The following is a 123,187-nucleotide window of genomic DNA, read 5'->3' as shown; positions in this document are numbered from 1 at the left end:
CTCCAAATGCCAGTGAATTAGATTATCACGGAAGACAAGGAAAGGTACCCGCTGGTAGTAAACCTTGCAGTTGCTAAAGCATTTTGCATGTTATTATTTAGTCACTAAGTCATGTTCTTTTTGCACGATTCTTGCAACCTCACGGACTTCTTTGTCTACCAGGCTTCCTTGTCCGTGGGATTTCCCAGGCAAGAATACTGGAGTGGGTTGGCATTTCCTTCTTCAGGGGAGTCTTCCTGACCCAGGGATTGAACCCAAGTCTCCTGCATTGGCAGGTGAATTCTTTACCATTGAGCCACCAGGGAATGATAATGTATATTAAAGTACTGAACTGGATATTTTGTTCTCACTTTACTCCTGGAGTATTGAGCTAGGTCTACAGTGTGACAGATGGGTAGTACTACCAGATGTTGGTCACCCACAGGAATCCCAAGAGCACTGGAAAACGATAGGAGAGCCTCTCCTATCTACCCTACACTGTTCAACAGCAGTTCTTTGATTCTTAAACAGCAACTGGCTGACCTTCAATTCTGACAGTACCTGGAATTAACATAGATTCCAGAAAGTGAGAAGGGAGATCAAACTAGTCAATCCTAAAGGAAATCAACCCTGAGTATTTATTGGAGTGACTTGCTGAAGCTGAAGCTCCAATACTTTGGCCACCTGATGAGAAAAGCTGACTCATTGGGAAAGACCCTGATGCTGGGAAAGATTGAAGGCTAAAGCAGAAGGGGATAGCAGAGAATGAGATGGCTAGATAACACTACCAGCTCAATGAACATGAATTTGAGACTTCAGGAGATAGTGGAGGACCGAGGGTCTTGGCATGCTACAGTCCATAGCGTCACAACTTAGCAACTGAACGTCCGTGATACTGCCCCTACTTCAGACACCAGCCAAAAATAAGAGTCCCCAGGGTACCCACACTTCTGCCTGGTTAATTACAAATTAGGTGTTCCCACTCCCTCCCAGGTTAAATAATTCAGTGGAATGATCTGGAACTCAGGAAAGCACTATGGAGTGTAGTTTATTATAAAGGATACAAACCAGGAAGAGACAGAGATCCATAGGGCAAAGGGGTGAGGTGGGGGTGGGGGTGCACAGCACATCCCTGTCCCAGCCTGGTGCTCCACCCTCCCAGCACGTGGATGTGTCTACCCAGATGCTCCCTTAACCTTGTTTACTTACTTCCCTTGGGGGTCGGCTGATAGTTCTAGCCCTCTAATCCATATAGTTGATGACTAGTGACTGGAGCTAAGAGTCACTGCATTACATAAACTCAGGTAGAGGCTTGTTAGGAATAACAAAAGATATCACTCAGGAAATTGCAAGTGTTTTAAGAGCTCATTGCCAGGAACCAGATACTTTTTTTTTTTTATTATACCACATGTATCATCTGGGATTAAAAGGGAAACTAATTGCACCCCAATGTCAATAAATTTAAAACCTAGAAATCTTTTGAACATGTACAAAAACAAGGATCTTACAGTCCTACCATTGAAAATAGGCTGCAATTCTCTTCCTAATATTGAAAGTAGAAAGCTTCTGATCCTACTACATTAAATTTTGGAGTAATATTTCAAGATTTAAAAAGTCTATGAGAATCTTCTCGGCTAATTACCCACTTTATACTTTGAGTAAGCGAACAGCACTGACTGTGGCCTGAATGTGATAAAATGTCCACTGGTAAATCAAGTGGATTTTAATGCACATCTTCAACATTTGTTACTGTGTTAAACGATCAGATGGTCATGACAGTGTTCACATGGAAACAGTTTTATAATCGTCATGTAAAATTACAAGTAAATGACCTTCAAAGTTCAGCCTGATTTTGTTGGAGATAGCAGGTTTGAATTTAACACTGAATTTTTGTTACATCAGGAGAGGGAAACCTAAGCTGAATGTTAACTACTCCATGTTTTATAAACGTTACTTCCTTATTTTTATTGACATGATGTAGGAAGGCAGCATGTGAATTCATAATTGTTTTCTTAACTTTCCCACCTAATATGACACTAAATATGATGTAATTATACAACTGAAGTGATGCCCACCTGATACTTGTACCAAAGTACAGCCTAGGAAAGGAACCTTGTAACAAGATAGCATCATTTATGAATTACATTTATGCCAAGCACTTTGTTTAATCATCTGAATGACCTGAAGTAATTACATTATTAGCTGTCATTTTACAAATAGAGGAAACTAAGACAAGGAAATGAGAAATAGCTGGTGGAAAGTGAAGCCAGAGAGCTTGACTTCACAGACTCCAGTCACCTCTGTATGAGATCTTTGTAGCTGACAGCATTGGCTTACACAGAGCATAAGCAAAACAGCCATTTTCCTTCTGGAATTTACCTCAGCCCTTGATGACTTTGGGGTGGCGGGGAACAGTAGATCAGAAAAGATAGCAAGAGATTCACAGCAAATTGCCTTCTGATAGCTCCTTGCCTAGAGACCACACCGTCTAGGCAATGGTTCAACAAGAGCATGCAACAGCATTTTGTTAAACCACAATTCAATTGGTCTGGGTTAGTATTAGGACCTGAGAATTTGCATTCCTGACATTCCCAGGTAATATACTGATAGTCCTGGAGCGACACCTGGAGAATGGCTGACATAGAGTATTTAAGGGAAGCACAGATGACTAGCCAGTGGTGTGAACATTTTGAGGGTCTTTTTTTTTAGAGGTAGTCAGGTGCTACTTTCAAAATAGCTTGTTATTTATTGTCCATGTTGACTATTCATGTAAGTCACTGGACTAAGACAATGGTCTTGTTTTTTCATATTAATCAAGAACATTCTACTTATTCTCAGTAATGAATTGCTTTTATCTTTCTGAAATGAAAATGCCACAAAGACATGATCTGTTAGAGAATAATAAAATAAAAACTGGAAAATCAGAATAATTGAATACTTTTGCTTCCACTGGGTAACTCAAATACACTTTAGAGACAAAACGATGGCTTATATCTACTGAGGAGCAAATGTCTGTATATGAACTCACCTAAGAGAAGAGCTGATCATTAACTCTGTCGCCTGGTAGACCACTTTATTAGAGGTGTATTAGAGCAGTAACTGTATCCTGTGAAATAATAGTTATCTGTTAGATACAGCTATGAAACATTGTGGAGGGAATAACAGATTCAGAACCCTAGTCCAGTTGAAATGGTGCTTATTAAAAACCAAAGATAAAAATCAAACAAAATAAACCATTTTATTCTTAAAACTTTTCATGAGATAATTTTGGCAAAGAATAAATGGGCCCAGAGCCTTCATCTGTTCATTGTTCAACTGTAGATCATACCCAAGTGCTGGTTATTAAGAAAATACCACACATTGCTATACTTGGGCTTCCCCGGTGGCTCAGACTGTAAAGAATCCCCCTGCAATGCAGGAGACCTGAGTTTGATTCCTGGATTGGGAAGATCCCCTTGAGAAGGGCATGGCAACCCACTCCAATATTCTTGCCTGGAGAATCCCAGTGGACAGAGGAGCCTGGAGGGCTGCAGTCCATGGGGTGGGTTCCAAAGAGTCAGACATGACTGGGTGACTAACCACCACACAGCACATTGCTATACTTGGCTACGTATTCAAGAAAAGTTTGGAGTACAGTTGCTATTAATATTATAGTGGGAATCTCAGGTGATAAATAATGAAAATTACTTTTATAATGAAAATGTCTCAAGATTACAATTTGGGTTATTTTCTCTTTCTTACCCCCTCTATTCATTGTACTTTACCTTTAGGAAGAAAGCTAAGTATTGAACACTAATGACTAAATGATGAGGCAGGAATGTCTAAAGTGAATTAAAGTACCCAGAATATCAACAGAATTTAAGCTGACTTGGTAGGGGAAGTAGCGGCACTTCACCCAGTCACTGAAATGTACAACCTTTTTTTCTACTTTGTTGTTTTTGTTGCTAAATTATACTTGCTCAACAAAAAGATTCATGCATTTTAGAAAAATAAGAAAGTTAAAAGCCACTGCAAGACTCATTTGTTGTTCCCTCACTCAATTGTGTCCGACTCTTTTTGACCCCATGGGCTGCAGCATGCCAGGCTTCCCTGTCCTTCACCATATCCTGGAGCTTACTCAAACTCATGTCCATTGAGTTGGTGATGACATCCAACCATCTCGTCCTCTGTTGTCCCCTTCACCTCCTGCTTTCAATCTTTCCCAGTATCAGGGTCTTTTCTAATGAGTCAGCTCTTTGCATCAGGTGGCCAAAGTATTGCAGCTTCAGCATTAGCCCTTCCAATGAATATTCAGGATTTATTTCCTTTAGGATTGACTGGTTTGATCTTGTAGTCCAAGGGACTCTCAAGAGTCTTCTCCGACACCACAGTTCAAAGCTCATTAATGAAATAATTACTGCGAATATTACATGAATATCTCTCCATACACATACACATGAGAGAAAACTTTTAAAAACAATTACCATACTAGTCTTAGTTCTTTTGGTTTAATATTGCTTGAAATTAATAGAAATAAGGGAAACAGAATACATGGGTAAACCTCAAATAAATGTTTCTTTCCTGCTGGTTCTTTAAAAGTGCCTATAAAATTAAGGGAAAAGATTTTAATAAATCCTAATTGTTGTGATTCAGTTTGGTGTTCTAATTATACTTGCATTGTCAAGTCTTGTGAGGTTAGTGTGCCGATTAAACAGCTGATTAACTGGAGTACAAGAGAGAATCTGTGAAATAGATAGATCTGAAGAAACTAACCAGAATGTGAAAGAACGTAAATAGAAGATAAAAATCTGGAAAACACAAGAAAGACGAGATAAAATGAGAAGGTCTGACACATAATGTTCAACTGGAATTTCTGAAAGATAAACATGGAACAGGGATCATAGTCAAAGAGATATTGTCTGAGAATGTTTCTGAATTGTCTCAAAGACATGAAGTCTCAGATTGAGGTAGCATTTAGAATCTAAACAGCATAAATAAAATTTCCTGGAACAGGATATGCCTTTTGAGTTATAGATTCAACTCTGCAGCAATACAGTCTTAAAACTTTTGCTCTGTGTCCTCTCCCTGACGTTTGTCAAATATCCCTCCCATATCCCTCCAAATATCCCTCCGTTCCACTAGCCAGTGGCTAGTGGAAGAGGAAGAAGAAAAGCAGAGGTAGGAAAACCTCACAAATAGCCCAGGTTCACATTCAATAGGGAAGTTCTGTATCAGGTGACTTAAAATTAGAGTAGAATGTGCCTATATTCCCTAGAACAGCACTAAAGGTGGGAAGATATGTCAGAACTTGAAATAATAATGCTACCATTTATTAAGCATTTATCTAGGGGGTTCTGACATTTGGGCCCCCAACTACTTAGAGACTGTGAAGAAAGGAGTAGACAAATACATTGTTGATGGGGGAGCCTCCTGCCAATCATCCAAGCCCATGGAACTCCAGGTTAAGAGAACCTAGCTCATTGTTTACCAGAAACTTTGTCTCATTAATTTTCACAACTCCCCGATTACAGATGAGAGAACAGATGAAGGTACATGAAACCAGAGTGTCATGTAATTAGTAAAGAACAGAGCTAAGAGGCAGGGTGTAGCTTTATGAGTCAAAACTCTAAACTTTTAGCCACTGTCGGTACTTCTTACAGTATAGAACAGGACCTCCTGCTTTAGAGTCAGTTCTTCTATTAATAGTTAGTTGTTTCTAAGAATGTACTTGGCTACTGCTAACAAAAGGGAGCAGGGTTTAATACACTAAATTTTAATGAGCTCTCCAATAACGTGAAACTATACTGTCTTTATAGTTTTTACAGTTTCACCAATTCTTTTGGAAAATAATATTTTTCTGACATTAAAATTTTTTTCTGACATATATTCCCATTGTAGAAAATGCAAACAACACTGGAAAATATTAACATTGTTTAGATCACCTGAGGTTCCACAAGATAATGAAAAAGTATTTCTAATGTCTGATATATTCCCTTCCAGTTATACATATCACAAATTTGTATCATTCTGTTTTGTAACTTTTGCTTTCACTTAACATGTTGAAAGTATTTCCCCATACTATTCAAAACAAAAATGTTAACTTTTCTATATACTGTTACATTGTAATTAGCCTATTGTTGAATGACCCTGTCTAGGAGAAAAACATTTTTTTCAAGTGAAGGAAATTCACTGTGAGGTCAGTCCCGTATGGCTGAGTATCCCAGGACCCCCAAGGGAAAGGAAGGCATGAAGGAAGGGTTTATATTTTGAAACGGAGCAGGCCCCAGCAGTCTCTGCAAGAGGATTGCAGGTGACTCCTGGAAAAAAGTCTGGCTACTGGACTTTAGAAGTGGTTTCTGAAGCTGAGTTTTAAGTTTTCCTTTTCTACGGTAGCCTAAAGTTTTCAGTAACCTCTTAATTCTTTAGAATCCAGGATTGGCTTTGCCAAGCGTTGCTCTACAGGGGCACCATGGGATGACCTATGTCAGAGTATGCGTCACCTGGGAAGTTTCTGGGCTGTTTCTTTATGAATTCTTGTTCTGTAGATTGTCATGTTGTAGAATTCAAGGAGTCTTTTGTATTTAAAATATGCAATGATTTATCCTGTATTTCATTGTTTCAGAAAGACTGATGGCATGTACTATTTTAAGATTACTCCTTTAAAAAAAAAAAAAGTCCTTTTGTCTTTGAGAAGAAGGCCTCCCTTTAAAGACACACTTTTCTCACAGAGAACCTTTATAACCACTCTTATAAAACAAGAAAGCACTTTTTCCAGGTTCTCTTGGTTTTCCTGCCAATCCCAGTGGTCAGTCTGTGGAGCTGTCCAAGGTTTTATTTCTTGCCCTTCCTGTTCTGGCCCCTTTAATCATCACACTAAGAGGCAGCACAGGCTACTGAGGAAGAGCACCAGACTTGAGCCAGACCTTCAGGTCTGAGTCCCAGCATCAGTACTGGACAGCTGTGTGACCTTGAGCAAGCCAAGTAAATTTCTGGGCCTCAGTTCCCTCTTCTGTCAAAACAGGGGTGGTAATCAGAGCACCTAACTGAAAAGGTTAATGTGAGGATTTAACCAGTCATTCTGTGAAAGTGTGTATAACAGTTACTGGCAAGTAGCAAAATAAGGAATCTTTGGATTCCCTAATTTCTACCATAAAAGGGCTTTAAACTCAGTTTATTTTTCCCCTTAGCTCTTTCGCTTTTGTAAATACACCCTAGCAATTATGGAGGATTCAGCCACATGAGGAGGTGGAAAGACTGTTCACAGAGCTGTGACTTAGGGCCCCCAGTCAGGGCTTGCCATTAACCAGCCCCGTGGCCCTTGTTAACTGACTTCTCCGACTTCAGTTTCTTCCTCTGTAAAATGAAGGACGTGAGCTTCAATAAATCATCTTTATTCTTTAGTATTCGGTGAATCGTGTTCTTTCCTTGCTTGTAAACTGGAAGAACATTTGGCACCCACCATGAGCCGGGGAGTACCAGGACACTGGGGATCCACTGCCCAAGGGGCACCCAGGGAACAAGGCCTAATGTATTCGAGGAATCCGGGCTGAGGGTGGCGTTAGCACTTATTTCTGCAAAGCCTAAACGCTCCCAGACTCACCTGAAGGAACTGTCACGGTGGTTTGCTAGAAAACCCCGTTCCGTTAGGAAGATTACTGGGTCTCCCAAGGACACGGAACCCCTTTTTATCAAGAGGCTGGAGCGACTCGGCACGCAGGGGGAGTTGATGGGAGCCGTGTCGCCTCTTGCCATCCTTGCTCCAGGAGCGCTCCTCTCTGCGGCAGGGCCAACCCCCCCTGCTCCAGTGTGTACGATGGGTGTCCCCACGCCGCGCGCCCCCCCCCCGCCCCCACCTCCTTTCAGCCCCTCCCTTCCGGCTGCCATAGAAACCGGCCTACGAGGTCCAGGACCTCGTCCTGGTGCCCCTCCGGCCGCCCCTTCCCCCCTCCCCCGGGCCAGCCCCCGGCTCGGGATTGGTCCTTCGGGAAACGCTGCGGGGCGCCTGAGTCCCGTCTGCGGAGCCCGGGCCGGGCCGGTGGGCGGGGTCTGCCAATGCCGCCCCTGACAGCTCCCGAGCCTTTGGCGCGGCCACCGCGCTCTGACACCCACGCACCGCCCGCGCCCACCACCCAGAGACCCCGGCCGGGGGCCGCGCAGCCGAGCCCGCGAGCGGAGCTCGCCACCAAGGTAAGCGAGGGCCGCGGGGCTCGCAGCCGGCACCCCACCCGGCCGCCCCTTCTTCCGCCAGGCTGCCGACTTGGGTGCTGAGCAGGGACGCCTCTCCTCCCCGGAACCCCAGGGCAAAGAGGGACCCAACTCCCGGCGAGGGTAGGCGAATTGGGGTCAGGAGAGGATTAGCGCTCTCTAGGGGCACCCCCTCCGAGGCCCATCGCGCCTGGGAGGCGAGAGCGTTGGAGGCGGAGGCCGGGGTGCGCCGGCGCGAGCAGCCTGCCGGTGCCTGGGGGCGTGAGCCCAGGGTGCGGACACCCAGGTCTGTGCGCGCACCCCCAGCCTCACCCCGCGCACCCCAGCTGCGCGCCACCAGCGCCCCCGGGCGCGAGCCCGGAGCCACAGAGTTTGAATCGAGTGCCGGGGACCTGCGTGACCCCGGCGGGCAGTGGGCAGTGAAGGGCACTGACAGCGAACGGCGGTGGTCCAGAGGAGTGGACCCTCCATCCCATCCCACGCCACGACACGCCCTAAAGAAAGATGCTCTTTTGGAAAGACTGTACAAGCAAAGAAGAGCCTGTCTCTTCTTCCCTGAGGTCCCTTCAGGAATATTAGGAGCCTGAGGATTCGGCGACACGACTTGGAAAGGATCGCAACAGGGTTTTTTAAATGCCGTTTCCGATCAGCTCTGTGTGTCTGACCCAGGATCTGAGCAAATGGAGAGGTCAAGGCACCCAATAAAGGTGCTCTTAGCCCCAGTGAGGGCAGCGGAGATTCGCCATCTGCACTTTTTCCTTCCCGTCTCTCCACCTCCTCCTCCGTCCCTTCCCGGCTCTTCTCCCCACTCCCTCCCGGTTTTCGTCCTCCCGACTCTATTAGACAAGAGGGCTCTCTGTTAGACCCACCCTCCCCCATCCCCTTCCTCACCCAGTTTCAAACCCAGAGAGAAGGAACCACATTTTAAGCTCTCACCCGTGCAATTCAGACAAGTTTGGAAGTTAAACAAATCGCCTTTGCACTGGAAGCCGCGGGAATCCAGAAGGGAAACAAACAAAACCAGACCGAAGGATCGATTCCAAGGTTAAGTCAAAAGAGTGCAAAGGGGACTCCAAAACGAGTATTTGTTTATGGCAATATGATTTTTTTAATGTTTGTAAAATATGTATCACTCAAGCTTGCATCATCAGTATTCACTGTGATTCACAGAAGAGCTTCAAAAGATGGTTTCTGTTAGTGTTGCAAAAGCACTTCTAATTTTGGTTGCCATGGTAACTGGAGAAGTCGCCGGGCAGTGTTGAGAGGCTGCCTGGATGGAGCCGGGAACCGTTCTTGAGGAGACCTCCCCAAGCCCCCTCATGTTACCATGGTAATAATAATTGAGCCTAGAAGATACTTGTTTCTTTAGGGTACTGAAGGCCCGAGGCATGTTGTTGCTTAATTTTACCTTTGCAGAGTTTGCAGTTTGTGAAACAGATCTTCCCTCGCAGACAACTGAGAGTAAACACTGCCCTCAGCCAATTGGTCCTGCTGGCCCAGCTCTCTTCCCACAGTTCAGCGGCCCTAAGGAAGGGAGACCGAGAACAGTGTTTGATGTGAAAGGAATCCTGGCCTGTGACCAGATCTCTCTCCCCATTTAGCATTAAATTTGGACTCCTAATTAGCTTTCTAATTAGGAGGTGGAGGAATGCGAGAGGAAAGCCCAGAAAGAGGCTAATAGGGAAAAAGTCCAAGTCTCCACGGACTGGTGTTTTGTATGCTGTTGAATTTGCCTAGTAAAGTCCTCATAGGTTTATTTTTGGCTTGACCACTGTTAAGTGGTAAGCCTGGAAAAACCTTCAGAGAGGTCTCCTTCTATGCTAGGGGAAAACGTGGATTGATATTTAGTTTGAGGTGTGTGCTCTTTTCTAATAACAACTGCATTTAGAATAAAGGCAGTTTTGTGTGAAACCTAAATTTCCCAGTAATAACTACAGATAGGCCATAGAGCCCTTTATGCTGTTGGTTTGGCCTTAGATTTTCAGTTAAAAAGGTTTAATTTGGGCAGAGTAATGTTCCCATTCAAATACTTTTATTAGTACATGTTGATGTCTTTAAAGGACCCTAATTCTTTACACATTCACAAGTCCTAAGCTTTGAAACCTATAAACTAAATTTACATATTGATAGCATATGATTGGAAAATTTGAAAGCCAGTCCTTTTACAGTTTTTTTAAAAAAGAATGTGGAGCTTCCCTGGTGGTCCAGTGGTTAAGACTCTGTAAAGTAGGGATCTGGGGTTTGATCCCTGGTCAGGGAACTAGATCCCACATGTCCCAACTAAGAGCTCATGCAGCCAAATAAATATTAAAATTTTTTTAAATTAAAAAAAACTTGTTTTAATAGGTTAATGTTTAATGTTTTCAGCTAAATATCTAGCTCCATTTTAAGAAACTTAAAAATTAAAATATAATGTGAAAATCCAACTGCATTCTTTGAATCTCATTATAGTATTACTCTAAGGACTGAATACTTTTTTTTTTTCCTCTAGAATTTATTCATTTTATTTTATTTTATTTTGGTGCAATGACTTTATTGTTTACTTTATTTTTTTACTTTATTTTACTTTACATTACTGTATTGGTTTTGCCATACATTGACGTGACATCTCTCCAGATCATCCCCGTGCATCAGCCCCAAGCATCCTGTATCCTGTATTGAACATAGACTGGTGATTCGTTTCTTATATGATAGTATACATGATTCAGTGCCATTCTCCCAAATCATCCCACCCTCTCCCTCTCCCTCAGAGTCCAAAAGTCCGTTCTCTAAGACTCTTAATTCATTTGCTGATTTTCTTTCAATTGTTGAAACGACAACTAAGATTAGTTTATAAAATGAGTCTCATTCTGTGTTTTCGCTTTCCATGGTCATTCTAGAAAAAGTTCTCTAGCATTGAAGCTACAAATTTCAGGAAAAGAATAAAATAGTCAAAGTTCTTATGATGACAGTGTCTACAACTTGAATTAAGCAGATCACAGTTCTTAAATTACTTTTCCTCAAGAACTTCAAAGATAGCTCAACCATTGTCATATAGCATTCTGAGGAACAGTAACCAGTTTTATGGATAGGCAAGTTGTGTTCAAAAGACTCAAGTCCTTTCAGGTAACTACTTGGAAAATTAAGAAATGAAAACTAAAACCCCGTGGCATGTCTAGGAATATGAGTGTCAGGTAGGGCTCAGAGAAAATCTAGGTGAGAAGAGAGACAAGATACAGAGGCAGGAAGAATTTGGGATTAAGAGAAAAAGAAAATGGGAGGGGGGAAGACTCTTAAATGAGAAGTAAACTCACAGATTAAAGGGAAGGGAGTAAAAAGAAAAAAAAAACAGTGTAATGGGAGCTATACAGAAAAACAAAAAAACACAGTTGGGGAACAAGAAGCTAAAACAAACTCTATTCTTCGCCTTTCATGGAGAACAGAGAACCTGATGCTTTTCAAGAAAGCCCTGGCTGTCCTATTTAGCCAAATTCTCCAATTTAGAGGCTCTCTGGGAGGACTGAGAGTGGACCAAAATTCACTTCCAGTGGTATGGCCTTCCCATCTTCTGGCTAGACCTGCTTCTTCTCAGCCCTTCAGCCACCAAGAAAGCTTTCTTCGCTGCATTGGCTGGGTCATTTAGTTGGGTCATTCATAACTTTAAGTTGCAAGCTTCACTTTTAAAAACTGCTCAAGTTGTTATCAGCTGAGTGCATTCATCTATAATTTTATGGATTAGAGCATGTTAAAAGATTCTAACAAAAAACAGTCCCTCTCTTGGGTTACGATTGCTCTGCTCTTTCTTAGCTGTTTGATCCCATCCTTCCCTGCTGCTACTGCTGCTAAGTCGCTTCAGTCATGTCCGACTCTGTGCGCCCCCACAGACGACAGCCCCCCAAGGTTCCCCTGTCCCTGGGATCCTCCAGGCAAGAACAGTGGAGTGGGTTGCCATTTCCTTCTCCAATGAATGAAAGTGAAAACTGAAAGTGAAGTTGCTTAGTCGTGTCCGAATTTTCGTGACCCCATGGACTGCAGCCTACCAGGCTACTCCGTCCATGGGATTTTCCAGGCAAGAGTACTGGAGTGGGGTGCCATTGCCTTCTCCACATCCTTCCCTAGTTGGAAATAATTCTCTTATGTGGCTGGTCCTTGAGTTATCAATTTTACACAGAATCTGTACACTTTCTTTTATTACAGGGGAGGATATAGCTCTCTTACTCCTCCCCTCCAACTTCCCTTTCCTCCATTTTTGCAACACAGTTGGTGGGAAAAAATCAGCCAGAGCACCCTTAGTATAATCCTTTATTTGCAAACGCCAGGCAGGGGAATGCTCCAGAGAGGGAAGGAGTACTGGATGTTTCCTAGGACTCCAGCCAGAGCAACCAAAGTTCAGTTAATTTCAGAAATAGTTAGGGAGTTTGGGATCGACATGTACACACTGCTATATTTAAAATGGATAACCAACAAGGCCCTACTGTATAGTGCAGGGAACTCTACTCAGTGTTATGTGGCAGCCTGGATGGGAGGTGAGTTTAGGGGAGAATGAATAGATGCATGTGTATGGCTGAGTACCTTTGCTCTTCACCTAAAACTATCACTGTTAACTGGCTGTACTCCAATATAAAATAAAAAAGTTTAGAAAAAAAAGAAAAGGAAATAGTTGGTCAAGGATAGAAAATGGAGGAATTGCTCTTTCAAATTGGTAGCCATTATTTGAGTAAAATGGATTTTCTGCAGCAGAGTGGGAAGGAAGAGTTGGGGCCTAATATCTTGTGCTAGGATGGTGAGAAGGGAGGGTGCAGCAGGAAAGAACTTGCACACGTCTCCATGCAAAGGTCTGCCCTATTAGTGCTTCTCACAAGTGACATCACAATGTTATTTACAACAACATTGCATCTGCATGACAATGATTGTGTAATTATTTTTCGCTGGAGCTGAATTGTGGACTGTGGATGTATTTCTTTTCCTGTACAACATTTTTTGGGAAAATAGTTTTTCGTTTGTTTGCTTTTTCAAATCTATCACCATTTATTCTAGTGGCTCTTTAAAATGCCTCTCCTTGGTTTTTTTCATACAATGAAATGCATCTGCCAATCCTCTTCCTTCTGGGCCCCGCCCCAGCCCTCTGAATGGACCCCCCAGTTCTCCAGTCTGAACCGGGTTTCTGATGGCCGGGACATATAGGGGCCTTCCGAGATTTCTCTTCACCCTACTTCTGTGTTGAGTCCCTGGTCTCTTGTCTTCTTCTTTCTTGGTTTATGCTTTTCATTTTATAAAGCATCTGTTTTGCTATAAATAACTTCTTAAAGGGGAGTATAGGAAGTAAATTTGGGGGACTTTGCATGTCTAGAAAAGTCTGTTTCACTCTCACACTTGATGGTTTGCCTGCGTATAGGATTCTCGGCTGAAAATTCATTCATGCAAATTTCCAAAGGCATTCATTTATTCTTTTCCAGCTTCCAGTGTTTCTGAAAGTTCAGTGCCGTTATGGTGCTAGATTCTTGGCATGAGATCTATTTTTTCTGTCTGGAACCTTGTGGGGTTCTCTCATTTTTTAAATGAAATTTCATTGAGTACAGAGTCACTTTCTCTGGGTTATGTTCATCTACCTGGTGGAGCCAGGAAACGTCCTGCACTTTTGGGGAAGTGATGATGTAGACACACTTGGAAATTACTCCATTTTTTGGTTTCTTTTCCTTGTCATGTGTTGACTATTGTTGATTGTATCCACTCAGGATTTTTAGCTTTGAATAAATTGGTTGCTGTCCTTTGGAATCATGCACGCTGCCAGACCAGCTTCTCTGTTCTCACCACTTTTTGTCTTTCAGAAACTGATCTCTAGTGTCAATCACGTAGAATCATATTCTTAACTTTACTAATAATTTGGTGCTTTTGGGGCATTTGCTTTATGTACATATTGGTTTAACGATGTTTATCTGAGCACAAAGACACCAAATTTGTTATAGGATGTGAAGGCCAAGTCTAAAATGCTGGTACAGCTTTCAAACCTTTCATGTCAATTATTGGTAATTTGCAGAGTAGGTATCTCTCTAGAATGTAGACTTGCACGCCTTCACATTTTACAGTGGAGGAAACCAACCCAGAGATGTTTAGCGTGGAGTCGTTTCTCCTGACTCATTATTAGACTCTTATTCTTTCACCCTGTCTCCTCTCTCTCCCTGGGTACTTTGTCTTGTATTTCTTTTTCTTTTCATTTCTTAATCTTTTAAAAAAATAATAATTTTTGGCTGTGCTGAGTCTCTGTTGCTGCGTGGGCTTTCTCTAGTTGCGGCAAGTGGGGACTCATTACCCTAGTTTCTCTTGTTGCAGCTGTCTAGTTGCTGTGCTGGGGCTTCTCACTGTGGTGGCTTGTCTTGTTGAGCCTGGGCTCCAGGTGTGTGGGCTTTAGTAGTTGCGGCCCGTGGGCTCAATAGTTGCAGATGCCCCGCTCTAGCGCACAGGCTTAATAGTTGTGGCAGTCAGGCTTAGTTGCTCCACAGCATGTGGGATCGTCCCAGACCAGGGATTGAACCCACGTCTCCTGCATTGGAAGGTGGATCCTTTACCACTGAGCCACCAGGGAGGCCCTTCATTTCTTAATATTATTTTCTTTAGCTTTAAAGAATCATAATTCCTCACTACAAGACAGTATAAAATATGTATTCAAAAGCAGTACATATTACAGAAGCAGCAGGTAATAGTGGTTAAGTCTAATTCTGGAACCAGCCTACTGGGTTTGAATCCTGTCTCTGTGACTTACTGTGTGACCTTGGGCACATTATTTGACCACTTTGTGCCTCAGTTTTGGGGGCCTATAGTAATGCACCGACCTTCTCACAGAGTTGTGAGAATTAAATGAGTTGATTCATGTGAAGTTCTTAGAATGATGCCTGGCATACAATAAATATCAATGTCGCTAGTATTATTGTCAAAAATACAGAAATAAATATTAAAAGAAATAATCTGTTATTCTGCCTCTACTACCATCAATAATTCCAACTAGAGAGATAACTGTGGTTAACATTTCAGAGGGTTGCTTTTTGGTAGTTAAAGCAAAAAAAAAAAAAAAAAAGGAATGTTGTATGTACAATTTTTTTTTTTAGGTTTTTTTTTTAGTTTTTATTTTTTAATTTTAAAATCTTTAATTCTTACATGCATTCCCAAACATGAACCCCCCTCCCACCTCCCTCCCCATAACATCTCTCTGGGTCATCCTGTATGTACAATTTTATTGTTTATTTTTCCACTTGCCTTTATAGTTTGAGCTTTTTTTCCATATCATTGATTATTCGGTATTCTTCTGGGTGATATTGATATATTGGTTTCCTGTATTCATCCTAACACAGAGCCTTACAAATTAGGTTCTTCATAAGAACCACCTGACTGGGAAGCCAATTCTTTCTTCTGGACCCCTTTGGGTTTAGAACAGGTGTAGAGAGGGGTCCTCCTATCATGAATTTGAGAAGACTGTTACAATGAAGACAGGTCTTCTCTTTCTCTACACAATGAAAGTATTCTGGAGATGGCACCTGAAAAGTGTGCATTAGAACAGAGTGATGGGGGTACTCCTATGAAAAGATTATGGGGGAGGAGGGGGAGGGCTGGGAGAGAACCAGATGGCAGTGGTGGGTGGCACTCAGTGGGGCCATCACCCCTGGACGTGTGGGTCTCTCCACCCACACAGCAGAGACCACATGGAATGTGGATCTGATATTTTGAATTTTCCTTGGAACCTCAGCAATTCCATGAGGCTGGGAAGCCAATGAAAAGGCTTCTGTGTGCAGACACATCCTGAAGGCTGGAGCTGCTTTGATCTCCTGGGAGAGCTGATGTGACTTGGCCTCTCCCCAGGACATGATAGTCACCAGCCTGCTGTACTCACACAGGACCTGTGTGGCCAGGAACAGCCAATCTAGCCATGTCTCCAGAATTTGGGAATTGAGCCTGGAGCAGCCCAGTGAAGATCCATGCCTCTTTAGAGAACTCCATGTAACCCTGAGACAAACGGATGTTAGTGGCTTTGTGTTCAGTCATGTCACATGTACTAGAGAGTTACTGTCTTCCCAGGAGGAGGCAGAGAGGTTCTTCAGAGGATTGCGGGCTGGGATGGAGAGATGTAGAAGGTGATACAGAAGGTGAGGAGGGAAGCTTCTGTTTTCCTTCTCTCAAGCTTCCTTAAGAGTCACTCTCCCTGTATAGCACATCATATCCATGTGAGAACCAGTCTGTGTGCTTTGGTGACTACTCTTTGCCAAGAAAAGTAAAAAAAGATTGACCAAAACCACCGAACGAGTGACATGGTTAATATTTGTAGGAAACGGGATGCAACGAGTTTTAAAGGTTAGCATATCGCAGTGCAAAGTCAGTAGACTCTTGGCGTAAAGCTGTTTGTCTCGTTGCTGAAATGTTCAGTGAGGGTGGAAAACGGGTGACTTTTTGTTCAATGCTAGATTGTTGGTTGAAAGTTGCCCATCAGAACAGAGACTAAAATTCAAATACAGACTATTACTCCCATTCTTGGGTAGTTAGATATACTTTGATCATATATAATTATGGAAAAAATTTAAAAACCTTGTAAACTTCTCTGAACTTCTAGTTCAGACAAATACGTCTTGGACACAATGAAATAGCACTAGTCCTTGTAGCAGACATTGAGGTACAGATTTCCCCACCCTTTACCTCAAGTCCAAGCACATTTACAAACAATAAAATATATTCACTTTCTACTTCCCTGACCTACATTTCCTTATTTTAGCACTTGCTGAATCACAGGGGCAGATTCTTTCAGGCCAAATCTCCTTCAGGTTTTCCCTGAACATGGCCCATACTGCCTGTGCTGTCTGGGTCCCATCCTTCCTGTACAAATGCCTAGCCCAGTGCTTTGAACGTTGTATTTAGTTATCTGTTTATGTATTCACCTTGCCCCTTAGCTGATGATTTAATCACATCCACGTGACTCTTGGGGAGGGACCTCGTACCATTGGTTTAAAGTAGGCAGGCCCTTAAAAACAGTCTGCTGACCTGGACACTTCAGTTCAATACCAGGATTGTTATTGGGGGAATATTCCCCAGTGGAGGAAGAGTATAGCAACCTCACATTGCTTAGGTAAGAGCAAGAAAAGGGCTTCCCAGGTGGTGCTAGTGGTGAAGAACCCGCCTGCTAATGCAGGAAACATGGGTTGGATCCCTGGGGTGGGAAGGAAACGGCAACCCACTCCAGTATTCTTGCCTGGGAAATCCCCATGGACAGAGGAGCCTGGTGGGAGTCCATGGGATCGAAAAGAGTCAGACAGGACTGAGAATGAGTGAGAGAGCAAGGAAGTGGGGGAGGATGATCTCTTGTTCAACCTCATCCTTTCCTGTAGCATCTGTTCTGCGAGGTTACCCTGTGACCCACACAGCTCCTGCTCACAAGACCAGGGGAAGCCGGAGCACCTGTGGTTTGCACAGTTGAAGCACAGGCTCTGAGGTCAGAAAAGCCTGGACTCTGAATCTTGTTGCCAGTATGACTTTAGAAAAGTTATCAAGTTCTTTTGAAGTTCCTGAAAAATGAGGAAAACTGCAGGCACCTTTCAAGGCTGCTATAAGGATGGAAGAAAGTATATACAGACTGCTTCTGACTTAGGATTTTTTGACTTTACGATGGTGTGAAAGTGACAGATGTTCAGTAGAAACCAGACCTCCAGTTTTGAATTTTAATCTTTTCACAGGCCAGCGATACTCTCTCATGATGCCAGGCAGGGGCAGCAAGCTGCAGCTCCCACTCAGGCACACAGTCACAACGGCAAACCACTGAAATCCTTACAGCCATTCTCTGCACAGTCCACCTTCTGTTTTTCACTTTTGGTACAGTGGTCAATCAGTTGCATAGGATATTCAATACTTTATTATAAAATAGGCTTCATATTAAGTGATCTTGCTGACTGTAGGTTCCCTGGTGGTGCTAGTAGTAAGGAAACTGCCTGCCAATGCAGGAGATTAAGAGACGCCAGTTTGATCCCTGGGTTGGGAAGATCCCCCGCAGGAGGGCATAGCAACCCACTCCAATATTCTTGCCTGGAGAATCCCATGGATAATGGAGCCGCGCAGGCTACAATCTTTAGCGTTGCAGAGTTGGACGCGACTAAAGCAACTGAGCAGGTATGCACACAAGTTAATGTAAGTGATTAGAACATGTTTAAGGTAGGTGAGGCTAAGCTATTATTTCAGCTAAAATAAGTTTATTTTTCTTGCTGAAGAGCAGTTCTAGATGGATGTATGTGTCTATTCAGGCTGTCATAACAAAATGCCATAGACTTGGGGACTTAAGTGCCAGAAATGAATTTTCTCACGGTTCTGGAGCCTGGAAGTCTGAGATCAAGGTGGCAGGCTGGCTGGGTTCTGCTAAAAGTGCCCTTCTTGGCTTCTTGCCATCACATGGGAGGGAGGGAGAGAAAAAGGCAACACTCTCTCATCTCTTCTTATTAGGACACTATACCCATCATGAGCGCCCCACCCTTATGACCTCATCTAAACCTAATTGTGGGCTTCCCAGGTGGCTCAGTGGTAAAGAATGGGCCTGCAGTGCAGGAGATGTGGGTTTGATCCCTGGGTGGGGAAGATCCCTGGAGAAGGGAATGGCAACCCACTCCAGTATTCTTGCCTGGAGATTCCCATAGATGAAAAAACCTGGTGGGCTACGGTCCATGGGGCTACAAAAGAGTTGGACACAACTTAGAGACTAGACAACAACAGATGGTTGGATGGTGTCACCGACTCAAGGGACACGAATTTGAGCAAACTCCCAGAGATGGTGAAGGACAGGGAACCTGGCGTGCTGCAGTCCATGGGGGCACAGAGTCAGGCACAACTTAACAACTGAAAAACAACAACTCCATGGGATTTTCCCAGCCCAGGGATCGAACCCACATCTCTTGCATCTCCTGCATTGGTAGGTGGATTCATTACTGCTAAGCCAGCGGGGAAGCCCTCATCACTGACTGACAGGGCAACAGTATGTCCCAGTTGGTCACGGAAAGCCCTGATTTGCACCTCTTTTCCCAGAGTGGTTATTACTATCACCCCCTTCAACTCTCAAAAGTGTCTTGATTTGAATGACAAATTCTATGTTTCCCTACTTATTGAGCACTTATTATTTATTATAGATTCTCATTAAACAGTAGTTATTAATAAGAGGGGATAGACTACAGCTATAGGTAAATAACGCGCCAAGATTTCACATAATGTTCTAACTGCAATTCACTGGTCTTATCGTTTTGACAGTCTGTGGCTGGCTATTCTTCAGCTCCACCCCTCCACTCCCATGTTTGTATGACTTCCTTTCTAAAAGGCATCCCTTCTGTTTTGCAACCATACTTGACTATCACTTTGAATTTTGAAAGGAAAGACTTAGAATTGAGATAATTTGCATGTTCAAACATCCCAACTAGTTTTTGTTTAGGTTTTCCCTTGGGAAATATTATGTTACCAAGTAGATGAATATATTAGTATCCCAATATCACACTGCTACTTTAAGAAGTAACCATGTCATAGATTTTGACAGTTAAGTTGCCTATTGAAATGGTTATGCTGGACTGATGTCTTCAAGGTACCAAGGACTCCTATTCCTGACCCATTCCATGCTCCCATCCCTGACCACTCTTAATGTGGTTTGGAATTATTTTTAGGAATTTTTTCCCCCTGAAAGTTATCATCTCTACCTTCTCTGCCAACCTCTCTTCCCCATTCATGAACACTCATTTATTTTTATGAAATCTTCCTCAGGTAAGATTTTTGTTTCCTCAGCTTTTCACTTATCAGAAGATAGTATCATCTGCTGAGTTCTTCCTGTCTGAGCAAAGTGATGGAAATACTGAGAAAGATTCCTCCCCGTTTCATGCCCAGGACAACTCATTGCCTTTTTGGAAAGTTGCATAAAAGTCTGCACTTCTGTGGCTATTCTGAATGACTCATATATAACAGTTTCGCAGATACCTCCTTTAGAAGGTACAAGAGATGTTTGCTCACCTGAAATCTGGAGATGAGAGCAAGTGCACCAATCTACAGCGTGGAAATGAAACAAGTGTTTTTGTATGTATGTGTTACCGAATACGATTCAATATACCATTTTAAGCATACTCATACAGAAAACCAAAAAACTGAACTTTGCTAAATTTATAGATTCACTTGGGGATGAGTTTACATGTTTTTGATAGTATTCCCTTATTAATGTGGTATTTTTCCCATTTGTTAGGTATTTTTTAATATTCTCCAATAAATTTCCATAATTTTCTTAATTTACGTCTCTCTAACCTCCTTTGTTAGATTGATTCTTAGGTATCTCATGAATTTTACTGCTACTCATATGAATGGAACAAGTTTTTATAGTACTTCCTTGTTATTACAAGATTATTATTGGTGAATTCAAATGTTATTGAATTTGCACCAATATTGTCTCCTGCAACGCTGTTAAACTGACTTATTAGTTTTAATAGTTTATGAATAGAGTCTCTAGGATTTTCAGTGTTTAAAATCTTTGTATAGGCTTGTGGACACAGTTGGGGAAGGAGAGGGTGGGGCAAGTTGAGAGAGAAGCATGGGAACAATTACATTACCATATGTGAAGTAGATAGCCAGTGGAAATTTGCTGTCATATGTGGGGAACTCAAACTAATACTCTGTGACAACCTAGAAGGGTGGGATGTGGTGAGAAGTGGGAGGGAGGTTCAAGAGGGAGGAGACATATGTATACCTATGGCTGATTCAAGCTGATGTATGTCAGAAACGCTATTGTAAAGCAGTTATCCTCCAGTTAAAAATAAATACGCATTTTAAAAAAGAACAGCAAGAGAGAAGGTCTGAAAAGAAAATCCTTTGCAAATCAGAACAGTTTTGTTTATTTTCAGTATTTAGTTCTTGTCTTCTTTCATTGGCTAGATGCTTCAATAAATATTGAATAGAAGCAGTGTCAGCAGGCAGTTTTGTCTTTCTGGTTTTGTAGGGAATGCTTCTAATATTTCTTCATTTAAAAAATGTTTGCTATAGGGTTTGGGTAGATAGCCTTAACTTGGTTGAGCAAGTTCCCCTCTGTACCTAGTTTGCTAACAATTTTATTGATAATGAGTGTACATTTTTATAGAATGCTTTTTCTGCACCTGCTGAGATTTTTTTTTTCTCCTTTAACTGGTTCATGTGTTAAATATGCACATCTTCTATAATTAAGCCATGCTCACATTATTGGGGGAAGTTTTAGTCAATCACATTTTTATAAATACACTGCCAGATTTGATTTACTACTATGTGTTTTACAGTTTTGATAATTACCTTAGGGAGTGAAACTGGCTTGTAATTTTGCTTTTTTGTTCAGTCTGCTAAACTTACAACAGATATTCTATTCCAAGATGGCCTGAGCTGTGATCTAACTTAAAGTATAGCTTGTTTCTTCTCTGCTGTATACATATACAGCAAATATTGCTGTGCATTCTTATTTATTTATAGCTTTCTTTGAGGCACTTGGACTTGTTCAGCAATAATAACAATCATTATGAATTATTATTTGCTTTTTTTCTAGGTAGGTTGTCATCCAATAGCATAGGGCTACCTAGAGTTTCATCAGGTCAGTTTAGATCCTTATGTCATTGGGAACAAAGGATACTTTCATTTGTGTTTGTACTGTCACTGATATTCATCAGGGTCAATGGTTTATTAAAAAGGGAAGCGCTTTGAAGACTCTTCCTTAGGGAGGGAAGCTCAAGAGGGAGGAGATACGTATATATAATTATGACTGATTTGCACTGATATATGGCAGAGACCACCACAACATTGTAAAGCAATCACCCTCCAATAAAAAGAAAGACTCTTCCTTTCCGATTCTCCTGCCTGCCTTTGCTGCTGTCTCTGGCCCAGACCCAAGCTTGGACCTCAGGGCAGGGGCCTGTTCCTCTGTAGTGACCCTGCGTGGAGGCAGCCAATGGAATCAGGAGGGCCTGGGGCCCAGGCTGCCCCTGACACTTGCTCTCTGAGTTTGGACAAATTGTGCAATCTGTGTATGTGTGTGCCCAGTCGCTCAGTCATGTCAACTCTTTTCGACCCCTTGGACTAGACTGCAGACTGCCAGGCTCCTCTGTCAGTAGAATTTTCCAGGCAAGAATACTGTAGTGGATTGCTATTTCCTCTTCCAGGGGATCTTCCTGACCCAGGGATCGAACCTGCTTCTCCTGTGTCTCCTGCATCAGCAGGTGGATTCTTTACCACTGAGCCACCCGGAAAGTTCCACTCAACCTCTGTAAACCTTAGTTATTTCATCAATGCAATGAGAATTTTAGTATCTGTCTTACAGTGTTAGTCATAATGACTAATAATATAAGCAACACAGTGTTGGTATATAGTAAATGCTTAATAAAAGTAGCTTTTAGTATACCTTCTCTGTTGTGTTGAATAAAGTGCTAGTAAGACTGTGCTGCTGCTGCTGCTAAGTCACTTCAGTCGTGTCAGACTCTGTGTGACCCAATAGATGGCAGCCCACCAGGCTCCCCCGTCCTTGGGATTCTCCAGGCAAGAACACTGGAGTGGGCTGCCATTTCCTTCTCCAATGCAAGAAAGTGAAAAGTGAAAGTGAAGTCGCTCAGTCGTGTTTGACTCTGTGCGACCCCATGGACTGCAGCCTACCAGGCTTTTCCATCCATGGGATTTTCCAGGCAAGAGTACTGGAGTGGGTTGCCATTGGTTTACAGGTTTGTATTAAATACATCACCTTTTATATATTATGTTTTAAGTCTTTATTTTGAAAGCAAATATTTACTTGGTGCCTACCACATCCTAGGACTGGATGCTGGGGAATATTGAGGATACAAGGTAAAGAAGCAGCAGAGGTCAGTCTAGAAAGGCCAAACATAATTAGAATATGAGCTGATAAGGGATCAGATATGAGATATCAAGATAGAATATCAGGATGAGATCTGAAAATATCAAGAAATGAATTTCAGGGACTTCCTCGGTGGTCCAGTGGTTAAGAATCCACCTTCCAATGCAGGGGACCCAGGTTCAATCGCTGGTTGGGGAACTAAGATCCCATGTGCTAATGGACACCTAAGCCCACATGCCACAGCTACTGAGCCAGCACTTGCTCTTGAGTAACCAAGAACCAACACATGGGGGGACTCATGTACACCTATGGCTGATTCATGTCGAAGTATGGCAGAAACCACCACAATATTGTAAAGTAGTTAGCCTCCAATTAAAATCAGTTAATTAATTTTAAAAAAGAACCAACACAGCCGAATAAGTAAATATTAGAATAATTATTTGGGCCTCCCTGGTGGTTCAGTTGGTAAAGAATCTGTCTGCAGTGCAGGAGGCCGCCTGCAATATAGTAGACCTGGGTTTGATCCCTGGGTGGGGAAGATTCTCTTGAGAAGGAAAACATGTAATAATACGAAATAAATATTTTTTAAAAAATAAATGAATTTCAGAGGGCAGAACAGCTAGTTCTGTCTGGTCTAACACCGAGAAGGTGGTATTTCAGCAGGGTCCTGAAGACTGAGTGAGACAAGGAGCACGTGTGCTCCAGTCAGGGCAGCTGGGCTTGTCAGGCTTCCTGGGCATGAAAGGATGTTTTCCGATAGGAAAGGTAAGGATGTAGGAATACAGTGCATGAGAGATGCAGATCTCAGAACTCCCCTCCGGGCTGCATAGTTAACTGTGAGTCTTCGGGCTTAGGGCGAGGGAGGAGGACTGCTTTGGAATGCTGGGAAAACACTGACCCTCTAGTGTCCCAGCGGTGGGATTTAATTCACTGCTAATTAGTGTTGGTGTTGGCTTCCCCAGGGAAGAGTAAACACAGAGAAGGCAAGGAGTAGGGAGAAGGGCAGAAGCAAGTGCATGGGTGTGTGTGTTTGCAGAACCATTTCGGAGGAACTGAGGAATGCAGAGAAGGTCTTGGAAATAGAGCAGGGATTAGTCCTCATGCTTTAAAAGACAACAAAATCTGCTGGAGGCTACTAACGTGTCACACTCCTAAAATAAAAATGAAGGGAGATGGAGCCTTCTTGTTCTGTGATACTTTTTAACCTCAGTAGCCTTCCAAAGGGAAGCCATAATCAGGTTGTTTGTATTGTCTGTGGGCAGGAGCAAGCCTTGGTCTGTAAATATTGGATGCTTCCAACTCAAATAGCCTTCTTAGGAATGTCTACCCACATTCGAGGTGTACTTCACTGGGAACCTTAGAATGCTGTACAGAAGCAATGGGGCATCTCGTCAAACCCACAAAGTTTCAGAAATTTTCCAGCCAGAGGTGCTCGGGTTAGGGGCACTTGTAACAAACCTGCTCTTGTTTTAGGAGACAGCCTTGAGAGAGTTTTGGTTTTTTTGTTTGGTTGTCTTTTTGAATTTTTACCATATTTTTCTTCATGATACAACAGTTTTTTTGTGGTGAGGTTTTTGTTTTTTAGCCAGAGAAGGATGTCTATGAGATAAATATCTATTTTTGTATCTTCTAGGATCCACACTACCTTTTAAAGTATCTGTATGATTCGAGTCAATTCAGCTAGCCTTTATGGACTCCTCCTGGGTACTGGGTGCCCAGAATCTTGAAATTAAAAAGAATGAGGACCTACTCCATAGAAACCCAGATTCTGGTTGTGAGGACAAATGTGTACCCAAGTAACTCAAACATCAGACGGGATTTGAAGATGTTGAGAATGTTCATGGGGAAAACCAGAGAAGGAGCTAAGCTCTTGCTTGGAGTATCAGAAGGAGAAGAGAAGGAAAAGAATGGGAAGACAATGGAATTTAATCTAGGTTTGAATGTGTAGAATTTCAACGATTAGGTGACTGAAATAAGAAAAGCAGTGAAATTAATCTCTTGTAAAATGAGAATTTAAAATAATTTTCTGCTTATCAACAGAAGAAACCTGTTTTAATTCATTTACTCATGTTTACTCCACAAACATGCATTGAGTACCTATGATGTGCCAGGCACTCTTTAGAGATAGAGATGAGATAGACCATCTCTGCTCTCAGCTCCTTCATAGTCTAAAGGTGGACAGAGATGTGTGCACAGTGACACCACAGATATACACAGAGGAATGCATGAAATACTCTGAGAGCACTGTGGACATAAGGGATTCAAGGATGGGCTTCCCTGGGGGTACAGTGATTAAGACTCCATGCTCCCAATACAGGGGGCCTGGGTTCAATCCCTGGTCAGGGAACTAGATCCCACACATTGTAACTAAGAGTTCACATGCTGCCACTAAGACCCATGCAGCCAAAATAAGTAAATTATTTTAAAAAAGAAACTCAAGGAAGACTTCAAGGAAGGATAGTGTTTTGCAGGTTTGATGGTGAGTGGGTCATGGAAACAGTCCATGTAGAGGGCACGTCATGTGCAAAGGCAGAGGAGCACGAAGCAGCCTGGGAGGTTTACGGTATCTTGAGTATTTTGGTATGTCCCAGGCTTCGGGTTTCCCTGGGGGCTCAGATGGTAAAGAATCTGCCTGCAATGCAGGAGACCAAGGTTTGATCCCTGAGTTGGGAAGATCCCCTGGAGGACGAAATGGGAACCCACTCTAGTATTCTTGTCTGGAAAATCCCATGGATGGAGGAGCCTGGCAGGCTACGGTCCATGGGGTCATAAAGAATCAGACATGACTGAGCGACTAACACACACAGGGGAGGAAGAGTTTAGCTGGATCTGGAAATTAAATGATAAAGACAGATTAACAGGAAAAAAGATACACATTTATTTACTATATATTTTATGTGATATGGGAGCCTTGATAAGGAAATGAAGACCCGAAGAAACAGATCTAAATGTTTTATGCTGGATTTGATGACAAGTGGACAGTCATGGAGGAATGTGATAGGCTGAGGAGTAGAGTTGAGTGTAGTCAGCTTAGCAAGACCTGTTTGTTAGGATTCTTCTTTAAATCCCTTTGTCTTCAGAGATAAGGCTGCTCCTTTCCTCCAGATATAGGGAGGGCTATCTCACCTGAGGGTTGTCTCACATGTTTCAGGGAAGAAAGCTAGAGTGACCCTCCTGCTGAAAATACGAGGGTGCCATATTCTGGGGTAGCTTGCCCTGAACCCCATCAGGGTATATGGAGGGGGACAAATGAGAAGGAGCCTGGGAGATGAGAAATGAGGCTGGAAATAAAATCAAGACCCAGACCTTGCAGAGTTTTCTGTACTATGCAATGGAGATTGAATTTTGTCCTGTAGTCATTTTAATAAAGGACTTTAAATGGGAAAGTAATATTTGCATTTTATCAAGATCCTGCAGGTGGTTTGCTGCAGAATAAAGTTGAACTGGGCAAGACGGGAAGTAGAAAAGCCTGCTAGAAGACTGTTTCAGCCAAGTAGCTAGTAGGGGGATTAAGACCTGTAAAGGCTATCACCCTCATCATCTCCTACATGCAATTCAAAATTTAAGCAGAGACTCAGCAGTAAAGAGTCTGCTTGCAGTGCAGGAGACCCAAGTTCAATCCCTGAATCAGGAAGATCCCCTGGAGAAGGGCATGGCAACCTATTCCAATATTCTAGCTTGGAGAATCCCATGGAAAGAGGGGCCTGGCGGGCTACAGTCCATGGGGTCACGAAGAGTTGGACACGACTGGGTGACTAACGCTCTCACTTTCAACCGTAAAATAAGAAAACCCAAGTTCGGATTTTTCTTATGATGATTGTTTAGATGCCTTGAAAAAATTATATCAAATATAAAAATATCTTAAGACTTCTATTGCGTCTTCAGTGCCCTGGTCTGCTGATGCCCTTAAGCATGTGCATCTCTATGAATTGTGAGATCCAGACCTGCCCTGTAGAAGTGGTGGTCAGGATGATAGGTAAAAGGATTGGGGTGGTTTAAAGTGGGAGGATGAACAGGACTGTGTGACTGGGTTCAGGGAAGAGAGAAGCCAGGGATGGCTCTGAGGTTTCTTTTATACACACACACACACTCACATATGTAATTTTATTTATTAGTTAATATTTTTGGCTGTGCTGGGTCTTTGCTGCTGCACAGGCTTTTCTCTAATTTCTGTACACAGGCTGCTTCCTGCAGAGACTTCTCTTGTTGTGGAGCACGGGCTCTAGGTGTGTGGTCTTCAGTATTTGCAGCACTGGGCTCAGTAGTTGCCGCTCCTCGAATCCAGAGCACAGGTTCAGCAGTTGTGGCACACGGGCTTAGTTGGTCCATGGCAAGTGGGATCTTCCTGAATCAGGGAGGGAACCTGCATCTCCTGCACTGGCAGGTGGGTTCTGGATCTTTACCACTGAGCCACCAGGGAAGCCTGGCGCTGAGATGTCTGACTTGGTTGGCAGAGTGGTGACCATAGATATCTCCCACTCATCACTCCTGACATTTGGCTGAGGACCCTCCCAGCAGGCATGGCTCCAGCATCTGTTCCCTCTGCAGAGCTCCTCCATCCTTCATGCTTAGTCCAGACTCCCATGGGTATTTTGAAATGCCCTCTTCTGAGGGGCCCCAGTAAATTCTTCACAAACTTTAAAATCCTCAGGGTGAGATTTAGCCTCTGACATAACACATTCTCAGCACAGCTCTGTCATGAGGCTCCTGACTCAACCTTGGCTCAGACAGGAGGGCGCAGCAGGGACCCCCATTTCTTTCTTCCATCTCTTGTCCTCTCCTTGTAGGTGACTCCTCTGAGCAAAGGTAACCCTGTTTCCTTGTTCACTCTGGGACTGTGGCCCAGTGACGGAAGACGATGTAGTCTGATGGAGACATAGTCACGCACAACGAATCCACCACCAGCCCCCAGTTTGTCTGGGAACAAGGTCCAAGACAGCAGCTAAATATATCTCTGGGATTGTTCTTGAATATTCTGGAATATCAAGAACTCAGTTGGGAAGAGAATTCCCCCCATGATCCTGGGCCTTACTGTTCATTGCTCTGTTTTCTTGGGGATCCCCTAAGCTGTTACTTCTAGAGAAACAAAGAAAAACAAGTGGACACCATCATGTATTCTCCATGAGAGCCTTAACTCCCTCTCCAGGCCCGGTGTCTAGACGCTGGCCCCGTAGAGCCAGGTATTGTTTTCCATCGCCAGTATTGGAGCACCCTGTTCTGCCTGGGGGGTGTATTCTACAGTCAGTTGGTAATTATGTCACCATTTCAACCATGCCAGGTGGGTGGGCCAATTTACTGTATCAGAGATGAGTTACCTTTATATACACAGTCACCAGAGAGAGGCCACATTCCCCAGACATCAGTGGAGATGAATGTATAGTTCAGTCCTTAAGAAAATCACTATCACAATCAATCATAAATAGTCCAAATAGCAACAACCACAGAAGTAAGCAGGATGAAATGTGGAATAGCTTCTTTATTTTCCATATCTACCCCTATTTCATTGCCCTCCTCCCTGGCAACAGTTGGGTACTGCACATCCAGAGCTTTTCTTGGACTTTGTAGATATCTTTCCTTATATGTGCAATCTATGTGTGGATAGATTGCACATATAAGGAAATGAATAGTGACTCTTACCATGAAGCTCCCAAAGATGTACCCATTTCCTGGGGCTCACAGCTCTTCCCCAGTACACCCCTTATCTTGACAATGATAAATAATTCATAAAACTCCAACTAGAAGGTTGTACAGGGCAGGGAGGAGGGGAAGTGTGGGCTGAGAATCACAGCAGAAAACTTCCTGATGCATAATGCAGAATCTTTCCCTGTTCAGTCTGTGATCTTTTCACAGTTTTATACATTTGAATAATACCTGGGTCTCTAGAGCTGACGCTCTATTCATGGGCTGCCCTGTGAGATGAGAGATCTTTGTTATATACTTTCACTCACCTCCTTGGGGAACTTTTTTTTCAGCCAGAAATACCAGGTCAATTAGCTGAAGCACCGTGGAACGGTATGTGATTCTCAGAACTGGCTCTGAAAGCCTCCTGCTCCCTGGTGGGCACCACTTAAACTGCCTCCCAACACTGAGTAATCACTCCTCCAATCAGCCCCAGATGGGTCCTGCTCTGGGAAAGGCAGCATCTCTAATTACATTTGTCTTTCTCCTCCTCAGTCACCATGGTCCTCTGTGCAGACACCGGTGCCCGGCAGTTCCTAGAGCAGCAAAGGCATAGCCAGATATGATAAGGCTCTTCCTCTCCTTTTAGAGAGCAGTGAATTTTGCTTTTCTAAGCCAAGCAGCCTACGTGGTCTTTGACTTCTTGATCCATGTTCTTTAATGGGGTTGCCTTATTATTTATGACATTACTCCCTTCACATGGAAGGCCAGTTTGGTTTTAATGTATTTTCTCTTCATATAAAATCCAGAGTGACTGCTTGTACCTACATGATTGATGAATTTCTTGCCTTTCTAGAGAGCCTGCAAGACCGGAGGCTGGGGTTTGATCCCTGGGTCAGCAAGATCCCCTGGAGAAGGGCATGGCAACCCACTCTAGTATTCTTGCCTAGAGAATCCCCACGGACAAAGAAGCCTGGTGGGCTACAATCCATGGGGTCGCAAAGAGTAGGGCACAACTGAGTGACTAACACTTTAGAAGATTTCCTGTTTCTCATCAAGATAAATATTTATTTGATTTTTAAAAAGCAACTTAATCTTTGATCCTGGTATACCTATGGGTATCAACCTATGAGGACATGTAAATACCCTTTGTTACCATGTTCTTTCCCGAGGGCATTTAAGAATGTGGAGATGCTGTATTTTACATGGACTAAATTGCTCTTTACTGAAGACCTCAGGAATGGTTTTCTGTGAAGTGAGTTGAGGGAATGTCCTTTATGGAAACCGGGTAAGGAGTTTGTCCCTGAGTTTGCTCCTGGCTGCTCTGAGGCCAGCTTCCTGTGAAATTTGAATTGTTCATGACAACTGAAGAAGGAAAAGCTACAGCAGCTGAGACGTCAGATATAGTGGCCATGGAGATGAAAGGGCTGCTTTTTTCTCTCTGGGCTGCAAAATTTGACTTTAAATGTGAATGATGTCTTAAGATCAATGCATTTAATACCATTCAGTAGTGCAATAAAGAATGGTGTCACAGATTGGGTAGAAAGATAAGGAAGTGTTCACTTAATGAATGAAGGCTTTTTGGAAGAGGTGAGCCAAAGAAAAAGTATTGAGTTAGCCAACAAGTTCGTTTGGGGTTTTCTGCAAGGTGTTATGGAAAAATCTCTACAAACTTGTTGGCCAACCCAATATTTTGGGAACCAGGGATATGTCATGTAACCTCTCTGGACCCTTGTCTCCTAAGCCCTAAAGTGAAGGGTTGGGAGGGGAGGAGCACTGAGGGGGTCTTACGTTTCTAAAGAAATGGAATATAAATATATTCCAGGATCGAGTAATTCTTTGTTCCAACCATTTTGGACGGTGTGGGTAAAGGACTGTCAAGACCTAGATAAAAGTGTGAAAGGGGTGATAGCTATTAAGACTGCGAGCTGGAATGGAAGATGTGGGCAAGATGTGAGTGGCAAAAAGAGATCATGAATGGTTTGGAATCAGAAGATTGTATTTAATACAAATATATGGTCAAGGTAGGGAAAAGATTTGAAGGCAGCTGGCTGGGTAGTTTGCATTAAATTAAAACTTTGTAATATAAGATTTTAATTCCCTTAATTGTTTCAAATGTACTTTAACAGCTTTGTCAAAATGTAATTCAAATAGTATACGATTCACTCATTTGAAGTATACGATTCAATGACTTACAGAGATATCTATATTTACATCATCACCATCACCACAATCAACCTTAGAGTATTTTCATTACTGTAAAAAGAAAGGCTGCTCTGCTTAGCCACTTTCCCCACAAACCCTAACCAATCATTAATCTGCTTTGTTTCTATAGATTTGCCTATTGTCTCATCATTTCATGTAAATGGAATCATCCAATATTTAGTCCTTTGTTTCTTTCACCCAGAAGAATGATTTCAAGATTTGTCTTGTCGAAGCTTATATCAGTACCTCATTTCTTTTTATTGATGACTAATATTCAGTTGTATGGATATACCACATTTTATTTGTTTCTTCATCAGATGATGGATGTTTGGGTGGTTTCTACTTCTTTAGCTTTTAGGAGTTATTATATGTGAAATTTGTGTATGAGGTTTGGTGTGAACATGTTTTCATTTCTCTAAGGTATATATACCTAGGAGTGGAAGTGCTGGGTTATGAGATAAGTATATTCAACTATTTCAGAAACTGACAGATTGTCATTTTAAGGTGCTGTGCCATTTTACATTCCCACCAGCAGTGTATGAAGTTTCCAGTTCCTCCACATCTTCTCTAATACTTGTTATCACCTCCTTTTTTTATTCTACCATCCTCGTGGGTGTGAAATGGTATATTATTCTGGTTTTGCATTCCCTGATGGTTCAGGATGTTGAGCATCTTTATATGTGCTTCCTGGCTTCCTGTACATCTTCTTTGGAGAAATGTCTATTTAGATCGATTTTTAATTGGGTTATATTACTTTTTATCCAGTTATTTTTTGAGTTACCTTTTATTTTTGAGTTATTTTATATTTATTTTATTTCTAGATACAAGTCCCTTATTAAAAATGTGACTTGCAAAAAAGTCTTTCTTATCCTGTAGGTTGTCTTTTCACTTTCTCAGTGGTGTCCTTTGAAGCATAAAAGTTTTTAATTGATGATATCCAGTCTATCTGCCTTTTCTTTGTTTTTCATTTTTTTGGTGTCACATCTAAGGAATTTTTGCCTACTCCAAGATTATGAAGATTCATGCCTATGTTTTCTTTTAAGAGCTTTATCGTTTTAGCTCTTACATTTGGATCTTTGATGTATGTTGAGCTAACTTTGGTTTATGGTGTGAGGTAGGGGCCTAACGTTATTCTTCTGCATGTGGATAACCCTTTAATTGTTTTTTGACTATATATTTCTACTTATTTTCCAAGTCATTGCTTTAGGGCTTAAGATACACATTTTAACTTATCAGAGCCTAGTTTGTTTATTTATTTGTTTATGACTGCACAGTGAGGCTTGTAGGATCTCAGTTCCCCTACCAGGGACTGAACCCAGGCCATGGCAGTGAAAGCACTGAATCCTGACCAATAGGCCACTGGGGAACTCCCAGAACCTAGTTTAAACTTATGTGAACTCAATTTTAGTGAAACCAAAAAACTTTATTCCTTTATAGCTCCATTCCCACTTCCCCTTTGCTGTACTATTACTGTTATAATTATGGTATCTATGTTAAGAATAAAACAACATATTGTTATAATTATTAGTTTATATAATTTAATGTCTTTCAGAGAAGCTGAGAAAAGAGAGGAAAACAAATGTAAATAGAGTTGGGGGTTATTGCAAATCCCTCCAATGAAGAAATGCTCTCTGCTTTGCTTCACTGTCATATCCCCTGCACCTGGAACAGTGTTTGTCACATAGTAGAGGCTCATTAAATATATAAATGAATGAATAATGATCTCCATACAGATAAAAAATCAACTCCTAGAGAAAGAGTGTCCAAATAAAATGTAGCGATGAATAACAAAGACATTAAAGGGAGCTAGGTTGTGTGAGTTGTGCTTATTGGGGGAAAAGTAATAATCATCCTGAGAAGAAAGAAGAGAATGTCTTTCTCATTCAGTTTCATATGTAACTTAGGCTTAGCAGTGTGGGCACATAGCAGATGCTCAATAAATGTTGAATGAATAAGAGAAGCATCCTGTGGCTGGTGCACATCTTGGAGAACGAGGCAAGAGGACATCAGTCTTGTAAGTCCTTGTGTTCCCCAAATGGATGCAATCTCTGTCTTAGTGCCTGTGGGCCTAAACTGGTGCTTCTTCCGAGCTGGTCTCGCCTTGTGTTCCACATCCCCACTGGACCACCTGCTCCCTTAGTGTATCCTAAGCAGGATGTCCAATTATTGAAGGATGAGACATGCAAGCCTGTTGGTTAGGTCTGAGCAGAGGGAAGACAAAATACATTTATCATTAACCAGGTTGGTAGAGTGAGGGGTGGGCAGTGAGAAGGGGAAGAAGAAAGCTATTAGTGATAGATGGAAGCAACTGAGAGGAAACCTGTGATCTACATCTGGTACTCACTCATTCACCCACAACATTTTGTTGAAAGCTTGCTTTGTACCAGGTTACAGATGCATAGAACAAAGTGTCAGCTTTCCATATGCCAAATATTAAATCCTAGACATAAAAAAATACTGTATTATAAGAACATTTTGGAAATAACTATATAGTCCACTGTAGTGGTTAAAATGAGTCCTGAGACTAGAGCTTCCCTGCCTAGGCTTGAATCCTGGATGGATAGAGTCACCTGACCTCCCTTTTCTATAAAATTGAGATGCATGGAAGGATTAAATGGTTAATACACATAAAGCTCTTAGATAGTGCCTACCACGTAATATGTAATATGTAAGAGCTAGCTATTATTACTGATGAAATAACTGCTATTAAACAAAGACTAGAATAGTTAGTTGAGATTATCAGTAAATTTCAACACAATTTTAGACTTCTTATTTTCATACTACCTAGCTACCTATCTTCTTGTGTGTGTGTGTTAGTTGCTCAGTCGTGTCCAATTCTTTGTGACCCCATGGACTGTAGCCCACCAGGCTCCTCTGTCCATGGGATTCTTCAGGAAAGAATATTGCAGTGGGTGGCCATGCCCTTCTCCAGGGGATCTTCTCAACTCAGAGATCAAACCCAGGTCTCCCACATTGCAGGCAGATTATTTATTGTCTATCCACCAGTAAAGCCAGGCATCTTCTTAGTAGCAGTCAATCATGTAAACATGGATTCATCATTTTACAGCTTGAGTCGTTATGAAGCAACTCTCTTCTTAACATTCGCTTATTTCGTTTTGTTAAGCAATTGCTATGACAAAGAGCTGTTTTCTCCCTTTGAAAAACCAGCTCTACTCTGAAGATTACCAGAACAGAGAGGAGCCCCCTGGATAGATAATTCAGAGGGCTAGAAAGCAGTTGTTTTTCTTTCAAATTAGGTTGCTTTTAATGAGTTCCTGCCAGGGATTTCAAAGCTATGTCAGATCAATGAACTCAGGAATCAAAGGCTCCACAGGTGATGTTCTTAATGTAGATGTATGAGCCATTCGCAACACTAGTTAATGACTGTTCCTAGCTGGTTTTATCTTGGAAGACAGCAGCACCATGAAAGTTTCTTTTTTTAAGGCTTAAAAAAAGTCTTTAGAAAGATACAGTACAAAGGTTGGGTATTTATTTCCATTACTGAGTGCAAGAACCCTCCCCTCCCCCTACTCCAACACTCCCCATCAGTGTTCCAAAACCCACTTGTATTGCTTGGATCTCTAAAGTACCATTCACTTGTACAATCAAGATTTGTCTTACTGTAGAACAGCAGGGTCCCTTCCACTCAATTTTCTCTGTAGAAACACAGAACATACTTCAAACCCCAAACATTGGTACCCAGTGTGCTTATCTGAGCTGCAGATTGCCTATTTTAAGGCATGCATGCTCAGTGAGTATCCAGGTCATTGGATCCTTAGTAAACGCATCATGTGGAAAGGGGATTTTTGACACATAACAGGTGTTTAATAAATGTTTGTTAAATGAATGAATGATGGTGGTGATGGTGAGCTGAAAATAAATTTATTATAAATGGGAATCTCATCTAGATTTTTACCCTAAATGATCCCAGACAAGTCATTTAACCAGATCATTCTCTGCCTCAGTTTACATGTCTTTAAAAGAAAGTGTTGATTAGCATATAACTAGTGGTTTTAGGAGTAGAATAGAACTATGTTGATTACACTGAAGACTTCTACTGCTCAGTTCACCTGATTACAGCAAGGAGCAGGGAAGCAATCTAAACATCAGGTTATACACTTGTCAGTAGTCTCACACTGGTCGTCAGGACAGTGAGCACTCGCCCTTAATTTGGCCTGGAAGGGACCTCTCCTTCCATAGTGGATGCTAATAGGTAGAAGTAGCACAGTGAATTCGCAACTACATCAGAAGTCTCCAGTGTTTTGGTACCAGGGACCGTGGAAGACAGTTTTCCAATGGGTGGGGTTGGGGGGTGAGGGATGGTTTGAGCGAATGGGAGCCACAGATGAAGCTTCACTCGCTCACCTGCCACTCCCCTCCTGATGTGTGGCCTGGTTCCTAACAGGCCATGGACCAGTACCAGTCTGTGGCTCAGGTATTGGGGACCCCTGAGATACATGATTATCTATCCTCACTGAGTATTCAAACTGAGAATATAAGTAAAATAATCACAATATATATCATCCAAACAAGGACACTTTAGTGAACAAAGAGCTGATAGTTAATCGCATTGGGAAACACTTGGACATCTTAAGCAAACCAGAATGTACAGTCAGCCTGGGTCTACGCCATCCACAGAAGCAGTCTCAAGTGTGCAGGATCAATTTTGCCCTTTTTTACCTAACTGGAAACTTTCCCTTCCTGATTCCACTCTTTGCCTGTGATAGAACTCTCAAGATCTCAGATCTAATCCTCTTAATATCTAAGGTAGATCTCATGTGTGTGTGTGCTCAGTCGCTCAGTCATGTCCAGCTCTTTGAGACTCTATGGACTATAGCCCTCCAGGTTCCTCTGTACATGGGATTTACCAGGCAAGAATACTGGAGTGGGTTGCCATTTCCTCTTCCAGGGGATATTTCTGACCCAGGGATTGAACCAACGCCTCCTGCATCTTCCTGCATTGGCAAGTGGATTCTTTATCACCAAGCCACCTGGGAAACTCCAGATCACTTGTAGCTTTGCCTTTATTGGCTAGTTGCAGCATCTGTGTTTCTCATTATAAAATTACTAGCATTACCGAGGCAACTAAGCGTGAGGCATATGCCTTCTGCTCCACTTGGTGAAATTCTTCCTGTGTTTTTAGCTAATTCCCTGAAGTGAGTGTTCTACTGTTACTCAAGCCTCATTTTGTCTGGTTTTCTACAGGTCTTGGTGACCTGCTCACATTTTCCTGAATTTACTCTCAACCCATTGCATTTCTACTAGTGAATCATGATCGCTTTCCTTCCTCCAGTATGGTAGATATCCCCTCTAACTAGCACTGCCCACTCAATAGTCACAGGATATTGACACTTCAGCTGTCTGTGAAAATGAAAGTGTTAGTCGCTGAGTCATGTCCGACTCTTTGGGACCACATGGACTATAGCCTACCAGGCTCCTCTGTCAGTGGGATTCTCCAGGGAAGAATGTTGGAGTGGGTTGCCATTCTCTTCTCCAGAGAATCTTCCCAACCCAAGGATTGAAACTGGGTCTCCTGCACTTCTGGCAGATTCTATATCGTCTGAGCCACCGGGGAAGCCCTGTACTGCTAGAATATCCATGTATTTTGGTGGAAAAGAGTCGGGTGTTTTGTACATTAGCTGAACAAATATATAATTGAGCTCTTATTGTGTGCCGATACTGTTTTAAGTCTTGGATATATAATCTAGCTCTGATTTGTCTGTTGGTTTTCTCTCCCCCCCCTTTTTTTTTTAATGCTTTTTAAAAGTGTGTTTTCTTCTAGAGACCTAAGCCATTTTAAAAAACTTATTTATTTACTTATGGCTAAGCAGGTCTTTGTTTCTGCTCGAGGGTTTTCTCTAGTTGCAGCCAGTGGAGGCTACTGTCTAGTTGCCATGTGCGGGCTTCTCATTTCAGTGGCTTCTCTTGTTGCAGAGCACGGGCTCTAGGGTACATGGGCCTCAGTCCTTGGGGCACATGGATTAGTTGTGAGACACAGGCTTAGTTGCCCCATGACATGTGGGATCTTCTCGGATCAGGGGTCAAACCTGTACCCTCTATTACTGGCAGGTGGATTCTCAACCACTGCACCTCGAGGGAAACCCCTATTGGTTTTCTTCATAGTATCCTTTGATATCCAGAAATGTCAAATGCCAGTGAAGTTAAACTTAAATTTTTTTCCCTTTTAAGGTTTATGCTTTTTCTATCCCATCCAAAAATCTTGTCCTACTTCAGTTCAGCTCATTTCAGTTCAGTCACTCAGTCATATCCGACTCTTTGCGACCCCATGGACTGCAGCATGCCAGGCTTCCCTGTCCATCACCAACTCCTGGAGTCTGCTCAAACTCATGTCCATCGAGTCAGTGATGCCATCCAACCATCTCATCCTCTGTCGTCCCTTCTCCTCCTGCCTTCACTCTTTCCTAGTATCAAGGTCTTTTCCAGTGAGTCAGTTCTTCTCATCAGGTGACCAAAGTATTGGAGCTTCAGCTTTAGCACCCATCTCTCCATGGATATTCAGGACTGATGTCCTTTAGGATTGACTGGTTTGATCTCCTTGTAGTTCAAGGGACTCTCAAGAGTCTTCTCCAACACCACAGTTCAAAAGCATCAATTCTTTGGCATTCAACTTTCTTTATGGTCCAACTCTCAAATCCATACATGACTACTGGAAAAACCCTAGCTTTGACTAGATGGACCTTTGTCAGCAAAGTAATGTCTCTGCTTTTTAATATGCTGTCTAGGTGGGACATAGCTTTTCTTCCAAGGAGCAAGTGCCTTTTAATTTCATGGCTGCGGTCACCATCTGCAGTGAGTCTGAAGCCCAAGAAAGTAAAGTCTGTCACTGTTTCCATTGTTTCCCCATCTATTTGTCATGAAGTGATGATGGATGCCATGATTTTAGTTTTTTGAATGTTGAGTTTTTAAGGTTGAGTGAAAAGGCCAGTTTTTTCACTCTCTTCTTTCACCTTCATCAAGAGACTCTTTAGTTCTTCACTTTCTGCCATAAGGGTGGTGTCATCTGCATATTTGAGGTTATTGATATTTCTCCTGGCAATCTCGATTCCAGCTTGTGCTCCATCCAGCCCAGCATTTCTCATGATGTACTCTGCATAAAAGTTAAATAAGCAGGGTGACAATATCCAGCCTTGATGTACTCCTTTCTCAGTTTGGAATCAGTCCATTGTTCCATGTCTGGTTCTAACTGTTTTTCTTGACCTGCATACAGATTTCTAAGGAGGCAGATAGGGTAGTCTGGCATTCCCATCTCTTTACAATTTTTCCAAGTCCTGGAGATATTCTATGTATACTTCTAGAAGCTTTATGGTGCTAGGTTTTATGTTTAAGTCAATGATCTATCTCAGATTAATTTTTATGTATGGTGTAAGATAAGGTTAAGGTTCAACTTTTATTTACACAGACATCCAATATATCCAGCACCATTTGTTAAAAAAAGACTTTTGTTTCCCCACTGAATTGGCTTGGTGCCCTGGTGGAAAATCAATAATGGACCATATGTGTTGGTCAGTTCCTGGACTCTTTTTGATCTTTTGGTCTATCCTTCCACCTGTCCCAGTTACTGTAGCTCTTATAGAAATAGTCCAAATAAGAGAGTATGATCACCTCCCTGAAGGAGCTTACAATCTGATTTATGAGAGAGACAGACAACATAGAAGTCATAATTGTACAAAGAGATGGAGAAATTCACCATGCTAGCTACAGATGTTGGAAGTACAAAGAGAACTCCACCTGGTTTAAGTGGGTGGGTGCACAGGCATCCTGAATGAGGTAACACCTAAAGCAATCCTGAAGGAGGCTGTGGGGGACTGGGCCTGGTACCCTCAAGGAAGAGAGAGGAAGCCAGTGTGGCTGGGGTGGGTGAAGTGGAGATTGGAAGAGATGACATCAAAGGGGAACCAGACTGTACTGGGAAGAGCCTTGAAGGTAATTTTAAGGGTCTCAGCTTTTACTCCAAATGAGAACAGAAGGCATCCAAGGGTTCTGAATAGAGAAGTGACATGATCTGACATCTTTCAGAAGGATTCTCCTGGATGCTTTGTTTGAAAGAGACCATGTCTGAGCTGGTTTCAGAGCTTCTGATTTACCTGGCTGGGGGCAGGGGGGCACCAAATAAAACAGAAGCTTTGAGACCACCTAAAGAGACTAACTATAATCCAAAAAAACTCTGATGGTGGGACTTCCCTGGTGATCCAGTGGTTAATAATCCACCTGCCAATGTGGGGGACATGGGTTCAAACCATGGTCTGGGAAGATTCCACATGCCGAGGGGCAACAAAGCCCACTTGGTCACAACTGTTAAGCTAGCACTCTAGAACTTTCGAGCTGCAAGTACTGAGTCCATGTGGCACAACCACCAAAGCCTACTCACCTAGAGCCTGCAGACCATAACTAGAGTAGCCCTTGCTGTCCTCAACTGGAGAAAGCCTGTGCGCAACAAGGAGGACCCCGTGCAGCCAAAAAGAAATAAATGTTAATTAAATCATTTAAAAAATCTGATGGTGTCTTGGACTCTGATAATAATAAGATGATTTGGGTGTGAATAATATCGGGGTGAGGGCTTCCTAGGTGGCACTAGTGGTAAAGAACCTGCCTGCCAATGGAGGAGACATAAGAGACATGGGTTCGATCCCCAGAATGGAAAGATCCCCTGGAGGAGGGCACGGCAACCCACTCCAGTATTCCTGCCTGGAGAATCCTATGGACAGGAGCCTGGCTGGCTACAGTCCGTAGGGTTGCAAAGAGTTAGACATGACTGAGCACAGCACATAGTTACTGCTGCTGCTAAGTCGCTTCAGTCATGTCCGACTCTGTGTGACCCCATGGACTGCAGCCCACCAGGTTCCCCCATCCCTGGGATTCTCCAGGCAAAAACACTGGAGTGGGTTGCCATTTCCTTCTCCAATGCATGAAAGTAAAAAGTGAAAGTGAAGTTGCTCAGTCATGTCTGACTCTGTGCGACCCCATGGACTGCAGCCTACCAGGCTCCTCTGTCCACGGGATTTTCCAGGCAAGTGGACCGGAGTGGGGTGCCATTGCCTTCTCCGACAGCACATAGTAGACACCTGAGAAACGATAGCCAGTAGTAGGTGTTCTATGGGGGGAATAGTGACAAAATCGTGAGTCAGACTCTCTTGATTCCACCCCACTCCCATGTCAACACCTACTCCTTCGGTGGCCTTTGCCCTTTCTTCTTTCCTGGGTTGTCTTCTAACGCTTCTATAAGGAACCTTCAAATCTGGCGTTCTAAATTGTTTATGAGCGGAAAAGGAACTCTATTTCAGCATGTCCGTGCAATCATCTCACTCATGTGAAAACTACAAAGGTCCAGAAGGGGGCGATGTGACACTTGGACTTCAGGAGGGCCCTTTTTTCCCATAAATACTTTGAAATTCATCCTCCATTGTTAAAATCAACAATATCAGGTCAGGGCTGGAATGATCTATCGCTGTCATGGGGTCCAGTACTCTCACTTGCCAGTAAAGATGCTAAAGCTCAGAGAGGGGAAGGGACTTGCTTAAGGCCCCACAGACTTTAGTGGTAGTAGAAACCTGAACCTCATTCTGACCTGCTGCTACTGCTAAGTCGCTTCAGTCGTGTCCGACTCTGTGCAACCCCGTAGATGGCAGCCCACCAGGCTCCGCCATTCCTGGGATTCTCCAGGCAAGAACACTGGAGTGGGTTGCCATTTCCTTCTCCAATGCATGAAAGTGCAAAGTGAAAGTGAAGTCACTCAGTCGTGTCCGACTCTTCATGACCCCATGGACTGTGGCCTACCAGGCTCCTCTGTCCATGGGATTTTCCAGGCAAGAGTACTGGAGTGGGTTGCCATTGCCTTCTCTGATTCTGACCTGAGTCAGTGCTAATTCCACAACCCCATCTGGTCTTTTGATTTGGGAGAATCACTGTCAAAAGCCAAGTTTCTCAAACTTGTGTCATGTAAAAATTATTTTTAAAGGAATAAAATTCTCACAACTCCTTGGACTTAAATTATTTAGATAACTATAAGTAAAAATTCTACTTTAAAGACACCAAAAAAGTGTGAATGTGAAACTCCATTTATATTTTTTCCTTGTAGCTTATAAACAGCTATAAAGCAAAACGAAGTTTACTAAATTAAATATAAACATAAATTCAATGAAATTTAGATTAAGTGTTACCTGAAAATGATGGATGAAATTCTTTTGACAAAGTTGGTTTGTTCCTCGTAAATTAAGTAAATATGGTACTTTTAAAACCAATGACATACTTTTTCATATCACCTTATTTCCTTTCATATGACCAGTCCTCAATAAATATTTGTGACTTTGTATACATGATTTGAAATCTTTTGAGATACCAGAAAACCAAAATCTGAAGTCTCTGCAGTTGCTATTTCTATCAATGACCCACATATTTTCTATCTATCTAGATATATATAAACTTCTAATTTTGGAAGTAATTATATGTTTTATAAAAGATTCAAACAATACAGAAATACATGAAGAAATGAAACAAGTTCATTCTGTAAACATCGTAAAAGTTGTATAACAGTAGGTCAGCCTGATAGTTAAATAGTAATGTGTCCAGATTTAAAAAAAAAAATATTTTTGGCCATGAGATGCAGCATAAATAATAAAATAGAAATATTTCGTCCCCTCATCAGGGATGGAGCCCATGCCCCTTGCACTGGAAGCACAGAACCCTAACCACTGGACTACCAGAGAAATCCCCAGATAAACCTTCAATGTGGTATAATAGTAGTTTTCAAGTCTGGCTGCACAACACAATCACTTGGGAAATTGAAAAACAGATAAGAAAGCATGCCTTCCTCCAAGACCAATTAAATGAGAATCTTTGGGACAGGGCCTGGGCTTCTGCATTTTTAAAAAGCTCTGAGGTGACTTTGATGCAGTCAAGGCTGAAAGCCACTGTAAGAGAAGAAAGAACAGGCAGAAGGGGGATAACTATCTTCCTGCGCTACACTCCTTTTCACTACCCCCAATTCTCTACCCCCCACTTTCCTGCCCCTTCCCAGTTGTCATCCACTAGTTCAAAATTTTTCTTCCAGACCTTTTTTCTATGAATACCCAAATGTACATATACATGTAGTTTGTCCCAGCACCGAATAGTGACTCCTGAATTTGTGTATAGTCGGGTTTGGGGTTAGTAATATTACTGGAAGAGGTGTGTTTGCATGGCCCTTTACATTCATTTAAGAAAATATGAATAATCTATATCAAAGAATGGGGGAATTTGATGGAGAATTTAGGTGGTAGGAGAGCTAACGTCTACACAAGTTGCCTCTCGGTTCTGTCCCTACAAGCATCATAAACTGAATGATCTTTTGCCAGTGGTTTGAAATGTCATCTCTAGTACACATTAAGTTTCCATATCTATGAAGATTTTTAAAAATTCTCTATTCTATTAGTGCAAATCACTACTGCATGCTGAGATTTGTTCAGTTTTTTATATTTAGTAACTTCTCTCTTGTCCCCCGCCACCAACACCCTTTGCTCTCTTACCTCCACTGCTGGGTAAATATTTAAGAATGCTCCGATGTGTTGCTTATACTGTGTAAATGGGATCATTTATGAGAGATGTGAGGATCTTAATAAAGATTTCAAATCCACCTGAAATTTTTATGATGATGAAAGTAAAAGCTTTGTTCTCCTGTATGACTGTAGCCTTCCAGCCCCTCCTGCCATGTTAGACTTTCTGGAGATCTGCTCAAATAGAAAAAAAGATTTTCTCTAACATCCCCTATGGCCATCCCTCAAAGTTTATTCCTGCTTCTTAGTGAACACATTACATTAGAGTTGAAGAAAGTTATAAGGCAGGAAAAGAGCAGTTTCTGCTTTGACTTGCAAATATTTTTAATCCCCTAAAAATAAGCCATGAGCTGCAAATAGGCATGAATGTTCCTGTACCACATTTCCTAAATTAGGTATTTCTGAGGAGATGTAGAATACATTTTGTTTTTCTGCTCAGGGCCACCTGCTTGTGATTCAACTGATGATTTCATTCTGTATCTTAATGCCTTTCCCTATTTGTTTGGAGGCAGGCATGCTTTCTCAGAAAAGCTGGGAAGACCTGTGTTTTTGAAGTGAATTATAACTGAGGTTTATATCTTTATGGGGAAGAGCTTGAGTTTCTGCCATGTCGCTACTGGAACATGTCCCCATTCTCTTGCTCGTGTGTTTAAAATTCCTGGTTTCACATGTTGTAAGGGTAACAACCCACTCCAGTATTCTTGCCTGGAGAATCCCAGGGACAGGGGAGCCTGATGGGCTGCTGTCTATGGGGTTGCACAGAGTCAGACATGACTGACTCGACTAGGCAGCAGCAGCAAGGGTAACTTAAATATGCAGCCTTCACTCTCTTTGAGTAAACTGTCAAGACATCAAGGACAACTTCCTTAATTTCCGATAGACTTGGTTTTGTTTATTGTTTTAATTGGTGGAAAGGAAGTGACAGTACCTCCCCTCACAGGGTTGTCATGTCATTCACCCTTTCACTCACTCAGTCGTCCACTGCACTGTTGCCTGTTGTAAAATAATTATAAATAGTATTTTTTTGATCTAGTAGATTTTAACAATTTTTAAAACAGCATTATATAAAAATTAATACAGATACAAAAATGATGTATTTTTTTGTATAGATACAAAATGGATTTGTATCTATACCAAATGTACAGATACAAAATAGGTTTAAATACAGATACAAAAAAATTTTTTTTATACAGATACAAAAATGGTATATTCGCAAGGTTAAAAGATACTTACTTAATCACTAAGAAACTATGTCATCCTCCACCTCACAGAGGTGGGCCGCTCCCACCCAGTTAGCTACATTTGTGGATTAAACTAGGCTAATCTATTTTCTGTTTCATTTTATAGTGAATTGTTTTCATAATCTTCCTCTTGGGACCCAAATTCTTACAGCTGTCTTGCTGACAGTTAATTGAGGATTTCATAACTTTGTCTAACTCTGAAATCAGAGTTGTAAGAAAATGCCAATGAGATAAAGGTATTCTGTAAGAATGAATTCCACGGTCAAATAAACTCGGAGAACACTGAATTAAACGAACCAACAAAAAACAGATTTTATTTATGTATGTGTTTTAAATACCGCAAGATAGTGAGGTACTAATGCAGAAATCTAAGAAGGGTGAACATGCACCATTCCCAGGTGTATTTGACTGTGGACCTATTGACTGCCCTTGCCTTTTTCTATGATGATGTTTCTATAAAACCTAGAGCAGAATTGGTAAATTAGCAACCTGACAGTCAAATCTGGCTGGAGGATTCTGTTTCACATGGCCACACAGTGTTTTTAAAATATTTGAACCACCATTTAAAGATTGAGAGAGTTGACTAAAAATTTATTGATTTCCAGTTGCCTTTAAAGGATTAAAAGACTTAGGAAAAGCAAGCTTACCTTCCAGCGTGGCTGCCCATGTTGTCGCTGGGCCTGGCTGCCTTATCATGCTGGCGTTGGGGGCTGCACTATGCCCCGCTGAACACCTGCAGAGCCCTCCTGGGTATTGGAATCTGTGACCATGATGGTCAAGAGCACTTCAACAGTGGCAGAGCTTAGTGTGGAAAAAGTCAATTGATGTAAGCCCATCAGCCCAGGTGGACGGCCATGGTCACGAGCATAAGGGCCATGGGGAGACCCAGCCTGGAGGCTGGGAAACTAGCCTGTGAATGTGTCAAGGAGCCATGTTGCTGTTCATCTCTAGGGCAGAATCAATACATTCATTTTCCATTCGCTTTACAGTTTCCCAACTGCCGACATCCCTGCTCGCCACCTCCCATGGGGATCTTGACGGGTGTGTTGGGGAATACAAAGCTGGGGCCAAAAGCTAATAAGGTGCAAATAATTTTTAAATGTTAAAACAGATTTTCAAATGGAGTGTTTGCTAATGATCTCCCCCGAGTGTCCCCTGCATCTGAGGAGGATTACAGGAGTTTTGGCTGTCCTCCCATCCTGTCGCCACTGGGAGAGAAAACCCAGCTTTTTTTCCTAAGCAAACCCATGCCTGGAAGAGGTTGTCCTTGAGCCTTGCCCAGAAGTTTTATAATTTAAACTCAGACAAAGAGAACAAAGACAAAATGGTTTTCTTTGATATTATTTTCACAGTGGGTTGCAAGTCAAGAAAATAAATGATCGAGTAAGTTCCATTTTCTTTAATCTTATTTAATACATTGCTATGCAGCCACAGCAAGCTAATAATTAAAAACCATTCTGCCTCCTCCAGAGGCTTTGATCTACAGTGACACGACTCTTGTATTTTTGGGGTGGTTGGGTTTCTAAGCTCTCATTAATGTCCATAAAAACTGGTCAAAATCAAAAGGGCAGAGAGTAAAACAACAACAAACCAAGCTAGCATCTAAGAAAAGGGAGTATTTTGTCTGCAATTATGTATGTCATAATTTCCATTATTTGCTTATTTTCAGCATGATATAGCTTGATATTTTAGGACACTACTAGAAAGCAGTTCAAATATAAACTATTTATAGTAATCTCACAGCCCCTAATCAGGATTTCTGCTTCCAGATATCTAAGAGAAGTCTTCAGGAAAAAAAAAAATTCCTGCAAAATAAAAATGAATATTCATCACCAAATAGCATGTATCTTTCTAGTTAGATTTTTCTTCTATTTTTATACTTTGTTGGAATTTGTGAGAATCTGGAGTTTTTCCCCATTCATCACTAATTTTGAAATTTCTGAGATTTGTAGGCGATTCAAGTACAATAGAAGCCATGTGTCTTTATTGGGAGCACAATAGTGTGAGTCTGGAATTCTGATAATTAGATGTTGGACTTCGTGAATGGATGGCCCTCTGTTTTTCGGTCTCTTTAAACAGCTCTTCAATTGAATTCCTTAATTTCAGTTTCCCAGAGCTCTCTTTCTTGTTCTCTGAGGGTTTCTGTTTGGTTTGGTTTTAGCACTTTGTTCTGGTTTTATGGATGCAGTATTTTATCTTTTGTCCTGTGTTGCTTTCTGTTTTCTTCAAGTTCCTTTCGGTCACTCCTATTTGGGTTGGGTTTGCTTTCTTTCTTTCGTTTGGGAGCCTTTCCTCAGGTGTCTGGTGCCTCTTGACTGGACCTTCATTCTGAGCAGAAGGCACTCAGATCTGACTGAAGTCCCTTGCCTGCAAGTGAAACTGGCGCCTGGAGGACTGCACGGTTGGCGGTCAGGTGGGTTGGAGAACTTCCAAGTATGGGTTTCAGGAGGTCTTTTCTCTTTAACCAAAAGAGAAATCCCCTGCCTGCCTGGCAGCTTTTGTACCTGTTTCCCTTTATTCCGGAAACTCAGAGCATAGGGCTGCAGAGAGAAGGGAACAGGAGAGTCCATATCCGAGCCTGAGCTAAGGGACCGTCCTGTGCCTTGTGTACCTGAGCAGAGAGAGCAGCACCGCTCTGAGAAGAGAGAGGGTTGGGCTCCCACTGCTCTGCACTCCAACAGCCCCCATGGTTTTGGTCTTTTTCAGTCCTCCAGACCCTGAGGTAGTTGGTCTCTTACAGTTTGAAGTCTCTCGAGTGTTCAGGAAGGTGCATCTCATTGATGTGTCCTGGTGTGGAATTCCAACCAGTTCATTGTAAAGAAATCTGCTAAGTCACTTCAGTCGTGTCCAACTCTGTGCTACCCCATAAATGGCAGCCCACCAGGCTCCGCCATCCCTGGGATTCTCCAGGCAAGAACACTGGAGTGGGTTGCCATTTCCTTCTCCAATGCATGAAAGTGAAAAGTGAAAGTGGAGTCGCTTAGTCCATAGCGACCCCATGGACTCCAACTTCCCAGGCTCCTCCATCCATGGGATTTTCCAGGCAAGAGTACTGGAGTGGGGTGCCATTGCCTTCTCTGAAAGAAATCTAGTCCTGAATATTCATTGGAAGGACTGATGCTGAGGCTGAAACTCCAATTTTTTGGCCACCTGATGTGAAGAACTGACTCATTTGAAAAGACCCTGATGCTGGGAAAAATTGAAGACAGGAGGAGAGGGGGACAACACGATGAGATGGTTGGATGGCATCACCGACTCAATGGACATGAATGTGAGTAAGCTCTGGGTGTTAGTGATGGACAAGGAGGCCTGGAGTGCTGCAGTCCATGGGATCGCAAAAAGTCAGACACGACTGAGTGACTGAACTGAACTGATGTAGAATTTTAGGTTGCAGTTTTCTCTACCTTCTTTGCAGTCATTAACCACTCTTCAATTTGCTTTCCGTCTCCCCAAAACATGTGGACACCTTGCATCTGCTATTACTTCTCTTACACTGTTTATCCTTATGGGTTTATGCCTTTTCCCCTTTCTATTCCTATTGTGGAGTTTTGTAAGGAACTAGAGATCCATGAAGGACTTCCCTGGTAGCTCAGATGGTAAAAAAAATATCTGCCTACAATACAGGAAGCCCAGGTTTGATCCCTGGGTCGGGAAGATCCCTGGAGAATGGAATGCAACCCATTTCAGTATTCTTGCCTAGAGAATTCCATGGAGAGAGGAGCCTGGTGGGTTACAGTTCATGAGGTCACAAAGAGTCAGACACGGCTGAGCAACTAACACACCCACAAAGATAAATGAAAGTGTAAAATTCTGGATTTGACTGGACAAGTTCATATTTAGTCGCTCAGTCATGTCCTATTCTTTGCAACCCCATGGACTCCAGCACGCCACACTTTCCTTGTCCATCATCAGTTCCTGGAGCTTGCTCAAACTCATGTCCATCGAGTTGGTGTTGCCATCCAACCATCTCATTCTCTGTCGTCCCCCTCTCCTCCTGCCTTCAATCTTTCCCAGCATCAGGGTCTTTTCCCATGAGTCAGTTCTTCAAATCAGGTGGCCAAAGGATTGGAGCTTCAGCATCAGTCCTTCCAATAAATATTCAGGACTGATTTCCTTTAGGATTGACAGGTTTGATCTCCTTGCAGTCCAAGGGACTCTCAAGAGTCTTCTCCAACACCACAATTCAAAAGCATCAATTCTTCAGGGCTCAACTTTCTTCACAGGAAAACTCACATCCATACATGACTACTGGAAAAACCCTAGCTTTGACTAGATGGACCTTTGTCGGCAAAGTAATGTCTCTGCTTTTTAATATGCTGTCTAGGTTGGACATAGCTTTTTCTTCCAAGGAGCAACAGTCTTTTAATTTCATGGCTGCAATCACCATCTGCAGTGATTTTTGGAGCCTAAGAAAATAAAGTCTGTCACTGTTTCCATTGTTTCCCCATCTATTTGCCATGAAGTGATGGGACCGGATGCCATGATCTTTGTTTTTTGAATGTTGAGTTTCAAGCCAGCTTTTTCACTCTCCTCTTTCACTTTCATCAAGAGGCTCTTTAGTTCTTCTTCACTTTCTGCCATAAGGGTAGTGTCATCTGCATATCTGAGGTTATTGATATTTCTCCCGGCAATCTTGATTCCAGGTTGTGCTTCATCTAGCCCAGCATTTTGCATGATATACTCTGCATATGAGTTAAATAAGCAGGGTGATAATATACAGCCTTGATGTAGTCCTTTCTTGATTTAGAACCAGTCTGTTGTTCCATGTCCAGTTCTGAGTGTTGCTTCCTGATCTGCATACAGATTTCTCAGGAGGCAGGTCATGTGGTCTGGTATTCTCATCTCTTTCAGAATTTTCCACAGTTTATTCTGATCCACACAGTCAAAGGTTTTAGTGTAGTCAATGAAGCAGAAGTAGATGTTTTCTTGGAATTCTCTTGCTTTTTCTATGATCTAGCAGATGTTGACAATTTGATCTCTGGTTCCTCCGCCTTTTCTAAATCCAGTTTGAACATCTGGGGTTTCTCAGTTCACGTACTGTTGAAGCCTCACTTGGAGAATTTTGAGCATTACTTTGCTAGTGTGTGAGATGAGTACAATTGTGTGGCAGTTTGAGCATTCTTTGGCATTGCCTTTCTTTGGGATTGGAATGAAAACTGACCTTTTCCAGTCCTGTGGCCACTGCTGAGTTTTCCGTATTTGCTGGCATATTGAGTGCAGCACTTTCACAGCATCATTTTTAAGGATTTAAAGTAGCTCAACTGGATTCATCACCTCCACTAGCTTTGTTTGTAGTGATGCTTCCTAAGGCCCACTTGACTTCCCATTCCAGGATGTCTGGCTCTAAGTGAGTGATCACACCATCGTGGTTATCTGGGTCATTCAGATCTTTTTTGTGTAGTTCTTCTGTGTATTCTTGCTCTCTTTTCTTAATCTCTTCTGCTTCTGTAGATCCAAACCGTTTCTGTCCTTTATTGTGCCCATCTTGCATGAAATGTTCCCTTGGTATCTCTAATTTTCTTGAAGAGATCTCTGGTCTTTCCCATTAGATTATTTTCCTGTATTTCTTTGCATTGATCACTGAGGAAGGCTTTCTTCTCTCTCCTTGGTATTCTTTGGAACTCTGCTTTCAGATGGGTATATCTTTCCTTTTCTCTGCCTTTAGCTTCTCTTCTTTTCATAGCTATTTGTAAGGACTCCTCAGACAACCATTTTGCATTTCTTTTTCTTGGGGATGGTCTTGATCACTGCCTCCTGTACAATATCACGAACCTCCATCCATAGTTCTTCAGGCACTCTGTCTATCAGATCAAATCCCTTGAATCTATTTGTCACTTCCCCTATGTAATCATAAAGGATTTGATTTAGGTCATACCTGAATGGTCTAGTGGTTTTCCCTACTTTATTAAATTTAAGTCTGAAAATGGCAATAAGGAGTTCATGATCTGAGCTGCAGTCAGCTCCTGGTCTTGTTTCTGCTGACTGTGTAGAGTTTCTCCGTCTTTGACTGCAAAGAATATAATCAATCTGATTTTGGTATTGGCCATCTGGTGATGTCCATGTGTAGAGTTGTCGCCTCTTGTATTGGAAGAAGGTGTTTGCTATGACCACTGCATTCTCTTGGCAAAACTGTTAGCCTTTGTCTGGCTTCATTTTGTACTCCAAGGCCAAACTTGCTTGTTATTCTAAGTATCTCTTGACTTCCTACTTTTGCATTCCAGTCCCCTATGATGAAAAGGACATCTTTTCTTCGGTGTTAGTTCTAGAAGGTCTTGAAAGTCATCGTAGAAGTGTTCAGATTCTTTGGCATTAGTGGTTGGGGCATAGACTTGGATTACTGTGATACTGAATGGTTTGCCTTGGAAATGAACAGAGATCATTCTGTCGTTTTTGAGATTGCACCCAAATACTGTAATTCAGACTCTTTTGTTGACTGTGAGAGCTACTCCTCATTTAACAGGAAGCTCCTTATTTTCTTTTGATTTTTAAAAGCAATCCATTAGTATTAGAGAATCAAGTGTGCCAGTGCAGGAGACATAAGAGAGGTAGGTTTGATCCCTGGGTCAGGAAGATCCCCTGGAGGAGGGCATGGCAACCCATTCCAGTATTCTTGCCTGGAGAATCCCATGGACGGAGGACCCTGGCAGGCTACAGCCCATAGGGTCACAAAGAGTCAGACACAACTGAAGTGACTTAGCATGCATGCACGGATGGCAGTTTCCCTATATAACCAAAAATAAAGCAAAATTTTTGTACACCAATTGTATAAGATGGCAACACATTACATATTTTTCTTTCTTTTTTTAAAATTATTTATCTTTGGCTGCAGTGGGTCTTTGTTTGCTTTGAGGAGGATTTCTCTAGTTGCAGCGCATGGGCTTCTCATTGCAGTGGCTTCTCTTGTTGCCAAGCATAGGCTCTCGGGCCCGCAGACTGCAGTAGTTGTGCTTCCCAGCCTCTGGAGCACAGATTAGTAGTTGTGGCACAAGAGCTTACTTGCCCGCGGCATGAGGAGTCTTCCTGGACGAGGAATTAAACCCGTGTCTCCTGTGTTGGCAGGCGGATTCTTAACCACTGGACCCACGAGGGAAGTCCTAATTTTCTTTTGTGAAGGTAAATACATGCACATGAAAAAAAAAAGTAAACCACATAACAGAGTAGTGAAAAGCACACACCTTTTTCTCATTCCAGTTCCCAGTCCAACAACTTCCCTCCCCAGGTGCAACAGCTATTGCTAGTTTCTCAGGTATACCCTCCTGTTTCTCATTTTTAAAAAAAATATATTTTTTAATTTATTTGCTGCTCTGGGTCTTTGTTGCTGCAGGTGGGATCTTTAATTGTAGCATGGAGGGTCTAGTTCCCTGACCAGGGATCAAACCTGGGCCCCCTGCCTTGGGAGCAAGGAGTCTTATCCACTCAAGCCCCCTTATACTTCTGATATCACATTATGAGAGGTTAAAGCATCTGCCCGCGATGTGGGAGACCTGGGTTCAATCCCTGGGTCGGGAAGATCCCCTGGAGAAGGAAATGGCAACCCACTCCAGTACTCTTGCCTGGAGAATCCCATGGACGGAGGAGCCTGGTAGGCTACAGTCCACAGGGTCGCAAAGAGTTGGACACGACTGAGCGACTTCACTTTCACTTTCATACTCTGCTGACCTCTTAACAATATTTCTTGGATATCATAGCTCATTCTTTTTTTTACAAAAGCACAGTCATCCATTATTTTTGTATATGTATGTATTGTATCTTATTCAACTGATCCCTTCTGACGGGCATTTACACAGTGTCTTTACTATTTACTATACTATATACAATTACTATAAAACAATGCAGCAGTGAATATGTTTCTTTATATTTGAAATATGTATGTCTTTGTGAATGTGTGTATAGGATAAATTCTAGAAGTAAAATAGCTGAGGCAAAGATTACATACCCTTGTACTTTAATAGCTATAGCCAAATTGTCCTCCAAGAAATTGTACCAATTTATATCCTCAGTAGCAATGAATGCAAGCTCCTGTTTCGCTCTCTAACCAGTGCATTATAATCTTTTTAGTAGTTTCTAAATATAATTTGTACAAAATCTAATTTCAGGGACTTCCTTGGTGATCCAGTGGTTAAGACCCTGCCCTTCCACTGCAGGGGACATGGGTTCAATCTCTGTCTGGGAACTAAGATCCTGCGTGCCATGCAGCATAGTAAAAAAAAACTCCACATAATTTCAGCATAGTTTTTATGTCTATTTCTTTGGTTGTGAGATTGGATAGTTTCTTATTTAGAATATTAGCTCTTTGTCTTTCATATGCATTGGAAAATTTTCTCTACCATTTATCATTCAATTTGTTTTGTTTGTTTACAATACACTTTTAGCAAATGGAAAGTTATAGTTTTTTAAAATTATTTTATTGAAGTATAGTTGATTTACAATGTTGTGTTAACAGAAAGTTATAATTTTATTTAGTCAGACATTGTTTTATTTTATGGTCTTCTCTGAGATCTTAAAAAAGTTTCTGATTTTTTTCTAGTATTTTATGGTTTCATGTATTTTGCATTTATTTGGTGATCTATTTTGGAATTTATTTGAGAGTAGGTGCAAGATAGGGGTTCAGTTTTTTCTAGTTGGCTTGCTAGCTCTCCCAACAAGTTGAGATTCATACTCAATACAATCCCGCAGCACCATTTGCAAAACTGTAACAACTTTATTATCTGATCTAAACAGATAAAGTCTCTGGACTTTAAGACAAGACAGTTGATTCAAGCCCACTGTGTGGATATAGGGGATGTAATCCAAAATAGAGCCTGGCTACACTTGGCATTTGTGTCAGATTCCCTCCTCCCTCTACGCTGAATTAGGAGGGCAGAAGGGAGAAATTCCTGGGGGCACCTGAAGTCAGTCAGGGTAGCAAGTCTAAAACTCCATCATAAATCCCAGGCCAAAATGAAGCTCAAGATATAGATCCCAAATCGAGAGAGTTGGGGAACCAGGAAAGCAGAGAAGCCCTGGCCAAGCAGTGCCGCAGGGAGTCAGAGAGCAATCCCAGGAAGCATGAGGCCTGGGTGCTTGGGGAGACTTGATCCTCTGAACGGGGCAAGGAGGAGGAAGATTTTTAATTTCATTTTTTTTCTCTTTTTTTAAAAAAATTTTTAATTGGAGGCTAATTACTTTACAATATTGTGGTGGTTTTTGCCATACCTTCACATGAATCAGCCATGGGTGTACATGTGTTCCCTGTCCTGACCCTCCCTCCCACCTCCCTCCCCATCCCATCTCTCAGGGTCATCCCAGTGCACCAGCCCTGAGCACCCTGTCTCATGTATCGAACCTGGACTGGCGATCTATTTCACATATGATAACATACATGTTTCAATGCTGTTCTCTCAAATCATCCCACCCTCGCCTTCTCCCACAGAGTCCAAAAGTCTGTTTTTTACCTCTGTGTCTCTTTTGCTGTCTTGCATATAGGGTCATTGTTACCATCTTTCTAAATTCCATATATATGCGTTCATATACTGTATTGGTGTTTTTCTTTCTGACTTACTTTGCTCTATATAATAGGCTCCAGTTTCATCCACCTCATTAGAACTGATTCAAATGTATTCTTTTTAATAGCTAAGCAATATTCCATTGTGTATATGTACCACAGCTTTCTTATCCATTCGTCTGCTGATGGACATCTAGGTTGCTTCCATGTCCTAGCTATTATAAACAGTGCTGTGATGAACATTGGGGTACACGTGTCTCTTTCAATTCTGGTTTCCTTGGTGTGTATGCCCAGCACTGGGATTGCTGGGTCGTATGGAAGTTCTATTTCCAGCTTTTTAAGAAGAGATAAGAAAGACTTCTTCAGCAATCAATGCAAAGAAATAGAGGAAAACAACAGAATGGGAAAGACTACAGATCTCTTCAAGAAAATTAGAGATACCAAAGAACATTTCATGGAAAGATGGGCTCGATAAAGGACAGAAATGGTATGGACCTAACAGAAGCAGAAGATACTAAGAAGAGATAGCAAGAATACACAGGAGAACTGTACAAAAAAGATCTTCATGACCCAGATAATCATGATGACGTGATCACTAATCTAGAGCCAGACATCTTGGAAAGTGAAGTCAAGTGGGCCTTAGAAAGCATCACTATGAACAAAGCTAGTGGAGGTGATGGCATTCCAGTTGAGCTGTTTCAAATCCTGAAAGATGATGCTGTTAAAGTGCTGCACTCATTATGCCAACAAATTTGGAAAACTCAGCAGTGGCCACAGGACTGGAAAAGGTCAGTTTTCATTCCAATCCCAAAGAAAGGCAATGCCAAAGAATGCTCAAACTACTGCACGATTGCACTCATCTCACACGCTAGTAAAGAAATGCTCAAAATTCTCCAAGCCAGGCTTCAGCAATACGTGAACCATGAACACCCTGATGTTCAAGCTGGTTTTAGAAAAGGCAAAGGAACCAGAGATCAAATTGCCAACATCTGCTGAATCATGGAAAAAGCAAGACAGTTCCAGAAAAATCTATTTCTGCTTGATTGACTATGCCAAAGCCTTTGACTGTGTGGATCACAATAAACTGTGGAAAATTCTGAAAGAGATGGGAATACGAGACCACCTGACCTGTCTCTTGAGAAATCTGTATGCAGGTCAGGAAGCAACAGTTAGAACTGGACATGGAACAACAGACTGGTTCCAAATAGGAAAAGGAGTACATCAAGGCTGTATATTGTCTCCCTGCTTATTTAACTTATATGCAGAGTACATCATGAGAAACGCTGGGCTGGAAGAAGCACAAGCTGGAATCAGGATTGCCGGGAGAAATGCAGATACGCAGATGACACCACCCTTATGGCAGAAAGTGAAGAGGAACTCAAAAGCCTCTTGATGAAAGTGAAAGAGGAGAGCAAAAAAGTTGGCTTAAAGCTCAACATTCAGAAAACGAGGATCATGGCATCCGGTCCCATCACTTCATGGGAAATAGATGGGAAAACAGTGGAAACTGTGTCAGACTTTATTTTTCGGGGCTCAAAAATCACTGCAGACGGTGACTGCAGCCATGAAATTAAAAGACGCTTACTCCTTGGAAGGAAAGTTATGACCAACCTAGATAGCATATTCAAAAGCAGAGACATTACTTTGCCGACTAAGGTCCATCTAGTCAAGGCTATGGTTTTTCCTGTGGTCATGTATGGATGTGAGAGTTGGACTGTGAAGAAGGCTGAGCACCAAAGAATTGATGCTTTTGAACTGTGGTGCGGCAGAAGACTCTTGAGAGTCCCTTGGACTGCAAGGAGATGCAACCAGTCCATTCTGAAGGAGATCAACCCTGGGATTTCCTTGCAAGGAATGATGCTAAAGCTGAAGCTCCAGTACTTTGGACACCTCATGAGAAGAGTTGACTCATTGGAAAAGACTCTGATGCTGGGAGAGATTGGGGGCAGGAGGAGATGGGGACAACCCAGGATGAGATGGCTGGATGGCATCACGAACTCGATGGACGTGAGTCTGAGTGAACTCCGGGAGTTGGTGATGGACAGGGAGGCCTGGCGTGGTGCAATTCATGGGGTCGCAAAGAGTCAGACACGACTGAGCAACTGAACAGAACTGAATCAGATTCTTGGGCCTTCCCAGGTGGCGATAGTGCTAAAGAACCCTCCTGCCGACACAGAACACATAAGAGATTCGGGTTCAATCCCTGAGTGGAAAGATCCGCTGGATGAGGGCATGGCACCCCACTCCAGTATTCTTGCCTGGAGAATCCCAGGGACAGATGAGCTGGGCGGGCTACGGTTCACGGGGTCACAAAGAGTCAGACATGACTGAAGTGACTCAGCATACACGCAACCAGACTCTAGCCTAGAGATGTGTGTGGTTATTGATACCTGGCCTCTTTATCCTTTGTCCAGCCTCTCCTCCCCCATGTAGGAACAGGCACAGTGCTGGCAGCAACCTCCTCTTTCCTGTCCTTGTTTCTGTTTATTCAGCAACCCCATACTTAAACACAATAGCAATGTAAACCATTCTGTACCTAATTGTAATAACTAGATTATCATCAAACAGAATTGGGAATTCCTGTTTCCAAGGCAGTTTCTCATGCTTTTGCTCAGGTTTGGTTCAGAATGTTTAAGTCCAAAAATCAAATTCAACACACATTTAGTGAACACTTGCTTTATATAGGACATAATGCTTCACGCTGGGAGAGACAGAAGATACACAGGACAGAAGATAAGCAGGATACACAGGGGAATTAAACCCCCTTCCGACCTTCAGGGAAAGGAGACCTGTTGGAAACTGTACAAAGTGCTGTGGGGATCCAGAGAGGAAGCAATTGTTTCTTGCTGGAGGCTACATAAAGGAAAGCATGAAGATACCCAAGCTGGGCAGTATTGCTCATCATTGAGGATGCCATAAACAATTGCCCTCCAGTGACATTACCCTGTTTCTGAACCTTCAAAATAGGCTGCTGGGCCTGGAGAGTCACAGCTGATAGAAATACCTAGAAAATAAGCCTTGGAGAAAAATTGACCTGCGTTATAGACTACATTCAGAAAACTAAGATCATGGCATCTGGTCCCATCACTTCATGGGAAATAGATGGGAAAACAGTGGAAACAGTGTCAGACTTTATTTTGGGGGGCCCCAAAATCACTGCAGATGGTGACTACAGCCATGAAATTAAAAGATGCTTACTCCTTGGAAGAAAAGTTATGACCAACCTAGATAGCATATTCAAAAGCAGAGACATTACTTTGCCAACTAAGGTCCATCTAGTCAAGACTATGGTTTTCCAGTAGTCATGTATAGATGTGAAAGTTGGACTGTGAAGAAAGCTGAGCACCAAAGAATTGATGCTTTTGAACTGTGGTGTGGCAGAAGACTCTTGAGAGTCCCTTGGACTGCAAGGAGATCCAACCAGTCCATTCTGAAGGAGATCAGTCCTGGGTGTTCTTTGGAAGGAATGATGCTAAAGCTGAAACTCCAGTACTTTGGCCACCTCATGTGAAGAGTTGACTCATTGGAAAAGACTTTGATGCTGGGAAGGATTGGGGGCAGGAGGAGAAGGGGACGACAGAGGATGAGATGGCTTGATGGCATCACGGACTCGATGGACATGAGTCTGAGTGAACTCCGGGAGTTGGTGATGGACAGGGAGGCCTGGCGTGCTGCAATTCATGGGGTTGCAAAGAGTCGGACACGACTGAGCGACTGAGCTGAACTGAACTGATAGAATACCTGTCTTCCAGGATGGTCCAGTGGTAAAGAACCTACCTGCCAATGCAGGAGGCACAAGAGACTCAGGCCCCATCCCTGAGCCAGGAAGATCCCCTGGAGCAGGAAACGGCAACTTACTCCAGTATTCTTGCCTAGAGAATTCCGTGGACAGAGGAGCCTGGTGGGCCACAGTCCGTGGGATTGCAAAGAGTCAGACACAGTTGAGCGGCTAAGCATGAACATGCATGCAGAAAGAATACTACAGGAAGAAAGAGCAGGAGCAGCCCCTATAGGAGAAGTCCTGTGAGAGCAAACAGGATAAAGGAAACCTTTGTTGTTGTTATTCAGTTGCTAAGTCATGTCTGACTCTTTGTGACCTCATGGACTGCAACATGCCAGCCTTCCCTGTCCTTCACTGTCTCCCGGAATTTCCTCAAACTCATGTCCATTGAGTTGGTGATGCTATCCAACTATTGCATCCTCTGTTGCCTGCTTCTCCTTCTGCCCTTAAACTTTCCCAGCATCAGGGTCTTTTCTAGTGAGTTGACTCTTCGCATCAGGAAATGCACTGTTGTTTGAATCAATGTAAGAACTTTTGAAAACTAATATTAATAGGAAACCTTTATCATCATGACTATCGTATAGTTTTAAAAGTCTCGCTTTAAAGCAAGCCAAGTCAACTTGCTTATTTCCCTAAACATCAATAAAAAGAAAAATTGTTTTACTAGAAACAAAAATAGAGATGTCATTTTGCTAGAAATATTACAGCCCATGAGGGATTTTCTGAAATGCTGACAGGTGTGTTTGTGTGCATGTACATTTTCTTCTGACTAAATCGTGTGTGATCAAGCATTTACTATGATATGAGTCAGAACCAAATGTGTAGATGTTTTTCGATTGTTGCTTCCCCAGCAGTTCTGCATTGATTATCAATGCTGTCCAGTGTGTTAACATGGGCTAATGTATTTTCTTATTCTCTGTTCTTAGGATGAATCAGTACCCACCAAATTTTTGAGACTGCTCACGGCTTAGAGGCAAGCTCGTCTAAATTAAGGCCGGCTAAGGTGGCATTGCAGGGATTTAATCCTCCTCTAGCTGCCCGTGTGACCGGAAGGCTGATTTGCAAGTTTCTTCTTTCCTGGGGTCTGGATTGTCAGGTCTCCGGGGACCTGCGACTTGACAGCAAAAGTGCAAAATGAAGAGGATCAGAGATAAGCACCAGCAGCGGGGAACTGGGGGCCTCCTGGGGGCTTTTACACACCAGGGCAGAAGATTTTCTGACCATCAAAGGAAATAGCAAACTGGAGCCTTTGTTTTGGGACAGAGCCACCTACCACAGAGCATCAGCACAGCCGGCCAGAAAGTTCTTGGAGCCTGATTAAGGCTAGGGTACCTGGATGCATGCCTGATGGTCCAGTTAGACCAGGGAAGTTCACTATGAAGGAGAGTGTGAGATGTCTCGAGTAAGGCGGGCAGCTTTGGGCTTGGCTGGGTAGGCAGTGCTGGGGTTGGTCTCTGCCTTCAGCTGACTGAAGCCTAGAAAGGGGTCTGCGCATCCAGGAGTCTTTGCCCAGCTCTCAAGGACACAGGACCCTTACAGCCTTTAAGTCCCATCTCTCATCCCCCTTGGGCCCCTTCCGCTCCTCCCCATCCTCCCCTGTTCGCTGCCTCTGCTGAGATGGAGAGGTGAACCTACTGTGGACGATGACTGCTGTGTATGTGAATGGAGGTGGCCTGGTGAACCCCCACTGTGCCAGGTGGGGTCGGCGGGAGAGTGAGGAGAGTGGCTGTCAGACGGAGTGCACCAAGGAGGACGAGGAGGGAGAGCCTCGCCAGCTGACGCCCTTTGAGAAGCTGACCCAGGACATGTCCCAGGATGAGAAGGTGGTGAGGGAGATCACTCTGGGCAAGCGGATCGGCTTCTATCGCATCCGAGGGGAGATCGGAAGTGGGAACTTCTCCCAAGTCAAGCTGGGGATTCACTCCCTAACCAAAGGTAGGAACTGACCTCTGCGGGTGATGTCCAGGGTGTGGGGACCTGGTTTGGGGGGCAGGTTAGGAGTCTGGGGCCAGGGAAGCCGGTGAGGCAACATCACTGAGTCCCTGCTAAGGGCAAGCATTGGGGCAGCTGCTGTCTGTCGTTATCACAGTTCATTTTCACAGTGATGGTGTGAGCTCAGTGTTTTTATTTTCACTTTATAGATAAGGAAACTAAGATCCAAAGAAGTCCAGTGTGGCTTTAGCAGTTCCATCTTAGGTGATTTTGACTCCAAAAACTTCTGCTATACCGTGCAGGTGAACTCAAACACTGAGGGTGTTCTCTCCAGTTACGCCTTGGAGAAGCCGAGTGGAGTGTGGCTTGGTTCCAAGGCCACTCACGTTGCAAGTTCTTATTTGTAACTTCTGTCTATATTTGTGTGTCAATACCAATGGCACAGGGACCCTCCCGGATGGTCAGTGGATAGCGGGTCCAGTCTCTCCTCCTTACCTGAGGCTGCTGCTTCTGTGAGGTTTGGGGAAAAGAGACTTGATCTCAGGATCTTCTCTGCTTCGTCTGCCCTGCACCAGTTCTCACTGTTGTTAGCTCCTTGCTTTCCACCACTGACCTGTGCTTGCTTGACTGCTAGCCCCTCTGGACTCTAGACCAGCATTGCCCACTGCCCGGGCCTCAGGAACCGTGAGGAGAGCCCGCGTGGGCACTTTTCCAAGTTACCTGGAATTTAGCTAAGCTTGGAGATCGACATAATGGAGTTACTAGACAGAAAAAGAACACCTGCAATTCAGTATCATCTGTCGACTTTCTAAAGCCCATGGGCTCTGCTCTCTCCCTGCAAGTCCCATACTGACATTCATTCTCCTTGGACCCAGGCCACCACGTCTTCAAGGGTGTTCTTTCTTATGTTAGAATTTTCTTTTCTCTTCTTCTCTAAACTCCAATCCCATTCAACTCTCATCCCTGTTGCATCCCTATAGAGAAAGCAGCACGCACACCCTCCCCTCAAGAATCTCCCCCCAAGTCACTGCAGCGTCCCCTTCTGTCTTGCTCTGAGCCCAAGTGTCTGGGTTCATGCCTTCACATCTTGGTTACTCATCTTACCTACCTGGGTACATGACAGCACCACTGTGAGCCTTGGGCTCCTCACTGACAGAATGCAGCCAGGAGCACTGATTACATAAAAGTAAATCGTGTGTGTGTGTGTGTGTGTGTGTGTGTGTGTGTGTTAGTTGCTCAATCATGTCTGACTCTTTGCAACCCTATGGACTGTAGCTGTCCGGGCTCCTCTGTCCATGGAATTCTCCATATCTAGTGTGTGTGTGTGTGTGTGTGTGTGTGTGTGTGTGTGTGTGTGTGTGTTGCTCAGTCTTGCCTGACTCTTTGCAACCCCATGGACTGTAGCTGTCCAGGCTTCTCTGTCCATGGAATTCTCTAGGCAAGAATACTGGAGGGGGTTGCCATTTCCTTCTTCAGGGCATCTGATCTTCCATCTACCCAGGGATCAAACTTGGGTCTCCCACATTCAGGCAGATTCGTTACTGTCTGAACCACCAGGGAAGCATATAGGATTTAAATCTAAATTAGGACAGATGTTGCTTTTCAGTGGTCTAGAGGAAGAGTGAAGGGCAAAAGAATTTTTCAGTGGTCTAGAGCAAGAGTGAGGAGCAAAAGATAAAACACACAGGGAGAGCTGAGGGGCTGGAGATTGAGACAGCAGTTGGAAGACTTGATCGGAAGGGGAGACAAGAAATTGGATAAACGCTAACCAGGGGAGGAGTTCAGAAAGGAGAGAGTACCCAAAGTGGCAGAGAGGACAGAGGGGCTGATGTTTGAGCAAAGCCTACTGGATGTGGCCAACTTGGAACTCTTTGCTGAATGTGGGTTCAGATATTCGATTCTAGTGGAGAGGAAGCAAGAGAGAGTGGAAAGAACGTGGGCTTCAGAAACAGGCAAATCTGAAAACATGGGCTTCAGAGCATGGGCTTCAAATCCTTGTTTATTTACTTGCTAGGTATTTGACTTTGTGCATATTATACTAATTCTTTTGGTCCTCAGTTGCCTTAACTGCAAAACAGAGATAATTATTCTTAGAATTGTAGGGAAAATTAGGGATAACATAAACTACATGGCACATAGTAGCCACTCAATAAATGGTTGCTATCACTGTGCACGTCTGTATTTTACTTAAACTTATTTCAGATGGAAATTTGATATTAATGTCTTGAAAACCTGTGAATAGAAGATAGTGGTAAAAGTAATACAAGGCAAACAAATTTAAAAGTTGTATTTATTTTTCCAGCTTTATTGAGATGTAATTGATGTACAATATTGTTTAAGACTACAACGTTCTGATTTTATATATGTATATCCTGCAAACTGATTACCTGGATAAGGTTATTTAACACATTCATCCCCTCACATACTTACAATTGTGTGTGTATGTATAGTGAGAACTTTAAAATCTATTCTCTTAACAACTTTCAAAACGTTTTAATGGGATTCTCTAGCAGTCCAGTTGTTAAGACTCCACGTTTCCAGTGCAGGGGGCATGAGTTCGATCCCTGCTGAGGGAACTGAGATCCCACAAGTCACCCAGGGCAGCCAATTTTTTAAAAAAATTTTAACAGTATTTTATTTAATGTCTTAACTATGTCAAACTATTGTCATTTCAACATGTATCCAATATAAGAAATTACTAATAAGAATAACTTACAGTAAAAAAAAATTTTTTTAAGGAAACTTAAGTGACTGAAAGTAATTTAAAACATGCCAGAAACCCATCCGTGTTTCTCTTTATCTTACTTAGGAGAGTTAAGGGAGAACTCTTAACTGATACTTTTAACTCTTAAATGATATGAAAATAACATTTTTATGCTGTGGTTTGGTGCTATTTAAGGCTGTTTCCTTGCACTAAACTCACTGCATGACCCACGAGTGTTCAAGGTTCCGCTTTGGGAAACACTGACCTCATCTCATCCTCCTGTGTTTTACAAGTGGGAGTAACAGAGATTCAGGAGTGGCTGTCCTGAGGTCATGGGCAGAGGCAGGGTTAGAACTCAGCTTCGTTTTTGCTGTACCCAAGCTTCCTCGGGATTTCAGTGCAGTGACGGGGTGACTCATGTGCAGGGGAAATTTGTGGCCCCACATTGGGGTGATGGAGGTTACCCTTTCCACCTCTCCTTTCCCCGGGGCCACATGTTTTCTTATTCTACTTCATACGTCTTTCTGCAGAGTGGTCTTCTGTGCTTAATTATCCAAAAGCACATCACCAACAATGACTGCTGCCCATATCTATGTAATCTCTCAGCTTTATTGCCCGTCTCCATCTGACAGTCTCATCCTATTGCAGCTTAGATTTTAAAGAGAGAGAATATAAGTGCTCACTGGCCAGCCGGTGATGGGCCGCCACTGAGTCAAGGGCCTGCCTGGGTCAAGTCAGTGGCCCAGGGTCACACGGCCCACCTCACTGTCAGAAAAGCCCAAGGTCCAAAGAAGCATCTCTGAGAAGGGAGAGTGGAGAGCACAGCGAAATGATGACACATCATCACAGAGACTGTAGCCAGCTAAGCAGGGCCCTGCCACTGGCCAACGGCACAGGGCATCTAATTCTGTAGACACCGTTATGTGAGGAGGACAGAAGAAAGAGGATCAACAATCAGCATTTACATAGTGACTGTCATCTCAAATGCCAAAGGCATGCCTGTTGTGTTACAGAGGTAACTTAATTCTAGCCCCATGGGTTTCAGAGAGCGAGGCTTTTCCTGCTTGTGCAGATGGTGCCTCCGCGGCCTCACTGCCACGCTCTCCTCACTCATAACCCCCTACAGAGGAACCTTGCTATCAAAGGCCCGGTGTCACCTCTGCTTATGGAATGGCATGGGGGCAAAGGGGGGAAAGACGGCTAAAAGCACAGGCAGAGGAAAATCAGTCCAACAAGCTCAACGTATTAAACAAGAGCCGGAAAGTGTAATGGCAGGTCCCTGCACGTGCTGTACTGACGCGACAGGAAAACGAGTCCTGGACTTCACCTCCTGACTGACGGACTTGTTCCCTGATGGCCTCATCCTGGTCCCATGCTCATCTCTCCTCTGGTTCTCCCAGAAGAGAGCCCAGGAAAGAATAGGAAGGTGAGAACAAAAGGATCCATGAAGAAGGGGGACCCAGATGCAAATTGATGTGAGGATGAAGAAAGAGCCAGGCAGTTCATGTATTGCTGCCTCTGCTGCTGCTACTAAGTCACTTCGTCATGTCCGACTCTGTGTGACCCCATAGATGGCAGCCCAACAGGCTCCCCCATCCCTGGGATTCTCCAGGCAAGAACACTGGAGTGGGTTGCCATTTCCTTCTCCAATGCATGAAAGTGAAAAGTGAAAGTGAAGTCGCTCAGTCGTATCCGACTTGTAGCTACCCCATGGACTGCAGCCCACCGGGCCCTTCTGTCCATGGGATTCTCCAGGCAAGAGGACTGGAGTGGGGTGCCATTGCTTTCTCTGGGTTCATGTATTAGGAAGCAAGAACTTAGGGAAGATGACAGAGTGAAGACCAGAATACTGTGGACTTCCCTGGTGGTCCAGTGGCTAAAACACCCCACTCCCAATGCAGGGGGCTTGGGTTTGATCCCTGATTGGGAAATTAAGGTTCTAAATGCTGAAACTAAGAGTTCACATGATGCAGCTAAAGATTCTGCAAGATTGAGGGCAGGAGGAGAAGGGGGTGACAGAGGATGAGATGGTTGAATGGCGTCATCGATTCAATGGACATGAGTTTGAGCAAACTCCAGGAGATAGTGAAGGACAGGGAAGCCTGGATTGCTGCAGTCCATGAGGTGGCAACAAGTAGTGACTGAACAACTGAACAACAATGCTGCAGTTAAGACCTGGTGCAGAGCCAAATAAATAAATCTATATATATATATTTGTTTTTTTAAAGGACAGTGACTTGTGACAAGAGGGAGAACATTAGTCTACCTGGAGGGGACTGGGTTAGAAAGACAGAGGGACATTCCTCTAAAACCTTCACCTCTACAATGGGGGAAGATTTATCAGGGAGTGGTTTAACCTTGCTGGGAATTCCAAATACCCTGTCCTGTTACCAAGCCGTGTCAGATGACATCGTCTGAAGAGCGATTTGATTAAATGTGGTTCCCATACAAAGCCAGCTGGCCCAGAATTGTCATCAGGTTTTCTAGGAAACACGGACAATCTGGATAAGATCACGGAGCAGATTCCCAGGGAAATGGAAGGTTTCAGTGCCAGAGGTAGCTCCCAGGACAGTAGTTTATAAAAAGGTGCCCACTGCTCATGATCCCTCGGGAGAAGGCTCCATACAGGCCCCCAGCTGGCTGGAGTTTATTTTTATAGCTAATGGCTCAGATTCCTTGGGCCTTGCAAGCAGATAGAGCAGGCTGAAACCACCACGAATCCCATTTTAGCTGATGAGAAATTTCTCAAAAGAGATGACACACTCAGCTTCTGAATATTTTATGTCCCATCTGTTGCCTCAAACAAAAGCAAAAGCGGCCACAGCGCCTGGCCCTTTCCTGATGCTGCCCTTCCTGACCCCTTCTTCCCTGTTGTCTTCTCTGCCACTCTAGTCTCATGTTACTAGAACCCTTTTTCCTTCTCTCTTGATTTATTTATTCATCGGTTCATTCATTCTTTTTTTTTTAAAAAAAAAAAGCATAATTAACTCTCTTGTGCCTTGCAGCGGTCAATAAGATACAGTTCTTGCTTGACAGGAACTCTCAGTAAGGAATGGAGACAGACAGGAAACATTTGATAAGTGCTGTCACAGGGTGAGGGACAAAGGGTGTGCTTGACCGCACCTGAGATCAGTAAAGAGTCAGTTGATCAGGAAAGGCTTGTGTTATGTCTTGAGGTTTGTGGAGAAATGATACAAGGGGAAGGGGGATGGCAGGCAGAGAGAGATATAAAGTGAATGGAGGTATAAACCAGGGTGAGGAGTGTTTGGAGATTTCAAAGTAATTCAGTGAAGGGGACTTCCCTGTTGGTCCCTTGGCTAAGATTCTGCACTCTCATTGCAGGGGCCCAGGTTCAATCCTTGGTCAGGGAACTAGATCCCACCCCCTGCAACTAAAGATCCTGCTTACTGACAAAAATCAAAGATTGTGGGTGCCACAACTAAGACCCAACAGAGCCAAATAAATGAATGGAAAGTGAAAGTGTTAGTTGCTCAGTCATGTCTGACTGTTTGCAACCTCATGGACTGTAGCCCACCAGGCTCCTCTGTCCATGGAATTCCCCAGGCAAGAATATTGGAGTGGGTTGCCATTTTCTCCTCCAGGGGCTCTTCCTGACCTAGGGATCGAACCCATATCTCTTGTATCTTCTGCATTGGCAGGTGGATTCTCTTACCACTGTGCCCCCTGGGAAGCCTCAGAAGTGATTATTTTAGTGAGGAAAGTGAACTGAAGGTGAGGCCTGCCAAGAGTCAGGGATGTCAGAATCAAATATTAGTCTAATGGTCCAAATGACAATGTCCATCTCAGCTAAGGAAGTGACAGTGAGGATGGAGAGAAGAGGATGCATTTGAAGACTATTTCAGAATATTGAAAACCTGTGTTCGACTGCATGGGGGAGAAGCAGGAGGGGACAGGGAGAGGAAGAAATGAAAATGTCTCCCAGGTTTCCAGCCTCAATACTGAATAGTGACTACTGGAGAAGAAATGGATTTGAGAGTGCAGATTTTGAAGCCCTGAACTGTACATACACAGAGGTCATGAGGTAGAGGAGCTAAATGACCATCTTGGAGCCCAAGAGAAAGTATGAATGAATAATAAAGGTTTGGAGCCTAATAAATCCAGATAGAGTGAAAGTCTTGTGTGTCCTGGTCACAGGCTCCTTGGTGTCAGACACTGTCTTATAGATCCTCAGACTTCCCCCACATGCAGTATAAGTAATAAACATTCAAGCAATACTTGGTGAATTAAGTCAGTGTAACGATGTCCTCTGAAAATCCAGTGGTAGTGAGAAGAGATGGGGGAGGGAGCCATGCGTGGCAGTACTCTCTGGTGGGTTCCCCATGCTGTAATCTCCCAGGAGAACTGGAAGAGAGAGAGAGCTGGAAGACTCACACAGGCTCTAGTAAAGCTTAACCAATACGGCCTACTGGTGTTTATTTTTTTAGTGTATTTTAAAATATTTATTTTTATTTATTTGGCTGCATCGTCTTAGTTGCTGTACTTGGAATCTTTAGTTGCAGCACGTGGGATCTAGCTCCCCAACCAGGGCTTGAACCTGGGCCCCCTGCAGTGGTGGCACAAAATCTTAGCCACTGGACCACCAAGGAAGTCCCCCCACTTGTTTTTAAAGGCAATCTCTCCTCTTGGGTACATTCATTAAAACAGCGATTTAAAATGATGTTTGCTGGGTGCAACTAGAGATTATTGTACTAACTGAAGTAAGTCAGAAGAAAGAAAGACAAATAATGTATGATATCACTTTTATGTGGAATCTAAAATATGATGCAAATGGACCTATCTACGAAGCAGAAACAGACTCACAGACATAGAGAATCGACTTGTGGTTACCAAAGAGGTCGGGGAGGGGAGGGATGGATTGGGAGTTTGGGATTACATATAGAGTGGATAAACAAGGTCCTACCATATAGCACAAGGGACACATTCAGTATCCTAGGATAAACCATAATGGAAAAGAATATTGAAAATATGTGTATAAGTCATTCTGCTATGCAACAAAAATTAACACAATATTGTAAATCAACTGTGCTTCAATTAAAAAAAAAATTAAAGGGACTTGTCTGGTGGTCCAGTGGTTAAGACTCTGCCTGCCAATGCAGGCGATATGCCTTGCAGCAACTAGACCCCAGCGCCACAACTACTGAGCCCGTGCACTCTAGAACTCTCGAGCTGCAACACGAGAAGCCACTGCAATGAGAAGCTCACACACCAAATCGAAGACCAGCCCCCACTCCCCACAACTAGAGAAAGCCAGAGCGCATCAACGAAGATCCAGTGCAGCCAAAAAAATAAAATAAAATAAAAATAGATAAAATTATGTTTTCTTGTTTTAAAAATAGTTAGTGGCTTTGGTGAATCCATCCTAAAAAAAAGTCCAGAATTACTATAACAAAAGAATGTTCTATATTTATAATGCAAAAGACTAAAAATAATTTATATGATCCAATGATACAGGCATACTCAAGCACATTAAAGCATATATACTGGATGGAAGTCACACAACTATTAAAAAATCACGATTATGGGGAGTCTATAATAACAGGGAGGATGCTTGGGACACAATAGTAAACGAAAAAGCAAAATTGAGTTTATACTTCAATGGGGATACTTATCCTGGGCTCTTGTGAGCATTAAATGAGATCATTTATTCAACAAATATTTGTTGATCACCTCCCATGCAACAGGCACTTTTCTAGGGACTGGAAATATAGCAGTGAACAAAATAGACAACAGTCTGCCCTGTGGAGCTTATGCTCCGGTGGAGAGAGACAGACAAACGTAAGCCAGGAAAATATTCATTATGTTATGTAGTGATAAGAGACAAGAAGGAAGATAGAGCAGAGGGAAGGAGGTGGAGCCCTGGGGACTGCAGTTTCAGACAAGATGCCCAGGGACAGCCTTCCTGAGGAGGTGATCACTGAACTGAAGAGAATGAGGAAACTGGCCACGGGGTCCTTGGGGGAACGTGGTCAGGCAGAAGGGACAGCCCGTAGAAGAGCATCAAGGTGGGAGAGTGCCTGTAATACTCTAGAAATGGCCAAGGCGGGTCACAGTGGAGAGCAGCAGGGACCAGATTATGGAGGGCTAATGTGCAATACCGCATTGTCAGGATTTTGGCTTTTTCCTACAGGGAAAACCAGAGCCCTTGAAGGGAGCAGAGAAATGATGCGACCTGGCTTATGCTTAATAGGATCACCCTGGCTGCTCTGTTGAAAATAGGCTACAAAGGGTCAGAAGCAGAGATCAGCTGGGAGCCTATTATAATCCAGGCAAGAGAGAATGGTGGCTTGGGCCAGGAAGGGGGCAGTGAGAGGCTGAGAAGGGGCTGGCTTTTGGCTATATTTAGAAGTAGAGATAATAGGATTTGCTGACAGATTGAAAGTGGAGTGTAAAAGAGAAGAGTCAAGTACTCAAGGTTTTTGACTGCAAGAATAGTTTCCATTTACCAAAACTGGGAAGACTGTAGGAGAAACGGGTTTGGGATGGAAGAGATCGGTATTGAATGTACACGTTGGACATGCCTGTTACACAAGCACAGCAGAAGCTGTTGGTGCCTCACTTGTGCCTCTTTGAGTCTTACCATCTCAGTGCATGCAAGCCGGGCCTTCGTCTCTCATCTCTTTGCCTCTAGGCTTTCTCTAGCTGCTGGAGCTGCTTTTCCTGCATGCATGGGAGGCCAAAAATACAGGGGAATTAACATCTGTCAAGAGCATCCAACAACCAGTTACTGGCAGTAACTGATGTACCCCCGCTCTCTCACACTTCTTATCAGTCAGTTCAGTTCAGTCGTTCAGTCATGTCCGACTCTTTGCAACCCCATGAATCACAGCACGCCAGGCCTCCCTGTCCATCACCAACTCCCAGAGTTCACTCAAACTCATGTCCATCAAGTGGGTGATGCCATCCAGCCATCTCATCCTCTGTCGTCCCCTTCTCCTCCTGCCCCCAACCCCTCCCAGCATCAGAGTCTTTTCCAATGAGTCAACTCTTCACATGAGGTGGCCAAAGTACTGGACTTTCAGCTTTAGCATCTTTCCTTCCAAAGAACACCCAGGACTGATCTCCTTCAGAATGGACTGGTTGGATCTCCTTGCAGTCCAAGGGACTCTCAAGAGTCTTCTGCCGCACCACAGTTCAAAAGCATCAATTCTTCGGCTAGTAAAACTCAAATGATAACTCGCAGCAGGATTTTTGGAGGATGGAGGGAACAAAAAAAGATCCCCACTGAAAAATGAAGCAGTCAGCACCATAAACCTCATGGATCAGTTTATTAAAGGGTAACTCATAAGGTGGGCTCAGGATTGGACAGACGATGATCTGGAAGCGTTTGTAGGATGTACTCTGCACTGCCAACCGGCCACTGGGACAATTTTAGAGCTAACCTAGGACATGGGGGTATATGTACGTGCTTAAAACAGGAAGTGTATTTCTAAATCAAGATGATTGAAAGGGTAACGAGTCTTGTGGGTACCAGGAATATGTCATCAAAAGTCTTCATCATTATTTGGGAACTAATAGAGCATAGAGGTCACCTGGACTTAACAATCCTTCAACAGTATCTATGCAGTAAAAAATCCACCTGCCAATGCAGGATACTCGGGTTTGATCCCTGGGTGGGGAAGATCCCCTAGAGAAGGAAATGGCAACCCACTCCAGTATTCTTGCCTGGAAAACCCCATAGACAGAGTAGGCTGATAGGCTACATACAGCCCATGGGACACAAAGAGTCAGACACAACTTAGCGAATAAACAACAATATTAACTACAAAGCTCTTGACAACAGAAAAGTGATTAACTGCATGGTGCATCCTGGATAGGGTCAGTGGAAGGACAGGAGGAATTGCATGGGCCCAGGATGGTGTCAGTTGTGCTAAGAGTCATTCAGAATTAACTGGTAACTTGCTTAGTAACACATCCTTAATTGGTTGCATTTCCTTTCCTCTCTCACTTTCTCATTCTTCTACCACTGTTTGCTGGGTACAGCTGTACCATTCCTCATCAACTGTTTGCAACTGAATCACTACCTCATGATCTGCTTCGGAACCCAAACTGAGACAACCACATGGAGAGGTCTTGTAGGCAGGTGTATATATGAACCTGGGATCACCAAGGAAATGATTGTAGAGACGGTCAAGGACTAAGCCTTCAGGTGTCCAACATTTAGAGGCTGGGCAGATGAAAAGAACACAGCAAACGAACCTTAGAAGAAGTGGCAAGAGGTAGGAGGAAAACCAAGAGTGCATGTTTTCTCAGAAACTCAGTGCAAAGATGTTCTAGGAGGAAGGATGAGCCTGAGAACTGGCCATTGTTTTTAGCAACTTGGAGGTCATCGGTGGCCCTGAGAAGAGCATTTTTAGTAGCATTATCTCTTAGGCTGAAGATATAACGGGGGTGGGACTTCCCTGGTGGTCCAGGGGTTAAGAATCTGCCTAGTAATACAGTGACACGAGTTTGATCCCTGGTTGGGGAACTAAGACCCCACGTGCTGAGGGGCACCTAAGGCAGCATGCCACAACTAGAAAAGCACGTGCCCCCGAGTGCCGCAACTAAGATTTATTTGGCAACTCAGCCAAATAAATAGATAAATTAAAAATACATATATAGTGGGAGGACTGGAGGCAGTGACATAGGACCAGCTCTTTAAGGGAGCTTTTCTATACAGAGAATGAGAAAAAGAGGTCTAATGCTGAAGGGGGAAGTGAGGTCAAGAGAGGCTTTTCTGCGACTTCTCAAAAACTTTTAAAGGTGTTCAGTGTACATAAATACACAAGCGAAGTTTTAAAATCTGAAATATTCAGTTAAATGAATTTTCCAAACTAAAAACAACCTATATAACCACCACCAAGTTCAAGAGAAAACATCCCCAGTACTTCAGAGGCTCCCCATCCCCGCTTCTATTTATTACATCCACACATATAACTGGGCTTTCCTGGTGGCTCAGTGGTAAAGAATCCCACCTGCCAATGCAAGAGACCTAGGTTTGATCCCTGGGTCGGGAAGATCCCCTGGGGAAGGAAATGGCAACCCACTCCAGTATGCTTGCCTGGGAAATACCATGGACAGAGGAGCCTGGGGGGCTACAATCCATGGGGTCTCAAAAGAGTAGGACACGATATAGCGACTACACAACAAGTGTAACCACTATCCTGACTTTTAACATCACAGATTACCTGTGAAACTATGTAAGTGACCTCATACAGCATGTCTTCTTTTTTGTCTTATTTAATGTGCTCAATATTAAATTTGTGAAAACCGGGGCTTCCCTGGTGGTCCAGTGGTTAGGACCCAGCACCCTCACTGCCAGGGCCCCTAGTGCAATCCATGGTGCAAATCACACAGCATAGGCAAAAAGAAAAAAAAAAATTTGGGAAAACCATTCGTATTATTTTGTGTAGTTTAGATGCTTCATTCTTATGCTATAGAGCAGCTCATCTTATGCTATACAGCAGTACGAATATATTATAATTTATGCAATCTACTGTTGATGAACATGAGGACAGTTTCCAATTGGGGGCTACTATGAATAATGTTACTATGAATATTTTAGTACAGTCTTTTGCTAGCATGTATGTATTTTTGTTGGGAAGATTTTCTCATTTTTCTTAGATGGGTAAATAGCATGAATGTATGCAGGTAGAAAAGATTAAGTAGAAAGGTTAAAACTGATGATGCAGGAGAGAAGGAAGAAATTTTGGCTGCCTATTCTTGAGTAGATGAGAGTAGATGGAATCTATTCAACATGTGGAGGCGTCATAGCAGGCTTTAGGAGCAGGGACCATTTATCCAGAGGAACAAAAAGGAAGACAGAGTTTATGAGCACAGATTCAGGTAGGTTGGAAGACTTGAGGAAATTCTCTTCTATTGCTTTCTTTACTCAATAAAATAGAAAGCAAAGTCATTCAGCTATGAGCAAGGAGAGAAAGTATTAAAGAACTGATGGGAGAAAAGAAGCTGTGAAAGTATCATCTAAAAGTGTAGGAGTGAAAAATAAATAAATAAATACAAGTGTAGGAGTGTTATTGGACCAGACAAATAAAGTGTTTGCCAGGAGCATTAAAGATGCACCCGAGGTTACAAATCATGAATTCAAAGTGAGACAAGCCATCATGGTCACTGATGGGTACAGGCAGAGAGTAGGTGAGAGGCTCGGTGTAACCAGGTATGTTTTAGCTGAGTGAACAGGATGAGAGAGAGAGCAGAGATGCTGAGGGAGCACACAAATCCATGCCAACGACAATAAAGATGCTTCTCCAACACATGCCATCATCCTCCCAGTTCCTCAACCCAGAAACCTTGACCTCTTCTTCAACCCGAAACCTTAGCTGAACCCCCAGTCCTACTGACTCCGCCTTCTAAATATCTCACCCTTTCCTAGTTGATTAAGCTGTTGTAATCTGTCTCCCTCATCCGTGTTTATCCACACTGCAGCCAGAAGTGATCTTTTAGAAAATGCAAGCCTGGTCGTGTAAGCTAGCTCTCTGCTTGAAACTTTCTAGTGGTTTCTTTTGGTTACCAGAGGGAAGGGTTGGGGGCAGAGGAGATAGTTAGGGAGTCTGAAATTGACACTGCTATATTTAAAATGGGTAAGTAACAAGGCCTTACTGTGTAGCACAGGGAACTCTGCTCAATATTATGTAACAACCTAAATGGGAAAAGAATTTGAAAAAGAATGGTATATGTATAACTGAAATCACTTTGCTGTTCAGTTGAAACTAACACAACGTTGTTGTTGTTTATCAACTATGTGCTGTGCTGTGCTTAGTCACTCAGTTGCGTCTGAATCTTTGCAACCCCATGGACTGTAGCCCGCCAGGCTTCTCTGCCCATGGGGATTCTCCAGGCAAGAATACTGGAGTGGGTTGCCATGCCCTTTCTCAGGGGATCGTCCCAACCCAGGGATCGAACCTAGGTTTCCCCAGATTCTTTACCATCTGATCAACTATACTCTAGTATAAAATAAAATAAAGAAAAAAAGAAAAGGAAATTTCCCATGATTTCTCAAAGTCCTTAATCTGAGGTCCAGAATATGACTCAGGGACTTTGGTCCTGACTGACTCTCTGGCTTCATCCTGGCTTATCTTTTCCTTCATTCGCCATGTGCCAGCTCCACTCTCTTCTTTCAGTTCCTCCTGGAGGTGCCTAAGTGGGGGTGCCAACTGGGATGAGGGAGGGAAATATTAAAGCCTTTTTTATATTTGTAATTGCATGGTTTTTAATATCTATGATTACATATATTAACAGTGTATATATTTATAGTTACAGTTCAGTTACAGTTTAGTCACTCAGTCATGTCCAATTCTTTGTGACCCCATGGACTACAGCACACCAGGCCTCCCTGTCCATCACCAACTCCTGGAGTTTACTCAAACTCATGTTCATTGAGTCAGTGATGCCATCCAACCATTTCATCCTCTGTTATCCCCTTCTCCTCTGACAACACGTGGTCCACTGGAGAAGGGAATGGCAAACCACTTCAGTATTCTTGCCTTGAGAACCCCATGAACAGTATGAAAAGGCAAAAAGATATGCTTAAAAATGTTTTATTAGTAAGGGAAGCTAATCAAAAAAGTGTATAGACCAGTCCCCTAAGGTGTCAGGGGCTTTCCTATCTCAAGGTCTTTTCTCCTATACATCCCTATATACCCCTATATATATATCCACACATATATCTCCTTATTGCTTCTCTCCTACTTTCCTCTAGTTAACACTTAGGCTCCAGGGAAAGTGTTAGAAAGTCTTCCCTGACTCCATGACTCGGGGTGCAGCCCCTTGTGTTCCACTCTACTGCAGCCTGCTCTCTCACCCTCCAAGCTTGCTGTGCTGGACATCTCCCATCTGTTTCCCCAGGTCCATTTTCCACCCTTCATTTTCCACTCTGTCCCAGACTATAGTCCTCTAGGTTCCAGCTGGGTTTGGTTTGTAGGGAGATCTTGCAGGGGATCAAAGGAAGGAGAGCAAGAGTCTGAGCTCTGTCCCCCCAGCCTGACTATGAGGTTGATTCAGGCCAGCTGTACTCTGGAAGAATGGTCGCGGCTCCTCTCAAGGCAGCTGTCTCTACACAGCACTCTCTAGGTTCTAGTATCTTTTCCTTCCCCTTATCTCCTTGGTCCTAAAGACAGATTTTTGGTTGATCCACTCTAGGTTTGAAAAATTTGAATTAGTTGTTGACACTTAATGATTAGAATGATTGCATTACAATTCCGATGTCTCTTGAAAAACATTAGATTTGACAACAGCGAGTCTACATTCCCAATAGTAACAACTGTCTGAAGTTGAGTAACAGCTACCTCTTTGCTCTGAGGCATGTATTCCTCAGGATGCCACAGTCCCCACTACTCCCTGTTGCCTTACAGTAAGCCTGCCACCTTATTTCCACCCTAGCCTCTAGAGACATTTGAGTTTGCAAGTCCTGGTTTAAAGAATGTGTCAGTCTTTTCACTAAATTTGGAGAAAGGGGAGGTTTATCTTTCAAATTTCTCTGCTGCTTTCTTTCTCCTCTCTGCCACTACCCAGAGAGTCCTCTCTCTGCCATTGCTATCATCACCTCCAAAAACACTGCCCTGCTCTTAGGCATCCTCTGCTCCTATCCATTCCCCACACTGCAGCCTGAGTACGCATTCTAAAATGGAAATCAGGGACTTCCCTGATGGTCTAATGATTAAGAATCCACCTTGCAGTTCAGGGGACATAAGATCCCACATGCCTCGGAGCAGCTAAGTCCTCACACCACAACTAGAGAGCCTGCACATTCTAGAGCTTGTGCTCCACGACAAGAGAAGCCTTCAAGCTGCAACTGGAGAAATCCCACTCACTGTAAGGAAGACCCAGTGCAGCCAAAAAAAAATTTTTTTAAAGAATAAAATGGAAATCAGATTATGACAATCCCTTAAAACCTTAAAATGTCTTCCCACATTTTAAGAATAAATATTAAGAATAAAATGTTTTATTCTTCTCTAAAAATAAAGGCAATTTGAAAAAAATTTGAAGTGTAATTAACTTACCATATTATAATGGGCTTCCCTAAAATTATATTACTTTCAGGTATACAACATAGTGATCCAATATTTTTATACAATACAAAATGATCACTATAAGTCATCTGTCACCATATAGAGTTATTATAATATTATTGACTATATTCCCTAAACTATATATTACATCCCTGTGACTTTTATTTTATAACTGGAAGTTTGTACCTCTTAATCTATCCTTGTCGTTTGAAAATGAAAAGCACAGCCTAAAAGTTGAGAATTATCTTTTATTCAGCAGGCAAAACTGAGGACTTAAGCGGGGAACACAGTCTCTCGGATATCTCTGAGAGATTACTCTGAAGAGGTATAAGAGGAACCAGAATATATAGGAGTTCTTGCAACAGAGACCAGGTAGTCAGAAGTCCAAGAGATTACTGTTAAAGAAAACCAGATATCCCAAGTTAAGGAATTCAGCACTTTTCTATGTCTGGGAAGATGCAAGAGTCTGGACTCATTGAAACCATTCCTGGGATATGCACCTCAGCTAATGGAGCCAATATCCTGTGCTTTCTCCTCCTGAGTCTGCTTGGGTGCAGGGGGCTGGGGTTGCGGATGGGGGTGACTGCCGGGCTGACTGCTTGATGGCTGGCATCCTATTTCCATCCCCAGTTCCCTCAGGGCTCATCTTCAGTGGCTGTAATGTGAAGGCTTGATGGCTGCAACATTCTTTGTTTACTGATAAATCAGGCAACATTTTTTTTTCACATATAACCTATTTCTTCATTTCCTTCCTCCAAAGCTATATTTCTTTCTTTCTTTCTAAAAATATTTCTTTATTTGGCTGCATGAGGCTTTAGTTGCAGCATGTGGGATCTTTTGTTGAAGTGCACAGGCTTCTCTCTAGTAGTCTTGACAGGGCATGGGGCGGGCTGGCTTAGTTGCCCTGAGGCACATGGGGGTCTTAGTTCCCCAACCAGGACTCGAATTTCCCCTGCATTGGAAGGCAGATTCTTAACCACTGGACCACCAGGGAAGACCCAAGGCTACATTTCTTTCTTTTTTTTTAAAATTTAAATTTATTTATTTTAATTGGAGGCTAATTACTTTACAATATTGTATTGGTTCCAAGGGTACATTTCTTGTAATAACTTCTAAGGCTCTGGGTCATGTGACACCTGCCTACTGCTCCGGGCTGGTTAGTGACTCCTTCCCCTCCACCTCCACCCACTTCAGTTCTCAATGTCCAACATAGTGGGATCTTCAAACACAAACAGGACATCTTGCCCAGACCTGGCACACTGTCCCCTTCCCATGGCCAGGTATTGGGCCTCCTTCCTCACCTCCTGGTCACAGGGTGTATCACTTCTTAATGGGGAGCTGTCTGTTCTCCCATCCGCACCCCTTCCTAACACACGCCACAGTGTAATAAGGTTTTTCTCAAAGTTCCTCTGTCTCACATGTCTGTCTTCTTCACCATCTGGAACACAGTAGGTACTGCCGGAACATTTGTTGAAGGGGTGGACTTAGAGACCTAGTTCTTCGTGGAACTGCGATTTCTACCACTTAGTGGCAATCCAGAACACCAGGGATTTTAAAATGTTTCCTGTGATTATACATTAGTGTTAGAGGAGGCATGGCTAGAATCTGATTTAACACAAAGTGGAGGAAGCAGGTTGGGACTAGAGTGAGCAGGCATAGGGTGTAGAATTTCAGGAAGGGCTTCCCCTCACAGCTCCTCTCTTGCCTCACTCTGACCCCGACCCTGGGAGGGCAGCCTCTGCTCACAACCACTCAGGTATACAATTGAAAAACCAAAGCTAGGATGGTGGTAAAGGGCGGGTTGAGATAGCCGCCTGACCTGCAGGCAGTGCGAGGAGCGAGAGTGCCGATCCCGGGCGGGAGGGGGCGGTAGAGAAGGGCCCGCACCTGAACTGAAGCTGGGCGGGCGCTGGGAGGACCGGGCGGAGTGGCGGCTTCTCCTACCAGCAAGCTGCCAGACTGAAGGACGAAATTCACTACTCTAGCCCTTAAAACGGAGAAGGCAATGGCACCCCACTTCAGTACTCTTGCCTGGAAAATCCATGGACGGCGGAGCCTGGTGGGCTGCCGTCTGTGGGGTCGCACAGAGTCGGACACGACTGAAGCGACTTAGCAGCAGCAGCAGCCCTTAAAAACAACAGCTTTGAGAACACAGGAAGGCAAGGCTCCTATTTGACCTACTTGGAAAACAACTGCTTTGAACAACTTTGGCACAGTGCTGTGCTCAGTCGCTCAATCATGTCTGACTGTTTGCGATCTCATGGACTGTAGCCCACCAGGCTCCTCTGTCCATGGAATTCTCCAGGCAAGAATACTGGAGTGGGTTGCCATTTCCTTCTCCAGGGGATCTTCCCAACCCAGAGATCGAACCCAGGTCTCCTGCATTGCAGGCGGATTCTGAGCCTCTAGGGAAGCCCAGGAATACTGAGTGGGTAGCTTATCCCTTCTCCAGGTGATCTGCCCGACCCAGGGATCAGACCCAGGTCTCCTGCATTGTGAGGATGGCTTTATAATTCCAAGTGTACTAAAAAACCATGGAATTGCACACTATGGGTGGATTGTGTGCTGTGAGAATTATAAAAAATAAATGAATAAAATAACAGCTCGCCTAATGGGCTACGCAAAACCAGTTTCTGTTTCAGGTAAACAGCTGCCCGGATTCTTAATCCCAAAGACTGAAGAGTAGGAAAGCCACGACGAGGGAGGGGACCCCTACCCCCACCATCCCCCCCCAACTCTGGGGGCTGGCCGGGGCGGTCAGTCCCTCTGCCTGGAGCATGGCCTGCGGAGGGAGGGCGCGGGAGCCCCCAGGGTTCTGCTCGGTAGAGCCTCCCCCACGATATTGAGATATTGCGGACGCCCTGAGCCAACGTGGGCGCATCAGCCACCGGGAAATTCTGCCCGCTGTCTTCTGGGAGACCTATGACCTACTTTAACAAAACCACTGACACTCTTACTTTAAACTAGCTGCTTCTATTTTCACATGTGTAAGATAGAAGCTCAGCTGGTAGCTCAGCTGGTAAAGAATCCTCCTGCAAAGGAGACCCGGGTTTGATTCCTGGGTTGGGAAGATTCCCCCGGAGAAGGAGTAAGCTACCCACTCCAGTATTCTTGGGCTTTCCTAGTGGCTCAGCGGAGAAGGCACTGGCAACCCACTCCAGTACTCTTGCCTGGAAACTCCCATCGACGGAGGAGCCTGGTGGGCTGTAGTCCATGGGGTGGTGAAGAGTCAGACGTGACAGAACGACTTCACTTTCACTTTTCCCTTTCATGCATTGGAGAAGGAAATGGCAACCCACTCCAGTGCTCTTGCCTGGAGAATCCCAGGGACGGGGGAGACTGGGGGGCTGCCGTCTATGGGGTTGCACAGAGTCAGACACGACTGACGTGACTTAGCAGCAGTGGCTCAGCGTCCACCTGCAATGCAGACCTGGGTTCGATCTCTGGGTTGGGAAGAGCCCCTGGAGAAGGAAATGGCAACCCACTCCAGTATTCTTGCCTGGAGAATTCCATGGACAGAGGAGCCTGGCGGGCTACAGTCCATGAGGTTGCAAACAGTCAGACATGACTGAGTGACTGAGCACAAGCACTGTGTCAAAGTTCTTCAAAGCAGTTGTTTTCCAAGTAGGTCAAATAGGAGCCTTGCCATCCTGTGTTCTCCAAAGATTTCTTGCCTGCAAAATTCTTATCAAAGTCTGGTCCAGTTTGAGCGAAAAAAAAAAAAAAAGAAGTGTCAGTTTTTAGTAGAGATTCATTCATTTTCAAACATTAACCATTTTTAATACATAATTCATTGATGTTAATTATATAATTAATTGTAGGAAAATTAAAAAAAGGAAAACCATCCATGATCCCCCTATTAATAATATAACTATTCTACGCATTTGGTGTATTATCTTGCCAGATTTTTTTCCCTATGCAAATGCATATTTGTGTTTTTCCTCATGTTCTTTGTTTCTAATGTTTATTTATTGGTTGCGCTGAGCCTTTGTCGCTTCATGCAGGCTTTCTGTAGCTGCACTGCACTGGCGTCTCATTGTTGGCTTCTCTTGTTGCAGAGCACAGGCTCCAGAGTGCGGGGTTCAGTAGTTTGGCTCACGGGTCTAGTTGTCCTGCAGCATGTGGGATCTTCCAGGACCAGGGCTCCTACCCATGTACCCTGCGTTGGCAGGAGGATTCTTAACCACTGAACCACCAGGGAAGTCCCCTCACATGTTCTATATTGAATATCTTTCCATGTCCATCAATAGAGATCAACATCATTATTTTAATCACTGCACATAACATTTTGCTAGCTCTGTACCATTGTGGAGATAGGTGAACCACACTTTATTTTAACTATATTTCTCGCTAGACTCCTAAGCTGTTCTCTGTATCACCGAAGTTGTCTTACACAAGCAATCTTGTATATGCATCAGATTATTTAAGATTAACTGCCAAAATGGAAAAAATCTGGGTCAAATGTTCAACCATTTTTAAGGCTCTCAAGATGTAAAACCAAACTACAATCCAGAACCATCTTACCAACTAATCCTCCCACCAGTGGTACCTTGCAGTGCCCATCTCCTCGTGGCTCTCTAACACTTCACCCAAACTGAGCACTGATGTTTTCCATGCTGGTACATGGTGTGCCGGGCACTGACAAAGTCAAATCAGAACACAGCCCAGGCAAGGATGGGGGTAGGAGGAAGAAACAAGTAAGGAGTCATCATTTTCAGGGCAGGGGGCTGAGATTATTGTACAGAGAATACACAGAAATTGGATGTCATCTTCCAAGGACAGGTGTCATAGAAGGCTTCCTGGAAGAGGTTGTTTCTGAGGCTGGCCGTGAAGAATCATCTGTTATTAACCGAGTAAAGATAGGGAAGGAGTGATGAGCCAGATAGAGAAATAAGTCCTGGTGGATGCAGGTAGAGAAGAGATCCCGGGTGTGAATGTAAAAGACCTTTTCAGTGAACTGCAAAGCATCCTGTAACAGACTGAAGGGTACATGGGGAGGTGGGGACCATGGATAGGAATGATGGACAATGAGGCTGAAGGGGTGGCTTGGACCTGATCAAGAGAGTCTCTGTTGGCTATGTAGAAGTGCTTCATCCAGAAAACTGGATAAACCTCACCGAACTGAAACCTCCTTCGGAGGCAGAAGTTGGCATTAAAACCTATACATGGTAGAGTCATACTGATTCCAGGGACCAGCACTGATGTTGAACTCAAAAACTGCTAGGAGCTCTCTGAGCTAGAAACAGCCACTTAACCTCTGTGTCTATTAAAATAAAAATAAAGGGACTAGGTTCCTTCCAGTTCTAAGCAGCTATGAATTCAGGCACATCCTTTGACTTTTTTTCTTTTTTTCCAGAAAAAGTGGCCATTAAGATCCTGGATAAGACCAAGTTAGACCAGAAAACCCAAAGGCTGCTATCCCGTGAAATCTCCAGCATGGAAAAACTGCACCATCCCAACATCATCCGCCTTTATGAGGTCGTGGAGACTCTATCCAAGCTCCACCTGGTGATGGAGTATGCAGGGGGAGGGGAGCTCTTTGGGAAGATCAGCACAGAAGGGAAGTTCTCAGAACCAGAAAGCAAGCTCATCTTCTCTCAGATTGTGTCTGCCGTGAAGCACATGGTGAGCAGGGTGAGGAGGGAGGATCTGGCTCCCATTCCCCGCCAGGATGGAAGCATGGGGCTTCAGTTTACCTTTGTCTAAGCCCACAGTCTCCAAACTTTTTGGCACCGGGGACCAGTTTTGTGAAAGACAAGTTTTCCATGGACCAGGGGGCGGGGTGGGTGGGGGTGGTTTCAGGATGATTCTCATAAGGGGCTTGCAACCTAGATCCCTCCCATGCACTGATCACAGTAAGGTTCGAACTCTTTTGAGTATCTAATGCCCTTGGCAGAGCTCAGGCAGTAACATGAGTGATGGGGAACAGCTGTAAGCACAGGTGAAGCTTCACTTGCTTACCCTCCACTCACTTCCTGCTGTGCAGCCTGGTTCCTAACAGGCCATGGGCCAATACTGGGGGTCGGGGCCCCCTGATCTAAGCATCCCTGAGGGCTTCAGTCCTTTATAAGGGCAGATAGCAGCCCCTTCTCTGAGAGTCAGAGGTCTGGCTGGGATTGTGCTCCTGACCTCCAAAGCGACGCCCAGGGGTCTCAGTTACATGGCAGCCTCCTGGCTTCTGCGGAAGTTGACAGGAGTCACTCTGAGCAGCCAAATGACCGACACCCATTCCCCGGCCACACCTATTCCTCCAAGCCCGTCTTCTGGTACTCAGAGAACTGGCTTCTAGCTGCTTCCTGGCTTTGCTTTCCTTTTGTGTCTAGGATGCCCTCTCCCCTCTTATCACGCCTCACATTCCCGATCTCATCCACACTTCGGGACCCAGCTCAGCTTGAATCTCTCTGTGAAGCCTTCTTCAGTCTGGTCTCAGCCCGCGCTGATCTTCATACCTTTGGTGGCTCTTCTAGTTCTCCTGCCTCTGTGCTCAGCACACTAACATTTGCTTGTGTCTTTCTGATTTTAGTTCTCTGATTATTTCTTTACGTAAATCTGGACTCCTTAAGCACTGTCCCCGATTCTCCTGTGTCCTCTCTATCAACAACCATACTACTGGGCACACAGGAGGAATCAGACTTGCAGTCCTGACCACCACTTGTACCATTTTGTTAGCGCAGAAGGTTTGGCCATCTTCTTTGCTCAGCTCTCAGTGTAACTGGCAGGAAGAGACACTTGTCTGGGATCTGTGTTAGCTGAGAAGCTGTATCTAGTGTGCTCTTCTGCTTGGATGTCGTGAGATAAGAACTGGGATCAGTGAGCTCCTGGCCAAATTATTAGCAGGTTGGAGGAGCCTCATCTTTGGGGTCGCACAGAGTTGGACACGACTGAAGCGACTTAGCAGCAGCAGCAGCAGTGCTCTAGGGACCCCGAGATCACACTTAGGAGGGAGAGGGGGAAGAAAAAAAAGTGAAGAAGGGAGAACCTAAGCCTGATAGTGGTGGCTGTGGTACCACTGATTGTCACCTAAGTGACTGCTGGGGTGGACTTTCCCCAGGCTGAGAACTAAGCCAGACCTATACCACGCATAATGCTGAAGCTGAAGCTCCAATACTTTGGCCATCTGATGCGAACAGCCAACTCATTGGAAAAGACCCTGAAGCTTGGAAAGTTTAAGGGCAGGAGAAGGGGACGACAGAGGATGAAATGGTTGGATGGCATCACTGACTCAATGGACATGAGTTTGAACAAATTCTGGGAGACAGTGAAGGACGGGGAAGTCTGGAGTGCTGCAGTCCATGGAGTCATGAAGAGTCAGATATAACTGAGCAACTGAACAACATACACCAAGCAGTGGAGCAGGTGGTCAGGGTCTTCCACATTCTACTCAGAAAGAGATCTGGCAGGAGAGCAGAGAGGATCCAGCAGTCGAGAATGCAGACTGAGCCCTCTGAGGCTCTATACCAGGACTTTCTCCAGCCCTCGGGTCTCCAAAAAGAGAGGATGACAGGCATAGATCTGGATTTTATTGGGTTTGCTTGCTGTATGCCAGGACCATGCTGAACACTGCAGATACAGCATCACGTTCGGTTCTCACAAGAGCTTTGTGTGTGTGTTAGTTGCTCAGTCTTGTACGACTCTTTGCCACCCCATGGGGTGTAACCCACCAGGCTCCTCAGTCCATGGGATTTTCCAGACAAGAATACTGAGTGGGTTGCCATGTCCTTCTCCAGGGGATCTTCCTGACCCAGGGATCGAACCTGGGTCTCCTGCATTGCTGGCAGACTCTACCATTTGAGCTACCAGGGAAGCCCATACAAGAGCCTTAGGAGGTGGTCCTCAGTGTTCTGTTTTACAAAGAAGAAAGCTGACACTCACATACACAACTGGCATAGTTGAACCTAGAATTAATAAAAATGTCAGGCTCCGAAGCTTGGACTCTTACCCCAGAAGGTCCATCTGGAAATGTTAAACCATTTCCCAAGTGCCCTTGGCATTAAATTGGTCAAGAGTCTTCAAGGTTGTCTGAATCCAGAATGCAAGAGTGGGATGGGATCTGCTGCCAGAAACTTGTCCACTATAAATTTCTCCCTTCTACTGAATTGTATAAAATTAGAGGAGCCCATCCAAAGGAGCAGGGGTAGCGGGTTGGAGGAGGGCTTTTTCTTCTTGAGGTTGGCCCTAGTCGAGAGATTGCTCAGCCAGGAAAACCCACATATGATCTCAGAGGGGAAGGATTACTGTTTCATTGTGTTTCACAAGATCTAGGTCTTTCTCTTTCTCTCTCTCTTTAGTCACTAAGTCTTGTCTGACTCCTGCTAGACTCATCTGTCCATGGGACTCTTCAGGCAAGAATACTGAAGTGGGTTGCCATTTCCTTCTCCAGGGGATCTTCCTGACCCAGGAATCGAACCCAGGTCTCCTGCATTGCAGGCAGATTTTTTACCAACTGAGCTAGGAGGGAAGCCCATCTGGGCCTTACTTTTGGCATTAATTCCTAGGGCCACGTGGGGGACAGACTCCAGCCTTGACTCCACAGAACAGAACCTTTGGTCTGCTTGGAGGGTACAGGTGTTACATTTGGCTAAAGGTTATGCCAGGGCAGCTTGCAAGGTCTGAGATCTGACATGACTTCAGTTGATCTCCATTGAATTTCTGTTGTTATGCCAACATCACCTCACTGTTTCGGAGCAACTACTGCATCTTTAATGTTGGTTTTTACTTTGAGAATGATGACTTTCCCTCCTTTGTCTTTTTCCACAGCATGAAAACCAAATTATTCACAGAGATCTGAAAGCAGAAAATGTGTTCTATACCAATAATACTTGTGTGAAGGTGGGCGACTTTGGATTCAGTACAGTCAGTAAAAAAGGTGAAATGCTGAACACTTTCTGTGGGTCTCCACCCTACGCGGCGCCTGAACTTTTTCGAGATGAGCACTATGTCGGCGTTTATGTGGACATCTGGGCCTTGGGGGTGCTTCTCTACTTCATGGTGACTGGTACCATGCCATTTCGGGCAGAGACCGTGGCCAAACTGAAGAAGAGCATCCTGGAAGGCACCTACAGCGTGCCTCCACACGTGTCAGAGCCCTGCCTCCGCCTCATACGGGGAGTCCTCCAGCCAGTACCCGCAGAGAGGTACGGAATCGACTCCATCATGAACAATGAGTGGATGCAAGGGGTGCCGTACCCCACCCCTTTGGAGCCTTTCCAGCTAGATCCCAAACATTTGTCAGAGACCAGCAGCCTCAAAGAAGAAGAAAATGAGGTCAAAAGCACTTTAGAACACTTGGGCATTACGGAAGAGCACATTCGCAATAACCAAGGGAGAGATGCCCGAAGCTCCATCACAGGGGTCTATCGAATTATTTTGCATAGAGTCCAAAAGAAAAAGGCTTTGGAAAGTGTTCCAATAATGATACTACCAGACCCTAAAGACAAGGACCTAAAGAAAGGATCTCGTGTCTATAGAGGCATAAGACACACATCCAAATTTTGTTCAATTTTATAAATCGCATTAGATTGCTGGTAATTAACTAAGATCGTTGTTGCTGCTTTAAAATTTTTTTCACCAACTTGAGTGGAGACTTTTTATAATTTTTAAATAAATTTAAATTTAAGATATGCATTTCCCCCTGCCCCTCCCAAACGTTTGTTAGCTCAGATTCTAGCTTGGTTTGCAATCTTGTTTTGTTCTCAAACTCTAGCCTTCATTCAGTTAATTGAGGAATATTTACACAGTGCCAACCATGTGCTATGCACAATTTAAGGTGCTGCAAAATACGATGGCCAAGCAATCCAGGGTACTGTGTTCAGATAGCAGGATCCCCTAGAGGCGTGGGTTTGAATCCCACTGCTGAATGAATTTCCCAGCTAGCTCCATGGTAAAGAAGCTGTCTGTCAATGCAGGAGACACAAGAGACATGGGCTCAATCCCTGGGTTGGGAAGATCCCCTGGAGGAGGAAATGGGCAACCCACTCCAGTATCATTGCCCAGAGGATCCCCACGGACAGAGGAGCCTGGTGGGCTGCAATCCATGGGATCGCAAAGAGTCAGACAGGACTGAGCAGACACATTGCGTTACATTACCATATACCAGGCACTGTTCAAGATCCTGCAAAATCAAAAATAGGCCAAGTCCTTCCTCTCCTGTGTGGGATAGTCTTGTGCTGAACAAAGGTACTAACAACAGCAACAACATTTTCTAAAATATCAGATAGTAATAGATGCTACGCAGATAATTCAAATACAGTAATCTGATATTAGAGGCTTGCCACCTTGTATGTTGGGGAAGTCTGGTTTGAGTAGCCGACGATCTGAGATCTGAATGAGAGCAGGAGTGACTCTTGGAAAACCAGCCGTGAGCATTCCAAGCAACGAAGGGTTTGAGACGGGGTTCCTTCCGAACAGAGCCTAGGACAGAGGCTCCATGTAGAGTGATTGATTTGGGAAGTGATCCTAGAGAGCAGGAAGGAGGGTAGAGGCGAGAAGCAGGGAGGATCATTACAGGGTGGCCCGTGCTCCAGGTGACTGTCACCCAGTCCTGTAGGATGCTCTGAGGAGCCTTATGAAACACATCTGAGGAGTCTGCCCAGGGTACTCAAAGGTAAAGTGTCTATCCAGCAGCTCCATGGGCCCCACGATGCCACCTGCACCTCCAGATTGTGATGAGTGAGGGCCATGAGGATTCCTCATACTTCTCATGCCTTAGAGCCAGGGCAATCCCAAGGCAGGAAGTAAGAGGTACATACAGTTGGCCCTGGGACAAGATGCGGTCAAGTAGGGGCGATGTGAAGCCACCCAGCTTGCCCTAGTGGTTGCTGCATTAGTGGCTGGAGAAGGAAGTGTGGCTGAAAGGATCTGAAATCTGTGGTCGGACACAGCCCACCCCCAGCCCTCCTCACATTCTTCCTCCATTAAGTCTGATCCATTGCTGTCAGTCTCCTTCATGGGGTGAGAGCTAGAAGGACTTAATGCAGTAGGATTAGTCAAATAAGTCCCAGGGGTGATTCTCAAGTTCCAGGTCACCAGACCACCCAGAAGCTGTGTTAAAACAGACTGTGAGGCCCTGCCCCCAGTTTTGGAGTCAGAAGTGAAAGTGTTAGTTGCTCAGTCAGTTCAGGTGAGTCACTCAATCGTGTCCAACTCTTTGTGACCCCATGGACTGCAGAACGCCAGGCTTCCCTGTCCATTACCAACTGCCGGAGGTTGCTCAAACTCATGTCCATTGTCAGTGATGCCATCCAACCATCTCATCCTCTGTCTTCCCCTTCTCCTCCTGCCTTTAATCTTTCCCAGCATCACAGTCTTCTCCAATGAGTCAGTTCTTCACATCAGGTAGCCAAAGTATGGAAATACAAATTCTTCAAGAGGGTCCTTGACTGTCATGGTGAGTGAGTGAAAGTCGCTCAGTCATTTCCAACTCTTTGTGACCCAATGGACTATACAGTCCATGGAATTCTCCAGGGCAGAATACTGGAGTGGGTAGCCTTTCCCTTCTTCAGGGGATCTTCCTGACCCAGGAATCTAACCAGGGTCTCCTGCATTGGAGGCGAATTCTTTACCGACTGAGCTATCAGAGACTGTCATGGTAAGAAAAATCAATTCTACTTCCATCCAATGGTGCCCAGACTTGTATATTTTAACAGCAAGGAACATATATTTATGAGCCAGTGTTAAAGCATGTATACGGAATCCTGGAGGTCAGCACCTCAGCCCTGCAGGATGTTGTCCTGCCCCATCGCTCTGTCCGTGCTGGCTGCTTCTGCTGCTGAGGTACTTAGTAAGAGAAGTACATCCCATGGTCATGTGCCCATTGCCCCCACTGCTTTTACCAAAGATGTGGTATTTGAGGCAATGGCATGTAATATACATGATAATGGATCAGGTATTCTCTCGGACCTCGCATGACGGTCTTGGAGGATTCACTGAAGACAGGAAAGGTGAACCTATATCCTGTGTAGATGTCAGCTCTGTGAGGATGAATCATTGCTTTGTCTGTCTGAATGTATGACTCTGTGGATCTGATAATGCTCAGCTCACGAGATCTGCTTGGTCCCTTGGTGACCCATAATCAGGTGCTCAGTCTCTCCTAGGGCCCAGAAACATGCTGAGAGCCTGAGGAGTTCTGTTGCAGAAAGCGTGGCCTCACTCCTGGATCCTGCAGGGCTGTGCTATAACCTTCTGCAGGGGTGGCCAAACAACACACCATGTTCTTAAGCACCACTTAGACAGTCAGAGTAGCAATGCAGTTTGCACTGAAGCCTGAAACTACTGTAGGTCCTTTTTCTGTGGCATCCACTTGAAACCAGCAGTCCTGATAAATGGTTGGAGGAATATATCAGGTACAATATGTGTATTTCCAAAACCCAGAGAGGCCTACTAAACCCTGTGTCTCTATCTCAGTGATAAAGGGTACAAGGTGCAACATACAGAGATGTGCCTCAAGTCACTGGTCCTCTACACACTTCATCAGTGTGGCCTGGCCCCTGCATTTTCATAGAACATCACCCACACTCTGACACACACAAGTCTTAGTACGGCCTCTGGAGGACTCGCTACTTTCTGATGCTACATCCGTCTAGAATGCTGTTGCATGGACCAGCATAAAGTGCTGCAGAGCATCAAGATGATGAGGGTCCTTTTAGACTATCTTGTGATGTAGAGCAGATTTCACATTGCCTCAGGGCAACAGGATACGTGAGAATATCTATCCCAGAAAAGTATGAACTGCTTTTTAATTTTAAATTTATTTAATTGAAGGCGAATTGCTTTACAGAATTGTGTTGGTTTCTGCCAAACATCAACATAAATCAGCCTTAGGAATACACATGTCCCCTTCCTCTTGAACCTGCTTGCCACCTTCCTCCCATCCCACCCCTCTAGGTAGTTACAGAGTGCCGGTTTGAGTTTCCTGAGTCATACAGCAAATTCCCATTGGTTATCTATTTTACATATGGTAATGTAAAGTTTCCATGTTACTGTCTCCATATGTCCTAACCTCTCCTCCCCAACCCCTGCCCCCGGTGTCCATAAGTCTGTTCTGTATGTCTGTGAACTGCTTTAATCCTCCCTTTTGATGTAAAATGAGAATGATAATTTCCCCCCAAATAGCTGCATATCAGTGTGAGAGTCTTTGTGTAAAATTCACATCCAGCGGAAACTGAGACTAACAGCGGTCCACTGTCATCCTTCATTAGCCATCTGCTCTCTTTAGGAGTCTGATGAGTAAAGTAAGTTAACGAGGTTATGATGGAACCCATTACCTTTGGGTTCTTTATTATTCTCCGATGGTGACACTGATGGATGCGCTTCCTCATGTGGTTACTTACGAGTTATTAACATGGCTGAGGAGATGACATACTTTCAGAGGTCTCCATGTGGTGCCTCCTCTCAAAATGGTTCTTACTCCACAGGTCAGGGGTCTAAATGTGTTTATGCCAAATAGGTACTTGGAGACAAAGAAAAGGACCCCAAGATGAGACCCCCAGTGTGGGAGAGACTTTGGCCAGAGCTCCAGCCACCACCTGGTCTCCACAGGTCTCCATCCCCTCTGTCTACACATAGGGCTGTAATGGTACTTGGGGTTCTCTGGTGTCCAGTTCACACCTTTTATCCAACAGGCCTTAAACATCCTATACATATCATATACACTTGTAGCAGGGCCTTTCCTCACGGAATCTTGGCTCCCCCCTCACTGTGCACTGGATCTGTAAATTAGCTCAGATCTGGAATCATAATTTTCTTATTGTGACAGGCTACACCAGCCTACTGCTCACAGCTTGCCTCTTTTCTTTCCTTTCTGGTTATACAAGTCAAGTAACACTCTACAAATTGTCACTCAACTCTGATCTGTTAGCCATTGTCCCAAAGCCCTGCAAACCAAGCACCCTGACTCCCACTCTAGCCTCAGTGCCCAAGTTACTATGTCTACCTCGCCTCTGACATTCAAGTAATGCTACATGGCCTCTGCCACTCTGGAATCCCATGCATGCCCTGTTTCACGATGGCACTTCCTACTCTCATCCCTGCCTGCAGGGGTCGGTCGTCACTGAGCTTGTGGGAATTGGGGTGCCCCTCCCCACTGCAGTCTTTGTTGCCTGTGTAAAGGCAGTGTCCTGGGATCTTAGGTGGTTCTTCAGACTCACATAATGAATCCATTCTAACAGTCACACTTCTTGGAACTTTCTGAGCCTTTCCTTAATTGTATAGCACAGCAGTTCCACCATCTCCACCTCACTGGTATGCCAGACTCACATCCAAACCTCAGTAGCCATCCCAGCAGTGATATCAGGGCCAGCTTCAGGTGACGTTCACCTCACAGGGACAGGCTCCCATGATAAACCCTGTCATCCTGCCTCAACCTCCATCCCCAGCTCACTCCCTTCAGAGTCCACTCGCACACATTCCCCTCTGGTTCCTGACGGTAGCATATTAGCCAGCTTCTGTAATTCCCTCAGTGTCTAGGTGCTTTCTCCCTGACAGAGGTTGTATTTCTCTGCTCAGATTATGTTGAGACAGGACCAGTTCCTTGTCTGGAGAATAAGGGTGTTGGAAGAACATCTTGAGGAGGTCAAGCATCCTCGGGTGTTGGTCTCACCAGCGGTATTGGCAGGCTGTTCAGGAAAGGAAGTACGAGCTGCTCCTTCCAGCCCCACACTTGCGGGATCCTGGTCTTCAGCATTTGCAGGCTCTTCTACACTGTTTGCCCTGCCTTGTCCTACTCTTGCTATTGAGGTTACGACTTTGATAAGGAATGGTCAAGGCTGAGTATTTCATTTCCTTTGCAGCTCAGCCTGCCTTACAGTAGACCTGGTGCCTGTTTTATGTAGTTTTCTCTCTGCTGCAGGAGAGAAGCTCTCCTTAACTCTCACTTCAAATGCCCGTGGGCTTTCAGTATACCTTGAGCTGATGTTTGTCGTTGTTCAGTCTCCCAGTCATGTCTGACTCCTTGTGACCCCATGGACTGCAGCACGCCAGTCTTTCCTGTCCTTTACTATCTCCTGGAGCTTGCTCAAACTCAGGTCCATGGAGTCAATGATGCCATCCAACCATCTCATCCTGCACCCCGCCCCCCATTTCCTCCTGCCCTCAACCTTGAGCTGACAGTTGACTTAAACCTGTCACTGCCCACCACAACCCCCGACAAGTTTCCAAAACAGTTAAAAGCTAGCCAAATCCAGAGACTTTATCATTGCCCCATCCCATCAGGTGCCACAGGTGCCACAGGATCCAGTATTTCACCTTCCATCTATACCTATGGACCACAGGCTCAGCAGGAAATCGTGCTGCTCCTGCAAGCCAGGGTTCTCAGCACCCTGCTTCCCAACAGCACATTAGCATTCTATTGACAGTGCTGTGAGACGGAAGTCCATCATGTGTCTCTTTGGGCTATGATCCAGGTGGCATCAGGCCTGGTTCCTCATCAGGGGAGCACCCACCGCCTTGCTTTTACCTGCTCCTAGAGGTAGCCCATATGCCTTGGCTCATGATCTCCTTTCCCCATTTTCAAAGTTAGCAATGGGCTTTCTCTTTGGTCATCCTTTTATAGTCACATCTCATTCAGACTACAGCGCAGAAAGGTTCTCTGCTTTTAAGGGACCCTGTGATTATGTTGGGCCTATCTGGACAATCTAGGATTTCTCCCCATTACAAGGTCCTCAACCTGGATCACTTCTGGTTTTGCCATGTAAGGTTACATATTCTTAGGTTCCCAGAGGCAGAGATCTTTGGCTGGGGGATGGGAACCATTCTGCCTACTGCAAACAGCAGTGGGGTTTTTGCCATGACTGTCAGTAAACCAGCTGCAGCCATCTATCCTGAGAGTCGGGCTGTTCTGGGTACCAACTGTATTAGCCTGGCTTCTCCAAAAGAACAGAGCCTGAGACAGAGGCTTCCGTGTAAGTCATTCATTTGGGAAATGTTCCTACAATGCAGGAATGAAATATAAAAGAGGCAAGCCAATAAAAGGATGTATTGCCAAACTGGCTGAAGTGAAGTGAAGTGAAAGTCACTCAGTCATGTCTGACTCTTTGCGACCCCATGGACTATATAGTCCCTGGAATTCTCTAGGCCAGAATACTGGAGTGGGTAGCCTTTCCCTTCTCCAGGGGATCTTCCCAACCCAGGAATCGAAGCCAGGTCTCCCACATCGCGGGCAGATTCTTTACCAGCTAAGCCACAAGGGAAGCACAAGAATACTGGAATAGGTAGCCTATCCCTTCTCCAGGGGATCTTTCCGACCCAGGATTGAACCAGGGTCTCCTGCATTGCAGGCAGATTCTTTACCAACAGAGCTATCAGGCAACTGGTAGTTCAGCGGAGGAACCACCAGTCCGGAAGGCTTCCCTGCCCAGGTGAGGGGAAGGAGGAAGCATTTCTCGACCAACAAGTAAGGGCCCACTGTTGTCAAGAGTGGCCCTGTGGGAACTTAACCTCTCTATACTTCTGGGCCATGAAATTATGAGTTCCAACGACCTCTGTGTGGACTTTGTATCACAATGAGACCAAAATGAGGGGTGTGCAGCAGGAATCCCAAGAGAGGTACCATCATATTCTCTGAGATCCCAGTCAGAGGCCACATGGACATAGCTGTCACAAGTGTGACTGCTGTAGAAGGAAGGGCAAAGGAGGCCTGAAGTGGGGCCCACAGATTGAAGGCTCTAAGGCTGGAGTAAGTGAAGTGAAAGTGTTACTCGCTCAGTCATGTCCAACTCTTTGCAACCCCATGGACTGGAACCTGCCAGGCTCCTCTGCCTATGGAATTCTCCAGGCAAGAATACTGAAGTGGGTAGCCCTTCCCTTCTCCAGGGGATCTTCCTGACCCAGGGACCGAACCTGGGTCTCCTGCATTACAGTTAGATTCTTTACCATCTGAGCCATCAGGGATGCCCAGGGTGGAATAAATTTGGCATATCTGAGGAGCAGAGAAGGCAGGGGCAATAAAAACACAGGAGGCCTTAGTGGTACTGAGTAGGCAGTGGCCGGATGCCTCAGGACTTGGCAAGTTTGAATAAAGAAATCTGATATGTAGGGTGAGAAGTGCTTACTACTCAGGTAGTGGAGGCAGCCTTCAGGGAGGAACAGATCTTGAGCGGAGATCCCCAAAGGCCAACAAGGCTTTGCTAAGATGAAGTGGAGGTGCTAGTTTAATAGCATGCAGAAGCAGCTAGAGGCAAAAGGAAGCTTTCATTCAAAACTTTCATTATTTTTTACTCTAGATGCCTGCACAGTAATGAAATAAGACAAAGAAAAGGTGAATTCTTTGCTTTGCACTTCTAAACATTTACAATGAAAAGTACATTTTTTGTTTTAAGCTAGACCCCTGATAATATAAACTTTCTGAGGCTTGGTATTCATAATCTTCAGCACCATAGTATTAACTTTGTACTAGTTTGAGGGGGAAAAAAAAAAAAATCACAGGTCAATTATTTCTTTCTTCCACTAACTAGGAAAATAGGAACTTCCAATTAAGAGTGGTTGCTAGAAATTTTAAAGGAAGTGCTTGCTTTTATATGAAGATTACATGGCTCTAAATTATTTAAAGATCCTGTTACATTCCTTGGTCTCTCCACCTCTACTTTAGTGTGTCAGGACATTTCAAACAGCAAACAAGAGATGAAGGGTTTCAACCAAGTCCCAGGAGGATGAGAAGTAGCTGTCTGCATCTGTCTGAGTTCTGTCTAGCATTCATATTCAATGTACTCATCACTGTTCATGAAATTAACAAAATCCAGAAAGAAAAAAAAAAAAGAAGTTAACTGCAAAAACTCCAAAAAGGAGAAGGGGAAGGATAGAATTCTCAACGTCATATTAATTAGGATCTTAGACTTTGCAGAATTAGGATCTAGAATTCCTAGAACTGCAGGATTAGAGAACACAGGCCTTATCTTCTAAATCACCCAGAGAAATTGGGAGACTGGCCCAGAAAATAAAATCATTACTAAGTATTGAATCTAGACATGACAGCATGATAAAATAACTGATCAGTACTAGAAAATATTCTGATTTAATTCTTGGTTCACATAATCCTAAAAATTGATAGCGACTGAGATTATCTCATCCAATATTATTGCCAATGTAAAAATTCTCTCTATGAAACATCTGGGAGAACACCAGCAACCTGAGACACTCAGGCTGGAGGCTCTAGTTGGTAGTAGGCAGTTCTATGTTGGCTATAAAATCTGCTTTTAATGTTTAATTGCCAACCATTAACCTTAGGTTGTTGTTAGGAAAACACAGTAACTCTCTTCACAACTATTTATGGCAAAATTTATACATGTTAATTTGGGAGTTAATTTCTTTGTTTGAAGTATTAGAATAATAAACTATCAGTATATGTTCCTCCAAACTAGACAAATAGCTCCTTGAAGGCAAAATCATAGATCTTGTAAATCTTTATTTCTGACTTAAGTGATGTAAGTAGAGTGCCCTGCTTATATCAGGTTTATAAATTTTGGTGAAAGTTAGTGAATCAGTGAACTGAAATGAAATGGATGCCCACATTTAAAAATAGCATATTAGCTGCCTTCTTGCCTAAACTGTTAGTTCAGGAGGGGGAAAAAAAATGTCCAAGTATCTAAAATATTTCTCTAAAACTTTATTCGAAGTTACCCACCTCACTGTTAATAAGGTGTACAATTAATGCTCTGTGCCAGTATTACTAGGCCTGCCCATTGCCGGCAATGGACTTTGAGAAAACCCGTTTCCTGACACCCCAAAAGTTAAATTACTCTTTTCAAAACATACTGAACTCCCGATACTTGCAAAAAGTATTACATGCACCATGGCCCCACCAATCTTTAAATCTGAACTTACATTATTAATCTACATCAGTGTATGTTAAAATGAAGTGATTTCAACAAATCATGACTGTACAAATCAAAACACCACTAGTTAATATTAAGAGTATTTTACAAACACTACATTACATATTACCTTGCAGTCTGAAACATTACATTTCAGTTTTGTGTAAGTTTATTTTAGATAACTGAAACTTCACAGAATTCAACAGCAAATAAAGTTTAAAAAATTTAGTTCTGTACATTAGTTCCAACTATCTCTATTTTACAATCTATAAGGCTCATGTCATAGTTCAGCACCAGAAAGATCTAAGAAACTGTCGAACCAGTCTTCTTATTCATTCCAAGTGATAGTTTACTATTGTTATTTTTAAGGTGAAAGTCTACCCTACTTCCAGACCTTGAGAAGTGGAATACTTTTTGGCTGGTCATACTATGTAAAAAACTTGAGTTGTATCTTCTAATTTGCACTGAACAGATACAAAAACAAAAAAAGGGAAGGAATACTTACCACATGAATTTAGGCTGTCAGTCTTTAAGTTGAATTTATAATACTGAACCATCAGAAATAACTTCACAATGCCCTGTCCCTATCCTTCCTTTTTGCTTTAAGTTTTTGAAAGACAGCCAGAAAAATGTTTTATTTATTCCTCAAAATAAGGTACAAGGGAAGGATCACAGCCACAAGCTTTCTCATACACAGCTCCAATAACATATCAAGGCTCTTCTGCAAATACACTTTGAACTGAGTCAGGAGCAGACCTAGGGAGCAGATCCATAGCCCCCAAAGGTACCATGTTTTCTATACCACAGTCTGCTCAGTGCTGGCATCCCTCTGTTCACAGAGGTCATGACAGTAACTCATCACTGCCAGCCTGGATTTAAAGTAACAGTTTCCAGAACCAGTGACACCGTTCCCAATTCTCTCTCTCTCGAGGATTCACAAACTCTAGAAAAAGAGTGTGTTTGTCTTGTCATTTTCAAATCAGGTTTGTGCATATTACATTAAAACCACACATTCTCTAAACTAAAAACTGTTTTTCAAAAACCACAGGAACCTTCAGTAATCTTGTTTGTTCAAAGTATAAAATTTTTACATGTTTAAAAAAAATTAAAATCGGAGACTAGTACCGCTGCTTTCCTTGCCAGAAGTGCACGATTTCAGGCTACATTTAAAAACTAAGCTTCATGCATACACACGGCCAGAGAGGTATGAAGTCTTACAGAGCCCTTAACATCCATCATTTGAGTACAGTAAGCATCGGCTAGACCACAACAGGAAGCATGTTAGCAAACTGAGCAAAGAGACTTTCTCAAGGACACGAGTTTTCCAGGCTCCATGTCAGTCACGTAAAAATTTAAGCAACATGTAATCTTTTAAAATTGACCCCAGGTGTCCCGTTCCCCCAACCGTTCCCATACATTCCCCCAACCCCCCCTGAAGTCCTCCACCTCACAGAAGTATCTTAATGCTCCCCGTTACTGATGACAGCTGCTTCAGGTTCTGCTGCTGTTGCAGGGAGCCTTGGCACTTTCTTAGCAGGACTTGGAATATGCTAAAAACAAAAGAAACAAGAAAAATGTGGTCGCCTCTTAAGAGTTTTTTCCCCCAGGAAAAATCATGTTGCTAACCTAAGTTCTAATAGGAAAAGGGCAGCTCTGGAGAGAAAAAAAATATATATATATATTTATACATATATAAATATATATTCTGTAGAACTTTTCATGGAGGGAACAAAAATGTCCATTCTTTACCTTATGGTGAACGTATCATATGATTATCCCATAGCAAGGGAGAGGAGGGCCATGGAGATCTATCTACCATACCCAGTATTTCCCTTGTTATATCTTGCCTTTGATTTCAAACATTCACGGCTTGATTTGCTACCTCAAAGAGAAAGACTACGCATTCAGCACATTTGTGCTGAATGGATAAAATTAATAACTTCCAAGTTTTTAAAGTCCTCAGTTTGAAGCCTAGCTCTGATCTTGGTCAAGTCATTTAACTTCTTTCAGCTTCATCTCTAAAATGGGCACAGTAGCATTTACCTCAAGGGGGGTTTTATAAGGGTTTATATAGAAAACCTAAAAAGTGACTAGCATGTAATACAAATTCCAGTCATAACAATTACTATTCCTTCTTGACACCTGGAGATAGATTAGACAATGGCCTGAGAGAAGGGATGTGAGGGGCTTAACACCCAGCCCCTGCTTCATCTCTCACCAAGATACAAACCACAAGTGAACCTTCTCAGTTTTGCTTTAAACTTCGGTGTTGCTAAAAAAAGCCTAGTACTTACTGTGCCCTGAAAAATACTAGTAACTGCAAAGCACCGCATACAACTGGAAAACAGCACAGCTGGAACCCACTCCCAGAGGCCTGGTTCTGAATCACCCTGCTTTACTGACATTCCTTTAAGTGCATAAATCTCAGTGAGGTCACCTCAGTCAGGAGATCTGGGGATGGAGATTTTCTTATCCAGTCAAAGCCCAAGCCCAAACACAAGGAGCTTTACTTACCTCGGCTGTAGTGCTCGAGGGCACAAGGCCTACTCCCTCATCCAAAGTGTCGTCGTTTAGAGAGGGGCGCCGAGCGTAGGTTCTTCTGTGTTTTTCATCTACTCGAACTAGGTACCATGTTCCTTCGAAGAGGGAATCTATGGAACTCTGGGGAATGTAGTTGGCTAAAGGAAAGGCAGAGGATATAAAAAATGAGTTATAACATATAACTCATCTGGTAATAAAACAGCCCTCCTATTAACAATTTAATGTTTTTACCCAAGTGATGAGTATCCTCTCGGAGCTTCATGTTTTCAGCAAAGATATCTGGTGCCACACAAGTTCTCGAGTCAAGCCTTGACTTAAGATCACATATGCTTGCTACTATTTTATCAAGAGCGGACCCTAAAATAGGAAATAATTGCAACATTAAAACACTAAAAATAGTATACATATCCCAAAGCCTGAACAAAATGCTGCCAAATGGAAAAAACAACTTTTCATTTCTTTCAGAACTACAGGCTATTGTTTAGTTAAAAGATAAGATGTTATTTATTTGACGTAGCTTCCTATGAGCCTTGACTAGACATTTGTTCAGCCTTGGCTAGTAGACAACTGAGGAAATAGGTGGGATGTGAAACTATAAATAACTTGTCTAGAGTCAACTAACAGTTTCAGAATAATGCCAAGTCTTCCATCCGTTTTTCCTCTGTATTTTGCACAAAAGTATCCTTAAATACAGCTAAAAGCACATCCTTATACACATTAGATAACTTAACAAACCACCAACCACAAGAAATGGCCTGGTATTATTCACTCCTATGATCAGTCTCAATCATTAGTGTGAAGACTCGAAAGCTGCCCGCCTTAAATAAAGACACTTCCTTTTCTCTACCTATGCTTTAAAAATGCCATAAAAGGGACTTCTGGGTGGTCCAGGGGTTAAGAAACTGCCTTGCGATGCAGAGGAAGTGTTTGCTCCCTAGTTGGAGAACTAAGATGCCACATGCCTCAGAGCAGCTAGGCCGGCACGCTGCAACTACAAAGCCCAGGCACTTGAGAGCCCGGGCACAACTACTGAGCCTGCGCATCACAACTAGAGTGTCTAAGCACTGCAACTAAGACCCCACGCGGCCCAGTAGTAAATAAAGATTTTTTTTAATGAGATAATAGATTAAAATAAAATTACTTGCCAAAGGAGGAAAAGTTAAACACTATACCATTAAAAAAAAAAATGTTTAAGCTCATTATACAGTTTTTTTCCTGACTTGGAAAGAAGGAAAGATATTCTGACTCAGACATAATCTTGCCATTTACCCAGTTAGAGCAGAATTTTGGGGCAGAGTGTTGAAAGAACTAATAAGGATTAAAATGTCATAAAGATCTATGGAAGAGACTTAAGCGTTCACTTGAGAAGCCTGCTAAGTCAGCCTTACCACAGTAGGTTCTCAATACATTGTTGTTAAAAGACTCAGCATTTACCTGGTGTGGCATCTTGTGTAACTTTGAGGGAGTACAGAGTGGCAGCCAAACCAGAACCGTAAGAAAACACGCCGATCCTCTTTCCTGCCAGCTGCTGAGGTGAGTACCTATGTAGGAGGAAAAAAGCTCTTAAAGTTTAACTCAGCCTACTACAGTGGGTAGAGGACCACAGCTGGAAGAGACTTCATCCTGAGCCCAGGGATCTGACCTAAAGTTTTACTGTTTACAGTAAGCAGATTGAAAACAAAGAGTTCTCATCTCTCTAGAAATGATGGAATTGAGAAAAGTTATGCTCTAAAATAAACTACTTTGTCAACTGGGGATTTATGGTTCAACTGTAGGTCAAGAATAGACCATGAGAAAAGCACGGAAAGCTAGTGTGAAATTTAGTACTCTGGGATAAATAACTATAGCCTCATTGCATATCTCCTTCAAGTCAACAGAGAAGAGGCTAGAGAACCTCCAAGGAAAAGACCATTCTGTGACCTGCCACCAACATGCCTGATACCAGATCTGGTCTTAGAAATGTAACATCCCCAAACAAGCGGACTGAAGCAATGGAAATCCATACTTACTGTGCGAGAACAGAAGCCAGGGAGCCATACACTGAAGATGTGTACATATTTCCATTTTGATTTGACACAAGCAAAGATGCCTTTGTTTTCTGATTGAAGAGTTCTGAACTAGCTTTCATAAATGCCTTTTCCACATCTCTGTCAAAGTAGGTATCTTCTAATTTAACATCCCTGAAAATTTTAGAAAAAAGATAATCTTGTAGTGTCCAAAGACTATATTTTTACTATATCGCTTACTGGACCTAACTACTATTCTAATAGAAGTATATGATGCTGATTTCTAGTTATTAAAAACCAAGAAGCAGTATGCTAATTGTCAGGTAAGATTTAACAGTTGTACAAATATGGTCCTTTTTCTGAAAAGTTTTTTTTTTCCTTTAATGATCAAGACAACATAATTCTAATGGGTTAATAACCCCCTACAGCTCTGTCATCACCAAACAGAATATACTACTATTTCAAGTCCATAACATTGTCTATTTAGTTAGAAGAGGCACATTTATAGGAGCCAAGTGTTATAAACAGTTAAAATATATTTTATCAGATGGAGAAGGGACACAGGAGAAACAGCAAGAGTTTAACAGGCATAGCATGACAGGAGGCCCCAAAAGTGGGGAAAACAGGAGTATGAGAGCAGATATCAGGAGTGGCCAAGGGCAGAATGGATGTGGGCAGAAGAGAGGCAGGGAGAAGAGTGAAGACGCTGCTGTATAAATACAGGCACTTGAGGGGCTCTATTATCAAGGTGACAACAGGAACAGATCTAAAAGGAGGAAATAAGAAAATCTGAATAGAAAAGACTAAAGAATTCATATAGGTGAGCGACCACCTCTCTGGGACTTGGTTTCTTCACTGATTAAATAGGTAAAACAAGATGACTTCTTTTGACTCTAAAATTTTCATGTCTGTATAAATAGTGGTTTAACAAATATAAAAAAAATACTCTCACATATAAGGGAGAAAAATCATAATTCCTCTTACCCAAAGGCTTCTAGGCCACTGTAGATACTATTTTTATCTCTGTTCTGGTCATTAAGGAAGTCATTCAGCAACATCCGAGCTAGAGATTTCTGAACCAGTTTACAATAGGGTGAGTGGAATATCATGAAACCAAAATCATTCAAGGTGAAATCTCTATCATTTCCCTCTGAAAGAGAAATCCAAAGAAATTATAATCCATTTAAGCCACTAATTTTTGAGGTCTGATTTTAGAACAGGGCTGGGATGTCTTTATATCTTTGAGTAGCAATAAAAAATATACTATATAATGAAATATCTCTATGGTTTAAAATTTGTGTCAAAAAGACATCCAGAAATTGAACAATATACACTATTACTGGTTTTCAAACGAAACTGTCACAATCCATTAGTGGGCTGTGTAACCAATTTAATGAATCAAGGCCAGTATTTTTTTTATTTTAATCTTAATAAATTAAGAGGTTGTTTTTTGTCTGAATGAAAAAAGTAGAAAAGAGTAAACTGTACAAATTGCAGCATGGGCAAGAAAATTTGATGACATTAGTTTCCATTTAACTGCACATAACAATGCAAAGTCTATTTCTTACTGCAGAGTCTAATAAATGTTAGAAAATCACTGTGTAAACAGTATATGTTACATACTTTAAGAATGCTTATCTAAGGCCACTATGTTTCCTAATATCGGTTATTGAATCTTATTTTTAACCCTCTTTCAAAAACCCTATAAAGTAAAGCTGGACTACGGAAAAAGCATACTTTATATAATACTGTGTGCTTTCATGGTTTTAATTCAAATACTGTCCTTCTCAGTATCTCAAGCCCTTTCTCAGGGTTAAAGATAGAGATTGATGATGACACTAAAAGAGCAAATATGAATTCACAGAAGTGAAGTGAAAGTCGCCCAGTCGTGTCCAACTCTTTGCGACCCCCATGGACTATACATACAGTCCATAGAATTCTCCAGGCCAGAATACTGGAGTAGGTAGCCTTTCCCTTCTCCAAGGGATCTTCCCAAACCAGGGATCGAACCCAGGTCTCCTGCATTGCAGGCGGATTCTCTACAAGCTGAGCCACAAGGGAAGTCCAAGAATTCACAGGTCAAGTACAAAAAGACCATGCGGGGAGGCGGGGGTCACTTTGGTAATTTATTTTCATTAGTTTTCTCCGGATCACAGTTGCAAACTAAAATTTGTTTGCAATTGTCTACCTCTCTCAGAATATGTACCAAATTCAAGTTATTTTCTTTTTTTTAACCTTACTTTTGATATTCTTACTGGGTTAAGTCATCCTAAGTATTTTTACAGAAATAAACTTTATTTGCAAAGTTTACCTGTTGTCTTAAATTACACATTACCAGAAACTGTGGGAAAACTATGCTATTTGGTGGGTGAGGAAGCAGTGGTTAAAGGAAAACACTAATGCAGGATGCCCACGAAGCAGTTTCACACTAAAGACAGTGAGTACATTACACCGCCCTTGGCAGATCGCAAAACCAAGAAAAGTGATAAAACCCACCTTTCTGCCACCGGGCGTGGATCTTCTTGCGGTAGACAGAATAGCAGTGGTCTAATGCACTGAGGTAGCACTGTATGGACAGTTTTCCATCTACTATCGGATATTCAGAAAGCATATCAGGCTTGTAAAAGTCATAGGCATGTTGCATATGAGTCCCACGAAGTCCTATTAGAGCAAAAAAGGAAGAGGTCCTTGTAACTCTGCTTCCTGATGTATGTTAGTAAGCAAATTGCATTATCTGAGAACTTTTCTTAAATCTAGTCAACTCATCACTTGCAGAATAGAAATCACAAGAAGTGTGTATGTAATTAAAGTGAAACATAACAACAGCCATGGACAGGCCTAAGCCTCTTGATATACAACATTTTATGCGAGTTTCATACACCTAACTGGAAGATCACAATTGCTCTGAATTGAAAACAAATTACTACATGACTATGGGCAAGTTACTTCTCTCAGTTGTTAGCAATCCTACTTAAACCCATTTTACTCCTCTGTAAAATGGCGATGACATCACTTATGTCACAGGATTGCTATGAAGACTAAATATGATAATACACATAAAGCTCTTAGCAGGTAGTGCCTGCATTTAGTGAACACCAAGTACAAGCTTCCAATTTTTAAGTTTCTCAGCATATTGTGCAAATAAAAAAAATACTCCCTAAACACTCACCTCGTTCAAAAATTAAAGGTGCATTAGGCCCAATTAGCATAGCAACGGCTCCAACTCCACCTGTAGGTCTGGCATTTCCTGTGGCATATACGGCAATATCCCCTGCAACTACCAGGGCATACCGTCCTGAAAAATATTACTGTTAGTATACAAGAAGGTGATTGACACCCTAACTATCATACATACAAACTGAAAGTATTGTATTGTCCCAGAATGTATCATATTTTCCCATCTTTGGTAAAGAAAAAAAATATATTGACTAAATTTCAATAGATAATTCTATCCTACATGATCTGTCTAGTCAAGGCTATGGTTTTTCCTGTGGTCATGTATGGATGTGAGAGTTGGACTGTGAAGAAAGCTGAGCGCCAAAGAATTGACGCTTTTGAACTGCGGTGTTGGAGAAGACTCTGGAGAGTCCTTTGGACTGCGAGGAGATCCAACCAGTCCATTCTAAAGGAGATCAGTCCTGGGTGTTCATTGGAAGGAATGATGCTGAAGCTGAAACTCCAGTACTTTGGCCACCTCATGCAAAGAGTTGACTCATTGGAAAAGTCCCTGATGCTGGGAGGGATCGGGGGCAGGAGAAGGGGACGACAGAGGATGAGATGGCTAGATGGCATCACTGACTTGATGGACGTGAGTCTGAGTGAACTCCGGGAGATGGTGATGGACAGGGAGGCCTGGCGTGCTGCGATTCATGGGGTTGCAAAGAGTCGGACACGACTGAGTGACTGAACTGAACTGAACTAAAAGAGAACTAATTTGTAAAGTAAGTAAGTTGAAAGTCATAGCTATCTTTCTGAACACATTCAAACAAGCATAACTGGTAAAGTCTGCAAATGGTACTTGGGCCTATTCATCCTCAAGGGAAGTTTCTTTCGAAAAGTATGCAACATACCATCCCAAGAGCTGGACTCGATCCAGTTAACAGCATTGAAGACAGCGGCTGTGCCTCCATAGCACGCATTAGTTGTGTCTATTCCTTCTATATCCGTATTCCCAGACTCCTCAAAGAGCTGCATCAAATTCGTCTTCACTGACTTTGATTTGTCGATGATTGTCTCCGTTCCAACTTCTAGCCGCCCAATGCAGTCATAAGAAAGGCTATTTCTCTCCATAAGATTCTGGACCACAGTCATGCACAGAGAGTTGATATCTTCTCTATCTGTGCAGAAGCCCATCTTGGCCTGGCCCAAGCCAATAGTATACTTTCCAGCGTCTACACCATCGTATTTTTCCAACTCTGCCTGATCAACATATTGAGAAGGAAAATAGATCTCAAGGGCAACAATTCCTACATCTTTGGGCCAGCAGGCTTCTGCATTCAAAGGAAGTGACCCAGGCATGGTGAAAGAACTTTAGAAAGAAAAATAGAAAAAAAACACAAAAACATTGTTTTAGATTATAGGTTGTAGACTGTCAAGTTCAAACTTGAGAAATCAACATTGATATTAATTTCTAAATTTGGTATACTCTTAGGACAGTCAATTTTAATATGCGGAGGTAGCAATGATAGTATGAGCAGAGTTATTGACTCCACTATTATTTAAAGTTATCATCTTTTAGAAAGACTTACAGGTTATTCAAAACTAGGTATCTTTAGATTTAAAATATGATTATTAGAGGTAATGAAAACTGAAGTAAGACTCATCTATGTTATAAAGATAAGATAAAATGAGAATTTAGTAACATGGCCCACAGATCAGAACTCAAGTATCTGATCTATTCCTGGCCACTCAAAAAGTTTAAATCATTCATTCATTTCCATATATGGATTATTCACAGCTATTGACTTTATGGGACTTTACATACTAACAGTTTTAGTTAAACTAAGATACTAAACTAAACCTGTTACCTACTAACAATTTTAATTAGGTCAACCAGTACTGCATTCTTTATTGATCTAAACCATCCTAGTATGTAGAAAGGCCACACTGCCAAGTCTGCCATGGCACTCTATTCAAGGCCCCTGCTCTTAACATCAGCCTTCCAAAGTAACCCCCACCCCCACCCCACCATCTAGAACCCAGATGATTACAATTTAAAGCAAAGACAAGTTCCCGGACCCGTAACAGGTCAAAAGTTAATATTCTGTACTTTCTACAGCTAGTGTACAAGCCCGTAACAGGTCAAAAGTTAATATTCTGTACTTTCTACAGCTAGTGTACAGGGGATAAATGATCATGAGATCACAAGATTATCATTTAGCTTCTACATCAGGCAAAAGAAAACAACTGATCCAAATCTGAAAACTGGTACCATAATCCACATATTATTTGCATGGCATCTTAGACACCATCTGTTAAAATAATCCCTTTTTTTTAAAAAAAGGCCTTTAAAAGTTGCACCATTGCCACACCAACGTTCAGTAGTGTTTATTTACCAACAGTGAAAAGAAAATGTGCTAGCCACTCAAGAGTGTTGCTATGACCTATGGGCAAGTCAGACCTATCAGAGCCTCAATTTCTTTAGAGGTTATTTCAGTCAGAAAAAGAGAAATTAATCAAGATGTTTCTAACAAGGAGGAGGATTTTAATGTAGGGCAATGGTTACCACTCCGTTGGCCCAGCTACAGGAGCAAAAGGGGGAAGATAGTTACTGTTCAGACCCCATGAGCGCACACTCCTACTGAGGCTGCACCTTGGCTGCTGAGTGAGAGCCAAAGCCCCACACTCTCGCTGCTGCTGCCACTGACAAAAGGCAGATCCCGTATTTATGTCATTTCTCTTCTGCCAGTCTGCCAACACAGCCGGAGCATTGGTGATAATGAAATCACAGGCTACTGCCATAGTGAGTTGTTAATTATTGAAATCTTGAGAAAATATCTCAAACAGAGAAGCTGTCCTTAAATCATGAGATCTACCCTTAGCCTGTAGGTTATCAAGATAGGAGTGTATTAAAACCTGAAAAATAAGCACCTGGAAATATAGTCACAAAATCTTAAGTTAAAGGCCTTAAGGGAAACCAGTTGAATCTTCCTTCTAAATATAAGAATATTTTTTATATTTTTTCATCCATCCAAACGACAACATGTTAAATGCCAAACATTCAGGGTAAGTTTAATAGGACGTAACCCTTGCCCTTTCTACTACTCACTGTCTTGTGGGATAGTAAGCTACAAATATAACAATAAACAAGTGAAACGACAGAGACAGTCCAGTCTCATTCTGTCAGAACTATCTAACCCAACTGGGGAAGGAACGAGAAGAAAAGCTCCTTGGTCGAGTCTTAGGAACAAGCTGGAAGAATCAGTAAAGCTCTGCAGAAGCAGAGAGTAGTAGTTTTCACAGGATAGACAACATACACAAAGGCACACCACAAGGAACCATGGAAAGTTATACTAATTTACTGAAGTGAAATGTGAGCCCAATGAGTAGATCAGGAAAGTAGTGGGTCAGGAGAGCTAGCTAAGGGTTGAGTCATAAAGCTTCTGGCATGTGATATTAGAGAGCTTCAGCATCACCATGAAGGCACTAAGGAGCCATCAAAAGAGTTTTAAACAATATGGTTACATTAGTGTTCAGATCAGTCTTTTTCCAATTCTGGAACCAATTTAGTGAGCATCAAACAACACCTTTTTAAAACAAAATAGAAAAAAAAACAAAATATCAGATTGCATGGCACATGGTAAATGCCAAGAATTTTTCATGAAAATTTAGTTTTAATTATTCACACGTATTCTGGGTTGCAATACAACGTTGATTCCTTACTGAGGAATCAACAGCCAGAAAAGTGTGAGCCCCCATTTTACACAGTCACTGGTGCTATGTGAAGAATGGATCTGAGTTAGGAAGTTGATATGGAAGCCCAATGAGATATAGCTAATGAAACAGAGGAATTACTACATGAAGAGAAAAGGAGCAGCTTCAGAAAGTTTTGGAAGCAAAAAATTGGCAGAAATTGTGATTGACTAGATGGTAGGAAAAGGATGAAATATTTAGAGTAGATAACTCCCAGATTTCTAGCCTCCACTATTGTATTTCTTGACAGAATCACTCATTGGCAGATACACTAAAGTCAGCAGAGAAGCACCTCTCCACTTTGTCCCATCTCTTCCCTCTTATAGGCAAATCCATCGATTTTATGATAATCTAAACTCGGCTACACTGAGGTTGAAATGAAGACCTAAAGGGACTATCTAATGTGTCACAAGGCATATTCTAAGTTTATAATAAAATAAGTCGTCTGCATAGTCCACAGAAAAGAACTCTAAAACTAGTATTAGAAACAAAAAAAGTAGTCCATATACTTATAAAAAGAACCCCTCCTATATGCTACCTTTTAAATCACCAAAACAGAGGCAGTAGGATTAACCACTTTTCCAGCCTTTCCCACAAGGTTACCCTTCATATTCTTTTCATCTCTTCAAACTGCTCTAAACATGATGAGGACAGTATAATTTTCCCTGCCTGGTCCAATAGCTTGAAGTGCTGTTGGAAATAAAGTGGAAAAATACATACAATCTTCTGAAGATGTGAACCAGTTTATGCCATAAAACAAAGCTCTAATTCCAGAATTAATCTATGTTTATCATAATCAAATCAGCTCTGATTAGTTCTTATTATATGGTACTTACTAAATAAGGTATAACTATATTATTAAGCCTAATACTTCAATATTCTTGCCTTGAGAACCCCATGAACAGTACGAAAAGGCAAAATGATAGGATACTGAAAGAGGAACTCCCCAGGTCAGTAGGTGCCCAATATGCTACTGTAGATCAGTGGAGAAATAACTCCAGAAAGAATGAAGGGATGGAGCCAAAACAAAAACAATACCTAGTTGTGGATGTGACTGGTGAGAGAAGCAAGGTCTGATGCTGTAAAGAGCAATATTGCATAGGAACCTGGAATGTCAGGTCCATGAATCAAGGCAAATTGGAAGTGGTCAAACAGGAGATGCCAAGAGTGAACATCGACATTCTGGGAATCAGCAAACTAAAATGGACTGGAATGGGTGAATTTAACTCAGATGACCATTATATCTACTGCTGTGGGCAGGAATCCCTTAGAAGAAATGGAGTAGCCATCATGGTCAACAAAAGAGTCCAAAAGGCAGTACTTGGAGGCAATCTCAAAAACTACAGAATGATCTCTGTTTGTTTCCAAGGCAAACCATTCAGTATCACAGTAATCCAAGCCTATGCCCCAACCAGTAACGCTGAAGAAGCTGAAGTTGAACGGTTCTATGAAGACCTACAAGACCTTGTAGAACTAACACCCAAAAAAGATGTCCTTTTCATTACAGGGGACTGGAATGAAAAGTAGGAAGTCAAGAAACACTTGGGTAACAGGCAAATTTGGCCTTGGAATGCGGAATGAAGCAGGGCAAAGGCTAATAGAGTTTTGCCAAGTGAACACACTGGTCATGGCAAACACCCTCTTCAAACAACACAAGAGAAGACTCTACACATGGACGTCACCAGATGGTCAACACTGAAATCAGACTGATTATATTCTTTGCAGCCAAAGATGGAGCTCTATACAGTCCACAAAAACAAGACCAGAAGCTGACTGTGGCTCAGATCATGAACTCCTTATTGCCAAATTCAGACTGAAATTGAAGAAAATGGGGAAAACCACTAGACCATTCAGGTATGACCTAAATCAAATCCCTTATGATAATACAGTGGAAGTGAGAAATAGATTTAAGGGCCTAGATCTGATAGAGTGCCTGATGAACTATGGACAGAGTTCTGTGACACTGTACAGGAGACAGGGATCAAGACCATCCCCATGGAAAAGAAATGCAAAAAAGCAAAATGGCTGTCTGAGGAGGCCTTACAAATAGGTGTAAAAGAAGAGAAGCGAAAAGCAAAGGAGAAAAGGAAAGATAAAAGCATCTGAATGCAGAGTTCCAAAGAATAGCAAGGAAAGATAAGAAAGCCTTCCTCAGCGATAAATGCAAAGAAATAGAGGGAAACAACAGAATGGGAAAGACTAGAGATCTATTCATGAAAGTTAGAGATACCAAGGGAACATTTCATGCAAAGATGGGCTCGATAAAGGACAGAAATGGTATGGACCTAACACAAGCAGAAGATATTAAGAAGAGGTGGCAAGAATACACAGAAAGTGAAAGTGAAGTCATTCAGTCATGTCTGACTCTTTGCGACCTGACTGTAGCCCATCAAGCCTCTCTGTCCATGCGATTCTCCAGGCAAGAATACTGGAGTGGGTTGCCACAGAAGAACTGTACAAATAAAGATCTTCTCGACCCAGATAATCACAATGGTGTGACCACTCACCTAGAGCCAGACATCCTGGAATGTGAAGTCAAGTGGGCCTATCACTATGAACAAAGCTAGTGGAGGTGATGGAATTCCAGCTGAGCTATTTCAAATCCTGAAAGATGATGCTGTGAAAGTGCTGCACTCAATATGCCAACAAATTTGGAAAACTCAGCAGTGGCCACAGGACTGGAAAAGGTCAGTTTTCATTTCAATCCCAAAGAAAGGCAATGCCAAAGAATGCTCAAACTACTGCACGATTGCACTCATCTCACACGCTAGTAAAGTAATGCTCAAAATTCTCCAAGCCAGGCTTCAGCAATATGTGAACCGTGAACTTCCAGATATTCAAGCTGGTTTTAGAAAAGGCAGAGGAACCAGAAATCAAATTGCCAACATCCACTGGATCATGGAAAAGCAAGAGAGTTCCAGAAAAACATCTATTTCTGCTTTATTGACTATACCAAAGCCTTTGACTGTGTGGATCACAATAAACTGTGGATAATTCTGAAAGAGACGGGAAGGCCAGACTACCTCACCTGCCTCTTGAGAAATCTGTATGCAGATCAGGAAGCAACAGTTAGGACTGGACATGGAACAGACTGGTTCCAAATAGGAAAAGGAGTACGTCAAGGTTGTATATTGTCACCCTGTTTATTTAACTTCTATGCTACAGTACATAATGAGAAACACTGGGCTGGAAGAAGCACAAGCTGGAATCAAGACTGCCGGGAGAAATATCAATAACCTCAGATATGCAGATGACACCACCCTTATGGCAGAAAGTGAAGAGGAGCTAAAATCCTCTTGATGAAAGTGAAAGAGGAGAGTGAAAAAGCTGGCTTAAAGCTCAACCTTCAGAAAATGAAGATCACGGCATCTGGTCCCATCACTTCATGGGAAATAGATGGGAAAACAGTGGAAACAGTGTCAGACTACTTTTTGGGGCTCCAAAATCACTGCAGATGGTGATTGCAGCCATGAAATTAAAAGACGCTTACTCCTTGGAAGGAAAGTTATGACCAACCTAGACAGCATATTAAAAAGCAGAGACATTACTTTGCCAACAAAGGTCTGTCTAGCCAAGGCTATGGTTTTTCCAGTGGTCATGTATGGATGTGAGAGTTGGACTGTGAAGAAAGCTGAGTGCCGAAGAATTGATGCTTTTGAACTGTGGTGTTGGAGAAGACTCTTGAGAGTCCCTTGGACTGCAAGGAGATCCAACCAGTCCATTCTGAAGGAGATCAGTCCTGGGTGTTCATTGGAAGGACTAATGCTGAAGCTGAAACTCCAGTACTTTGGCCACCTCATGCAAAGAGTTGATTCACTGGAAAAGACCCTGATGCTGGGAGGGATTAGGGGCAGGAGAAGGAGATGACGGAGGATGAGATGGCTGGATGGCATCACCGACTCGATGGACATGAGTTTGAGTAAACTCCAGGAGTTGGTGATAGACAGGGAGGCCTGGCGTGCTGCGATTCATGGGGTTGCAAAGAGTTGGACACGACTGAGCGACTGAACTGAGAGTTAAACAAGTGACTTGTTTCACTTTGGGGGGAAAAATGTAGCTAAACTAAATTAATCCATACCCATCAAAGTGAATCATGAAGTGAATCATGACTCAGACTTTTTGGTGTGGAAAATTTTTTACATTGTCTACTTCAGTCAACATTACTCATTCTCTGAGGATTTTTGATAGACAAAGTATTTTCATTACATCCTTGGTAAAAGTTAGTGAAGTCTAAGTTGCTCAGTTGTGTCTGACTCTGTGACCCCATGGACTATACAGTCCATGGAATTCTCCAGGCCAGAATACTGCAGTGGGTAGCCTTTCCGTTCTCCAGGGGATCTTCCCAACCCAGGGATGAAACCCAGGTCTCCCACATTGCAGGCCGATTCTTTACCAGCCGAGCCACAAGGGAAGCCTTGGTAAAACACTATCTAATTTGAAAATATTTACCTTTTGGTTGAAATAGAGGGAAAGTGAGAAAAGTAGAAAAAGAGGAGTATTAATTCAAAAAGTAATTGGCTTCATGGCATTTAAAACAACAAAAAGATTGGTATAGTTTCTGGTCTAAAATCTTTAGTTTATTCTATTCAGTGTGTGCTCTTATGTCGTCCTCTCAAACGTCCTCTGATATAGGCCAGAGATAAACTAGAGAAAGAAAAAAAGGCGTTAAAGATCTGAGATTTTCAATAAAAAGATGTAAATTTTCATTTAAAATTTCTTTACAAAGGAGGAGAAAAGTACACTTTTACCACAGAACTCTGTGAACCTTCCACAGCTATCTTCCAACAAAGACCAGAAGACTCAATCTGTCCTAAAGTGAAAGCTCACCCCCTCTGGTGGATAAGAGGAGTTCCAGGTCCCACTTCCGTGAACAATTTCTGAATGCTTCCTACCTAAGAGGACACAAGATGGACCAATATGATCCGCTGGGAATCTTTTAAGTTTGTGAATGACAGACAGATGGGAAAAGAAAAAGGAAAAAAAAAAAGGGTAAAAAAGCAGGGAAATCAGCTAAGGATGCTGATATAAGGGCAGACCTAGCTCCTCAGGGCTCATCAGGGAGGGACTTTGGCATCAGTTCCTAGGACCATGATGCCAGCCTCCTGAGCTCTCTGCCTCCATCCTTCCCCTGTCCTAGGATCACCTTTCTAAAATGCACATCTGACCTTTGATAAGATGCTATTTAAAACTATTCCAAGCCTCTTCCTTGCATTGCACAAGGAGCTTCTGGGAAGCAAGACATGTTACCTTGTTCATCTTCGTGTCCCTAGTCTCCAGCCCAACACTTGGCATAGGCTAGAAGCTGGATGTTGAATAAATGAAATCCTACTAGCCTTCTAATCTAAAATTAGTAACAACCATAAAAATCATAAAGCCGAAGCATAAAAAAGCAGAATCATAAGAGGAGTTCCATCGTTACAGAAGAAAGCATTAGCTGCAAATAATTCGATTATTGGTTCAAACACATCTATAACTACTGTCCAGCGTCACGTAATTGTAAACATTCATCTGTAGCCCAGATGGATATCTTCCGAGGCTGTAATTCAACATGCACTATTGGTACACGTGACTGTTTCTGATTAAGCCGTTTATAGGATTACATTTTATTATCTACATTTTTTGCCTCTTATGAATGAACACTAATTTTGAAAATTAGTTTCTAGATTTTAAACATTAGTCTAATAAACACAAAATTAGTCTTCTGAAGCTTTATGGCATTAATCAATATTTAAAAGATAAAATTCTATAATGGGTTTTAAGAATGTGTAGTGCACACAGTGGTTATTTGTCCTAGCACAAAAAATTAAAATTCCCCCTTCCATTAGAGAGGAAGACTCTCCTTTAGCAGCATGACAGGATGCCATACCTGTGTGAGGGGTAAAGAACTGCAGTCTCCAGGTCTGTCACTCTGTCTCCTCCTTCAGGCACTAGGAATTTCAAATAAGAATCTTTTTTAAAGTCATATATCAAATAATGACTCCAATTCTAAGTAAGTTAAAATCAACATTTCCTGATCCGATTATATTATGTAGAACAGAATTTGACTTTGCTTAAGGAAAAAAAAAATGGTACTTAAAGATCATAAAATTTTTTTCTCCTTATTTTGTTAGCTCTTACAGTGGTAGTTTCAGTTCTGGTAATAAGTTGATACATGTAGTTCATATGACTGATTCAGGCTTTAAACCAAGTATGATGCTGGGAGAGTTGTAATCTTTACTAAAGTAGGGTTTTCAAGAATTGGGGGAGAGGAATATAAGTTGTACTAGGCTAACAAATCTCTGGAGTAAAGAGACTTACACATTCAAGAGCTTGCTCTGCACTTAGGAGCTTGTGACTTTAATGACAGTCTGTGCCTTTCTGAGCTTCAATTTCCTCCTGTGTAAAATGGAGCTAATACCTGCCCTCCCGGTTGATTGTAAAGGATGCTTGAGAAGATAAAATATGTAAAAAATATAAAGCACCAACACACTGATTATTATCTTACTTCTCAGTATTTTTCAAACAAAAACAAATCTTTCTAGCAAGAGTGAATTACCTTCATTTATTTAATCTTATGCTCCTGGTTTTCAACATGGTCACTGTCACCTACCCCAACCTTTTAGAAAGTGATTTTCCTCTTAGAGCTTGGGTTAAAAAGGTAGATATTTGATATCAAGACCAAGGATCATTAAGCTTTATCATCATTTAAATTATGTGGAAACAAAAAGGAAGGTGACCTTGGAGCATTTCACTCTGTCCATTTACTCTGAAGGGTTGTTACTTGGAACAGTTCCTGTTGGATGCAAACACAATTACCTTTGGACTCTATTTAATTGTTGGCAAATACAGCATCTGCCCTTGCCTGATTAACTGGAGAGTACTCTCAGATGCTATTCAGTAAAGCTTTACTGCTTTCACATAATTAGATCATTTAAGAGCTTATAGACTTAGCTCCTTTTGCTTCATTAATCTCCCCCCACCTTAAATAGATTCTGAGTTTTATCGGAAAAGATAAGACTACTGTATTCCAAAAACCTGATGACAGGATAATATATACAATGAGAAAAGAACTAATTTTGTGTTCTTGATTACCTCAAATTATACTTTTGTAATCTGCAAATTAAACTTTCCATGAAAACTAGTCGGGGGGGGGGGGCATGATCCCTCTTCTCTGAAAAATGTTGACACTATTTAAATAATTTAATATTTCTTCTTGAAACCACGAATGTATATGCATTTGACACTATTTTAATCAAGGGAATTTCTCCTGAACTGCCAATATTCCTTCTTTCAATTTTGATTATTTCCATCAGGGAGGGAGCTTAGGTGGGAAGGCATAGAGCAAGCAGCAGGGAGAAGGGAGGGAGTGAACTCAGTGCACAAGAGAAAGCGAGGAGAGACACAGAAGATAAAAGAACAGCACAGGACTGCGCAGCTACTCAGGTTCTCAGGGGAAACAGAGGCCTGGAGTCGACAGGAAATGGAGGCCACAAATGCCGCTCTGGGAAAAAAATCAATCCGAAAGGGACCTCTCCCCAAGCCTGCAGCTTTCCATTCTCTTCTGCAGCTGCTAGGAGGCTTCTCTACCTGGACAAAAACAGCAGTGCCAAAGCTCAAGCAGGTTATCAGCTTATTTCTAACAGGTCTCTTCAGAGCAAGCGGCAGAGGCAAGAGGTATGGCTTGGGAGGCAGTTAATAAATCATAGGCATTTTGAGTTTGGCAGAGATTAAGCCTGAAGATGGAGAAGGAACTGGCAATCCACTCCAGTATTCCTGCCTGGGGAATCCCACAGACAAGAGGGCCTGGAGGGCTGGATTCTACGGGTTCACAAAAAGTTGGACACGACTTGAGTAACTAATACACACACAACACACCTAAAGAATGATGAGACTGCCTAGGGCCAACCAACTTTCTCCTGGGGTTTATTGAGTGTTCTGAATTCCTCCTCTGCCTCCCTTGTTAGCACAGATTCAAAGAGGTGGTCAGAGAAGTTCCCCCAGTACATATTCTGGTACATAATAAACCACACAGTTACCTGCTGATCCTTTTCATCATTACAGGAAAGAAATCCAGGAATCCTTCTTAACTGAGAATGAGCTGGCAACCTTTTCTCCTTAGGAGGGCCAGCAAGCAAAACTACTGTTAGGAAAGCCTTGCTCACATCTGTACAACTCTGGTCTAGTTCCCTAACAAAAAAATACAGACACCCTGCCTCCCCCCAGAGGTACTGGTCTGCTTATCAGATACTCTACTCATATTTCAAGGTCCTCCCTCTTCCAGGAAGGTTTCCTCGAGCTTTCTACTCAGGCCCTGCATTCACAATGACACTGAAGCCTTCAGAGTCTACTGTCAGTGGAAAGCTAGTTTATGGCAGTCTTCTTAAGCATATGGAATACTTAGATTCCTGTTGGGAGAAGGGCTATATTTTGATTCTTTTAAAATCCCTTTGAGATGCTGGAATAAAGGGCACACAATTGCATTTTTTGAGTGACTGAATTTGGAGTTATAATAGAGGGAAAATCTTTTAAATTCAAGTAGTTATAGCAGCAGCCCTCATTAGTGAATTCTTTTCACTATTCCTTTAAGATGAGCTGCAGCCCCAAATGGTGTCCAAAAGCTTAAAAAAAAAAAACAAAAAACGCTTTTTTCTGCTGCTCTTCAAAGCAAATGGTAGGTTTCAATTATTCCCTGAAAAATGTAAGGAATTCATATGGAATCAGAAGAGAACACTTGTTGGCCTTATGTCATTCCCAAATGCACACCCCTCCAGGTCCATGCCTTCCAAAGATGAAGCCTGTAAGCTCTGAAAGGCTAGCTTCTCCACTGCTCTCACTACACTCGGTTAACAAGCAGCAAGCGGGCACTACCACAAGCCAAGCATTAGGATGACTAGATTATTAAGAACTGAGTCCTATCGCCTTCCCATTAGATTGCGTAATATGTTTTTAATCTATACCACTGTCTTGAGAAACAAAATATCACATCCTGTGATGCTTGGTTTTTTAATAAACCCAACAAAATTATGACTGTTTTCTTTTTCAAATGAAACTAAATAGAGATTCTGATATATAGCCCATTAAACTCCTCCGTCCACAGCCCCAATGCATCTCCCCCCATTCAGTTCTACTGGATTGCTGTTTTAAATAATGCTAGGGTCCCCAGGAAACACATATTACACCAATATCAGGGTTTTGCATTTCCCGTGAGAAAAGCTATCGAAAACGTCAATCAGAAAAAAAAAATCTCAAAATCAATCCCTCAGTTAAGAGAAACAAGATGTAAAAACACTCTGGAGAAATATTTTTAAAAAAGAAAAAGAAAAAACAAAGGCCCAGGATTAGGACATGGACTTCTATGGCCCCAAACATAATATTCGTATAACTCGCCCAATCTAAAACACCTTCTGAGAACTGGGGCTACTTACTAAACTAGAATTAAACTGAACTACACTGGAACTGATTTACGTGCAAATTTACAAACTTAGGAGACAGACCTGCAAAGTTTAGACACACAGAAAATAAAGTCTTTCTCCTTTTCCTTAAGATCTGCTATCCCTGCCCTCCTCATCCACACACAAAAAAAATAACTCAAATTTTAAAAATAAAAAACCACAAACTGCTTGGATATCTCAAGCTGCAAAGAACCATTTGGCCTAGATACAGGGTAAGGACTTTCAGTTAGCCTTCTAACAGAAATCTGTGCAAAGAAGTCTAAACTCCACCTCAGAAGGAAAAATCTTACTGGCCCTTCCTTGTGTCTTAATCTTCTCATTTATCTTGCCATGGTTTTTCATAATTCATCCCTGAAATAGAGCAAATGTTACTCAGCAGCAGCTAGAACATCTCAGGTGCAGCAGGTTGGCAAGAGCATCAGTCTGAGGGAAGAGTTGATGCAGAGGTGAGCGAAGAAGCCTGTGACGCCCTAAACCAAGGCCGCAGGGCAGCTGGAACCAACAGGGACAGCCTCACATTACCTATTGTCCAAAACTCTCCTCCAGGGTGGGTAATCCCTTCTCTACCACTGGTCAAGGCAATTCACACGTTTTTCAAAGACTCCATATATCGAGTTTTGAAAAGTCCTTGGTTCAACCCAAAGCCTACTGTGTGTGAAGCCCTATGCGTGCCTGCCCATTACATCATCATAACAAGTCAGGCTGATTCTGAAGCTATTAACAGGACGGAGATACGGACTTTCAGAACACGGAAGAGACATATATATATATATATATATGAGCTTAAAAAATATGGAGGCTGGAAGGTGGGAGCAGGGACCTGTGATATTGGAAGCAAGCACATACTGAAGCAGTCAAGAGTGTGAAGTACTCAGCCAGGTTAAACCACGGTTGTGATGCTTTCTCGCACCTGAGCTAGGGAAGAAGAGCAACGCTGCCCACCTCCCTTCCTCCCAGTCACTCTCTTTAAGAGGCAAGAAGACACACCCCCTGCCAACCTACAAGGCTCCAAGTGTGATCCTCAGCATCCTTCGGCGTCCACCCTGAAGCCAAGGCTGCGGGAACACCCTAGCAGGCCAGCTCCTTTCTTGGCCCCCTCATGTACCCACCCCCATCCCCTCAAGGTGGTCACAGCCACTCCCCTAGCACCTCCAGCTCCTGACTATTTCATCAGAAGCCTACCCCTCAATACCCTCTCCTTCTCCCCTCTGCGACTCGCCTGCCCACATTAATGCCCCTGTCCTCCAGGACCCACCGCGGTCGGCCCCAGGTCCCCGGCAGGGGAAGCCCCGCACGGACCCCGCTCCCAACGCCCTATCCTCCAGGTCCAGGTCCAGGTCCAAACCTTAGCCCTGACCCGACAGAGCAGGAGCTCCTTCGGGCCTAGTCAAGGACACCAATGCGCCGTGCCCTCATCCTGCCCGCGAGGCCTCGGCAGCCCGGGTCAACTCCTCCACTCGGGACACTCACCCAAATATGACCGGGCGGTGGTCGTAGAAAGTGAACGACCAACGAAGGGGTAGTGCGAGCCGCCTCCCCTCCGCCACTAGCTTTATAGCCGCGGACCCACCGGACTCCGGCAAGGCCGGGAGCCCGTGAGAGGCGGGACAGTGGCCCCAGCAGCCAATCGTGGCCAGCAGAGGAGCGCCGGAGTGCCCGCCCCCTAGCCCAGCTTCAACCAATCCGAAGGAAACTAGAGGAAACACTAGCTGAGGGGTTTCCCTTGTGGCTGGAAGGGCGGGGGAAGGGGCGGGGACAAAGCCGGAGGGCCGAGAAAATGGGGTGAGAGAGTGACGTGTGGTGGCCCGAGAGCCGGCCTACCAATGACAGAGCGGCGAGACACGGCGAGAGCCAACGGGAACGGAGTGAGAGGTTCTCCGGCCAATTGAAGCTCAGCGAGAGGAGATGAGAACCAATGAGGCCTCCGCGTCCCACCACTGGGGAGAGATGGTCTAGTGTGGGAGGCAAGTTGGTCCCTGCTGGAGAGTCCGTCAGGTTGCCTAGCAACCAGAGCTAGGCTTCACCTGTAAGATTTATAAAATACTTGATTTAAATTCAATCTTAACGTTTTCTAGTTTCCTAGAGCAGCCAGGCGTGCCCTCATTACAAGTTGGAGCAGAATACATCACCAAGAATTTGTAAACTTATACTAAATACTAGATTTGTAAATAATATTGTAACCTCTATAATGTTGGTTTGGGATTAGACACCAGTGAGGAGGGTAAGGGCCCTTGCCTAAGCAGGGAGTTTGTCCTAATTCTTGGATTTTTGCTAGCCCATATCATATACTCTGAGGAAAGTGGCTCCACCTGGCCCATTCTCCACTGTATCTGCTGAGCTTGATGTGTGGTAGTTGCCGAATAAAAGGTTGTTGAAAGAAGGAAGGGGTCTTATAATTCTCAGTATAGCAAACCCACAGGATAAGCACCATCTAGTTCCCCCAGGAAAGAGAGAGGAGCAATTCAAGCTGGAAGAAAACACTGAAACACTGGGAGAATCCAAAGGAGGATAATTATGGCCTTAAGTAAGACTCTGCCTCATCTCCTCAGATAGAGAAACTGTAGTACTTTGGTGGGAAGCCATGAGAGTTTCTGAGTTGTTTGTGTCTCCCCTTCAGTTTCATTATGACACAGGAATGCTATTGATAAGGGGTCACTGATGATTCTATACATCACACAACTACTGTTATGTGAAATTTCTTATCCACTATAGATAATAACCTAGTAAGAGACATTCTCAGCAGGAAAATGGCAATGGAACCACTGTGGAGTGGTGGCATAAGTTACTTGGGGGAGAGGACCACTCAATAATGGTTATACTCCATAATGTTGCTCATGACATTGGTTCTAGAACCAATGTCACTGTTACCTTCATAAAGTAACTAGGTGATAGAGACACCACTTGATTGTGACCAATAGCAATTTGAGGATGGGATTTAAACATTTTGGACGTGCTAAAATTCACTGAAAGACAGTAAGGACAGACACAAGAAAGAAGACAGCTTTGTCCTTAGAAAAACATTTTTAGCAGTAGAGCAAATATTTCCAACTTCAGGAGTACACAATAGGAAATAATTAGCTAGATAGTCTTGAAGATTGTTTTGCACAATAGGAAATTCCCACAAAGCCCAGACTGCCTTTTTGATTGAATTAGTCTCCAATTAAGCAAAGTGAGCATGGGTGTTGATTATTGGGAAGTCAAGCAATAGACAATGAAACAGGTTAATAATTAAATATAGAACTTGTCAGTTGAATTTTAAAACACAAGCCTCTGTGATTCTGTGAAATATTATGGTAGATTATACCAGGCTACATATACATTAGCTATCCATGCAACTGAGAACAAAATATACATACATTTATTTTGGTTGCAAGTGTAAGGATTTTTGAGCTACAATTTGACATAAGCATGTCATACTTGAATGTGCATTTTTAAGCTTGTTAATATATATTTAATTATATTGTTTCTAAATTTAATGCCAAGTAGTGTCGGTAAATCACAGCAGATGATATATATCAAAGGGAAAGTATACTTTATTGTTCTGCCCTACTTTGAAGGGAACAAACTTTAAGAAGCAAGAAATGAAATATTGCCTGCCATATCAGTAAACAAAGGATGTCGCAGTCATCACTGATTGTAGCCAGCTGCCATACATGAGCTGGTGAGCCCTGAGGGGACTCTGGAAGGAAAGAATACCTGCCAACTGTAGCCATGTGACTGCAGCCATTCCCCACAGTGAGCCCTGAGAAAACTCACAATTTAAAAATATAGAATACTGAGATTGCTGAGCTTGAATATCAGAGGAATAATTTCAGTGAGTCCAGACTCTTGCATCCTCCCATACACTGAAAAGCCCTAACTTTCTTAACTTGGGATATCTGTTTTTCTTCAACAGTAAACTTTGGAAGTTCTAACTACATGGTCTTTGTTGCAAAACTTCTGTATAACTTGGCTCCCCCATTGATGCCTCAGAACAGTTTTTTCAGGGTGTCTTAAGATGCCGCCTCCCAGGATTAAAGTCCTAAAAATTCCTACCAAATAAAATATAACTCTCAACTTTTAGGGTGTTCCCAGGTATCACTAGTGGTAAAGAACCTGCCTACCAATCCAGGAGACGTAAGAGATGGGGGTTTGATCCCTGAGTCAGGAAGATCCCCTGGAGGAGGGCATAGCAACCCACTGCAGTATTCTTGCCTGGAGAATCCCATGGACAGAGGAGCCTGGAGAGCTACTGTCCACTGGGTCCCAAAGAGTTGGACACAACTGAAGCGATTCAAACTCTTGCATGCTCAAATTTTAGGTTCTGAATTTTTCTTTTAGTCAACAATGTAATGATAACATTTAGTATTATAAATTCATCTATTGAGCAAGCATTTACTTTTTACTCTGTGTCACGAGTTGCGCTAGACCTATGCTGTCCAATAAGGCAAGTGCTACCGATACATAGCTTATGAGCACTTGAGGAGTGCTAGTCCAAAGTGAGCTGAGCCGTGCTATGAGTATGAAATAAACACCAAGCTTTAAAAACTTAGTGCAAAAAAGGAACTCTCTCACTAATAATTTTTATATTGATTACTTGTTGTAATGATACTTTAGTTATATTGTGTTAAATAAAAATTATTATTAGATTGACTTCACCTGTTTATTCTTAGTTTTTTGCATGGCTGCTAGAAAATGAAAAACTACAAATGAACTCCATTTATGACCCCCCAATGAGCTACAGTAGAAAGACACAATTGAAAGACAGATTCTGTCATTAAACTGTTTATAGTCTAAAGAGTGAAGGAGAGAAAAATAAAGGGCTGAGTTTCCAGCCACTGTCTCACTAGATAAAGGGCAGGAGAGGATGGAATAGAAGCAATCCTTAGATTTTTCAGTTAAAGTTATCTCTGTCTCTTCAGCTCTAAGCAGCTTTATTTCACTTAAATATTTTGTCAGTTCAAAAGTCAGTTCCCTATCAGGGCTCTATCTCTTGAAGCCCTTTTGCTTGGCAAGATGGCAATTGCCAGGCCTCACCAGGTTGTTCTAAAATCAGAAGAGGGCTCAGTCCTAGCTGTGGCTTCTTGTATTGGCCTCCCTTTGATGAATAGGACTTGGCCTTGGTACTGTCTTGTGCTGCAAAATCCCAGAGCTCACTTTCATTTATACCCTACCCAGTAGTATGCACTCAGCAGCCCACTACTAGACTTATTCAGCCCCTTTTGCAGCAAAACCCCTCAACAGTGCCAGCCAGACTTTCAGCTGTCTTCTTTCCTCTGCATGCCATGAGACACCTGTAGAGATAATCCTTCTACATGACTTAAGAAGCTGAGGGAGGCTTAGGGCCCAGTCCCTACCTGACTGCAGACTGACAGTCTGACAGACTGACAACAGCAATTCTGCTGCTACAGCCAGAGATTCTCCTCTCGCCAGAACCCCCTGACTATCCCCCATGAGAACTTGATTGAGAACCCTACTGATTTAGCACTCCCACCCCCAAAAGCCATTCTTGTTTCCAACACTGCTCCCCTCCAGGGTTTTACTTCTTACTCTTCTCACCTCTGAAAGGGTTACTACCATTTGAGGATCCTGAAAAATATTTTTTAAATAGCATAATTAATAATTATAATACTACAGTTCAAGTGCTACATAAAGAAGCATGCCTAAGGACTTCCCTGGCAGTCTGCAGGAGACGTAGGTTTGATCCCTGGTTGGGGAACTAAGATCCTGCATGCTGTGCAGCACGGCCAAAAAAAAAAAGCATGCCCAAATGACAATGGAGGTCCAGAGAAGTATCTAGTCAACCCCGGTGGTTAAGGCAGGCTTTCCAGAGCAGGTGATGTTCATTCATTTATCACATTCAGGAGTCTTTACTGAGCACAACTGTGTGCCAGATTCTGTTCTAGGCTCAGGGGATTCCGCGTGCTAAACAAGACAGACACAATATCTAATCCAGTCAAGTTTAGTTTGGAGAGGCTAAACATTATGTAAGAAAATAAGTTGCAGTATCATCAGGTAATGATAATACTATGAAGAAAATAATGCAGAGTATTGAGACAGACACTGGCTGTCAGATGGGAAAGCACTCAAAGTGGTTAGGAAAGATCTCTCTGAAACAGTGACACCTGGAGGATGAGAAGGAGCCAATATATGAAGCTCTGGAGGCAGAGTGATGCACAGGGAGGAACTGGCCTCAAAATAGAAAACAAAAGGCCCATGTGTCCATGCTGAGTTTTGAAGAACTAAGAGGTTATCTAGGTTGCAGACCAGAGGGTGGGAAGGAGAGGAGTTGGGGAGGAAAGTCATTTCAGGAAAAGGGATCCATCGGCTATATATGCACGAGCTGCAGCTTTAATCAAGAATGATAAAAATAAGTGGAAATTATGGTAACAGTGAGATCTCCCTTGAGCTAGATTTTTCAGGTAACAAGAGTGTTAATGGATCAGGGTTAAAATTTTTTCTCTGTGTTATTGGGAAGAAATGGAGTGAGTTCAATGGAACTTCCTTCCCACACTGTGATCTGGAGGGCAGTCTGCAGCACCCTTGTCAACATCTGTAAAGAGAACTGTGCTTCTGCTTCTGCTCTCCCTTCATTTAACCCCACTGAATAAACCCCAAATTACAAATTTGGAAATTGAGGCACTGAGTGGTTAGATTGCTTGTTACAAGTTTATTACAAAGTAACAAGCTGGGATTAAAACCTAGGTCTAGCAACTTCCCTGGTGGTCCAGTCATTAAGAATGTGCCCTGCAATTCAGGGGATGCAGGTTCAATCCTTAGTTTGGGAACTAAGATCCCACATGCTAACTAAGATCAGAATAACTAAGCACGTGCACCTCAACTAGAGAGTCTGTGCGCCACAGTGAAAGATCCTGAGTGCTGTAACCAAGACACAACACAGTCAAATAAACAAATACTAAAAAACAACAACAACAACAAAAAACTCAGGTCTTAGATGCAAAACCCATACTCCTTCCACCATTCTATGTACAAAAACATAATTGTACTCAAAGTTAGAGTGAAGTGGTAGACATCAAATAAGGAAAGGTAGGGAACTTCTCCTAGCACAGCACTTATTACCCTTGGGGAATCTTACCATAGTACAGGTTTGGTGCTTGGTTCATGAGCTCAGCAGACCTCTTTTATCAGCTTGCTAGAAGTAAGTCCTCTGAGGAGTGCACCACATTAACCAAGTTGATAATGCATAAAATCAGAATGCCAGCCTATTAGTTATAGTACAAAAGGGACCACAACCTTCAAAGTCTACATGACTTACCCTCTAGATTACACACAGGAAGTCAAGTCATCCTCAGACAATTGATTGGTAAGCATGGAACTGGGAAGATGTTAGAAAGAAAGCTCTTTCATGCTATTGGGTTAAGATAACATGAAGTATCCATTTCTCAATAGAATGGTGTTCCCAGTAGGAGGGGACATATGCCAAGGCCATAAACCGTCAATCGCCTTCACCCAGGCCCCTTTAAGACCTGCTTTGCTGCCTCCAATTAAAATAAATAAATTTATAATTTTTTTTTAAAAAACCTGTTTTGTTGATGAGACTAGAATACTTGAAAGTTACTCCTAAACTCTCTTCTTCTGTGGACTGTGCTTAATCCGACACTGCCTTCAAACCTATGGCTTCCCTTTTTACAAGTCCATGGCAGATCATCTCCTTCCAGAGTTCAGTTCTCTAAACAAGTCAGTATAATCAATCAGGTTAAAGTCAAGTCTTAACTGCCTTAATTCTTTCAACTAACCTTTTCTATCTCTGCTCTGGTATGTGTCACCTTTCCAAGGCTTATTCCTCTGCAGATATTCTTATGCGGCACCTCACGGCAGACTCACCTACCTAGCCCACACACTGCCCTCATTCTCCCTCATGGTGGGGTATGGAAGGTACATATTAATAGCATCCAGCCCACAAACAGCCTGAAGTATGCAATGTGGTTACCAGTGAGTAACAAGTGGCTTCTAAACTGGTGAAAGAAAGCCTTTCTAAAATCAACCACCACCTGCTTTGCCTTCACAATCTAAAAATGGCGGGGTGCTGAGGATGGAGAGAGAGGGAGGTCAGAGTCAGCAGCCCTGGGAGGAGTCCAGTGTTTTGGTGGAGGAAGGGAGGGTAGGTCTTCTTCTATCCATTCGGCCCCCCACCCCCAGGTTAAATCCAGGTTTGGGGTTGTTGACAAGAATCAAGCATTATAGGGGAATACAATGATCATAATTAGCTTTAGCCTCCCCTGAAAATTGGATTCTGTTCATCAGGAGGATGGAGCAATGGACTGAAGATAGGCAGGAACGGTATCTGCCAATGTGGGGGAGTCTCCAGCTGGAAGTTGTTCCACTCGGGCACCCACACTTCCTACACGTGGATGTGGGTCCCTGGGGCTACACAGAGGCCCAGCAACCACAGGATTCTGCCAGCCAGGCTTGCAGCTTTATGACAGTTCATTCCATTTAAACCCTAATTGGAGGCTGGTTGATCTGATATGGAGATTCCATTTGTTGGTGTATGAGTCACTGTTCTGGTTGCAAAGAATAGAAACCAACAGGAACTAGCCTAATCAATTGGTTCACATAAAAAATCCAGGAGGTTGGTTTTGTTTCAAGGATAATTTGATCCAAGAAGTCAGTTGATGTCTTTTATTATTTTTGTGGTCTCCGTCTTTCAAGAATGCTTTCCTTGAAGTTGACATTTTTCTCTGAAAGTCTCCTTCCTTGCTCGAGATGTCCATCCCTTATAAGGTTAGCAGTTGGAAACAAGACAAAACAAGTCCTTGTTCCCAGAGGGCTTATTTTCTAGTGGAGTGGGCTAAAGCAAATGCATGGGCTTCCCAGGTGGCTCAGTGGTAAAGAATCCACCTTCCAGTGAGGGAGACGCAGGAGACTCCGTTTTGATCCCTGGATCGGGAAGATCTCCTGGAGAAGGAAATGGACAGAGGAGCCTAGCAGGCTACAGTCCAAGAGGTTGAGAAAGAATCAGACACA

The 123,187-nt window shown here is 43.1% G+C and overlaps 2 protein-coding genes across 4 annotated transcripts; one reads left to right on the top strand and one right to left on the bottom strand.

Annotated features, from left to right (window-relative positions):
• The first annotated feature begins 8,009 nt into the window (after positions 1–8,009).
• Positions 8,010–84,147, top strand: NIM1K (NIM1 serine/threonine protein kinase). Its single transcript, XM_027980088.3, has 4 exons — positions 8,010–8,145; positions 57,790–58,798; positions 79,884–80,152; positions 83,285–84,147. The coding sequence occupies exons 2-4, from the start codon at positions 58,507–58,509 to the stop codon at positions 84,032–84,034; spliced, it is 1,311 nt and encodes a 436-aa protein (XP_027835889.1). The 5' UTR covers positions 8,010–8,145; positions 57,790–58,506; the 3' UTR covers positions 84,035–84,147.
• An 8,960-nt stretch (positions 84,148–93,107) lies between these two features.
• Positions 93,108–115,746, bottom strand: HMGCS1 (3-hydroxy-3-methylglutaryl-CoA synthase 1). Of its 3 annotated transcripts, none has more exons than XM_042233813.2 (11): positions 111,087–115,746; positions 110,656–110,716; positions 101,948–102,405; positions 101,047–101,172; positions 100,374–100,538; positions 98,862–99,027; positions 97,881–98,051; positions 97,306–97,412; positions 96,103–96,228; positions 95,845–96,008; positions 93,108–94,880 (listed from the first exon to the last, which is right to left on the bottom strand). In XM_042233813.2, the coding sequence occupies exons 1-11, from the start codon at positions 111,088–111,090 to the stop codon at positions 94,791–94,793; spliced, it is 1,638 nt and encodes a 545-aa protein (XP_042089747.1). In that variant the 5' UTR covers positions 111,091–115,746; the 3' UTR covers positions 93,108–94,790. The 3 variants fall into 3 exon arrangements, with proteins under 3 accessions (XP_042089747.1, XP_004017060.1, XP_011952357.1); XM_004017011.6 differs by having other exon boundaries at positions 115,691–115,746; XM_012096967.5 differs by lacking the exon at positions 110,656–110,716 and having other exon boundaries at positions 115,691–115,746.
• Positions 115,747–123,187: the final 7,441 nt, after the last annotated feature.

The sequence above is a fragment of the Ovis aries genome, chromosome 16, assembly GCF_016772045.2.
Source record: "Ovis aries strain OAR_USU_Benz2616 breed Rambouillet chromosome 16, ARS-UI_Ramb_v3.0, whole genome shotgun sequence".
Taxonomy (NCBI): domain Eukaryota; kingdom Metazoa; phylum Chordata; class Mammalia; order Artiodactyla; family Bovidae; genus Ovis; species Ovis aries.
Note: the sequence above shows the minus strand (reverse complement) of the source record. Positions and strands in the feature narration are given on the sequence as shown.

What these genes read in the sequence shown, in the direction of transcription:
- NIM1K (XM_027980088.3), top strand. Translation starts at nt 58,507, where the DNA reads ATGACTGCTGTGTATGTGAATGGAGGTGGCCTGGTGAACCCCCACTGT. An exon ending in GATTCACTCCCTAACCAAAG is followed by an intron (nt 58,799 to 79,883) that starts GTAGGAACTGAC and finishes CTTTTTTTCCAG; the next exon opens with AAAAAGTGGCCATTAAGATC. An exon ending in TGTCTGCCGTGAAGCACATG is followed by an intron (nt 80,153 to 83,284) that starts GTGAGCAGGGTG and finishes CTTTTTCCACAG; the next exon opens with CATGAAAACCAAATTATTCA.
- HMGCS1 (XM_042233813.2), bottom strand. An exon ending in ACCTTTAATTTTTGAACGAG is followed by an intron (nt 100,539 to 101,046) that starts GTGAGTGTTTAG and finishes TTGCTCTAATAG; the next exon opens with GACTTCGTGGGACTCATATG. An exon ending in AGAGGATACTCATCACTTGG is followed by an intron (nt 96,009 to 96,102) that starts GTAAAAACATTA and finishes CCTTTCCTTTAG; the next exon opens with CCAACTACATTCCCCAGAGT.